The following is a 129,905-nucleotide window of genomic DNA, read 5'->3' on the forward strand; positions in this document are numbered from 1 at the left end:
TCGAAGCACTTCGGTCGGCCGGTCTTAATAATAATTATTTTCTCTGACACGTCAGAAGAGCACCTGAGACGCCTGCGCGCTGTGCTCGAAGCACTTCGGTCGGCCGGTCTTAAAGACACGTTAGAAGAGCACCTGAGACGCCTGCGCGCTGTGCTCGAAGCACTTCGGTCGGCCGGTCTTAATAATAATTATTTCCTCTGACACGTTAGAAGATCACCTGAGACGCCTGCGCGCTGTGCTCGAAGCACTTCGGTCGGCCGGTCTTAATAAATATTTTCTCTGACACGTTAGAAGAGCACCTGAGACGCCTGCGCGCTGTGCTCGAAGCACTTCGGTCGGCCGGTCTTAATGACACGTTAGAAGAGCACCTGAGACGCCTGCGCGCTGTGCTCGAAGCACTTCGGTCAGCCGGTCTTAATAATAATTATTTTCTCTGACACGTTAGAAGAGCACCTGAGACGCCTGCGCGCTGTGCTCGAAGCACTTCGGTCGGCCGGTCTTAATGACACGTTAGAAGAGCACCTGAGACGCCTGCGCGCTGTGCTCGAAGCACTTCGGTCGGCCGGTCTTAATAATAATTATTTTCTCTGACACGTTAGAAGAGCACCTGAGACGCCTGCGCGCTGTGCTCGAAGCACTTCGGTCGGCCGGTCTTAATGACACGTTAGAAGAGCACCTGAGACGCCTGCGCGCTGTGCTCGAAGCACTTCGGTCGGCCGGTCTTAATAATAATTATTTTCTCTGACACGTTAGAAGAGGCACCTGAGACGCCTGCGCGCTGTGCTCGAAGCACTTCGGTCGGCCGGTCTTAATGACACGTTAGAAGAGCACCTGAGACGCCTGCGCGCTGTGCTCGAAGCACTTCGGTCGGCCGGTCTTAATAATAATTATTTTCTCTGACACGTTAGAAGAGCACCTGAGACGCCTGCGCGCTGTGCTCGAAGCACTTCGGTCGGCCGGTCTTAATAATAATTATTTTCTCTGACACGTCAGAAGAGCACCTGAGACGCCTGCGCGCTGTGCTCGAAGCACTTCGGTCGGCTGTCTTAATGACACGTTAGAAGAGCACCTGAGACGCCTGCGCGCTGTGCTCGAAGCACTTCGGTCGGCCGGTCTTAATAATAATTATTTTCTCTGACACGTTAGAAGAGCACCTGAGACGCCTGCGCGCTGTGCTCGAAGCACTTCGGTCGGTCGGTATTAATAATAATTATTTTCTCTGACACGTCAGAAGAGCACCTGAGACGCCTGCGCGCTGTGCTCGAAGCACTTCGGTCGGCCGGTCTTATAATAATTATTTTCTCTGACACGTTAGAAGAGCACCTGAGACGCCTGCGCGCTGTGCTCGAAGCACTTCGGTCGGCCGGTCTTAATAATAATTATTTTCTCTGACACGTCAGAAGAGCACCTGAGACGCCTGCGCGCTGTGCTCGAAGCACTTCGGTCGGCCGGTCTTAATAATAATTATTTTCTCTGACACGTTAGAAGAGCACCTGAGACGCCTGCGCGCTGTGCTCGAAGCACTTCGGTCGGCCGGTCTTAATAATAATTATTTTCTCTGACACGTCAGAAGAGCACCTGAGACGCCTGCGCGCTGTGCTCGAAGCACTTCGGTCGGCCGGTCTTAATAATAATTATTTTCTCTGACACGTTAGAAGAGCACCTGAGACGCCTGCGCGCTGTGCTCGAAGCACTTCGGTCGGCCGGTCTTAATAATAATTATTTTCTCTGACACGTCAGAAGAGCACCTGAGACGCCTGCGCGCTGTGCTCGAAGCACTTCGGTCGGCCGGTCTTAATGACACGTTAGAAGAGCACCTGAGACGCCTGCGCGCTGTGCTCGAAGCACTTCGGTCGGCCGGTCTTAATAATAATTATTTTCTCTGACACGTTAGAAGAGCACCTGAGACGCCTGCGCGCTGTGCTCGAAGCACTTCGGTCGGCCGGTCTTAATGACACGTTAGAAGAGCACCTGAGACGCCTGCGCGCTGTGCTCGAAGCACTTCGGTCGGCCGGTCTTAATAATAATTATTTTCTCTGACACGTTAGAAGAGCACCTGAGACGCCTGCGCGCTGTGCTCGAAGCACTTCGGTCGGCCGGTCTTAATAATAATTATTTTCTCTGACCCGTCAGAAGAGCACCTGAGACGCCTGCGCGCTGTGCTCGAAGCACTTCGGTCGGCCGGTCTTAATAATAATTATTTTCTCTGACACGTTAGAAGAGCACCTGAGACGCCTGCGCGCTGTGCTCGAAGCACTTCGGTCGGCCGGTCTTAATAATAATTATTTTCTCTGACACGTTAGAAGAGCACCTGAGACGCCTGCGCGCTGTGCTCGAAGCACTTCGGTCGGCCGGTCTTAATGACACGTTAGAAGAGCACCTGAGACGCCTGCGCGCTGTGCTCGAAGCACTTCGGTCGGCCGGTCTTAATAATAATTATTTTCTCTGACACGTTAGAAGAGCACCTGAGACGCCTGCGCGCTGTGCTCGAAGCACTTCGGTCGGCCGGTCTTAATAATAATTATTTTCTCTGACACGTTAGAAGAGCACCTGAGACGCCTGCGCGCTGTGCTCGAAGCACTTCGGTCGGCCGGTCTTAATGACACGTTAGAAGAGCACCTGAGACGCTGTGCGCTGTGCTCGAAGCACTTCGGTCGGCCGGTCTTAATAATAATTATTTTCTCTGACACGTTAGAAGAGCACCTGAGACGCCTGCGCGCTGTGCTCGAAGCACTTCGGTCGGCCGGTCTTAATAATAATTATTTTCTCTGACACGTTAGAAGAGCACCTGAGACGCCTGCGCGCAGTGCTCGAAGCACTTCGGTCGGCCGGTCTTAATGACACGTTAGAAGAGCACCTGAGACGCCTGCGCGCTGTGCTCGAAGCACTTCGGTCGGCCGGTCTTAATGACACGTTAGAAGAGCACCTGAGACGCCTGCGCGCTATGCTCGAAGCACTTCGGTCGGCCGGTCTTAATAATAATTATTTTCTCTGACACGTTAGAAGAGCACCTGAGACGCCTGCGCGCTGTGCTCCAAGCACTTCGGTCGGCCGGTCTTAATGACACGTTAGAAGAGCACCTGAGACGCCTGCGCGCTGTGCTCGAAGCACTTCGGTCGGCCGGTCTTAATAATAATTATTTTCTCTGACACGTCAGAAGAGCACCTGAGACGCCTGCGCGCTGTGCTCGAAGCACTTCGGTCGGCCGGTCTTAATGACACGTTAGAAGAGCACCTGAGACGCCTGCGCGCTGTGCTCGAAGCACTTCGGTCGGCCGGTCTTAATAATAATTATTTTCTCTGACACGTTAGAAGAGCACCTGAGACGCCTGCGCGCTGTGCTCGAAGCACTTCGGTCGGCGTTCTTAATAATAATTATTTTCTCTGACACGTTAGAAGAGCACCTGAGACGCCTGCGCGCTGTGCTCGAATCACTTCGGTCGGCTGGTCTTAATGACACGTTAGAAGAGCACCTGAGACGCCTGCGCGCTGTGCTCGAAGCACTTCGGTCGGCCGGTCTTAATAATAATTATTTTCTCTGACACGTTAGAAGAGCACCTGAGACGCCTGCGCGCTGTGCTCGAAGCACTTCGGTCGGCCGGTCTTAATAATAATTATTTTCTCTGACACGTTAGAAGAGCACCTGAGACGCCTGCGCGCTGTGCTCGAAGCACTTCGGTCGGCCGGTCTTAATAATAATTATTTTCTCTGACACGTTAGAAGAGCACCTGAGTCGCCTGCGCGCTGTGCTCGAATCACTTCGGTCGGCTGGTCTTAATAATAATTATTTTCTCTGACACGTTAGAAGAGCACCTGAGACGCCTGCGCGCTGTGCTCGAAGCACTTCGGTCGGCCGGTCTTAATAATAATTATTTTCTCTGACACGTTAGAAGAGCACCTGAGACGCCTGCGCGCTGTGCTCGAAGCACTTCGGTCGGCCGGTCTTAATAATAATTATTTTCTCTGACACGTTAGAAGAGCACCTGAGACGCCTGCGCGCTGTGCTCGAATCACTTCGGTCGGCGGTCTTAATATTAATTATTTTCTCTGACACGTTAGAAGAGCACCTGAGACGCCTGCGCGCTGTGCTCGAAGCACTTCGGTCGGCCGGTCTTAATAATAATTATTTTCTCTGACACGTTAGAAGAGCACCTGAGACGCCTGCGCGCTGTGCTCGAAGCACTTCGGTCGGCCGGTCTTAATAATAATTATTTTCTCTGACACGTTAGAAGAGCACCTGAGACGCTGCGCGCAGTGCTCGAAGCACTTCGGTCGGCCGGTCTTAATAATAATTATTTTCTCTGACACGTTAGAAGAGCACCTGAGACGCCTGCGCGCTGTGCTCGAAGCACTTCGGTCGGCGGTCTTAATGACACGTTAGAAGAGCACCTGAGACGCCTGCGCGCTATGCTCGAAGCACTTCGGTCGGCCGGTCTTAATAATAATTATTTTCTCTGACACGTTAGAAGAGCACCTGAGACGCCTGCGCGCTGTGCTCCAAGCACTTCGGTCGGCCGGTCTTAATGACACGTTAGAAGAGCACCTGAGACGCCTGCGCGCTGTGCTCGAAGCACTTCGGTCGGCCGGTCTTAATAATAATTATTTTCTCTGACACGTCAGAAGAGCACCTGAGACGCCTGCGCGCTGTGCTCGAAGCACTTCGGTCGGCCGGTCTTAATGACACGTTAGAAGAGCACCTGAGACGCCTGCGCGCTGTGCTCGAAGCACTTCGGTCGGCCGGTCTTAATAATAATTATTTTCTCTGACACGTTAGAAGAGCACCTGAGACGCCTGCGCGCTGTGCTCGAAGCACTTCGGTCGCCGTTCTTAATAATAATTATTTTCTCTGACACGTTAGAAGAGCACCTGAGACGCCTGCGCGCTGTGCTCGAATCACTTCGGTCGGCTGGTCTTAATGACACGTTAGAAGAGCACCTGAGACGCCTGCGCGCTGTGCTCGAAGCACTTCGGTCGGCCGGTCTTAATAATAATTATTTCTCTGACACGTTAGAAGAGCACCTGAGACGCCTGCGCGCTGTGCTCGAAGCACTTCGGTCGGCCGGTCTTAATAATAATTATTTCTCTGACACGTTAGAAGAGCACCTGAGACGCCTGCGCGCTGTGCTCGAAGCACTTCGGTCGGCCGGTCTTAATAATAATTATTTTCTCTGACACGTTAGAAGAGCACCTGAGTCGCCTGCGCGCTGTGCTCGAATCACTTCGGTCGGCTGGTCTTAATAATAATTATTTTCTCTGACACGTTAGAAGAGCACCTGAGACGCCTGCGCGCTGTGCTCGAAGCACTTCGGTCGGCCGGTCTTAATAATAATTATTTTCTCTGACACGTTAGAAGAGCACCTGAGACGCCTGCGCGCTGTGCTCGAAGCACTTCGGTCGGCCGGTCTTAATAATAATTATTTTCTCTGACACGTTAGAAGAGCACCTGAGACGCCTGCGCGCTGTGCTCGAATCACTTCGGTCGGCCGGTCTTAATAATAATTATTTTCTCTGACACGTTAGAAGAGCACCTGAGACGCCTGCGCGCTGTGCTCGAAGCACTTCGGTCGGCCGTCTTAATAATAATTATTTTCTCTGACACGTTAGAAGAGCACCTGAGACGCCTGCGCGCTGTGCTCGAAGCACTTCGGTCGGCCGGTCTTAATAATAATTATTTTCTCTGACACGTTAGAAGAGCACCTGAGACGCCTGCGCGCTGTGCTCGAAGCACTTCGGTCGGCCGGTCTTAATAATAATTATTTTCTCTGACACGTTAGAAGAGCACCTGAGACGCCTGCGCGCTGTGCTCGAAGCACTTCGGTCGGCCGGTCTTAATAATAATTATTTTCTCTGACACGTTAGAAGAGCACCTGAGACGCCTGCGCGCTGTGCTCGAATCACTTCGGTCGGCTGGTCTTAATGACACGTTAGAAGAGCACCTGAGACGCCTGCGCGCTGTGCTCGAAGCACTTCGGTCGGCCGGTCTTAATAATAATTATTTTCTCTGACACGTTAGAAGAGCACCTGAGACGCCTGCGCGCTGTGCTCGAAGCACTTCGGTCGGCCGGTCTTAATAATAATTATTTTCTCTGACACGTTAGAAGAGCACCTGAGACGCCTGCGCGCTGTGCTCGAAGCACTTCGGTCGGCGGTCTTAATAATATTATTTTCTCTGACACGTTAGAAGAGCACCTGAGACGCCTGCGCGCTGTGCTCGAAGCACTTCGGTCGGCCGGTCTTAATAATAATTATTTTCTCTGACACGTTAGAAGAGCACCTGAGACGCCTGCGCGCTGTGCTCGAAGCACTTCGGTCGGCCGGTCTTAATAATAATTATTTTCTCTGACACGTTAGAAGAGCACCTGAGACGCCTGCGCGCTGTGCTCGAAGCACTTCGGTCGGCCGGTCTTAATAATTATTTTCTCTGACACGTTAGAAGAGCACCTGAGACGCCTGCGCGCTGTGCTCGAAGCACTTCGGTCGGCCGGTCTTAATAATTATTTTCTCTGACACGTTAGAAGAGCACCTGAGACGCCTGCGCGCTGTGCTCGAAGCACTTCGGTCGGCCGGTCTTAATGACACGTTAGAAGAGCACCTGAGACGCCTGCGCGCTGTGCTCGAAGCACTTCGGTCGGCCGGTCTTAATAATAATTATTTTCTCTGACACGTTAGAAGAGCACCTGAGACGCCTGCGCGCTGTGCTCCAAGCACTTCGGTCGGCCGGTCTTAATGACACGTTAGAAGAGCACCTGAGACGCCTGCGCGCTGTGCTCGAAGCACTTCGGTCGGCCGGTCTTAATAATAATTATTTTCTCTGACACGTCAGAAGAGCACCTGAGACGCCTGCGCGCTGTGCTCGAAGCACTTCGGTCGGCCGGTCTTAATAATAATTATTTTCTCTGACACGTTAGAAGAGCACCTGAGACGCCTGCGCGCTGTGCTCGAAGCACTTCGGTCGGCCGGTCTTAATGACACGTTAGAAGAGCACCTGAGACGCCTGCGCGCTGTGCTCGAAGCACTTCGGTCGGCCGGTCTTAATAATAATTATTTTCTCTGACACGTTAGAAGAGCACCTGAGACGCCTGCGCGCTGTGCTCGAAGCACTTCGGTCGGCCGGTCTTAATAATAATTATTTTCTCTGACACGTTAGAAGAGCACCTGAGACGCCTGCGCGCTGTGCTCGAATCACTTCGGTCGGCTGGTCTTAATGACACGTTAGAAGAGCACCTGAGACGCCTGCGCGCTGTGCTCGAAGCACTTCGGTCGGCCGGTCTTAATAATAATTATTTTCTCTGACACGTTAGAAGAGCACCTGAGACGCCTGCGCGCTGTGCTCGAAGCACTTCGGTCGGCCGGTCTTAATAATAATTATTTTCTCTGACACGTTAGAAGAGCACCTGAGACGCCTGCGCGCTGTGCTCGAAGCACTTCGGTCGGCCGGTCTTAATAATAATTATTTTCTCTGACACGTTAGAAGAGCACCTGAGTCGCCTGCGCGCTGTGCTCGAATCACTTCGGTCGGCTGGTCTTAATAATAATTATTTTCTCTGACACGTTAGAAGAGCACCTGAGACGCCTGCGCGCTGTGCTCGAAGCACTTCGGTCGGCCGGTCTTAATAATAATTATTTTCTCTGACACGTTAGAAGAGCACCTGAGACGCCTGCGCGCTGTGCTCGAAGCACTTCGGTCGGCCGGTCTTAATAATAATTATTTTCTCTGACACGTTAGAAGAGCACCTGAGACGCCTGCGCGCTGTGCTCGAATCACTTCGGTCGGCCGGTCTTAATAATAATTATTTTCTCTGACACGTTAGAAGAGCACCTGAGACGCCTGCGCGCTGTGCTCGAAGCACTTCGGTCGGCCGGTCTTAATAATAATTATTTTCTCTGACACGTTAGAAGAGCACCTGAGACGCCTGCGCGCTGTGCTCGAAGCACTTCGGTCGGCCGGTCTTAATAATAATTATTTTCTCTGACACGTTAGAAGAGCACCTGAGACGCCTGCGCGCTGTGCTCGAAGCACTTCGGTCGGCCGGTCTTAATAATAATTATTTTCTCTGACACGTTAGAAGAGCACCTGAGACGCCTGCGCGCTGTGCTCGAAGCACTTCGGTCGGCCGGTCTTAATAATAATTATTTTCTCTGACACGTTAGAAGAGCACCTGAGACGCCTGCGCGCTGTGCTCGAATCACTTCGGTCGGCTGGTCTTAATGACACGTTAGAAGAGCACCTGAGACGCCTGCGCGCTGTGCTCGAAGCACTTCGGTCGGCCGGTCTTAATAATAATTATTTTCTCTGACACGTTAGAAGAGCACCTGAGACGCCTGCGCGCTGTGCTCGAAGCACTTCGGTCGGCCGGTCTTAATAATAATTATTTTCTCTGACACGTTAGAAGAGCACCTGAGACGCCTGCGCGCTGTGCTCGAAGCACTTCGGTCGGCCGGTCTTAATAATAATTATTTTCTCTGACACGTTAGAAGAGCACCTGAGACGCCTGCGCGCTGTGCTCGAAGCACTTCGGTCGGCCGGTCTTAATAATAATTATTTTCTCTGACACGTTAGAAGAGCACCTGAGACGCCTGCGCGCTGTGCTCGAAGCACTTCGGTCGGCCGGTCTTAATAATAATTATTTTCTCTGACACGTTAGAAGAGCACCTGAGACGCCTGCGCGCTGTGCTCGAAGCACTTCGGTCGGCCGGTCTTAATAATTATTTTCTCTGACACGTTAGAAGAGCACCTGAGACGCCTGCGCGCTGTGCTCGAAGCACTTCGGTCGGCCGGTCTTAATAATTATTTTCTCTGACACGTTAGAAGAGCACCTGAGACGCCTGCGCGCTGTGCTCGAAGCACTTCGGTCGGCCGGTCTTAATAATAATTATTTTCTCTGACACGTTAGAAGAGCACCTGAGACGCCTGCGCGCTGTGCTCGAAGCACTTCGGTCGGCCGGTCTTAATAATAATTATTTTCTCTGACACGTTAGAAGAGCACCTGAGACGCCGGCGCGCTGTGCTCGAAGCACTTCGGTCGGCCGGTCTTAATAATAATTATTTTCTCTGACACGTTAGAAGAGCACCTGAGACGCCTGCGCGCTGTGCTCGAAGCACTTCGGTCGGCCGGTCTTAATAATAATTATTTTCTCTGACACGTTAGAAGAGCACCTGAGACGCCTGCGCGCTGTGCTCGAAGCACTTCGGTCGCCGGTCTTAATAATAATTATTTTCTCTGACACGTTAGAAGAGCACCTGAGACGCCTGCGCGCTGTGCTCGAAGCACTTCGGTCGGCCGGTCTTAATAATAATTATTTTCTCTGACACGTTAGAAGAGCACCTGAGACGCCTGCGCGCTGTGCTCGAAGCACTTCGGTCGGCCGGTCTTAATGACACGTTAGAAGAGCACCTGAGACGCCTGCGCGCTGTGCTCGAAGCACTTCGGTCGGCCGGTCTTAATAATAATTATTTTCTCTGACACGTTAGAAGAGCACCTGAGACGCCTGCGCGCTGTGCTCGAAGCACTTCGGTCGGCCGGTCTTAATAATAATTATTTTCTCTGACACGTTAGAAGAGCACCTGAGACGCCTGCGCGCTGTGCTCGAAGCACTTCGGTCGGCCGGTCTTAATAATAATATTTTCTCTGACACGTTAGAAGAGCACCTGAGACGCCTGCGCGCTGTGCTCGAAGCACTTCGGTCGGCCGGTCTTAATAATAATTATTTTCTCTGACACGTTAGAAGAGCACCTGAGACGCCTGCGCGCTGTGCTCGAAGCACTTCGGTCGGCCGGTCTTAATGACACGTTAGAAGAGCACCTGAGACGCCTGCGCGCTGTGCTCGAAGCACTTCGGTCGGCCGGTCTTAATAATAATTATTTTCTCTGACACGTTAGAAGAGCACCTGAGACGCCTGCGCGCTGTGCTCGAAGCACTTCGGTCGGCCGGTCTTAATGACACGTTAGAAGAGCACCTGAGACGCCTGCGCGCTGTGCTCGAAGCACTTCGGTCGGCCGGTCTTAATAATAATTATTTTCTCTGACACGTTAGAAGAGCACCTGAGACGCCTGCGCGCTGTGCTCGAAGCACTTCGGTCGGCCGGTCTTAATGACACGTTAGAAGAGCACCTGAGACGCCTGCGCGCTGTGCTCGAAGCACTTCGGTCGGCCGGTCTTAATAATAATTATTTTCTCTGACACGTTAGAAGAGCACCTGAGACGCCTGCGCGCTGTGCTCGAAGCACTTCGGTCGGCCGGTCTTAATAATAATTATTTTCTCTGACACGTTAGAAGAGCACCTGAGACGCCTGCGCGCTGTGCTCGAAGCACTTCGGTCGGCCGGTCTTAATAATAATTATTTTCTCTGACACGGTAGAAGAGCACCTGAGACGCCTGCGCGCTGTGCTCGAAGCACTTCGGTCGGCCGGTCTTAATGACACGTTAGAAGAGCACCTGAGACGCCTGCGCGCTGTGCTCGAAGCACTTCGGTCGGCCGGTCTTAATAATAATTATTTTCTCTGACACGTTAGAAGAGCACCTGAGACGCCTGCGCGCTGTGCTCGAAGCACTTCGGTCGGCCGGTCATAATGACACGTTAGAAGAGCACCTGAGACGCCTGCGCGCTGTGCTCGAAGCACTTCGGTCGGCCGGTCTTAATAATAATTATTTTCTCTGACACGTTAGAAGAGCACCTGAGACGCCTGCGCGCTGTGCTCGAAGCACTTCGGTCGGCCGGTCTTAATGACACGTTAGAAGAGCACCTGAGACGCCTGCGCGCTGTGCTCGAAGCACTTCGGTCGGCCGGTCTTAATAATAATTATTTTCTCTGACACGTTAGAAGAGCACCTGAGACGCCTGCGCGCTGTGCTCGAAGCACTTCGGTCGGCCGGTCTTAATGACACGTTAGAAGAGCACCTGAGACGCCTGCGCGCTGTGCTCGAAGCACTTCGGTCGGCCGGTCTTAATAATAATTATTTTCTCTGACACGTTAGAAGAGCACCTGAGACGCCTGCGCGCTGTGCTCGAAGCACTTCGGTCGGCCGGTCTTAATGACACGTTAGAAGAGCACCTGAGACGCCTGCGCGCTGTGCTCGAAGCACTTCGGTCGGCCGGTCTTAATAATAAATTAAGACCGGCCGACCGAAGTGCTTCGAGCACAGCGCGCAGGCGTCTCAGGTGCTCTTCTAACGTGTCAGAGAAGATGACAACGTCATCGAAGTACACGAGTGTCACAAAATTCGGCGCATGTTCGAAACAAACCGGCGCTGCGCCTAAGCAATCGCGCCCGCGCGCGGTCTTTCCCTGAATCCAGAAAACTATCGCTTCGCTTTCGAAGAGATGAAGTTTCTTGGCCACATCGTGAGCGCTAAAGGGGTTAGTCCAGACCCCGATAAGACAGCCGCCGTGGCTGCTTTTCCTGTGCCCACCGATAAGCGCAGTGTGCGCCGCTTTCTGGGTCTCTGCGCCTATTATCGGCGTTTTGTGCAGAACTTCTCCCAGATCGCTGAGCCCCTCACCCGAATCACGAAAGATTCCGAACCGTTCTTCTGGGGCCTGGAGCAACATCAAGCCTTTAAGACCTCCGCACTCGTCTCCAAAGTATGCCCATCCTTGGACACTTCGACGAGCCAGCCGACACTGAACTACACACAGGCGCCAGCAACATCGGCCTCGGTGCGGTCCTTGTGCAGAGGCAGGATGGTCTCGAACGCGTAATCGCATACGCGAGCCGCACATTGTCACGATCTGAGGTGAACTATTCCACCACCGAAAAAGAATGCCTGGCCATTGTGTGGGCAGTAACAAAATTTCGCCCGTACCTTTATGGCCGCCCTTTCAGGGTCGTCAGCGACCACCACTCGCTGTGTAAGCTGGCGAACCTCAAAGATTCCTCGGGATGGCTTGAACGCTGGAGCCTTCGACTTCAGGAATTCGATGTCACCATCGTCTCTAAGTCTGGTAGGAAGCACAGTGATGCCGACTGTTTGTCTCGTGCTCCTGTTGAGGACAACCGAGCTGGCCCCGACGACAATTGTTTTTCTTGGCGCCATCTCCACGTCCATCCTCATTCAGCACCAAAGGGACGACAGTGAACTACGGCCACTCATTGAGTATCTAGAAGGAACCGCCCAGTCTCCCCCGCGAATCTTTTCTCGCGGACTGTCGTCGTTACGTTTACCTGATGGCGTCCTGTATAAGAAAAACTACAGTCCAACAGAAGCTGTCTATCTACTCGTCGTGCCTACGGCCCTTCGCGACGAAGTCTTGCAGGCGAGCCATGATGACCCATCTTCTGGTCATCTGGGTTTTTGTCGAAGTTTAGCACGAATACGGAAAAAATACTACTGGCCCAGGGTTGCTGTAGCTGTGAAGCGTTACGTGGTAACTTGCCGCAAGTGCCAGTGTCGCAAGACGCCGCAGACTAAGCCAGCCGGCCTACTCCAGCCTATTGATCCACCTTAAGTCTCCTTCCATCAAGTCAGCATGGACATACTCGGCCAATTTCCGGAGTCCTCGCTGGGTAAGCGCTACATTGTGGTCGCCACCGACTACGTCAGCCGATAGCGTAAGACTAAACCTCTTCCCCGTGGTGCTGCTGACGAAATTGCGAACTTTTTCATTCAAAACATTGTGCATCCTCACGGTGCTCCCACCGTCGTTTTAAATGACAGGGGAACAGCGTTCACCTCGGCCCTTACGCAGGAGGTTATGCACCTGAGCGGCACCAGTCACCGCAAAACAACCGCTTACCACCTTAAAACGAACGGCCTCACCGAACGGCTCAGCAAGAGGATCGCCGACATGATTTTCATGTATGTCCACGCGGACCACCGGAACTGGGACGCCATACTCCCTTATGTCACCATTGCATATAATACTGAGGTCCAGCAAACGACACGCTTCACTCCTTTTCGTTTAGTGCATGATCGCGAAGCCACAACCATGCAGTATACAGTGCTGCTTCCAGCTAGCGCTACCCCCTCTGTTATGGGTGCTGCCCAATTTGTTCGGCGCTGAGGCCGCCCCCCCCCCTCTCGCTAGACAGCGCATCCGGCACCACCAAGTAAATGACGCTCGGCGCTACAACCTCCGCCACCGAAATGTGCGTTACCTGCCCGGCGAACAAGTCTGGATGGGGAGCCCAATCCGCACGCGGGGACGCACTAAGAAGCTTCTACGCAGATACTTTGGCCCCTACGAGATGCTCCGCCAGCTCAGTCAGGTTACCTACGAAGTTCTCCCCAGGGGGACTGCACGTATACACCGTATACACTGTACGCATACACCGATGGCTAGTGACCCCTTCCAGTTCCTCGGGCTCTGTAGTCATCCCCGTAAGGACCGTAGTTAAAAAAGTGACAACATCACACCGGACTCAATCGACTGGGGCAGAACTTACTGCTATTCGTGTCGCCCTTGAGCATATCAGTGAATAAACAACCCAGCAATGGTCGGTTTTCACCGATTCAAAGGCAGCCCTCCAAGCTTTACAATCTGCTCTTCGTCATGGGTCCCATGAACAACTTGTCGCCGAAATCCGAGAGCTCCACCACACAGCCATCAACAAAGGGCACGATATTGTTTACCAATTTATGCCAGGACACAGTGGCATCGCAGGCAACCACCGCGCGGACGATGCCGCGCAAACTGCTCACCATAAGGGTGATTGTGTGTCCATCCCCATCTCGAGAGCCTACGCAGCGGGTAGGGTTAGACCACTGTCGCGGGACATCACGCTTGCCGCGTGGAATTCAGGCCAATTCTCGCATTCGCGTTTAAAATCCTTAGACCCAGATCTAAAGCTTCGGCTTCCATCCGGCCTACCACGACATGAAGCAACTTTTTTGTGTCGCCTGTGGCTTCGTGTAGCATTCACCAAGCACTACTCCTTCTTAATAGGTATGGCTTACAGCCCTGCATGTGCCATCTGCGGATGTGATGAGACAACAGCCCACATTCTTTGTGAATGCCCTGCCTACAGCGCCGAAAGGCAGTCTCTCTGTCGTGCACTAGAGCATCTCGACCTGCGCCCACTGAAGGAAACGAAGATTTTCGGCCACTGGCCGCGGCGGTCGTCGGCGGTGAAGGCCTCCAAGGCACTGCTCCGCTTTTTGAAGACTTTTGGCCTGCACGATAGGCTTTGACTTTACTGAACGCTGTGACTTTACATAGTGACTTGATTTCCTGCAACTGTCTTTTCTCCTTTATATTTTTCTCCGCTCGCCCCTTTCCCCCCGTGCAGGGTAGCAAACCGGCTATTCGTCTGGTTAACCTCCCTGCCTTCCCTCCTCCTCCTCATTCTCCCCCAGTTCGCTCTTCTAGACGGCCGACCTCCGAAATTGTCCACGTCGCCCGGATGAAGCCGTACCACGCCCGCTAGCCACTCGCGCGTGTCTACACCACACGCCAGGCACGTGCGACTACCGTTGTGGTCCTGCCTGCAATTACTACCACACCGAGTCTGTCTTTCGGAGAGGGGGAGCAATGCCACACTACTAACTCCTCTAGTGTCGCCATACTGCGGCTAAACTGCATTTCCTGGCACTTGGCAAGCCTTGAGCCATCTCGGGGCTAGATGCTTTGTCGTCTTCATCTCTCGTACTGCCTGCGCGTATAAGTAACGCAAGTAAACCAGTCGTGCTTACGTCAACCGTTTCTCGGTGACAATATATATTGTAACGGGGGCTTAGGTTAATGCTGAGGCGTAAACTAGCCCGCAGAAGCGCCCTCGCGGGGTCCAAGACCTGTCCGCATATACCGCATGCGTACAGTAACCTAAAGCTAAAGTAACTTTTAAAAAAAACACGCAGCGGTGGCCAAGTGGTTGAGCATCCGCCTCACATGCGGGAGGTGCGGGGTTCGATTTCCAGTGCCGCCGAGTACCCACCGGTGATACAATGGGTGCAAGGCTTCCCCTGGTCTGATGCTCGGCTTATTTAGGTTGAAATGCTTGGGAAATGGGTCTTAGATCCCGCCTTGAGAAGTTGAAAATACCTCGAGCCATGGCGCTCTTCGGCAATAGATGCCCTTGCGCCATAAAAATCGACCATCATCATCAACTAAAAAAAACTGAACGGAGCCGTAAACGAGGCGCTGCCTTACGTACGCGTCCCCCATAAGAGTGTAATAGAGGTCGGAATCCGCTCAAGTAGAATAAATAAAAAAGGGCCGCAATAACCTAGCGCTAGAAATCATGCGGAAACCTTTCTTCAAGCTGCAGCGACACATAAGGGCGCTCTTGTTATCAGATAACCGCATTCTCAACACAACAGCAAAAACGAAATGCGCCAGTGCTCTCAGTTGCCCATGTTTTGCTCATGACGACGTGCAAATCAGTTCAGTAATCTGGCATTCAACTCATGCAGACACATAAACACAAAAACAAGAAATCTCAGTTTGAAAGCGGCCTACAAATTTTTTAACATGGAGCCGCACAGCATAATTGCACACAGAAAAGACATGTCGCGCATCCTCTGTCTTGCAAACATTTTTGCACCGATGTCCAGCACCAATGAACAGTCAGTCCCATGTACGCCGCCCATTGGGTCAGACGTTCTCGTCTGCCGAGGCTGGCCTAGCTGGCTGTGAGGTTTGATCTGCTCCAAAGGTATATCATCGGGCTTTTCTAAAAGGCGGAGACAGCATAAGCATGTTGCCAGCAATCCTCGAAAAGTATGTTTGCTAGTCATCGTTTCCTTTGAATCATGCCGACTGATAATCAGCTTTCGGGCTCAATATACGGTATCTTCGAGGTAAGGCTTTCAACGAGTGTCGTAAGGTCATGTCCAATAAAGCAACGAATAAAATGACATTGCCATTGAAAATTCTCGAGTGGTTGGACCTGAGTGCCAAGAGCGTGGAAGAGGCATGCATTCTCATTTGATAGACATGACGATCTAGGCAATTTATGGTGGCCTCAGGTGCAGAAACCTGTGCACACGTCTTGATCATTGTGCAGGCAATGATCAAGTAGTGTCATTGTCGCTGACATAAAGTGCTGCACAGCTAGAAAAGCGAACTTCCCCGGCCGCAGATAGCCAAGCCTTATGGATTGTTTCCAAGCGCACTTTGAAATGTCGTACCGTGAAAATTTGCCGTTGATTAGAGTGTTTTTCAGCAAGTGCCTTGAATGGACAAGAGAAAAAGTCATGTCATTTGCACTGGATGATAAAAGTTGAAAACTTCCACCCCCGTCGACCTCCACCATTTTGGTAGTTGTGTTCTTTTGCGCGTGTTTATCGAAGCTTATTTTGGGTACACTAGAGAAAAAAGCGCAGGACCAGGAACTAAATGACAGCGACGGCAGTGGCGGTACCTGCTGCTGGTAGTCTTGAAACGCGAGATATTTTTTCTTCCCACTAGTTTCAGCGGCAACCATTGCAGCTGGCTTGAAAACAATGACGCCACTGCTTTTCGCTCGTCCGACCATTTGTTATACAACCATCGCATCCCCATTACTCTGGCTCTTCTCAGACAAATGAACTCCCAGTCCAGATGCCAAATTGAGATAGTGATCGATTGTCATATACCCTTTGGAGCGAGAGGTTCCATTCCAGTGCGTTCCAGAAGCTCTGCATTCTTTTGGAGACAAGAAGACGAGATTGCTGCGGTCCCCGACTTCTTTGAACCCTCGGTTCACGCTCAAAAATGACACAAAATACCGGCGTTTTTTCAGGACTTTCGATGTCAGACAAGGCTGAAATGGTGAGAATAGGAAACAAACCAGGCCACCACTTCTATTTTGAGGTAAGTATGTTTACCTTATGATCTTTTGGTCGGAATTTTCTTCTGCGGAGAGTACTGCATCTGCAGTTAGAAATTCTCATTATTTTTCCATGGTTCCCGGGTAATATTGCCATGCATCTTAGGTAAAATTGGGTAATACTACACCCAATTTTTTAAAATAGTTTTATTGAGTTAGAAGAGCGCTTCTTGCGGCATAACACTTTCAGAATGTAGTACATCAGTATACAGCTAAGACGTGCCAGCTAGGAGGCTGGTTAGCTAATACTCAATAGTTAACTTTTAACGTTTAGTGTTCGCTTCTTTAATTATTCGGTGGTGTGTAACCTACGGTAATATCTGTATCAACTTTTAGTATTTCCGAACCGCAGTTACCCTCAGCGCTGTGACAACAAATTTTGGCTACACCGCGCCAAAATACATGCGCTTTGGAGAAGCTCGCAGGCAAAGCAACCTCTCCAGTGCTTGTAACTCGTCGAAATAGCCAAAATTTGTTGGGCCACAGTGCCGAGGGCAACCGCGTTTTCAAAATTCTAAAAACTGATGTGAAAATTACCGTGGGCTACACGCCACCCGTACGACAAGTTACGCAGAAAAAGAGGAAGCAGCTTGTATGGAGGCGTCTGTTACATGGCTGGCTAGAATAAAAAAAAATAGATTTGTTACACGAGTGGGGTTTACCACCGCCTCGAGTGCAATGGAGGAGGAATTGAGTGAGTATCTCTCCAGACAAGGCGCTTTGAAGGTTTGGTGGAATCATCAGTTGACTGTAGACGACAACAGTTGCGCGCCGACCGTAGGAAAGTGAAAATGTTTCGACCAAGTTATCTTCCAGTCGCACCACTTCCCGCGGAGAAAGAACCGCCTACAGCAGTGATAGGCGTGCGGCGACGCACATGCAACAGAATAAAATAGCCTTGAAGTAGCCCTTTGCTAGCGGAGTAATTCGACTTCCAGTTCGCTGTGCACGCCTATAGGTGGCACTGTTGAGAGTATGCGTCCAAGACCAATGATCACCCGCCTAGCCTTGCATACAATTCTACGCTTCAAGGCAATTCAACTGCGCCCTAGTAAAGTGTTATCAGGTGATCATTATTTGTCTAAATATTTCTTCAGCGCTTGAAGGCCCGATTACCGGGCGTTACATGGCCGAAGAGTAGATGAATAAAGCAACAGGCCAGTCTAAACAATATAACAAATTAATAAAACAAGCAAGGAACGAAAAACCAACACTGGACGTAGCAAGTACAAAATAGGGCAGCTGCACAGACTTACATATCTGGTAATAAAGCCCGGAACCCCGATTGAAGGTGGCACTAAAGAGCATGTTAATAAGTAATTTGCATTCATCGATCATGAATGGAAAAATGGCGTTTTGAAACGGGTTATTCTCTGCATTTGATTTTTTTTCAAACAAGTGATCAAACCCTCGCAATATGAAAAGCGGGTGAAGAAAATGAATATCTTTGTTGAATTTTGCATGGCCGCGATTTATTTTTTTCACCATCTCTACCCGAAAAAGTACCTTCGGCGTTTACTAAACAGGCTCCCTGCATTCATTTATGTTCATAAACAGTAGTCGTAACGCTGAAATCTCGAAATACATATTGTTCAACGCAGTTTTGTCCACGTTTTAGCATGTTCGAAAAATTAAAGCTCACAGGCCCCACAGAAATCAGGCATGCCAGTGGCTAAATGTAAGTGGCATAAAGAGGCTTATTTTTATTAGCGGGGCAGATCCAGAATGTACGTTATAAACTTTAAACAATTGTGCGTGTTTCTGAAGTATTATGCTTGACATATCTGTTGGTAGTGTTTTTATGCTCGGTCTTCAAAGTCGGGTGGAATCTAATAAACCAGATGTTTCCAGGAGAAAGGTGCAAAAAGGTGCCGCAGTGGAGGGCTCCAAAATGATTTCGACCACCTGGGGATCTTTAACGTGCACTTACATCAATGAGCACAAGGGCGCTTTTGCGCTTCGCCTGCATAGAAACGCGGCCGCCGCGGTCGGGTTCGAACACGGCTACTCCGAATCAGTAGCCGAGCGCTCTGACCACTGAGCCACCGCGGCTGGACTGCGCATGCGGAATGGCGGTTCGCGGTGCATGGTAAGAGGCAGAGGTATGCGCTATGCTAACGGTATCTGTTAGGCAGTTTAAATTTCTCGTACATGCAGAGTTCACGTACGCTAATGTGAGAATTCTACGTACCCTACGCGCATATCGTTCGAAACCCTTATAGTTAAAAGTATGCGACGCAGGATGCGCGTTGTTCCTAGCGCCATCTACTAACCGATACATACACTGCTGTAGCCAATTTAATACAAAACAAGTGAAAAGTAAGCCAGTCGAACTGCGTCGGAGCAATGCTAAGACGACGGAAAAACCTTTTTCGTCAGGCTTGAAAGCTGACAAATTGCCCTTCTATCTGAAAAAAAAAGCTATTTGTCACTTGAAACTTTGTGCGAGGGTAAAAATGGGCAAATTGAAGGTGAATACAACAGGTCGAACAAGACATCGCGTCGAGGGATTAACGACGAATTTGTTGTTGTTGTTGCCTCAGCGAAGCTGTTACCGCTGTGAAGTGGGCGTTCAGGATGCCGCCATGTTGTCAATGCTACGTAGCAAGCCATTTTTAGCATACCTACCGGCATACCTGTTTACCTGAGTTATACCTCTTTACCGGACCCCTCTTGCACCTGTACAGGGGTTCCCTCTGACCCCAACCATGCCACTGCGCATGCGCAAGTGGGGTGCGGTAAATCGGTATACGTCTCCGCTAGTACGTCTCCGGTATGCTAAAACGTAAAATCCGAATCTCACGTACGTCCGTGAGACTCACGCAGACCTTTTTCGTTCTGCGCATGCGCACTGGTCACCCGTAAGAGCACTACGTACGGGAAGCTTCTACGCAGTACGGATAATAGCTTGTTTCGCTCACCACTGCCGAGGCAGGCAATGGTTGGCCGAAAATGTTACTCGGGAAGAACTTGGCGAATATAGTCATGAGCATGATGACCAGTGACTTTAATGTACGCAGTTGAACGCCCGTAAACCAGAGCGAAAGCATCAGCGGCGAGAGGATGGTTACCTGCGAGCTATAGTAGTGCCGAGATGAGACAACTCTCCGAGATCAGGTTGTGATGTTATATTAAAGCGAAAGCATTTCTTGTCTCGTGAGCGCCATGGACAGGAGGTGTCGCCACGGGCTGTGGACAGGAAGTGTGTGCACGGCGTGTCCTCATGAACTGTCGGTCACCCAGTAAGGGTGTAATTATGGGTTGTGATGATTAATGCGAAGGATGTAAGATAGGGCGAGCTGCCGCTGTGTCTAGGCCGGCCTTCTCAAAGGAGGGTTTCTCTCATATGAAGGAAGCCAAGGCGGCTGCACACCCTTATAGGGACATTTGGGGTGATAGGCTGCCTCCTCGCACCTACCCAACTTTCCAGCGGTACTCACTGCTTTCGTCCCGTTTCTTGATTTGTTTTTTTTATTCATATTTTCATGGACCTGTTCGGCGGCTTGTGCTCTGCATTAATTTTTAGCTTTGTTTTTATGTTTTTCTTTTAATGCGAAAGCATTACTATCCCTGTAATTCAGGGTTTGACGGGACGCCGTCTGGTCAGGTAGCAGCATGGTTGAACAAGTCTTTGGTCACGGACCAATTGTCAAAAAACTGTTAGTTGACATTTGGACTCCCTACGGGTTCCTTTTTTACAACGAAGAACCGGCCGAGTAAGAAGCAGCTTTAGAAGCTTTGAAAAGTCGACGTAATGATTTTGCGTAAGCCGGGTGAAGATTCCCCTTAGTCCTGTTGATAGTGTTCGGTGATCACTGTATCATCAGTGATTCCAGGTGCAGCCGTGCTGAGAGGCTTCTCTCGGTAGCAACGATTTCTACGTCATCCCAAGCGATTTATTGCTTTTCTTTTCGTGCGTGTTCTGCCACAGAGTTAGACGCGGTCCGGTTCATGGCGACATCATTGCGGTGTCTTTTTAGCCGCCTTGGCAAATTCCCCGTCTCACCGATGTAGGCGCAGTTGCAGTCATCACAGGGTATCTTATATACGATACTCGGGAACTTTGAACGGGGCAAAGCATCTTTCGCATTCTGACGAAATTCCATCGGTGTCCGTAGTTGAAGCCAAGGATGGTCCCAAATAGAAGACGTCATCACGCCGTCTTCGAGCGAGACGCACGCGTTGCGTAAAGGCCAACCGGGCCACAGGAGGAGAAGATGGCGTCGCTTACGGAGAGCCCCAGCAACGACACCCCCCCCCCCCCCCCCTCCCAGCAGCAGCAGCGACACCCAGCAGCAAGCACCGTCAGGAGAGCATCGCCGCCAAAGCAATGTGCAGCTCGAAGTTCCGAACGTGTGCCTGTTTTTGTGCACAACAAACCACGCGGATGAACCATCTCGTAGAGAGAACTTTATTGAAAGAAACAGGGCCGCGTAAAACCTAATGCTTTCACATTCCCATGTCCTTACCCTGTTTTCCTTGAAATCTTGTTTTTTTTATTTTAAGATTGCTGTCATTTTTCTCTCCCTCTGTCTTTCCTTCAAGTTTTTTGTGTTTCGTTTTAGAGGAGTAATAATAGAGACGATACCGGGTAAGAAGCACACGTACAAAGCAACGCGGGTGGCTGGTTCTGTACATGCGGAGGGACTCAGCATCAAGTATACAGCTGACTAGCTCCTTCGGTTGCTTTAAATGACATTGTAAAAATATTTAAGTGCAGATAGCCACCACCCACCATGGCGGTGAGTGTGCACATGCAGTGTTCGCTCTCTAATACATGTGCAACCCGGAAGGGCATTCTGCTCTTGGCGCCTTATGTCCGTGTTCAAAATGCTTTAAGTACGGGGAGCGGTGAACAAGATCTAGTCGCGCTGTTGGGCACAGTGTCAACAGCAGAATGCTACAGATGCCCGTTGTACCGACAGTGTTGGCGTTCTTGGATTGGAGCAGGACAGCCGAGTTTGTGAAACACTGATTCGGCTCGAGACTGTCATTTGCGAATGCGCTAGATCGGCAATGGAAATTCAGCCCAGTGAAATGTACAGTTCTTTTCTTATTTCAGAATACGATGGAGTACACCAAGGAGATTGATTTCCCAATGCCTTCCCCTAAAAGAATTGGTTACACAGCACGTATTTTTATATTCATCGCCACAAAAAGGTACGTAGAAAATTTATTTATTGTCGGTGGGGTCATGGCTGAAATATCGCTTCGCCCGGGTCAGCGCTCATGCACACTACTTCCCCACAACACGGGCCTTTAGTGCTGCGCAGCTCGACCACTACAGTAAAGGCGCGTACGTTTTCGCATCAAAGCGGTCATTCATTGGTCACTTCATAACTCAGTAAACTCCTAAACCTATTTCCGGTTCCGGCTGATCTATCGTCAGTAGCCGACGTGATCTTTTAGATTAAGAAAGGAAGACGCAACTTTTCGGCGCGAGCACCGTTGCACGCCTTCAAATACGTTGCGATATTTTTTACACCAGCGGTGAAAAAACAAGCTTTAGAGGAATACACAGTGCAGAAGATTTCGAGGTTTCAGTCTCAGGAACGCGAACATTTACTCTTTTCCAGGAACAGTGCTTGGGCAAGTCCAAATAAATCGAAAAGCTGTAGCACACCACTCGAAAACTCCAGTAGCTTCAACTAGCCGAGGTAATTACTTTGGCGTTTTGATTGGCTCAGGGCTTTCACTTGGAACCTTATTACGATTAACATTACTGTCCAAATTTCAACGCAGTGAGAGGGAATCGCAAGCCGGATAATCAGTCGGCATGAAACAATATTGCGTAAAACGTCCAAAATCGCCAACCAATAAGCACATTCCACACTTCGACTTCTTGTGGACGAGAAGGCTACATTGATTTGTGATAATTGCTTGTATCTTTCACGCTTTACAGCAAGGAAGATTATGAACTGTACTGCACGGTAAACAAAATGGTGGTGCTATGTGTGGAGGAATAATCTAACGAATGGTTGTTTCACTGGAAACATGAGCAAGCCCTTGTCTTCGTTCTCTCCTTCGCCGATATAGACCGGAGGAAAGGTCTTCATAAAAATCCCTTGACAGCACCGCATTTCATGGGTGTAAATGAGGAGCAAATCGGGTACTACGCATGGAATTTCGTCAGCATAATTAATATATAGGCCAAAACATTAGGTGCTATCATACTTTCTCATCAATTCATGGTTAGACCAGCTCTGCTCTTCGCGCTTTTGCAAGTTGTGTCTTTGCTATCAACAGTTAAATGAACCTACCCAGCAGTGCCTGTGCGGAGGGCACTGGTATGACTCTTGCCTACCTTTGAAGTCATCGGCTCCGCATTGACTTTGCGGCCACATCACGGTGCTGTCACGGCGGCACACGTCACTATGACAGCACATAATGCGGTTAAGCAAGTGATGTCGCGTGGTGACGGTGACACATGGTCACAAGTTTTGCGTGACAAAGAAATTGTCATATGATGTGATACGCGTGTAAAGCACCGGGGTTCGAATACCGGTGCCGCGCAATTCTCGACGCATTAAATATATTAAAAAATCCGCATGTCGATGGAGTTGCATAACCAGGCCTGAGGTGCGGCCTGATTTCGGTGACCAGAACCGAAAACCCATTTCCTCACCAGAACAGGATTTGGTTCCCTTGGTGTAATACTTGGCCACAACTTTATACCTACTATGAAAACACCGACTGACCCTCGGCCCTGCGTCCCTAGCGGTTGCGGAGCAACTGACCAAGGCGGCGGTCAGATCTGTGACGCAGCGTAGGGTGGGTGCTAAGTACCTCCGGCTCCGACAGGCTGCCATTGGAAACTGAACCAAGCAAAGTTTAACTCTAGAACATTATCCAGTGAGGATAGCCTAGTAGTCCTGTTCTATGAACTTACAGGTATTAAATGGGATGTCAAAGGGCTTAGTGAGTTTAGGAGGACGGATGATTATCCACTTATCTTATTATGACGATCATCCTCTTATTATGTTAATATCCATAGGATATTCACATATCCACTGGCGCGAGCGCTAAGCAACCGCGCCGCTGCAACCGACCGTCCAACGTGGTGTAGTGCCAAAGACCACATGACAACATTCAATGAACTTACGCAGTTTTACCGCCTCGCTCGAAGGACTTTCCCACCCCCCCACCCGGGACTGAGCCGAGCGGAGGCGGTGCTGTTTAGACAACTACAAACTGGTTCTTTACCAACCCCGGTGTTAATGACTCATCTATACCCAAACTTATATGAAAGTGATGTGTGTCGCGTGTGCCAGCGGGAGAGGGCAACTCTGACGCACATCCTGTGGGACTGCACAAAATTCCCCGACGAGGCTTCTAAAAGCATAACGATTCCGCCGCGACTCGCGGCTGCGGCGGAATGCTCTGACCGTGACGTGCAAACCTGGGCCGTCCAGCAGGTCTCGGCGGCTCTTGAGCGACAAAGGCCTCAGATCCTCCGCTGAGTTGCCGCCTGGGCCCCCGTCACGGCGCCATTAGGTCATGATGCCATTAGGCCATGACGTAAATAAAGTTGTTCCTCCTCCTCCTCCTGGGTATGTTAATCCGTGCTAGATATAAGGCTTCGGAATTGAAATATCAGGGTGTGGACGTGCAAGAGCACCAATACTGAAACTAAAAATAAAACAGACTTCACACTATGTCCTCAGCCTGGTATCGTGGAGGATGTGGAGGTCCTCGGAAAAATGCGTTGTAGCGGCCACACGGAGTGGAATACGGAGAAAAAACAGGTCGACAGGAAACGACAAACATGTAGGAAACCTGCGTGTTTGCCCTGGCGGATACTGTGCGACATACACCACGTTCAGCTGATTAGGGTGCTGTAGCAGCTATAGCAGTCAGCCTGTTGTTTGATGGCTGTCGGCTAGCCTGTGTTTGGACTTTGCTTTCTCGACGGATTGATACCTCCAAGCGCTAACCAATTGGCTGAAGAGAATGTGGCACTCAGTTGCGCCGTAAAGACTGTGAGACTAGCTGTGAACAGAGAAGAATGGGCATCGATATCACAACGCACTTGGCTCGCGGAGTCTACTTCTTGCAGCATGGTCATCGACACTATCGACAAGGGCACAGCGTCGATGGTGTCAGAGAACCTGCGGTCGTGAAGCAATAATTCATGGTTTCTAAGCAACTTAGGTGTCCCCGCATTTAGGTGTTTAGGCGTCACCAGCTACCAAAATATATGTAAGAACCTGGTTCATGATGATGATAATAATAACATAATCTCACAAGTGTTTGTGAGCTACTGAATCATCAACTATCAACAACGCGTCAGCTATACCAAACTATCGCATGGTACGTACCGCCTTTGCTGAAAGTAAATGAGGAGCGGAATTTGCTTCTCACTGTGCAGCGCGTACCTAATCCTTAAAGACCAAAAGGTCTCTTAATGTTGAGAAAAAGTGTTCTTCTGACCTTTCCCAGATGAAGTGTTTATAAGGGGTGCCATAAGTGCTCCTAGGGCAAGCCGCTACGTGGGAAGGAAACGAATCATGGATAATGCTTAGTTGCTTATGACAGAGCCGATACTATTTATTTATTTATTTTCAAAATAATGGTAGCCCCTTTGGGGGGGGGGGGCGCATCCGCGCACTCCAACGTCATTAGAAGCAGATATGTTCCAGGTTTTGTTCCACGAGTAGATGACACACCGCGGCATTTTATTCAACATCGGCTCTGCGCTCGTGGTACTAATGACAAGAATGTCCTAATTTCTCTCTCAACATAAACACGTGAACTGTGCACCATCTGGAAAGTATATAAGGTGGGGAAAAATAGAGCTAACCTTAGTGTCTTAGCGCATCAATCTGCTTGACCTCGGCCCTTCTGTGTGCTCTACACGCCGGACCTCCAAGTGCCGTCCTAATCGAGGTGTTGTCGCATTGCTTCCGGTTTGTTGACGTCACATGACATGCTTCCAATGACTACGCATCACGTGCCAGGGTGTTTGGCTCCCCTACACATTTGTCACGACGATCTCCATCGACCTATTTTCTCCTTCTATAGGGTGCTGCCTCCTCTCTCTCTGGAGTAACTTAAGCGCTTCAGTGGTTTAGTGCCGCACTGCCTGAGTGGTTTGCCCTAGGAGACCCCTCTTAAACCTCAATAGATGCAACTCGCGCTGAAAAAGAAAGAAAAGTGGTAACAGTGGACTGCCTCGGAAAAAACTGGCAGTAGCTTAACTTGGCTAACCCTGCAATTCAGCGAAAAGCAAAGGCGCTTGCTAAGCGTCTGAGGCTCGTCCATGGCAGCTCTGCTATATATATACAAGCTCGCGACAGCCGTTCTATATATACCCACACGACCTCGTGGCTATAACGTGGCATCATATGGTCTTACGACACCCCCATCGCATGTCGTCACGTGGCTTCACATCACCCCATCGAATGTTCTTAAGGTCAAAGGTCAACCCAAATATCAGGCATTGTCAAAGGTCAACTAAAGGTCATGGGTCAAGGCCATGGCTTTGGCACCATAACTGTACCACATATGATCACACAGGGCTAACGTCTAGTTGTGCTGAAGGTCGTTCAAGGTCATTATCCGTCCTACGCGACTACTGCTTTACCTAGGGTAGTGAAGCTTTTCGCGTGAATAATTTAGAATACTTGAGATTCCTAAAGGTCGGTTCAGACAAGCGGACGGGATCGCGGATGGTCCGGGTGCGTCAGCGCTGTCCGCGTGGCACGCGACGTGATCGTCACTGCTCTGAGCGACCTTGGGCGGGCGGCGCTGTCATTTGCGGGCCCGAACCGCGGACCGGATGAAAAAGGCGAGCGAAGGAGAGTACGCGCAGAGGGTCCACTGCATTCGTTCGAATGCTCCAAGTCCAGACCGACTCGCAGATGCTTGGTCACGTGTCACGATAACCGCGCTGGCGCACGGGGACCACCCACGATCCGGTTCGCTCGTGTGAACCCACCTTTAGGGTGCATTCACCTTCACACAGCGCACGCGCGGCTTCTCGCATTTCCCACTCGGCCTAAATGCAGACTGTGCAGTCATGGGTCAAAGCCGCGACTTCGTGTTTAGTGGACGATCGCCATTCCTACTGAACCACAGCGGATGGCCGGGACAGAACAGCGGGAAACTGATCGTGATTCATCGAGTCTCATTATGGTTTCCTGTCATCTACTTTCAGGGGCTTCGCTGAAATGAAGATGCGCAATAGTCGCGGCTACTGCTTGTCATGCAGAGTGAGGGATGGAAATTTGGCGTACGCGAGTGAAAGACAAGGGAACGACCACAAACAAAAGGAAGTTAAAGACACTGGCTATTATGCAGAGGCTGACAATGCCACTTCTCTGGCTGTAAGAATTGAAAGTGATACTCATCTGAGCGTAAGTTTCTTGGTTTAATTCATTGGAAGCTGTTTGCGGCTGCGGTGACGTTGGGAAAGGTACAGGTTATGCGGAAACCGTGTATAGGAGGCATGAAAAAATTAGCGGTGGCTTAGCTCTGCTATGCCTAGTATACGAAAGCGAAAGGAGCATTAACTGATGATGGAGCCGAAGGGATGTCAGCCTGTCAGTCTGTCAGTCGTGCCGAACAGACCAGGCAACGACATCGGGGTCCGTCGAGTTCATTTCCCGAGGACTACGTTGCTGCCGCAACGAGCAAGGCTTCCCTTCTTCCATGGCTTGCAACAACTGACGGCCGAGCGCATCGCCTGACATATTAATTCGACCCCACGCGCATGCGCAGTAAGGCGCATACCTAGCCGTGGCGACAACGCGCAGCGGAGGAGGGTGCGAGGCGGCGGCGGCGGCGCAGCTGTGACGTCACGCGCGGCGCAACCTGTGGCGAAACTCGCGCTTGCGCAGTAGGAGCCGATGGCCAAGACTGGCGAAATGGAGGTCTAGCGTTCCCAAAGCGCCTCAGGCGATGAGGGACGCCGGAGTGAAGGGCTCTGGAAGTTTCGGCCACCTGGGGTTCTTTAACGTGCGCTGGCATAGCAGAGTACACGGGCCTCTATAGAATTTCGCGTACATCGAAATGCAACATTCGCGGCCGGGGTTGAACCCGCATCTTTCGAGTCAGCAGCCCAGTGCCATAACCGCTGAGCCACCGCGGCGGCTGGCTACGTAGTGTCGCTTTCGCTAAAAAATGACCCTGGCTTATGTGGCCTTCCTCGTGGGCGAGCATCCGTCGATGTAGACGGCATGTCAACATTCAGGCCAGGCACAGACACAGAGAAAGCCGCGCTTTATTGGACGTTACCGGCTCCATCACACAAGTGTGTCAAGAGCAGGCAAGCCACATGACGGCATCACTCCGCACGGCTCTCAGATGCCCCCGTGCGCATTGGAAACCTCGCTTCCTGAAGGGCAAATGATGACGTCACACTCACAGCGCTCCTGGTGGCCTCTGCGAGAAGTTCAAAGCTTCCCTTTCCTCAAGCAGCGCAAACCGTCCGCCCCTGCTGCTCCTGCGATTTTAGCGCCGCGGCAGCCCGACGGGTGCATTTGCGTTTCACCTGCACCCCCCCCCCCCCCACCCACCGTATCGACCATTAACGTCAATATTTCCTTAACAGTACCTTAATATTTTCCAATATTCTAAATTTTTCTCTAAGAATGTTGCACATCTTATCGTCACAGAGGAATGAGTTTGAAATTTAATAAGCATGACAGTGGGCTGAAAGCAACTTAAGGCGTCCAATTTTATTCTCGCTGCGGAAAGCGGCTGTGATAAAGCCATCCAGTCTTTGTCCAGCAGATTGACTGTCCGAATCGGCCAAAGCATGCCAACTTCAAACCTGCGTGTAAGGCTAGACTGGGGTATCAAACTCATACAGCAACTGTTGTGTGTTCTTTCTCTAGCCAAGCTCGCTTTTCATGGCAGCACGGATCGTCGGTACAATATCACAAGCAGTAACCCTGAAAAAATCGGTACCTTAGCTTGCAATACTGCAAATAATATGCACCTGCCTTTACCTTTTTAATATAGACGGCTTACAGTGAAACATCGGTTCCAGATGCTTCTTCCAGCTCGTTTAAAATGTGACGCTATAAGCTAATAAATAGAGAGAACGTCTAAACTGACAAGAGCGATGGGCTCTATAACGATGACGATGCAAGGCATAGGTTTGCATTGCATGGCCATACGCGGCTCACCGAGGGCGTGCGTGACTACACTGGCAGTGCATGCAGCTAGTAACGCCAGCGCGCTGCAAAGTTTTTGAGCGAAAGCTCTACTCTTGGCACTCGAACTCCGCACATCAAGTTTGGTTCGCGTTTGATCTTGAGCCAGTGGAGCGGAGGTGTGGCAATTGACGTCATACCACTTGACTCTCTGTGGAGAGGCGCAGCAGCTGGGCTCGCTCGGAGCCTCGCCTGTGCTGTACCACGTGACCAGCGAGGCTACAGCAGCTGCTTCGGCGGCGCACAGTCGCTCAGTCTCACCGTGGATGAGGCACGCGCGGGACCGACTCCGGCGCCAAACCATGCGCAACCATGCTTAACGAAGCTTTCGATCGTATCAGTAGGTTTAACAAGCGTAAACCTGTGCTAGTTTTTAGGAGTCCCGTTATTTTATTCCTCCAATAGAGGCGCTAGTGGCGCCTGGAATATCAATGCAGAACTGTGTCCAATCGCGAACGCCTAAATAAGCTCTAAGCATTTGTAGAGTGCCTCAATGAAAATGCATCGCAAGTGTTTGGTGCAAACAGCGTGACCAACGCCTGTGGAAGCTTGACGAACGCTGATCGTACGAGCTCCGAGATTGACTTCGTGCTCAACACATCACCGAGTCACCGGTTCGCGTTTTCCGTTGGCTGTGCTCATCAGCTTGCCCATAAATCTGGCTGCTGATGCTGATGAAAATACGCTGCGAGCCGTTCTCTATTCGTACGGAAGCTCAGCTAAACAAAGCATAATTGGTATTTACTAAAATTGGGGCGTGTGGTACAAAGTGGCAGTCGCCAATCTAGAACACCACACTTTAAAGCCAGCGTTAAAAATCTGTGATTCTTGTCGAAGCATTTGTGATAAAGGTGACTGGAAGATGATGGTCAGGTTATCCTCCTTATTTAGATTTATTTTATCTGCATTGCAGTCGTGGTACGACCAATGGGACGCATACAAAGAAAACGTTGGCGACACCATGAGTAAGCATACCAAAACATTTTGTTTTGTTGATAACATGGCTTTCAGTAACATATGTTCATGTGACAGTTCGTGCATCATTGCAACGAACAAAACTACGCCATAGGATAGGACGGGGAAAGGCATGTGTCTTGTCTGCTCTTTTCCCCGGTGCTGTCCTGAAGCGCATTTTCCTCTCATCGCGGCCACAGGTGCATTGAAGATATTCTCCGGGGTACATGGCATAACCGTGTGGTTCGAGTCGGGTAGTAGCAAGAGATGAAGCGAAAAAACGAAACAGAGACCGTAAACTCACGTTTTCTGAAGCAGCAAGAGCAACCACCTGCCCATAACAATTCGAATGTGATTACCCGTCGATCGACCAAATTAAGTGTCATCCGCGCATCGAGGAAGATCTTAGAATCTGTACAAGGCTCTGACAGCTTTTTTCATCCTATTTCTGATGGATCTTTTCAGTAAGTGTCGCCGCGGTGTGCTACAGCCATTCCAACCTCCGGCGCTACAGACAGTTCTGGCAGTTACTAATATGTAACACTCAGACAAGATATTTTGCGCAAGCACGTGATTTCTGCCACTCTTTTTTTTTATCAGTCCGGGCCTCGGGAAGGGTCTTTCCTTTTCTTGTCTGGCCCGATAGTCGTAAAGGAAAACTCTCCAGTTAACATAACGGCTGCAAAGAATGTTTCATCAGTAAGCTTAAGAAGGACGTGTGGACCAAGAGAAGACATGTAATTCAAGCCTGTCTCAGAGGAGCGTCTGAGTGTTCTTATCTACATTTTGGTCACTGCCTTCGTTTTGAAAGCCGTAACAAAAAAGGACAACAACATTGTCACTGACAAACAAGAGTAGACGTCCAATGTCGATTCTAAATTATATAAGCCAAGCCACAGGAAGTATGTATCATGATCTTCAGCAATCGCTGCCGGAACTTGGTTAAAGCCTCGCTCTTTCGATGTTACTCGTCACCTATTCTACCAAGCGCGCATGCGACAACGTAACACACCAGCCCACTTTGGACGCCTTGGAAGTTGCTGAGATTGGAGGCCACATGGGCGACTAGATACGCTGTTATTCAACGGAAAAGTCGCTCATTGTCGAGACTGAAGACAGACCGATGTCTTTGGATTACACCTCACGCGGAGTACCACAGGGTGGAGTGCTGAGCACAAGTTTCTTAAACATTGCTCTCGTCGGAGTGGTCGACTCACTACTCCAATCTGCTCAGCGCTCCATTTACGCGGGTGATCTCTGTATTTAGACGTCATGTGCGACGCGTTCCTAATTTTATGCGAGAGATCAGAAGGATCACATATATAGTCGCATCAAGGGCAATTTTGTAGTTTCAAAGTCCCGTGCTCGTGGTTTCAATCTTTAGATGCCGAAAGAGCGCACGTTGCAGCTTTCTTGATATTACGGATTCTATTACTCTTTTATCCAACTCTATGCTTATATCTATGTTCCGTTGGTCACGACACTCACCAGTACTGGTTGGTGGGTCGAGCAGCTGGCGCCGTTCACAGACCCATCCATACCCTCAAAGCACTGTAATGTCCTTCCTATGCCGGTTTCGAATGCCAAAGAAAGAGCTCAGAGGTGCACCCTTTCCACACGGATTAAAACGTTTTATGCACAAATGTAGTTCAAATCTAGCGTCATGTGAGGAAAGGCGTCAAGAATCTGTAACAATGTAATACATCCTCCGGAGCATTGATGCTACAGTGGCCGGGCTTAAAAATCTAGCTTCCATAGATAAGAGATAATCGACCTGCTTGTTCCTTCGCACGAGATTCCGTAGTTTTCCCTGCCATCATGTGTAATCGCTCTGCAGCTTACACTTACAATTCTGCGGTCAAGAACGCTAAAGCCAATTACCAGAATAGCGCTCTACCGGGTATGTTGCTCAATAACCCAAGAAAATTTTGGATCGTCATTAACCCCTCTGAAACGTCTAGAATAATACTAAAGAATTCAAGTGACGAACCTATACCTGATACTGCCTGTGCAAATGTACTGAATGATGTATTTTCGGGCTTTTTTTTTTCAAGTAGTGAAACTACGAATTTCCCTCAACTGTCTCATAATAACTTCCTCCCAATGTGCCCTGTCGTCATCCAACCTGACGGTATAGTTAAAATAATTGATAATCTTAAGATACCCTCCAGTGCTGGTGTTGATTGCATTACTACAAAGTTCCTAAAAGTACTAAAATGTATTCATCGCTTGCCTTAACTAAAATATTTCAGCAATCTTTGGAAAACGGTGAACTACCGGCCGATTGGAAGATAGGTAAGGTGGTTCCTGTGCATAAATCTGGTAATAAACATTCGCCTTTTAACTACCGGCCCGTATCTATTACCAGCATCCCATGCAAAATCTTAGAGCACATACTCTTTTCACATATTGTCACTTTCATTGAATCAAACTCGTTTTTCCATCCTTCTCAGCACGGTTTTAGGACATCCTATTCATGCGAAACACAGTTACTCTTCACGCACAAACTCCACGCAATTTTAGATTGCCGCTCGATCGCCGACTGCATCTTCCTAGATTTCGCGAAGGCGTTTGATAAGGTTTCCCGTCATATTTTGTTACTAAATCTGCGCATGGTGGGATTAGACACTAACATTCTAAAATGGCTCGAAGTTTTTCTTACCCATCGTCAGCAATTTGTTGCCGTTAATAACGTTAATTCCACCATTCACCCTGTCCTTTCCGATGTGTCCCAAGGCACCGTCTTGGGACCCCTGCTTTTTCTTATATTTATCAACGACTTACCCAGTAACCTTTCTTCTTCTGTGCATCTTTTTGCCGATGACTGCGTCCTTCTTCGGGAAATAACACATGATAGTGACAAGCACATGATTCAGTCTCACCTTAACGCCATCTCAACATGGTGTAAAACTTTGAATATGATTTTAAATGCTGAAAAGTGCAAACTAATGCGCATTTCTCGCGTTAATAGTGAATTGCCCGTATATACTCTTAATGATGTGTTTCTTGATCCAGTTACAAGATATAAGTACCTCGGAATTCATATTACGTCTGACCTTAGCTGGCATGCGCACATTGAGCACATCACTAACAAAGCTAATCGCACGCTCGGATATCTGAGACGTAACTTCCACTCAGCCCCAACTAACATCAAACTTCTACTCTATACGACACTCCTACGCTAACAACTAGAATATGCTTCATCAATATGGGACCCTGGTGTTAAGAGTTTGAGCTACCTACTGGAGATGGTACAACACAAATCAGCGCGGTTTATTCTCTCTGACTTTCGGCGTACATCAAGCGTAACCGCTATGAAAACTACCCTAGGCCTATCTTCACTTACATCACGACGCAAAATTGCACGACTGTGCCTTTTTCACAAAATATTTCATCATGAGTCTATTCGCTACGCGTTACTTCTTCCCCCTTCATATATTTCACGCCGCACAGATCTCATACATATTGTAGGCATTTCTATATGCAAAACTAAAACATTTTCGGATTCGTTTATTCCTCGCACGTCATATGACTGGAACCACCTTTCTTCCTCAGTTGCCACAATTCCTGACACTGTATTGTTTAGGTTTGCTGTTACCGCTTCAATTGAATGATATATTGTGTTGATCACTTATTCTAACTTATCTATGTAGTAATAACTTATTGTTCTCTGCTGTTGTTTGTATTTTCAGTCTTATTATGTATTACCCATTCCCCTCTGTAATGCTTTTCCCTGAGGGTAAAATAAATAAATAAATGCATTATAATGCGCCAAATGCAACCTCAAGTGAGGAAAATGATGCCTTTGTCAATACATGAAGCGCAATTCCCGGCCTCCTATCTACGGAGAGAGACGGCTTGCCCGAAGAGATGTTAGCACGAGCCGATGAACGGAAACCACACGGGTGGCTCAGATCTTCCGACGTGTTTATTCATTTATTTTTTGCAGATGGTGATTTCAGAATATACATCAAGGTGGAGAAGCACAGACTGCTGTCATTGCATGTGACCGTAGAAACTAACGAAGATAATGAACCCTGGGTAAGGAATTTACTTAGTAAAGCAGTCACAAAATTTACTTTATCGCTCACACTTGGAACTAGAATGCGCTGACAGAGAAACTCATGCAAGAAGGCAGCATTAGAGACTCAGAAGTCGCACTAATTCGAAGAGGGTAGACGCTTTAGACTTACAGTACGCTCAATAACAAGGCTTAATTATCAGACATCGGCAACTATTTCTTCGATTCAAATAGACTTCAGCCCGTTTAGAACCGACTGTATAGAGTGTATATGAACTGCGATAACTTTTTGCAGAAATTTTTTTCGGGGCGTAGTGTTGGGAATCAGGAAGTGTTGTCGGTAAGTTATACAATAAGGGGACTTTTCTGCGACGTCTGCGCATGCGAGAACAAGGAAGTTAGATGATGGTGATAGCTTATAGAAAAGGTACTGACTGAACGCACCTTCTGGTGCATTCCAGTCAGTGCGTGAGAAGTGAAAAGTAAGTTACATCCGCCGCCAATGTCACTCTCTGGCGCATGCGCTATCGCATAGTTACATCAGTTCCAGACCGACTTATGACGTCGAAAAGAAATCCTACAGCCTGCAGCAAACCAACAGGAATGAGACCAGAAGGGTTGGTTTTGTCCACATCTAGCAACCTGACAGGTCATAAAAGAATCCGCCAGATGGCGATAACAACAAGTTCGCCAATATAATTACCTTATTTTAGAGGTCGCCGTAACGCCGCCTCAGCGTGCATCGTGAAATGTCATCGACAGAACATTTTACAGGCAGTGGGAGAACTTGCGCGGGCAGAACTCGAGGCTTTTAGATGATGGTGCCTCCGTCTGCGCAAATAGTATGCAAGGCAGAGCATGAGGAAGAAAAATAAAGTGCTTGGTTTGCACCAGATGTGCTTCATGCCGTCACTTTCCTGCCCTCACACCAGGCAAGCGATTCACTTTTATGGGACCGGGCGCTTCCCCTGCAAACATCCATCATCTACACTGTGCGTCCAAAGAAAGACAAACCTTCCGAGTAAGTTTCAAAACTTAATTCTTTTCTGTGGTTAACTGAGCCACTTGTCTATATTTCGGAGTTTCTATCTTCTTAAAGGCATGCCGGTTTTCTTAGCGCACTGATTTATCGGCATGGCAGACTGGATGGTGGTTTCTCCATTATCTATTAATAATCCCAAAAGGCAATACCTCCTCCTCATTGCTGCTAGTTAATATCCAGATCTGGGCGCGTAAGTTATTTGATGACACAAACGATGGTAGGCCCTAATGCGGATTGGACACGGAAATCGGCTAACCACTATACTGTGCCATTATTTTTTTTAGCGTTTACCGATTTTTATTTCTAAGAACCGCGAAAGAAGCGTCGATGCGATCTCTGCAGATGGGTTCTGCAAGGAAGACACCATGCACGTGATAGAGCTCGATAATTAAGAGAGTAATTAGGCAAAGTTAACAAATCAGCCTTTTTATTCTTAGTTTTAGAGGTCAAAATTACACAGTGAAATCAAAGACCGCCAACATCGAAGGCGGGCCCAGTTCCTAAGATTTTTCTTAAGAGGACGTTGTTCAAAATATCGAATGTGAAAAGTGCATTTGAGAGCTCGTTGATATGACATTCTCAGGGCGCGTATTTATAATATGGTGTTGCGCGTAATGTGATGGCCGAAATTACGCTAACTGGATTTAGGTCATAAAATACACAAGCGATGTCTGTATTTTGTTGCATTAAAAATGAGAGTGACACCATTATTTAAATGTTACACGGGGGGCAACCCAACTCAAAGAACCTCGCCGGTTGGAGACGCGGGTTCGATTCCGGCCGCGGCGGTCGCGTTTCGACAAAGGCGAAAGTGCACGTTAATGATCCCCAGGTGGTCGAAATTACTACAAAGCCCTACACTACGTCACCTTTGTCTCCCTTTCTTCTTTCACTACCACCTTCCTCCCTCCCCTTACGGCGCAGTTTGGTTGTCCATCGACGTATGTGAGACAATTACTGCGCAATTTCCTTTCCCCAGAAAATGGCTGTGGTTTACCTCTGGTTAAACTTGGAGTGACGCGATAGCTACAGCTGGCCGAGTGGACCTTGCTCAGTTGAATTGCAAAGTCAGTCTTTCGCCGCTCCGCTTCGCTGCGCGTTCCTTCTTCATCTTCGTGCCTGGACGTGGATTCACTATCTGCCCCCTCACCCCCCTATCCACTTTCCCCCACTCGGTTTCGCTGGCGCGCCGCGCCGCTGGCAGCTGCTCCACACCACGTGACCAGCAGTCGCCACCATGGCGGCGCCGTTATGGTGGCCGCGGCGCCACCACGCTCAAGGCTCGAAATGCTAGCGTAATGTATATATCGCTACAAAACCAATTTTCAGTTCTTTTTTTTTCAATCCTAAACGCCCATGTACTATGCGATGTGAACGCACGAACCTCAGGTGGTCGAAACTATCCCGAACCTTCCACTACGGCGTCCCTGATATCCGGTGTCTCTTAGGGACGTTAAACCCCAAAAAACCAAACCAAATACGCACCACGGTTGTGGTATTGGGGCTAAGCGTTGCGAAGCTGCGTGTGGTCTCTGCGAGGCGACGTAGTAGAGTGCTCCCGGACAGTTTAGACCAGCTGCATCTCTGTAACATGCAGTGAGATCACGCTGAGCATGGGTGTGTTCGCATAAATCCTTCGTCGAATTTCGGCCTTTAGCGAATCCTGCAGCGGTGTATGATCTAAGAGTCCAGAGCTCATATCTCGCGCGCCTGCAATCTATCGAGATGTGGCACTAGTTTTTCCGTATCTTTAGGAATATTTCATTTTCCCGCCCTTGTGAAATAACTCTGGCCGATCTAATACACTGACTCCGTGTTTCGCCTCCCTATTGGATAGGAGTGTTTTACAGCTTTAGCTGCAATTCTATGTGATCTCGTCCGCACCTCACCGCAGAAGTATCGCAGCGCCATCGCGACGCTTCGGAGTATCCGCCGCAAGTTTCCAGTGTACGTACTAGTACACCACCGGTTTGGTTTAGGGGGGTTTAACGTCCCAAAGCAACTCAGGCTATGAGGGACGCCGTATTGAAGGGCTCCGGAATAATTTCGACCACCTGGGGATCTTTAACATGCACTGACATCGCACAGCACGCGGCCCTTTTAAAATTTCTCCTCCATCAAAATTCGGCCGCCGGGGCCTGGATCGAAGCAACGTCTTTCGGGTCAGCAGCCGAGCGCCATAACCACTGAGCCACGGCGGCACGCTGCTAGTGTGCCATTCGTATTCTAATCGGGGATTTAACATCTGAATTCATAATCCATTCTGTTTTTGGCTGAACTTTTCATATTCGATCCGGCAGAAGCCTGCACTTGCACATGTTTTGATTTTTAAGAAGGTACCAATATCAAATAAATTGCAGTTATCGCTGCCGGCGGCAGTCTTTACAGGCAGACGCCGATGACGTGCATTCTATTTTACTGCACAGATATTAGTGAACAATTCCCGCAGTATTCGCCGAAGTTGGCGTAGAAGCACAGCTGGTCCCCTGACCAGCCCTAACCAACTGCGATCTCATGAGACTGGTAACGTAATGTCCACTGATGCCGCTGCTCTTCATGCCACCAGCACTGTGACCTCACCAGAGCAAGCGAAACTTGGTACCTCGCCGCCCAGGTGACCTCCGCTCTGTGACGTCTCCGCAGAGAGAGCCATCTGAGGCAAAGCCCTCCGAGGTGTCAAGGTGATGCATGCCTCCTAAAAAAAAAAAGAGGAGCAATCCCGAATTCACAGTTCGCAAATCGCAAAATCGTAAAGTGCAAAATCATGTTCTCAGAAGCAGACCACTGCTGCCCTGAAAAAACGCATTATTCAGAAGCATAATCGTCCAGTCATTCCTTGCAATCCCGTGTGGGGCTAGATCACACTTCCAGTTAGTTTTCATCGGGGACGTTGGAGATCACATTAGCCTTCACGCCACTGTCAACGCCATGAGTATTAATCGAGCAGCTGGAAACAATGTTCAATTTTGAACAAAAATTTACTATGCGAGAAACATCTCTCCTGAAGTGGAGTCAACGTGAGCATAGCCACAAAAATTGAAGCAAGCAATTTTTACCAAGAACAAAGATTGGGGGGAGTTTTCGTTCTTGCCTGTAAACTACAATTTAAAGTACCCATCCGGATAGGAGTTGCTTATGCATTACTTTTCCTTTTTCGCAGCATAACCTAACCTAACATAGATCTTTGTGTCTGGTTCTTTCTAGCTTGTACATCGAACTACCAGGAAAGGGCGATACAAAAGCAACATTCACCAACGATGTTAAGAAAGGCCAACGTCTCGTGTTCATGGTACGCCTGGCGAGCAACTGTCTCGTGGTGACCAACAATTTCGACCAAAAGAAACCATTCACCGTTCTTCAGAGGGTTAATGACCCCTACATAAAAGCGAAATTCCACAACGACCTGGAGATCTTAATGGTAGAAGGCGTACGTGGTACTTCATTTTTTCTCCTTAATTTCTTAACCCTCTGGACCATGCTACGCCCACCCGTCCCTTATCGTATCCGCTGCCTTGCAGGCAGCTATAGAGTAGGATCTGAGACGTCGTGAATGGGAAGCCCTTGCCATACCCGTTCTGTTATGTGCCTTTTTCGTTGGGCATACACGTATTGTACTCGGAAGTGAGCATCAGATCACTTACTGCTTGATTCAGTGCATGTCTCGAATTCGTCCTGTGAAAAACATTATTGTTAACGTCTCCCCATTCTTACAGCGGCAGCTGTTAAGTGCCCCTCCCTCAGATTTGCATCGGTATAGTAGTCGTAGTAGGCGGCGTAACCGGTGGGTGGTTTCCATGGGAACCTGTCGAAGTGCGGTTGCCGTGGAAGAAGAATGGTTGTCGCAAGAAAGTTGACGTAGTAGGAAGATGGTATGGCAAGTGCGTAACTGGAGAGTGGTTACCATGGGAACCACCCGGCGGGTGGTTACTATGGTTACCCTGGTTACCATGGAAGAAGGAAGAGTATGGTGACTATATGAAAAAGAGCGCAGGCAGGAGAGAGGGTCACCGGAGGAGGCGCTGCGCACTCAGAGCACAGGAGTAAAGAGGAGGGCTACAGTCGAACGACTTTGCGCGAAAAACTAAAGAGTACTCTGTAGACATAAGATGGCTGTTATATTCACTACCTCACTGCATTGTACACTTTAAATCAGTTAAATCAGTGGTGCTCAATATCACGTTAGTTGCTTTTGTGCCATAAAACTCAACAATATCCCATTACAAAGTGCTAACCGTCGTGTCAGTTTTAAAAATATTGTTTTTGATCAAAACCGCCTGTATGGATTAGTATTTGCGAACGCATGCTAGAACCAAGCCGCAGCCACGTAGGGTGCACTGACAGACTTCGTGTCTTGCTTCTTTCAGAATTTGCCAGTTCAGAAGCCGGCTTAGGAACGCATACGAGTTTTCACAATACTTTGCCAGCCCTCTGAGACTACGTCTAGCAATGTAAATAAACAATTTCTGATACGTCAGAAGCACCAACACTTCCGCCTAATTATTTCTCTTCAAATATGCTTCCTGGTAGCCACTTGATGACCAGTGACACCGCATTTGACGTGCAAGACATTTGTCTGTGGGGCAGACACTGACCGGTACCGTGCATCGGAAATGAATAAAAAATACGCCTTTTCAGTGCTACCATTTGTTTTCAGGGAAAACGGAAGTAGCTGTCGACGTACCTTTCCCTTCAGGCGTTTGCAGTGTAACTTTACGTATTGCAGCGTGGATTCGATCTTCTGACGGTACGTGCTGTCCGCTTGCCTGGAATGTCGCCAGTGGGTGTCATCAAATGTTTCCTTTTGAGAAGCGATGACGCCCTGGTTCCCAACGCATTACGAGAACGGGGAAAAAAGTTGCAGGTTTCAGTTTCAACATATTGCCACACTGCTCACATTCTGCGAGCGCCGCCATGCGGCCGAGCGGCATTACTGGGATCGTGTGGGAGCGAAGAAGAGGACGTTCCCGTTCGAACGCGCGCTGCTGGGTTTCTGGCCTTCGGATTAAAAAAAGCCCCTTTTCGTGCCGCCCTACGTTTGTCGGCGACATTTTGGTGGAGGTGCTGGGTTTCGTTCCATGAACGCTCACCCCGAGGGCAACTCTGACGCTGATCAGCGACGCTTGGACACAACACCCGTCCACAAAGCGAGCCGCCGCCTGCGAGGCCTGCAACCTGAGTGTCAGCCACTGACGAGGCCGTGCGTACCATGACGTCTACTACAGGCAGTCAGACAGGCCAGCCTTCCGGCACTGTCCCGCCCGTTGTAGTTCTCACCCCTCGCTCACCACCATCCTTCCACGGTGATCGGTTTGAGGACGTCGAGGACTGGTTGTCCAGCTTTGACCGTGTGGCCACTTTTAACCAGTGGGACGACGACCGAAAACTACGAAACGTCTATTTCTCGTTCCAAGACTCTGCGAAGACATGGTTCGAGAACCATGAGGCATCCTTTACGAACTGGGAAGCGTTCCGCCGTCAGTTGCTGGCTACCTTCAGCACAAACGCACGCAAGGAAAATGCCGAACTCGCCCTTCGCACCAGGTCACAGCAGGCGAAAGAAAGCGTCGCTATGTTTATTGAAGACATGGCACGTCTTTTCAGTCGGGCTGACCCTGCCACGCCAGAGGCTACCAAGGTGCGCCACCTCATGCGCGGTGTGAAGGAGCAGCTCTTCGCTGGCCTCATACGCGACCCACCAAGAACCGTCGCTGACTTCGCTAAAGAAGCCACAGGCATGGAACGTTCCTTACAGGAACGCAGTGCGCAGTACGGTCGTCCGGGAAGTGTTGCGGCCAGAAACTATTGTGCGTCCCTGCCAGTCACCGGGGACGAGGCTCTTCGGGAGCTTGTGCGGAGTGTAGTTCGCGAAGAACTGCGCAACCTCCTCTTAGATGCTCCACCTGCCAGTGTTGCAGCTGTAGCCGATGCCGTCCGCGAAGAAATTCGGCGAGCAGTCCAGCCACCACCGGCACCACAGCCGGAGCCGTACGCCAGCAGCTACAACGAAGCCCTACGGACACCGCAGCCGGAGCCGTACATCATGAGCTACAGTGAAGCTCTGCGGAGACCTGCGCCGGTTCCACATGCGTTCCGCCCTGCTGCCGTACAAACGCAGGGGTACTTTCCCTCCGCCGAGCTGCGTGACCCGCGCCCTGTTCGAAAAGCTGACGTGTGGCGCACACCCAACAACCGGCCACTATGCTACCACTGCGGGGAGCCCGGTCATATCCTCCGCAACTGCCCCTACCGGCGGATGGGATTAAGAGGATTTCCACCGAGCGCACCTCGACCGCGCTATGGTGAGAGACCGCGAGACATTGAGCAGTACCTGGCCGATAATGTGCTGCCCTGAACGCCTCCACGACGCCAGTCTAGGTCGCCGTCTCCAAGACGAGTTCCTCCACCCAGTCATGCACCATCATCTGGCCAATTCAGAGGCACGTCTCCCCGCCGGGAAAACTGAAGACGGCGTCCTCTGGGGGTAGGACCGCCGCTGCCACAGACAGTGAACAGCCTCCATCCGACGATTTTATGCGACGACCCCACCCGCCGACCTTAAAGACGATCCCACCGCCGACCTCACCGACGACCTCAGCGACGACCCCATCGACGACGGCACCAAAAACCTCGCCGACAAATTGTCAAACAATTGTTTCCGCCGCCAAATTTCTTGTTGCCGCCGATGGCTATGACGTATCTGCACTCGTCGATACCGGAGCCGACTTTTCTGTCATGAGTAGTAACCTAGCCGCAACCCTCAGAAAGGTTCTAACACCTTGGCATGGGCCGCAGATACGCACAGCTGGTTGCCATGTGGTAACGCCGGTTGGCGTCTGCACCAGCAGTATAAAGATCCGCGGTGCAACTTTCACTGGCACCTTCGCCGTGCTACGAGAGTGCTCTAAGGAACTGATTCTCGGCATGGACTTCCTTAAAGAGTATGGGGCGGTCATCAACCTGCACGAGCAATTGGTATCGTTTTCGACACAGCGAGCCGTTGATACCGACCCGGAGCCGAACAGAGCACCATTACGCATCTCTGATGACCACACAACGATACCGCCGAGAGCAAGCAAGTTTGTCACAGTCCAGTGTGATACCAGCTCCGGTACTCGGGGCATTGCCGAAGCGAATATGTCGCTGCTACTGTCTCGGCAAGTTTGCGTTGTTCGCGCCCTTGTCGACCTTGTTCACGCGCGTACCACGCTCTTAGTGACCAACTTTAGTTGTGAACCCCAACATTTGACGAAAAACACGGTGATTGCCCATTTTGAAGAACTTGGCGAGCATGCCGGCCAATGTGCCTTATCAACAACGGCCCCCGAAATAGCTGAATAGGACACTGCAACAGCCATTAGGAACGACGTGAACCCTGACCTTCTGACCAATCAGAAACGCCGCGTGGAAAGCCTTATTGACTCTTTCCACGACTGTTTTGCATCAACATCCAAGGTTCGCCAGACGCCAATAACTAAGCACCGTATTATCGTCGACAGTGACCAGAGACCGCTATGTCAGCGTCCTTATCGTGTTTCGTCGAAGGAGCGCGATGCTATCCGCCGCCAAGTTGCCGAAATGCTCCACGACGACATTATACAACCATCGACGAGCCCCTGGGCGTCACCTGTTGTTCTCGTCGCAAAGAAGGACGGCAGCCTACGGTTCTGTGTAGATTATAGACGTCTCAATAACGTTACCAAAAAAAAAGATGTCTATCCACTGCCTCGCAATGATGACTCATTAGACCGCCTCCGCCATGCTACCTACTTTTCGTCACTCGACCTTCGTAGCGGTTATTGGCAAACCGAGGTCGACGAACGTGACCGAGAAAAGACCGCCTTCGTTACTCCTGACGGACTGTACGAATTTAAGGTGCTTCCTTTCGGCTTGTGTTCAGCCCCTGCGACGTTCCAACGTATGATGGACACCGTACTAACTGACCTGAAGTGGCAGTCCTGCCTTGTCTATCTCGACGACGTCGTGATTTTCTCCGACACGTTCGAGGAGCACCAGAAACGTTTGCGTGCCGTCTTCGAAGCAATTCGTTCTGCGGGTCTGTCTCTCAAGCCTGAAAAGTGCCACTTCGCATTTCGGGAGCTCAAGTTTCTTGGCCACATTGTGAGCGCTCAGGGCGTTAGCCCCGACCCAGAAAAGACCGCCGCCGTTGCTGCATTTCCCCAGCCAACAGATAAACGAAGCTTGCGGCGTTTCCTGGGGCTTTGCGCCTATTATCGGAGGTTCGTTCAAAACTTCTCCAAGCTCGCAGAGCCGCTGACTCGCCTGACAAAAGACTCCGAACCATTTTTCTGGGGCCAAGATCAGGAAAAAGCTTTCATAGAGCTTAAGGCCCGCCTCCAATCTACGCCTATCCTTGCCCACTTCGACGAGCAGGCCGACATGGAACTGCACACAGATGCCGGCAATGTGGGCCTCGGTGCGGTGATTGTGCAGTGGCAAGACGGTGTGGAACGCGTGATCGCATACGCAAGTCGCACTTTATCCCGTTCCGAAGTGAATTATTCCACAACGGAAAAGGAGTGTCTCGCTGTTGTGTTGGCAATCACAAAATTTCGTCCATACCTGTACGGCCGCCCGTTTCGAGTCGTCAGCGATCATCACTCCTTGTGCTGGCTTGCGAACCTCAAAGATCCATCGGGCCGACTTGCACGGTGGAGCCTTCGGTTGCAAGAGTTCGACGTCACCATCGTGTATAAGTCGGGTCGGCAACATAGCGATGCAGACTGCCTCTCCCGAGCTCCTCTTCCGTGCCCACCAGATGAGTCCGACGACGATTCTGCTTTCCTCGGCGCTGTTAGCACATCCGACCTTGCCCACCACCAGAGGGCCGACTGCGAACTGCTGCCTCTAATCGAGTACCTCGAAGGAACCGCTCCGTCTCCGCCCAGACTCTTCTCGCGCGGACTTTCGTCGTTTTGCTTAATAGATGGAGTCCTCTACAAGAAAAACTACGGTCCGACCGACACTGCGTATCTCCTCGTTGTCCCAACCGTGCTTCGTAAGGAAGTTCTCGCTGCATGCCACGACGACCTTTCTTCTGGCCACCTCGGTTTTTCCAGAACATTGGGACGCCTCCGCCACAAGTACTACTGGCCACGGCTTGCTGCGGTCGTCCAACGCTACGTCGAACCTGCCGTGAGTGTCAACGACGGAAGGTACCACCGACAAAACCGGCCGGCCTTCTGAAGCCAATTGATCCACCGCAAATCCCATTCCAACAAGTCGGCATGGACTTACTGGGCCCATTCCCGGTGTCCTCCATGGGAAACCGGTATATTGTTGTTGCCACGGACTACCTAAGCCGCTATTGTGAAACCAAGGCTCTTCCCCGTGGCACCGCGGCTGAAATGGCATGGTTCTTTGTTCACCACATCGTGCTTCGCCACGGCGCCCCCTTGGTTGTAGTAACTGACCGGGGAACCGCGTTTACGTCGGCTCTTACACACGAGGTCCTCCGTCTTAGTGGCACCAGTCATAGAAAAACGACTGCTTACCATCCTCAAACGAATGGACTTACTGAGAGGCTGAACAAGACCATCACAGATATGATGTCTATGTATGTCGACGCTGACCATCGCAACTGGGACGAAATACTTCCCTACATCACGTTTGCGTACAACACCGCCCTCCAAGAAACGACGCGCTTCACCCCCTTCCGTTTGGTGTATGGCCGAGATGCCCTGACCATGCTTGACGCCATGCTGCTCCCGGATTGTACCCCCTCGTCTGTCCCAGGCGCTGACCAATTCGTTCGCGATGCAGAAGCCGCTCGCCACCTTGCTCGACAACGCATTCGCCACCAGCAGACAACTGACGCCCGGCGTTACAACCTCCGCCACAGGGAGGTGATTTACCAACCCGGCGAGCACGTCTGGGTATGGAGCCCTATACGTGTGCGCGGTCGCTCTGAAAAGCTTCTGCGGCGCTACTTCGGCCCCTACGAGGTGCTACGTCAACTCAGCGATGTGAACTATGAAGTGTACCCGCAAGGAGTTGTCCGGTCTTCTCGCCCGCCCAAGTCTGAAGTCGTCCACGTGTCCCGCATGAAACCGTATTACGCCCGTTAGCCCCTCCCGGAGTTCACATTCAGTGCTGCCACCACACGCCATCTCACTTTCGGTGTCTCCACACTCTTTATCCCCCTTGCCGGAGGCATCGAGGTGATGCCTCTTGAAAGGAGGGGGGCAATGCCACACTGCTCACATTCTGCGAGCGCCGCCATGCGGCCGAGCGGCATTACTGGGATCGTGTGGGAGCGAAGAAGAGGACGTTCCCGTTCGAACGCGCGCTGCTGGGTTTCTGGCCTTCGGATTAAAAAAGCCCCTTTTCGTGCCACCCTACGTTTGTCGGCGACAATATTTTCAAATTTTATGATTAGTCACGTTCAGTTCTGATTTATGAGACTCGGGTGAAGGCAGTCTATAGGCCTGATTCTTAGCTCTTTCAATAAAGCATTACTAAAGATATGAATTTATTGGCACACGTCCAGCCGCGGTAGTGGTCAGGAACTTGAATGACTTAATGATTAGGACGTTAAGCATTACTTACGCACGTAGCTTCTGCATTGCGATAGAAGGTGCAAGGCATAGCACAAAAGCGCAGTGCACATGAAGCGCTTGAAATCGCTTGGCGAGAAACTTCGCTTATGTCTTCTTTAAATTATATCCGATCTTGAAATGCACACATCACACCATACACCCCATGAGCAGTAGTACTAATTCTCCAGTTCTCATGAAAATCTGGAATCAATAACACGGCCTTTGCTTCCTTGAGTATTGGTAGCCTTTATTAGTTCTTTCCTCGCGAGTATTCTCCAAAAGCGTCTGATATGCGAACTTGTGAAGGTATTGCAGGTTTTGGAAAGTAATTAGGAAGGCAGGAGAGTGTTTCTGTTGCTACATGCGTCTTTAGCCTTCCAAACCTGACTCCACTTCCTGCTGTCATAAAGTACTTGCTGGTACCAGTGGAGCATGGGGCACTCCGCGCAGTAGGTTAAATTTCCAAATAAAACACGTCATGTTGATACCATGCGGAGCATCATGTGCAATGTCTTACAGAAGTCCGAGATGGTGTGTTGCCTGAGATGTGCCTGCTCTTTCTTCCCCGTGGAGTAGCAGATTTGTGCCGTAAATATTCTCCAAAGTTCCTTAATCTACATTACAGCGGTTCCGGCAAATTCATCGGTGGCGATGATTTACCTACAACGTGCCTACATTCTCGGCCATCCGCTTACTCCTGCATATCACGCAGTGAACTTTAGCGGTCTTTTTTTGGGGGCCTCCGAGAAACTGCTTATTTGTATTCACAACCTGCTGGCCCAATTTATTAACACGTTTAGGCTTCACTAAGACGCAGACCAAGGTCCTACCAGTTCAAGCTTCCGCAGCACAGAAAACTGTACAAAAGACGGGAGAGGACACGAGCGCTGACTAACTGGTTATTTTATTCACGGAAAAGTATATATAGGTTAGGCACATTTGAAAAACCTAAAAATGAAAAAACACAGGCTACAACCCCAAAAAACTATTCTGCGCACGCATATCACAGTCGAGTTATGACATCGAAAAACGAACTAACTGTTAGTCACCGCTCGTGTCGTCTCCCGTCTCTCATTCGTCATGTTCTCTGCACTGCTTAAGCATGAAGCCATACCAACTCGCCCAGTTTTCTGTTCTCGTGTCCTGCCAGTGCATCTGTGCGGTCTGATGGAATTCAGAAAGAGGATTCATTGAAACCTGCGCCAATAAGAGGAATTATATGCTTGCAATGCATTTGCTGCGAGAGGTTAATATGTATTTCCTCCCTGTTTACCATTGTGTTTAGCTGGTCCATTCTTGTTTTCAAGCTCCAACTAAAGGTTGAAGTACGTGGTGCCTGCAGAAAACAGCAAATTGGGCAATCGTCATTTGTTAACGGCAATAACTACGACGATCTCGAGAGGCATTCTTACGGGCTGAGCTAATTTTCGCCGCATCAAACTGCGCCGCTGTCATCGCTGCTGGCACACGATATAACTTACAGAACTCTCTGACGATTTAGATGCTGATATAGACGGGAGCTGACAAAAAAAATGTAACAAACGGTGTCTAAATAATTTTGACAGAGTAGTAGTTGCCTGTTCTTAATTTACTTCATTACTGTCAGTACTAAAAGGTACAAAAATTCGATTACTCTTTCTGTGAAAGATTGAGAGCCATGCTGATCTGGCGCTTAACTGAGACGAAAAGCTTGTTGCCTCATGATATCTTTTTAATGATCCAGTCGACATCACAGATTTAGTTCATGTGTCATAAAGCGGCGGTCTCAAAACGAATGCCTTTGGTGCCTTTTTGGTAGACTCCTGGAAATGCAGCCACGCTCCTCCGCTTCTCCCGCTACAGGAGTGGCTAACACGTAGAGGCGTTTAAAAGAATGGGTCGAACTGACGACTGCCTGCGTAAAAGATATGTTATTTTATTTTTAGGACTGCCGTACTCGTTAGCTCCCATGGCATCCGCAAAAGCGTTTTCTGAAGTTCCGTAGCAACACTCACGGCCGCAAGATTTTCAAATGGTATCAAGACAGTCGTATTCTGAGATTCACAGCCGTTGCATGGCGCTGCTGTTTAGTTAATTGAAACGCACCCTTGTTTGCTGATCTTGCCTCATTGGATCCAATTGCTATGCCGGTTAGCGCCGCCCATCAAAGGTATACGGCGCAGCTGCTAAGTGCCCGTTCCTGGATTGGGTGCTGTCCGGCCGTGTAACCGTAAGAGAACGAGGAGGAAAGCGGAGGAGGATAGCAAGGCGGTGACGAAAGAAGAGAGTGCGATAGATCTCACTGTTAACAAGGGTAGCGATGTCACAGGAGGGAACAGTCCATTCTTAGAGAGGTGAGAGCTGGAAGGCGCGAGGGAAGAGCGGGCCTGATTGGAGGTTAAATGTAATTCACTCCGAGCCCAACCGGTTCAGCATCTTACTGCAACCGAGCAATATCGCTGCACCCAGAATAGCGGTCTAGTTAAATTGTTCTGCCATGACGTGACCGACAAGAAACCAACTGCTTTATTTTTTCTGTCTGGCGGTAATGAAGGTTCCATCTGAGACCCTCTCCACCTGTGTGGTGCAGAGTTACACCACTTTGCCATGGCACGACGTACACGTACGGGCCGACATATTGACTTTACCCCATCTCTAAACGTGAGATGGGATAAACTTGTCTTGAAGACGTAAAGTTTGGATTATTTTTGTAATTCTTGCGACAAACGGGGCAATGAATACACGAAAGCCCAGCCTATGTTGTATTTGTTTACACCGGGTAAAAATACTGGTGTTCTAGATCATTATACAATCACGCTCTCGTCATCCAACAGGCCTCAAAATTTTTGTCATGCCCAACGAAGTCCTTTGTTTATTTTTATAAATGCTGTTGGAAAAACGTTAGGCGTGCAGTCGAGACGGCGCGGCCTTCGATGTGTGTGGGAGGTCACCTACAACCTAAATCAAGCGGGAAAATCATCATCTGTACGATTCGTCACACCTAAAAACGCGATTTCCACCACTGAATTGCCATATGTCGAAAGGCTTAACGGCACTGGCTTCGGAAATTTCTGCTAGCGTATATGACTGCATGCGCAACCCAGTGGAATGCACGCAAACGTAGTTTTGCAACTTAAAAATCAATGCATGGCATACATAATATGGGGGTAACGCTGGTGGCAAGAAGAAGAAGACGAAGGAGATTGCTGCAACGAACCCGAAGTCTACTGGGCAGATCTTAAGGGTAACCGGGATCGACGTCGCCACGGCAGAACCGGAGTGTACAGGGCATCGAGAGAAATTTTGGTAAGTGGAAGAGGCCTCAGGCCTGGAGAAAATCAGCCTCCGCTAGCACACGCGAACATGGGGGTGCTTTCATAGCCTCTTGCCTGGGCTTTGTGTAGTGGGCGTTAGAAAAATGCGGCTTTTACACATATACGACGAAGGCGACATGAATTGGTGTTACGATGAAATACAGTGACAGGTATTACTATACTCGCGAGCAGCTTTCTGTGGCTATGCAGCCAAGGGTAGGCAGGAAACGATAGGGACGGGGCTTTGTTCTACTGTCATGGGGAGTGCCCTATCTCAGCCTTGGTGAGCCTGCACCACCTCCCCCTTTATCCCCCTGCATGCCTGGCCCCCAACAAATGACACACCCCCCACAGTTCGTCGACAAAAGCGCGCCTACTTCCCCTTCCTGCCTAGCCTTGGCTGCATAGCCACAAAAAGCTGTCCGCGAGCATAGCTGACTGCTCTGGCTGAGCGCAGCACATATTTTTTTTGCATGCTGCAATGACTCCAGTCTCCGCTCTCCCCCCCCCCCCCCATCCGAAAAAAAGCCTGATAACCGTCGCTGACGCTAATCCCAGACTTTACGAGGTACAGTGGCAACCTTGCTGCGTTAGCTGTGCCGGAAATCGGCCCCGGGAAAGGGCCGCTAGAACGGCTGGGCTTATTTTTGACTGCTGGTCTAATATGTCGAGGGTCACAGCCACGGCGAGCAGAAGAGAAAAAAAAATGCACCGCAGATCTTATCATCATCATCACCAGCCCGACTACGCCCACTGCAGAACAAAAGCCTCTCCTATATCTCTCCAATTTAACCTGTCCTGTGCCAGCTCCGGCCACACTATCCCCGCAAACTTCTTAATCTCATCCACCCACATTAACTTTCTGCCACCCCCTACTACTCTTGCCTTCTCTTGGAATCTAGTCAGTTACCCTTAAGGACCAGCGGTTATCTTCCCTTCGCATTACATGCCCTATACAAGCCCATTTCTTCTTGATTTCGACTAGGATGTCATTAACTCGTGTTTGACCGTGACCAAATGCTACGACCACTGGAATAGTGCAAATGCTGCTGCCAGTGTGCTTTTGCTGTGAGTGTTGAAATAGCCATGTGCAGGAGCGTTGTAGGTTGTGTGGGCATGGATGTGAGGTTATGAGCTGCGTGCGTCACTGCAGAAGGAACGCATGGTCACGGCTCGCGGATGTTTCCACACCTTAATCTAACAATAGACAATCCATCACAAACTTGACGGGTGTAGGAAGGAGAAGGGGGTTAGCGTAGAGTGAGAAGAGAGATGGAAAAGGATAGGGCCGGTGGACGAGCGGACGGCGCTGAAAGGGACGACGATGTCGTGATTTGGCTTAGCATGCCATATACAGCTGTCACTCTAAAATTTACCCCCACGTTTGTGCCCCCTTTTGCTCACTCCCAACGCTGCTTTTATAATCTATTTAACGTTATCTAGGAATCTAGGAATCTTTCATAAACGCCGGAATCGCCGTTCTGTGAGTACAGAACGCATGTCTCTTATCATGCGTCCGTTGTGCAATACACTTGTATTTTAATGCTTCATGGGATTCAAATTACGCGCATAGACGAATGTTTGGCCGAGGCTATGAATGAAGTGAATATTTGCGCGAGCTCTCTTGATAAAAGCGGGTAGCTAATCCTTTATCGAGGTGCGTAGCTTCGTCGGTGTAATAGTTGAATTTACTAGTTTAATATTAATAGCAGTAGAGCGCTAGCGCCAAGGAAGCCGTTTTCTGCCTAATGCATGCATTGAATTTCGCTTCCCATCATTGCCCACATGCTGCGCCTCGGCCTAATCACGACTGTGAGGACGGTGGTGATGGACACAAACCGTGCACAAATAACTCACTGAGAGAGAGGAGACGAAGGAAGCGATCACAGTGAAACGCTGAACATGTGACAACAGCGTGGTAGTAATGCGATAAAGTTACTACCACGCAGAAAATGCCACGTCGCCGTCATCGGCGTCTGCGAGGACGGTGTTCTGATCAAAAAATCTCCGGAGAAGCAAACTGCGTGGCACTCTGTGGCAGGCGGCAGTTTTACTTAATGACGTCGCGAGAGGTTGCTCGGGAAGAGCAGTCTGGGTCGCATAAGCCCCACCGGCTGCAGCACCTGCCACCGCAGGTCGGTGGCGCATCGCTTAACTGTGGCACCACTGCTCCGGGAGTGGTATGAGGACTCCCGGGAGTCTATGAATGTGAACTGGAGAATGACCTATTCCGCATGTATGGCCAGTAACCCTCCAAACATATCGCGTCATACCTTCAAGGCAGAGCTCAAGTGCCCTCTCCAGGTTTTACTGCCGCATTATTATGGAACATGTTACCAGCGCAAGAGACAAGGACCAGAGGAGAAGACAACACGAAAGCCGGTGCATTATTATGGAACATGGCATACCAGCGGAAGAGACAAGGACAAAGGGAGAAGACAACACGAAAGCCGCTGCATTATTATGGAACATGGTATACCAGCGGAAGAGACAAGGACAAAGGGAGAAGACAACACGAAAGCCGCTGCATTATTATGGAACATGGCATACCAGCGGAAGAGACAAGGACAAAGGGAGAAGACAACACGAAAGCCGCTGCATTATTATGGAACATGGTATACCAGCGGAAGAGACAAGGACAAAGGGAGAAGACAACACGAAAGCCGCTGCATTATTATGGAACATGCCATACCAGCGGAAGAGACAAGGACAAAGGGAGAAGACAACACGAAAGCCGCTGCATTATTATGGAACATGGCATACCAGCGGAAGAGACAAGGACAAAGGGAGAAGACAACACGAAAGCCGCTGCATTATTATGGAACATGGTATACCAGCGGAAGAGACAAGGACAAAGGGAGAAGACAACACGAAAGCCGCTGCATTATTATGGAACATGGCATACCAGCGGAAGAGACAAGGACAAAGGGAGAAGACAACACGAAAGCCGCTGCATTATTATGGAACATGGCATACCAGCGGAAGAGACAAGGACAAAGGGAGAAGACAACACGAAAGCCGCTGCATTATTATGGAACATGGTATACCAGCGGAAGAGACAAGGACAAAGGGAGAAGACAACACGAAAGCCGCTGCATTATTATGGAACATGGCATACCAGCGGAAGAGACAAGGACAAAGGGAGAAGACAACACGAAAGCCGCTGCATTATTATGGAACATGGTATACCAGCGGAAGAGACAAGGACAAAGGGAGAAGACAACACGAAAGCCGCTGCATTATTATGGAACATGGCATACCAGCGGAAGAGACAAGGACAAAGGGAGAAGACAACACGAAAGCCGCTGCATTATTATGGAACATGGCATACCAGCGGAAGAGACAAGGACAAAGGGAGAAGACAACACGAAAGCCGCTGCATTATTATGGAACATGGTATACCAGCGGAAGAGACAAGGACAAAGGGAGAAGACAACACGAAAGCCGCTGCATTATTATGGAACATGGTATACCAGCGGAAGAGACAAGGACAAAGGGAGAAGACAACACGAAAGCCGCTGCATTATTATGGAACATGGCATACCAGCGGAAGAGACAAGGACAAAGGGAGAAGACAACACGAAAGCCGCTGCATTATTATGGAACATGGTATACCAGCGGAAGAGACAAGGACAAAGGGAGAAGACAACAAGAAAGCCGCTGCATTATTATGGAACATGGCATACCAGCGGAAGAGACAAGGACAAAGGGAGAAGACAACACGAAAGCCGCTGCATTATTATGGAACATGGCATACCAGCGGAAGAGACAAGGACAAAGGGAGAAGACAACTCGAAAGCCGCTGCATTATTATGGAACATGGTATACCAGCGGAAGAGACAAGGACAAAGGGAGAAGACAACACGAAAGCCGCTGCATTATTATGGAACATGGTATACCAGCGGAAGAGACAAGGACAAAGGGAGAAGACAACACGAAAGCCGCTGCATTATTATGGAACATGGCATACCAGCGGAAGAGACAAGGACAAAGGGAGAAGACAACACGAAAGCCGCTGCATTATTATGGAACATGGTATACCAGCGGAAGAGACAAGGACAAAGGGAGAAGACAACACGAAAGCCGCTGCATTATTATGGAACATGGCATACCAGAGGAAGAGACAAGGACAAAGGGAGAAGACAACACGAAAGCCGCTGCATTATTATGGAACATGGTATACCAGCGGAAGAGACAAGGACAAAGGGAGAAGACAACACGAAAGCCGCTGCATTATTATGGAACATGGCATACCAGCGGAAGAGACAAGGACAAAGGGAGAAGACAACACGAAAGCCGCTGCATTATTATGGAACATGGCATACCAGCGCAAGAGACAAGGACAAAGGGAGAAGACAACACGAAAGCCGCTGCATTATTGTGGAACATGGCATACCAGCGGAAGAGACAAGGACAAAGGGAGAAGACAACACGAAAGCCGCTGCATTATTGTGGAACATGGCATACCAGCGGAAGAGACAAGGACAAAGGGAGAAGACAACACGAAAGCCGCTGCATTATTATGGAACATGGCATACCAGCGGAAGAGACAAGGACAAAGGGAGAAGACAACACGAAAGCCGCTGCATTATTATGGAACATGGCATACCAGCGGAAGAGACAAGGACAAAGGGAGAAGACAACACGAAAGCCGCTGCATTATTATGGAACATGGCATACCAGCGGAAGAGACAAGGACAAAGGGAGAAGACAACACGAAAGCCGCTGCATTATTGTGGAACATGGCATACCAGCGGAAGAGACAAGGACAAAGGGAGAAGACAACACGAAAGCCGCTGCATTATTGTGGAACATGGCATACCAGCGGAAGAGACAAGGACAAAGGGAGAAGACAACACGAAAGCCGCTGCATTATTATGGAACATGGCATACCAGCGGAAGAGACAAGGACAAAGGGAGAAGACAACACGAAAGCCGCTGCATTATTGTGGAACATGGCATACCAGCGGAAGAGACAAGGACAAAGGGAGAAGACAACACGAAAGCCGCTGCATTATTATGGAACATGGCATACCAGCGCAAGAGACAAGGACAAAGGGAGAAGACAACACGAAAGCCGCTGCATTATTGTGGAACATGGCATACCAGCGGAAGAGACAAGGACAAAGGGAGAAGACAACACGAAAGCCGCTGCATTATTATGGAACATGGCATACCAGCGGAAGAGACAAGGACAAAGGGAGAAGACAACACGAAAGCCGCTGCATTATTATGGAACATGGCATACCAGCGGAAGAGACAAGGACAAAGGGAGAAGACAACACGAAAGCCGCTGCATTATTATGGAACATGGTATACCAGCGGAAGAGACAAGGACAAAGGGAGAAGACAACACGAAAGCCGCTGCATTATTATGGAACATGGCATACCAGAGGAAGAGACAAGGACAAAGGGAGAAGACAACACGAAAGCCGCTGCATTATTATGGAACATGGTATACCAGCGGAAGAGACAAGGACAAAGGGAGAAGACAACACGAAAGCCGCTGCATTATTATGGAACATGGCATACCAGCGGAAGAGACAAGGACAAAGGGAGAAGACAACACGAAAGCCGCTGCATTATTATGGAACATGGCATACCAGCGCAAGAGACAAGGACAAAGGGAGAAGACAACACGAAAGCCGCTGCATTATTGTGGAACATGGCATACCAGCGGAAGAGACAAGGACAAAGGGAGAAGACAACACGAAAGCCGCTGCATTATTGTGGAACATGGCATACCAGCGGAAGAGACAAGGACAAAGGGAGAAGACAACACGAAAGCCGCTGCATTATTATGGAACATGGCATACCAGCGAAAGAGACAAGGACAAAGGGAGAAGACAACACGAAAGCCGCTGCATTATTATGGAACATGGCATACCAGCGGAAGAGACAAGGACAAAGGGAGAAGACAACACGAAAGCCGCTGCATTATTATGGAACATGGCATACCAGCGGAAGAGACAAGGACAAAGGGAGAAGACAACACGAAAGCCGCTGCATTATTATGGAACATGGCATACCAGCGAAAGAGACAAGGACAAAGGGAGAAGACAACACGAATGCCGCTGCATTATTATGGAACATGGCATACCAGCGGAAGAGACAAGGACAAAGGGAGAAGACAACACGAAAGCCGCTGCATTATTATGGAACATGGCATACCAGCGCAAGAGACAAGGACAAAGGGAGAAGACAACACGAAAGCCGCTGCATTATTATGGAACATGGCATACCAGCGGAAGAGACAAGGACAAAGGGAGAAGACAACACGAAAGCCGCTGCATTATTATGGAACATGGTATACCAGCGGAAGAGACAAGGACAAAGGGAGAAGACAACACGAAAGCCGCTGCATTATTATGGAACATGGCATACCAGCGAAAGAGACAAGGACAAAGGGAGAAGACAACACGAATGCCGCTGCATTATTATGGAACATGGCATACCAGCGGAAGAGACAAGGACAAAGGGAGAAGACAACACGAAAGCCGCTGCATTATTATGGAACATGGCATACCAGCGCAAGAGACAAGGACAAAGGGAGAAGACAACACGAAAGCCGCTGCATTATTATGGAACATGGCATACCAGCGCAAGAGACAAGGACAAAGGGAGAAGACAACACGAAAGCCGCTGCATTATTATGGAACATGGCATACCAGCGCAAGAGACAAGGACAAAGGGAGAAGACAACACGAAAGCCGCTGCATTATTATGGAACATGGCATACCAGCGGAAGAGACAAGGACAAAGGGAGAAGACAACACGAAAGCCGCTGCATTATTATGGAACATGGCATACCAGCGCAAGAGACAAGGACAAAGGGAGAAGACAACACGAAAGCCGCTGCATTATTATGGAACATGGCATACCAGCGCAAGAGACAAGGACAAAGGGAGAAGACAACACGAAAGCCGCTGCATTATTATGGAACATGGCATACCAGCGCAAGAGACAAGGACAAAGGGAGAAGACAACACGAAAGCCGCTGCATTATTATGGAACATGGCATACCAGCGCAAGAGACAAGGACAAAGGGAGAAGACAACACGAAAGCCGCTGCATTATTATGGAACATGGCATACCAGCGGAAGAGACAAGGACAAAGGGAGAAGACAACACGAAAGCCGCTGCATTATTATGGAACATGGTATACCAGCGGAAGAGACAAGGACAAAGGGAGAAGACAACACGAAAGCCGCTGCATTATTATGGAACATGGCATACCAGCGAAAGAGACAAGGACAAAGGGAGAAGACAACACGAATGCCGCTGCATTATTATGGAACATGGCATACCAGCGGAAGAGACAAGGACAAAGGGAGAAGACAACACGAAAGCCGCTGCATTATTATGGAACATGGCATACCAGCGCAAGAGACAAGGACAAAGGGAGAAGACAACACGAAAGCCGCTGCATTATTATGGAACATGGCATACCAGCGGAAGAGACAAGGACAAAGGGAGAAGACAACACGAAAGCCGCTGCATTATTATGGAACATGGTATACCAGCGGAAGAGACAAGGACAAAGGGAGAAGACAACACGAAAGCCGCTGCATTATTATGGAACATGGCATACCAGCGGAAGAGACAAGGACAAAGGGAGAAGACAACACGAACGCTGGCGTTCGTGCTGTCTTCTCCCTTCGTCCTTGTCTCTTGCGCTGGTACCATGTTCCATAATAATGCAAGCAACCAACTAGCCCAGCCGTCTACCCTTATCGACATATTTACTGCCGCGTATCGAACGTCCTGCCGAGTGCTCAATGCGGCGCTAATGTCTCTCTTACTCCGTGGCCAGTAAGATCCGGATAGCGTGCCCATACACACCGCACTTGGTATACATTTGCAATTTCCCCACTGTTTCAGAACATCACTAAAACGAAGAAAATCAGCAGCCGGGATGGAGCTCACGCCACCTGGTCTGGCCGCAGATGACGAGGTGAGGAAGCACACCACTACGTCGTGTGTCTCGGTTTGGGATACCGTATTTACCCGATTCCAACGCGCACTCATTTTTCACGGTCACAATAAAAAGAGTGCAATGTCTTCGATTACAACGCGCACCAAATTTTCGCGCTTCCAGCAGAAAGAGTGCACGGCACCTGACGAGTGCGCATTTTGGACGCACTTAAAGAACCATGCAGATAGAAGCGAGAGAAACGCGCAGAGGCGACAGTCAGCGTCTAAAACGCACCACAATTGTGTTCGGTTGGCTGGCAGATGAGGGGCGAATAGCAGCGAGGGCTTTGTGCCGGTCCTAATTTTTAATAAAGAATTAATCAGTCGCCTACGGCTGTGGCGAAGCTCAAGAAAGCGGAACCTAAACTAAGTGGTAGGACGTTTCTCGAAGGCTAGCGCCTTTCGTATTTTGTTACGCCCCCCTTCGTGAAGCTGTTCGAAAGAACAGGCGTGAGGCGTGCAGCGTGCGTGTTAGCGAGCGCCCAAAGCGGCAGACTTAATGGGAGTCGCATTAACCAGTTTTTTCTGCATCGACACACAAGAAGTACCAAGTCGTCTTTTTTTTGCGATGTCGATCACACTAGTGTGTTCCTTGTGTATGCTATAGTTTCATTTTCATTCTCGATTCTAACGCGCATGTCATTTTTAGATGAGTTTTTCCGGGAAAAAGGTGCGTCTTAAAATCGAGTAAATACGGCATGTGATACGATGACGCAGAATCCCGATCACGTCACCATTTATGAATTAGACAATGTGCACACTGATCAGAAGCAGCTGAATTTTACCAATGTGTTCTGAGCCACGAAAGCTTCTAACTGTTGAAGACTGTGGTACTTTCCTGTGGAGGCAAAATCATGCCCGTAGCCAGCGTGCAGCTCCAGGAGCAAGAAATTCTTGCTGAAGAGTGCTGCGTTATTCTCCAGAGCAAACTGAATGGCCAGTCATGACATCAAACACGACTGCAGGCCAAGCTAAATAGTCAGTGAGACAACTGACGGCCTTTAAAACGCTTCCATGATGGCTACTACAGCACAAAAAAGCGACACATGCGAAGAAGGCAGACATGTAAAGAGCTTACTAGCAAGGTACAATAAATTCTTTTTTTGCTGGTGATCGATTTTCATGTCCGCGTTCCGCACGTGCCACGTTTTTTTTTTTTAAATTTCGCTGTACTGTAGCCGTCATGAAACATAGCCCGCATGCCGATCTTTTCGCCCTGCTTGAGTATAACACGAGTTTCCTATTTATTTATTTGCCATTTCATTTCTTCATAACATCGCCGCTTTCCTTAAGCGGCGCGTACTTTAGGCACTGTTATGGATTTACGTTGCAAAGCAGCCATTAATCGGCGGCTCTACAAGAAAAAAATCTTCATTTTCTTCCGATTCATATGCACAGGCTACCGTGTAGTTCATAAAATTTCTCTCGAGTAATAACACTGACGAGATCACTGAGCTCATAAGTGCGTTGCTTACCAGTATAGCAAGGCACAATATTGTCAACTTATCTCAGTGGCGCTGCCAGGTGTCATAAAAACAACTCCTTCGTGGAGATTCAGAATTCGCAAAGGCTATAAAGGGGAAACTGAATTTTTTGGACACGTCGTTTGCACAGTAATACCAGCCAGGCGCTCAGGTTCTGCTGCCATTTTGGTCAAAGGCTAGCTCGTGCAGTGTGTCACGCACCATATAGCAATTCAGATGTGGTTTCAACAGCAGTGTTAATGGAGGAACGCGTTCTTGGCACCCACCACTCAGCTTTCGTGCCCGCTAAAAAGCGGCGGGAGTGAATACGGAGGGGATGTCTGGCGTGTAACACTAGCTCCAGTTTAAAAACACCTCCATTCGTTCATTTCGACAAGTTTTCTTTTATTTCGAAAAGTGTTGCGGGTCAAATAGCTAGCGCCACTGAAGTGGTAACGGTTTACGCACGTTGATGTGACCCTCCGAGGCATAGTGCTTCCATTTGTTGAACGTGTACCGAACGCTGATCCTCCCAGTTTCGCATTGTCCGAAATATCGCACAGAATCCTGCACCTATGTTGGACTTCGCATTCGTGTGGTGAGGTTGCATTTTGCAGCGACTCTTGGGAATACGCTTTCAAACCCGGAGTTTTCTGTAGTCGACGCGGTTGAATGTCTTTGGGAGCGACTTCGCAATCATTGATGAGTTCGTTCGTTTTTTTTTTCTGTAGGTAAAGTTAAGACTCAGGTTCGGCAGCAGAATTTAAGAAAACTTTATTGTCCTCGCCGCCAGCTAAGAATCCCCGATGAGCCCAGCAGTTAAGAATCTCAGGTCTATGGGATAGTGCTATGGAATTTGCTAAACCACAATGCCGGTTCAGGAAATTCAAACATTAGGCTCGCCTTCCATGTCGACCGCTTTCAATTTTGCAATATATTTTGTGCAACTGGCTACTTATTTTTGCTAATGAATCATCTTTTAGTTCAGCTCTACCACCCACAAAATGTCCGACTGTCCAACAAAATGTCCAAAATGTCCGACAAAATGTCCAAAATGTACACTGGTGCGGTCTTTCCAGTCCACCTGAAAACACCGCACACCTATGTATGTCGCACGATTTTTCAAACAAAAATAAGTAAACACTGAAAAATAACCAATTTCATCAACACGTGGTCGCACCATACATTTTTCCTTGGGCTTCTGGAGTGGCTTCACTCAGGCCGAGTGTGCGGCATGCGAAGTGAGCAACGCTTCGCAATCTGAGATCGGAAAAGCACTACTTGCGCTTTATTTTGACGATTTTTTCAACCCCCGCCAACTAGCGTTGCATACGAAACTGATAATTTTCTCTTGGTCAGCGAAGCCTTCACGTTAACAGATGTAGCTGCCGTAATTCATCGCGGACGTCTCTACAACCTCGTCATTGCTGAATTTATTGGATTATCGAACCTCTCTTCCACTTAAGAGTTACATGTTTGAATTCTTCTGACACTGAGTTTATCATCATGCTGCACTTCTATTTCCCTGCATGCGAATGAGGTCAGCTTTTTCTGCTTTGCGTCAGATGCAAAACAAGATGAGAAGCCCAGACACCGGCGAAATGTTGATGGCCCCACTTGACGAAACAGACCAAGAGGCCAGCTTCATTGGTGTTTCAACCGTAGCCATCTTTCTTTTGGGTTTGCTGACCATACTCCTCATGTGTGCCTTGGTCGCGCTCATGTGGTTCTTGGAAGAGGTAAGCGTCTGACGCCGTGTCTCGACAATATATTACTAATGCTGAAGCTTCAACTTAAATCGTCATGGAAAAGCTTGTATCGCAAATCAGACCATAAAAGATAAACAGAATCCTTGCATATCATCAGGAGTGACAAAAGGTAATAATAAAGACTTTATCGCCGAGAGAAATAAGTGCCCGGCGATTGTACCTCTCTCTACATGCACCAAAATGATTCAAATGATGCGTGTGTAGCGAAGATCTGCTGCACTAAAATTGAAGCTCCTTTTTTTTTCTCTACCTTAATATCCCTATCACGTGGAACTTACTTGGGGTAGATTTTCAGTGCGCAAGCACTCAAGCCAACTTTAATGGGAAAAGCCTTTAGTGGTTCTGGTACTCCGGCCGAGCAGGTGAGCCACCTGCTTCGGTGGGCAGGTGGTAACCTGCCCACCGGGTTTTGGGAAACACGTGAAATTGTGCATAATTATTTATTCATTTGTAGTACCTTACAGCGCCAAGGAGGGCATTGAGTAAGGTGGACAAAAACCTACGTATGTACAGGAGAAAAATAATTAATACAACATGAGATGCAATGCAGAAAGCAAAGAGAAACTATGTGACACGCCAAAACTTAAAGGCTATTTTCGCCTAGCTTCCAGGTATTTAGTAGAAGCGTGAATGACGTAGATACCTCAAATACAGATTTACGTAAAAAATCCGGTGGTCTATTAGAAGCGTTAGTGGTCGGAATAGTTGTAAGACGTAAAAAAAAACACAGAAGCAAAGAAGAAACAATAATGCACAGCCGACCCTTGTTGCGTAGCTGCTTCAATGCGGCTTTTGAAATGGCTTTCTGCGCAACCCTAGTCGACGTACGTGCAAGTAAGAAATATATGAATAGTCTATTAATCATCTCCCATTTTCAAAGTGCGGTTTAGGAGCCCAATTGGCGCACTTTATTATCGTTCTTTTTGAAACTCATAATGCTGCAAGGGTTTTTCGATGAAATCAAGTTTTGGAAGGTCATGAAAAAATTATATTTGGATACCATCAGGCCTGGATATTACACACAAATGGACGCTCATCATGAATTACAGCAAAGGTCAAAAGTGCATTCGCTTTGCCGCAGTTGTCGCTGACGCCACCTGATGTCTATTACGGCGACTATGATGATAACGAAGATGCTGACGAATCCGAAGATGACAGCAACCAGGACCATTACGACGATTACCTCAATCCTGACTACGGCGAATATACAGACGGTGAAATGGACCCACTTCCAAAGATTCCAGCTCCTACAGTAACCGTCCGAATAAAGACGAAGACGAGAAGGACCCCAAGAACTGCGAAGTCGACCTCGAGAACTCCGACATCTGCACCGCCTAACCTGAACCCTTGTACAACAACGGATTGTCACCGCCAAAGTCATTATCTAAAGCAGCAGCTCAATTTCTCCGCTCGCCCTTGCCAGGACTTCTATAACTTCGCATGCGGCAACTACAAAGGTCACCCAGAAGGTCCTTACTATCAGGTAACACGTATTTCTCTAATCTTTTTATTCCTCATTCGTTCACTTTTACCGCTCAGGAAAACTGCGTTTTGGATGCTCTACCCACTGTGCTAATATCTGTACATTTATTTGTCGTTCCTGTTGGTATATCTACTGTCTGCTGCGTCAGCCCCAGCATTCTTGGACCAGAATTATTGAAGATTGAAATATTTTAAGGTGTTGTTTTGGAGCTATTGAAGATAATGGTATATTCATCAGATGTGCAGCGATATCTTTCTTTTAAAAAGTGTTTCCATCGCTCGCATTGAGCAGTTACGACTACCAAAGAAAACCAATGGTGAAAGTTTCTGACGGCAGCAAGAACGTTCATAGCAAAAAAATTCAAGCTTGCGGACACGAGATCTGCGCGTATTTTGATTGTTACAGTGAAATCTTACAATATATAGAAAAAATTGCGCTCAGAAACTGGTTCCCGTTCAAAAAGACTTTTGTCCAGAACTGTTGGGAATGAATGTTACGACGTTGTTTCTTGGCGTTAATGCCTTCATTATTCTCGATGTGTACTCGAATGTACGGCCATACCATAGTGAGTGTAGAGTACGTGCAGTCGCGAAGACGCCACGCGTTATACTTATTAGCGCAATGAACAGACAAGAAAAGGAACAAAGAAGTGGACACTTGAGATATATAGAATGGTAAAGAATATGCTATCATGATTGCTTCCTTTCAGAAAAAAATCGAGAGATTCTTGTTTGCTGGCTTTGTAGCGACCTTAAAAGTTCCTGGAATTCGACTAGAAATGTAAGGTTTCGTTTATTGGTGTTTATCGTTCCAAAGCCACTCAGACTATGTGGGACGCCGTAGTGAAGGGCTCCGGAAATTTCGACCACCTAGGGCTCCCTATCGTGCACTGACATCACACACTACACGTCGCCTCTACAATTTCGCCTACATCGAAACTCGACCACCGCGGCAGGGATCGAACCCGCGTCTTTCAGGACAGCAGGCGAGCATGATAACCACTGAGACACAAGCAACCACAATTCACTCCCAGCTTCGGGCCCCGTTTGGATAGCTCCTCATTAAGTGTGCTGGGTCTGGTCCTTTGTCAATTGCACCTGTTTCTAAGGCTCTCGTAATTTTCTGTCTCCACTGCATACCGTTCACTTCTGCTAATATTTAACACTGAGCCCTGTACGGCAGGCTATCTCTGCAACTCTGAAATTGCAGAGAACGTATTACCGCTGAAACATTTAAGAGACTTAGCTGCGTGACGTTAACAGAGATCTTTCTCTGTTCCTTTCTCCTCTCTGTTATGTGTGCTTAAGTGGGCTGTCTTTCCACCATGCATAGACACTGTGACGTCATTTTATTGAATGCACATCTTTTTAATAATGCTGATCCCGTAGAGTTTATAAGTATTTTGCTCCAAAGTTCGGGATTTCTATTGGAAGAAAATGCAAACTTCAGCCTTCGGCACCCATAGCCTCCGTTCAAATGAGCGAATGGCTGCTACTGCAATTCATAACCGCCAGGCACAGTTTGCCATACATGAATGGATGTTGGTTCGCATTTACACTGTTCGAGTGATGAAGTACTCTGATTACACGCAAGTGCCGCGCGTAGTTCTTACTGGAATAATCTTGCGTCAAGGCCTTTAAGATGACCTCCCAAAAACACCCTTGCGTTCTGAAGATGAAACTGCAACTCTGTAGAATAGCTTTCATGAGCTAGGCTATCTGCAGTACATGTCGGAAGGCGAGCTGTGTGCGCAGAACGTGACAATTTCACTGTCAGTAAGAGAGTGCGGACGGACTACCAATGTGACCAAGAACAGGCCAACTGACCGCCGCGATTGCCTTGTGGTCTGAGCATCCGCCTCGCATGCGGGCGGTGCGGGGCTCGATGCTCAGTGCCGCCGGGTAGCCACCGCGAATATAATGGGTACAATCTTTCCCCTAGTCTGGTGCTCGGCTTAGTTAGGGTTAATTGCTAGGGAAATGAATCTTTGACCCCACCTTGAGTAGAAGAAAAAATCTTACGCCAACGCGCTCTTTGGCCGCAGATGCCCTTGCGCCATAAAAATCCATCATCATCATCAGCAAGCAGAGGCTTAACAGCAGCTGTGCATCAGTCAATAATTTTCCACCTAACCGCTATTGAATACAAGGTTAACAAAGTGTCGAGCATAAAAAAAGTCCTGTGCAAATTTCCAGGCTGAGAACGCCTTACGCACTGCCACCATTTCGGCCCTCAAGGCTACGAGGGTACCTGCCACGGGTCAGAGCGCTTGGCAGAAAGCCGCAGGAATCTTCCAGGCCTGCACCACATTCACCAGTTCTGAAGACACTGAGGTTAGTGAGCAAAAAATGCGCGGTTTCTCTCATGTGTGGTATTATGCCGATTTTTCGATGGGCAGTAGATGCCGCTTCTCAGTAGGATAATTCGCTTCATCGTACAGAAAATAATTAGTGATTTCTGGAAAAACATTTTTCTTAGAAAGAGCAGGAACAGCTCTTACATAACCTAAACTTCTGAACAATGAGTCATGGTCATGAACCAGCTAAATGCGCTTTGTTCTATTAGGGGCAGCCAACATGTGCACCATAAACTTAGTTGCCAGGAACATGGTTTCGCTCCTTACACAGACAAATCTATTTAAATTGAGAGCAAAAGAGTTGCGCAGCCCCTTCTTTGAACGTTACCACCAATTACTATCTCCAGTTGTGAATGGCTACCTGACCATGCGTTGGCCATCACGAGCATAGAGCGGCAGTTTGTGCAGGTGAATCTGTTGTGATGTTTTCTCGGTTGTTGCCCAGTTGCGCCCGGGCAACGGGCAAGGAGGCAACGCAAGGCTAGCGTGTTGGTGGATGCATAAATTAGACCGCGTAAAGATTACGCCTATAGGGTATAATGGATGCACTGAAGAATGTCCGAACACGATACGGCGTATAGGCCATGCATCCAGCAAAGGACAACACAATAGAACGCTGTGCTCTATAGTGAGCAATTAACAGACCAAGACAAGTAGAAGAGAAGGTAAAAAAAAAACAGACGCCGCGAAAATCGAGCCTACTCCTTGTTTTTTTGTGGGTGACGGGGTGAATTGATACCATTTCGACGTGTCCGCCAAACATGAGACTGCCTAGGTATACGTCCTTGAGAGCATAGAGGGACGGTGAAGAAATCTTTCACTTTAAGACCTGTTGTGGCCATTTGTTCAGTGAAGAACTGAACGTTTTCTCGTTAAAGGGCAACCACGCATGTGCCCCATGCGATGATGCGGCGGAAGTTTACTTGCTCCATGTGGGTCCAGTTTAGAACGGAGCGCTCTCATGGCCGGAAACTGGCATGAGATATCGTGCAGAGCAGCTTCTGTATCGTTAATATTCTTCCCCGGTGGGCAGAAATTATCTTGAGAGTTTCCGTACCCAGTCTACATGGTCTTCTACCGACTCTAGCTCTAGCCGCGTTCTTGAATTCTACTCAGTTCGTAGTGTTGAAGTCGTGGATGGTATGGCTTAACCTGGACCCGCTAAACTTGGCGGCTTCCTGGACGGTCGACCCTGTGGACATGGTGGTGCGCCTGGCGCTGGACCTGGGCGTTCCCGCCGTGCTTGACTTCAAGCTATCCGATAGTACCTTCATCGGAGGAAAACGGGCCATGCAGGTGGGCACATGAAGATTAACACGGCGGTTGAAATGACTGTCGGGGTGAAAGCAACTTTTGTCACCATCTCCAAGAATAGAGTGCCTACTTTCCGAGATACCCTACGGTGGTTTACGCAAATAGCCTGCCTAAGTTGAATCCTAGTGCTCCGATGCTGTCCATAAATTATTGCCTTGCGCAGTTGGCGGGACCGCGGTGACTTGTTAAGTTCATGCGTAGTTTTTGGAGGAGCCCCGATGCGTGCATGGGCTTTATCAAAGGCGGCCCAGAAAATCTGTATCCACGTAAAAAAGACGTCTGAGAAAGCGAAGCTCAAAAGCAGCATTCTGGAAGTACACTACGCAAACCTGAGTAATACACAGGTTGCGAGCACGCCAACGTGATTGTCACTGAAAGCAATCCCAGCACTAAACAGACATTCCTTATGCAGTCATATTCACCGAATGGCGGCACGTCTCAGTCCCTCATGTAATGCTTATCCGAAAAGCACATTTCTTCTAGCTCGCAAACTTGAAAAGCTGAAGATGTGATTTAAGCGCCTTTAAGGCAGGGCACACAGCTTCATTGGGATACTCTGCAAGGATAGATGTATTCTGGATGTAGGGCGTCTGCCTCCTGGTCAAGAACAATCCAACCACATATACTGATGGGGCACGGATAATGTGCTGGAGCTGATATGGCGGTTTTGGGAATTGGCACATCTACAGTGAAGAGACCTAGCCGAGTCAGCGCCGTAAGAGCATCACGGGCTGCTGAGATTATCGCGCGTCTTTGTATGTTTTGCCTGTGGTCTTGCCAGTTGGGTTGGTTGTGATCTCTGAAGCCTTTGTTGAGAGTGTACCGTTGGCACCACTTCAGTTCACGAAGCAATAATTTTTGGCTTTTTTGGGCTGCAGTGAGCTTTTAAACTTAAGTACGCACTGTAGTAATTGTGTATTTTCAGATTTGCTTACTTGGCTTGCGCAAATTTAAGCTCTATCAAATAAATCCTGCTCAGTGGATGATGGAATTTTTCTAGAAATGAATACACCTTGAGAAACGCTTTATGCTGGGTCCCGTCGAATGCATGAGGCATCAAATAGGGTGACTGTGTCATCTCCAGCCCCCCCCCCCCCCCCAATCTCAAAGCGAAGATGCCTATAACATAACGAGATACTTTTGCGCCAGACACGGCTGTGAATAATTATGCACGGCGAAAATCATGCACAAGCAACGCATTTGCACAGCTGTGCAATTTTGCATTACACCAGCTCTATACTCGTTTTATTTGTGAGTGGCAATTTCAGTGACTGTGATGAAGACCTACGGCGTTGATGGCGTCGTCGCCATTTCCCCATAGAAAGCGGTGCATGGAGAGGAATGGCTGCCATCATGCGCTGCCCTATTTTTAGTAGCTTTTCGCGACTATTTTTATCAGGCGAATGATGTGAAGAAAGCGCGACAAGAAGCAGTGCTACGTTTTCCTTAGTAATTAATTCCACTATATTTGAATAACGAGGACCTAAAGATAGCTGACTGACGCGGCGGGCATCAGAGCTTAGAGCACCTTGGAGATTCTGGCCCAGTGCGATAATTCCTAAAACACATGCAAAACACCCCGGATTGTTTTCTTGTTGCATGTAGGGCTGTGAGCTAAAGTTTCCCAGAAGAACTTTCCGCAACTCATTGGTTTGAACCCAAAACTGAGCTACTGCGGTTTCAGCTTTTTAAACTGCTGCTGAAGGGTCTTAATAGAGACCTCTTTGGCCGAAAAAATTTAGGACGATCAGATATGTGATGCGATAATTCTGTGAAATAGGATACAATAATTTTGACAATTACTTCAATGTTTTTACTCTGGTCAATGCTTTCACTCTTAGTCGTGGCTTCGCACACGCGGAAGAATTCTTCTGTAGGGTGAAATTGGGCAGAGATTTGTGGAGGATGGAGGTGGAGGGAGCACTCCTTTAGCTAGGGGGATTTGAGTGGGGAGGTATCTGATGGGTGAGGTTCCTGGAGGCCAACTGCTTTTCCCACTAAATCTTGTAATTCGATTTCACCAGCGCTCTTCCGTTCCGCTACTGCGTGGGATTCTAGTGGATGGAGGTCTCGTGGAGGACGAAGGTCAATGGGTGGGCGGCTCTCTGGACTTTAGAGTTGGGTTAATGGCTTATTGGGTGGATGGGTGGGGTAGATGGCGTTTCTGAACGGTGAGAGTGTGCAGGGGCAGATGGCGTTCTGGGTCGAGGGTGGCGGTGGCTGAGGGGGCAGCTTCATATCTAGGAGTGTGTGGTGGGGATGTGGCTGATGGGTGAAGACTTATCTAGATAGAAATCAGATTCAAGATGTTGGCGGATACACTACACACTGGATCAGCTTTCGTTGGCTATGCAGTGGGAGCTACGAGCCCGAGACGCGCCGGCTTCCACAACCGCGTTGTTCGCAAGCATTCGCGAGCCAAAGACCGGCGAGATAGCGGCGCGCGCTCGTGGCTTGCATTGTATAGTCACAGAAAGCTGTCCCCTAGTATAGCACTGCTCTTGCACTAAAATACGTGGTCTGTGCGTATGAAGTCTTTCCAGCGCACCTAGCAGATCAGAGTGGGCGGGGGCACCTTCTGGTGGGGTCCCTTCCTTCAGGCACCCAAACGAAGGTGCACCCACTGGTGCATCATCGAGCACCTACCAGACAAAATGCATCTGCCGCCTATAACTGACCACCTAACTTCCACCCACTATCTCCAAAAGTGTCCCCTACCCACACGCCCACGAAGCAGCGCAGCAAAAAGGCAACGCCCACATCAAAGTCACGGACGCGAATGGTAGTTGATCAACGTAATACTTAAATGCAAAAGCGATAGAGTTGTCGCAACACATCCTGTGATGGCCTGTACTTTTTTTTGCGTGGCCTTTTGAATCCGAGATCATTAGGACGGCCATTACGGCGAAAACTGTACAGCGTCGGTGTCTGTTTGAAGCCTCTACTTGCCACCCGCGAAAGGTTGCGTCTAGAGAGAGTTCCACCTGCCATAAAACCGGCTAGAAATCAAGCATCTACTACAGTCTCACATCGGCTGTAAAAAAACATCGGCGCTACCAACTTGGTACGGATACTCATTGGTAGGTGATAATGTTTTGGCGCCAGTTGTGGCAGTGACTCAGTGAAAGTCCAGGTAACGGTGGTGGTCATAGTAGTATTGTTGGTTCTCCTGACTGCAGGCGGCTTGTACAAAGGAAAAGAGAGTAGATAAGAATGCCCTCGATTATCCTTAGCATCAATCCAATTTATCGCTTCTTATTTGTTTTTAGTCGTAGATGCGCGACACGTCCTATGTTTATGTTATATACCACAGTTTAATATGTCATTAAACTGTCATTATCGAACTTTTTTTATGTTTGTTTTATATTTGTATAATGAGGAATCGGCCTCTAAAACGGCACGGTGAGGCTGCAGCAGCTCGAAAACGTTGTTAAAGACATTCTTTTTTTTATTATTTGATTTCCCGGCCGTGCAGTTCCGGATCAGTGACATGCGGCAAGACTGGCTTAAGATACGTGACGCCTTGATGAGGAGGAATTATGGGCCAATTCTAGTTCGTCGTTCCTACTCCTATCTGCTGTCATCCTACCCGGGCTATAACTCTGGAAGACATCGCGGTATCGCCGAGAAGCTATACAGCTACGACGAAGCATGTAAGCGCATTCCTTAGTCATCCCATCCTTATGAACGGCCCATTCTAAAGCATGCTCGAGAGCTTGAGCGCTGCTTTTACGGTTCTGGTTAATGCATTACGTGATGTCTGCGTCGACATTCACTGGGCTACTTCCGAAGTATAGCGCACGTCTTTCGGCACCAGTCGATGCTGGAGTGCTAGAGAAAGTTCGATTTTTGACGCGATAGCGTTAAGGACTCTGTGTAGCAGAAAATCTGGCGTCGGCGTCGGTGAGAGCGCTGGCGTTGTTGGCCGCGTGCGAAAAATACCCAGAGGAGGAACCTATAGGGGGCATGTCGGTCACCTAGGTGCACGTGACGCTTGTGGCATCGTCACAACCAGCCCACCGGATTGTGGGCCAACTGCCCACCGCGGCAGATGGCAATTCGTTGATTGGGCTCTAGAGGTTGCTCGCAAGGAACAACCTTCGTCTCACAAGCCTCACCTCTGGCAGCACCTTCCACCGCAAGGCAGTGGTATATCTCTTAACAGCTGCACCACTGCATTAGGAGGAATCTCTCAGGGATCTGTGAAATTAAAGTAGAGAATGACCAATTCCTCATATGTGTGCAGTAACCCATCAACGATATTACTTCATACCTTTAATGCAGAAGTCAAGTCACCAATCCACTTTTTTTATCGTGGTTACGTTTCTGGGATATCGACCGAAGTTTACGTTCTAAATTGATCAAGACTAGAGTTCTGCAGCCGTAATGGCATTAATGGCATGTGGGTTTCCATATGCTGTAAAAAGGCGCCCTATCAACACTCCCGTCTTGTGTCGTGTAATAAAACTTGCTCATCAACCTGCCGACGGAGAATTTTTCGCGTGTTAGGTTCTGTCGGCAGGGAAGAGAAATGGTAGAAATGGTCTATGCTTTTCTACTCGAGAAACACTAGCCGCAGCTATAGTTCGCGAGAAATACCTACCACGCACCTATAATAAATATACAAAGGTATAGATTTTCCTCAGCGTGATTCGCTTTGGGACGTTAAACCCCCATATCCAAAAGCAGATTCTCCTCAGCGGTGCACATTTATTTAATCAAGAAATTTAGGTTGTCTAAAAAGGCGGAGCGCGCCCGCATTGCTGATGTATCGTGAGGTCATGATCGAAAGGAAACGTAATCCAAACACAAAATCATTACGAATAACCCCGGTACCTTCCACAAGAATGTCAATGAATTTCACTAGCAAACAATTTGTTAAATGGGCACGGATTAGCAAAAAAGAAAAGCTTACTGTCCAGGCCTGTAATTTCCAGGTTTCATTCTCACTCACGTGTTTTATTGGCCACAGTGGCTTCGTGAATTTGGCGTTTGCCTCTGTAGGCAAAGGTGGGGGGTTTACATTCTGGCTATGGCGACCAGATTTCGGTAATGGCGATAAGCATTATTGCCTGTGTGTTTCAACAAGTGGCTAGAAATCATTCAGAGCCTTTCATTACGTGTTCCCCATATCTCGAGCGCAGCATCATGATAACTGCACATGATATCCTTTAACCACATTTATTTCTTCAGTGCTTTCTGGCAGCACGTTGCAAGTTTACAAGGGATGTTTTTCAACCTCACGGCGTCGGTCGGAAATAGCAACAATAGTATACGTACTGAATGAATGTATACATTCATAACACGCGTACGTGCATGACCCGCCATCCAACATAATAATCATGTCTTTTGTGACCCTTGTCGTAGATGTGCCCGAGCTTCCCATAATGTCTCTAAAGAACGCTACCGCTCGTGCCTTCAGCCATTACACGACTGTGTCCTGCAGATTCTCGATTCAATTGCGGCACTGCCTTCTGAACTACTACTTCACTTTAGAACACAGGTGGTAGCCATTTGTCGAATAATTAAGAAAATGGGAGCACGCGCACCTAGCAAACCACTTGATCCACTCGATCCGCAAGTTCTCCCGCGAGAAACTTCTGTCCTGCTTACCTTAATCTTGAACATTATTTCTTTGCCGTCACTGATGCGGTACACACTGCACACACACACAGCTGTTCATGCCATAGACATCCGCTGCAGTATGCCCCTCCACACCTAGGAATCAGATCACTCTACGCTGATCGCACAAGCCACGGTTTACAATTGTCGAGGTCATCTTGACACGCTCAAAGAGAAGCTCACATTGGTGAATTTGCTGCGGCAGTGGTGGCGGCAATGGCGCATGGGATGCCGGTCATACATCAGTAATTTGGCGCCGTGTCATGCATTATGACGTTTCCATCGTAGGCTCGTAAAAAAACAGACATTTAAAAAGCATATCCTATAGGCTTCCCATTGTCTCTTTCCCGCTCCAATGTTGATTTAATAGCCCGTTTTCGACGCGTCCGAACAATGTTGTGTGGGGCGTTAGTCTCTTGAGCCCGTAACTTACTGCTACGAGCAATTGCTAAATAATCCTCCACGCACCGCCCCACTGAGAGAGTATTGTCTTAAATGGCTTTTGGGTGCACTGCACCAAAATGAGGAAAACAATATGTTCCGAAAAATAACATACTTTTCGATTGGACTGCTAGACCTAAAAGCGATTTAAAGGAAACTGTCACATATAATAAGCAGGCTAAAATAAAATTATGACGAAAAGAGGTGTAAAGAAGACGACGTCACATAACCGAAGAATAAATAAGATGAAGAATCATTCGGTGAGGTGGAGAGAGATGATTGGTGGAGAAGAGAAGCAGGAGAAGTAGTAGTAGTAGTAAGTGCTTAATCATAAAAATATAATAAAAAGGAAGTTAAAAGATTTTTGCTCACCTCGGCATCTGCCATCACTGTGTCGGCGGCACCTGAGCTGGGGCAGCGGAAATACAGGATAGAAGGAAGTATGAAGAAGAGAAAAGAAAGAGGTGAGGGGACAGCAAGAAATGACATAGTGAGTGGTCATATTTACACTATTTACAAAGAGCCAAAAAAAAGTTTTCCAGGTCGTGCGCGTGTGCAGTCAATGAGAAAAAATAAGGTAACAGGAGAAGACGACGACATGGCTTACGTGGACTTACGCCAAGGCTATAAAAGGTCGAGGGAGAGGGAGGCTCAGGGGAGAAGAACAGAGAAACGGGGGCTCCGGCGGGTCAGGGACGCTTCGGCTGGAAGAGAGCGACGCCGGCTACTGCTCCGGTGAGCTCACGTTCTACGACATCGCAATCTGGACTTGATTTGCCTGAGCCCGTTCCGGGGAGTCAACGGAGGACGCTACCACCTGCTACGGCCAGGGGTGTCTCCAGCGCTGTTGCCACCCATCCGGGTGGTGCCCCCGACGCCAAGAACACCGTCATCATCCGTGCGCTTGGACCGGGAGCTTATACGACGCAGCCAGCGACGCCAGCTTAAGCACGTGGAACGCCGCCTCGACGCCGGCTACTGGATCCGTACAGCGCCGCTGCCGCTCCGAACCAACTGTGAGCACGAACGCCGACCACTAACAGTAGAACGCTAGTAGACGCTGGTAGCAGTGTACCGGGTCGTGGGTATTTTTATTCTTTGTGTTTTGTGTTAGTTTTGTTAGTTTTATGTTCTAGTGTGTGTGCAACGTAGTATGCATTAAATGTGCGTCTGTATGAGTACACCTGTCGCCTAGTCGATTCTTTCGGTCCGAGAGTTCTCAGGGGAGATCCGTGACAAACATAAGTGGCGAGCCTGTGCCAGGATTCATCTCCTCGTTTCTCTTTTGCTTCTCGGATTTTTCCGATGTCCCGACGGTAGAAAGTATGGATTTGGCAAGAACGTTAGAACTGGCGATCAAGCTAGGGTTAAGCAAGGAAGACGCGATGCCTCTCTATGACGAGAAGGGAAAGAGGCAGAAAGAGGAGGCAGATAGGCAGAGAGAGGAAAGGGTGCAAGCACGCGCAGACGCTCGCGAAGCAGATGAGAGAGCTCGCGAAGCAAATGAGAGAGCTCGCGAAGCAGAACAGCGAGAAGCTAGAGGAGCCCGCGAGGCAGAAGAACAGGAGAAAATAAGGATGGAACGGGAGAACGAGTTTCTTTTGTGGAAACAGGCGCATGTCGCGGGAGGATATGAGGAGATCACGGACAATGATCAGCGTTCCTTAGCGGGTACAGAATCTCTTAGACCAGCCAGAGTTGGCCCAAGGAAGCTGATGGCTCCTTTTGATGACAAAAGAGATGAGCTGGGCGCATATTGGCAATGATTCGAGCGGATAGCTTTGGGGCAAGGCTGGGAGCGCAGTGAATGGGCCACGGCATTGAGCATGTGTTTAGTTAGAGAGGCGCGAAATGTGTTTGGAAGGATGCCTGCTGCTGACTCCATGGACTACGAGAAAGTTAAAAATGCGCTCCTCCAAAGATTCAGGCTTACGGCAGAGGGTTTTCGTGGGAGATTTCGCACCGCGAAACCGAAGGATTCGGAAACCGCTAAGCAGTGTTCCTGCAGGCTGACGAATTATTTTGATATGTGGCTTGAGATGTCAAACACAGAAAATAGTTTTGAAGGGGTGCGTGACAAGCTGGTCACAGAGCAATTTTTAGAGTGCTGTAGCTCAAAGATAGCGCTATTCCTGAAAGAAAGAAATTTGTATTCATTGGAAGAGTTCGCCGACACTGCAGACCAATTCCTCGAGGCTGAAGGGCTAAGAAATTTGAGTAAGGCAAAGGAGGAAACCCAAAAGGTCCTAGAGACAGATGCGGCAGAACCAAGTGCATATGGCGGTGCATCTAAGGTAAGGTGTTTTTCTCTGCGGCAAGGTGGGACACCGTGCAGTTGACAGTCGGACTAGTAGCGCGGCCCAAAAAACACAGGTTGTATGTCAAGGTTGTAAGATGAGGGGTCATACTCTGGATGAGTGCCGATACAGAACGCAGGACCGAGCTGCATGCGTTGTCGACCATAGGGTAGAATTTGTCAAGCCACCTGAAGCTCCACAACTGAAAGGAGAGCAAACGGCGCTGGAAAATGAGGCGGTGAGTGGAACACTAAAGTCGAAAGCAGCAATGCTGTTGGTGGAAGGGCAAATAGGGGACCGTCCTATATTGGTGCTTAAAGACAGCGGAGCCAACACAGTTTTGGTTCGGAGAAGCTTGGTGAAGGACGAGGATCTTACAGTGGAAGCGTCGGCCGTCACTTTTGCAGATAGCACAGTAAGGTACCTTCCTGAAGCCAGGATTCTAGTGTCCACGCCATATTACAACAGTAGAGGTAGTGTAAAAACGCGCAGACAAACCCATCTACGATCTCATCTTGGGAAGCATTACGGGTGCAAGAAGCGTTGAAGACCCCGATCCCGAGTGGAGAATGCTCGACGTTGAAGAACATCCAAAGGAGGAAAGGCCCGCGACAGCTCAGACGGGTGCAGTCCGTTTCTCGTCGGCTGTGGAGACAAGAGCTCAAGCAAAAGCCCGAGCAACGCAGCGTCCGCTCTTTGTTCCTGTTACGATGTGCCTGAGCGTAACACCGGGCGCAATTGCAATTAGGCAAAAAGAAGACCCGAGCTTGAAGGCCTGCTTCGAAAGAGTCGGGGAAAAAGTGAAAAGAAAGAAGAGTCATACATCATTCGAATATCAATTGGTAAATGGTCTTTTGCACGGGGAATGCATATTTAGTTCAGGAAGGCGGGACCAACAGCTGGTGTTACCGAGAGATACCCGAGAGACCGTGCTATGCTTAGTACATGACGCCATTATGGCCAGACATCAGGGTGTTCAAAAAACGGTGTCTAGGATCACCGAGGAGTTTTTTTGGCCGGGTGTTGAGAGTGAGGTTAAGCGCTTTGTTCGCTCATGTGACGTGTGCCAGCGCACAGTTCCGAAGGGGAGAGTTGGTCCCGTATCTCTGGGGAAGATGCCAGCCATCGACTTACCGTTTCAGCGAGTGGCTACTGACATTGTGGCGCCAATCTCTCTAGTATCCGCCAAAGGCAATATATATGTGCTTACTTTGGTTGACGTGGACACTCGTTATCCTGACGCTATTCCACTGAACTATTCACAGTATCCATGTGGCGGAGGGTCTTGTGGAAATGTTTTCGCTTATGGGTTCCCGAGGGAAGTTTTGAGTGACCGGGGCTCGAACTTCACATCGGAACTAATGATGGAGGTTAACCGCCTTTTGTCAGTAAGACAGTTACTGACGACGCCTTACCATCCCATGTGTAATGGGCTGGTAGAGCGGTTCAACGGCACCCTCAAAAATATGATCAAGAAATTGTGCCAGGAGAGACCTACTGATTGGGACAGATATATCCCAGCTTGTTTGTTCGCTTACCGCGAAGTACCGCAAACGAGTCTTGGTTTCTCGCCCTTCGAGATGCTGTATGGGAGAACCGTTAGAGGTCCACTTACAATACTCAAGGAGCTGTGGGCTAATAAAGAGATTGCATCAGATCTCAAGGCAACATACACATACGTTCTTTTTTTTTATTGCGGGGCAAGTTAGAAGAAACATGCAGGCTTGCACATCAAGGCCTGGAAAGGGCGTGCGAACGCTATAAGGCCTAATATGACAAGAAAGCCACTCACAGGAATCAAAATCCGGTCGACTAGGTTCTCATCCTGCTACCCACGGATCATAATAATTTACTGATGCTGTAGAAGGGCCCTTACCTTGTGACGAAGAAGAAAAAATGACATGGATTATGAGTTATTGATAAATAACACCAAGATGGTTTTCTATGCAAACATGTTGAAAAAGTACGAAGAAAGAGTTCCCGTACAGTGCGTGCCCAAGGTTGCATGCTCGGTAGTAGCCGAGGAGACAGATGATGTTGTCGAGGTGCCCACGTGCAGTGGGAAGAAGACTGTCGGATGGGATAAGGTACTAATAAAGCCCAATGTGAACGAAGACAGACGATCACAGCTCTACTCCAAATCAAGGAGAGGATGTTTTCGGGCTTTCCAGGAAAACGAAGGTCATATGTTACGGATTAGAGCTCTCTACAGATAGAGTCAACTGAGCAGCTCTAGGTACCTTTGGGATGTATCTTGTGGTTGTTGGTGTGCTAATGTATCTCGGGGATTTATCTTGTTGTTGTTGCTGTTGTTGGTATTATGTGATTATACAAGGAAGTGTGTTGTGGACACCAACATGTTTATTAAGGACTCTGTACGGACAACAGCAGTAGTGGTGTTTTAGTGTTCTGAAAACTAAGTTTGGTGTGCTATGTTAGTGGTGTACTCTTGGTGGTGCTGGACATCTTCGCCGTGTTGTGGGCTCGATCCAGACGCCACAGAAGATAGTCGGTTGGCTGGATGGCTGGAAGATGACGATTACGTGAGCAATTTTTCATGGAAAAAGTCTTGAGAGAGGGTGCCCTTGTCACATATAATAAGGATAAAGGAAAGTATGAAGGAAAGAGGTGTGAGGAAGACGACGTGGATTAACCGAAGAATAAAGAAGATGAAGAAGCATTCGGTGAGGTGGAGAGAGATGATTGGTGGAGAAACATTCGGTGAGGTGGAGAGAGATGATTGGTGGAGAAGAGAAGGACAACACGACGACAAGGCTTACGTGGACTAACGGCAATGCTACAAAAGCGCGAGGCAGAGCGAGACTCGGGGGAGAAGAACAGAGAAGCGGAGGCTCCGGCGGGTCAGGGACGCTTCGGCTGGAAGAGAGCGACGCCGGCTACTGCTCCGGTGAGCTCGCGTTCTACGGCTTCGCATCGTGGACTTCCTGCCGTGCCTGTGCCCGTTCAGGGGAGTCAACGGAGGACGCTACCACCTGCCACGGCCAGGGGTGTCTCCAGCGCTGTTGCCACCCATCAGTGTGGTGGCCCCAACGCCAACAACACCAGCAGCACCTCCACGGGCGCTTGGACCGGGAGCTTATACGACGCAGCCAGCGACGCCAGCCCAAGCACGTCGAACGCCGCCTTGACGCCGGCTACTGGATCTATACAACACCGCAGCCGCACCGAACCAACCATGAGCACGAACGCCGACCACTAACAGTAGAACGCTAGTAGTAGACGCTGGTAGCAGTGTTCCCGGGTCTTGTGTACTTTTATTCTTTGTGTTTTGTGTTATTTTTGTGTTCTAGTGTATGTGTGTCACGTAGGGTATTAAATGTGCGTCTGTGTGGGTACACCTGTCGCCTAGTCCATTCTTTCGGTCCGAGTGTTTTCCGTGGAGATCCGTGACCGAAACGGAGCAGAGATTAGAATAGGCATGTGTTGACAGATTACAGCGTTTTAAGACCAAATATTCTCTTTCCCCGAATACGCAGATTTATTTAGTAAGCTGCGAGAGGCTCGCCACAGTCATTTTTTTAAGCAAGCTCCGAAGGCTTCAAATACTCAAGTACATTTTATTTGTCGATCTCTGGGGCTAGCTGATGCCGTTATCGGCTCATACAACGATAAAGGTGTTCCAAATGGTACGGACGTCACGGAGTATGAATTCAGTTATTAGAAATTTCTGGGGATAAATACGTGTGTTGGTACTGAAGAAGCGCCAACAAAATCATTTTTGCGGCTTTGTTGATGTGAATAAAAAAAAGTATGAATTGAATTTTACTAAGAAGAAAAAAATGGAAGGAGATTCCCGCGGTGTTTCTTGAAAGAACGAGATGAAGCAATAGCTTTATGGTAACGCGTAGCATAAAAGTACTTTCAGATCGCATGCATACAGTAAGGAGTGGTAGCACTCCTATGAATTAAACTACTAAAGCATTGGATAGATTCCAAGGTAAAGATTCTCTCCCGGAACCAAATATTCTTTGCGGCTTTGCAGACCAACTAGCAGTGGCGTTCTTCGCAGCCAGTAGTGACTTCAGCGTCGAATAACATTTGATCCAAACGCGCCTTCTCCGCAGTTATAACGGCAGTGAGGAAGCACGTGAACGGGAGTACGCCGTTTATCACTGCCGCCATTCGCGAAATGGCCAACTACACGTCTTCGCACGTCACATCCGGTGAGTACAAGTTTCCCTGAGGTGAACTAAAACACTTTCAGTCAGCCGTCTTTCTGTTGGAAACTAAGAATTGGTCGGCGCAAGGAAAGCAAAACAGTTCGGGTGGATTTCGACGATGAAACTCTGCCCAGTTTAAGCAAAATCATGTGTTTAGCCTTCAGGGCCAGAATGGTGCTGCTACGTTTCCAGCTTAACTGTGCGCAAATAAGTCATTTAGGGCGAAGAAAGCAAGGAGGTGCTTACTCGTTCACGTATCGAACGCAGTGGGTAGAACGCGAAATACAGGCCTCGCCGTCTCATCTCGCACAATCCATTTTGCTCCTCGAATGCTCGTACAGTGTTGAACTGAAGTTCAACTAACCGAATGCTCCTAACAAATTTTCTGTGAAATTAGCTGTGCTTCTCGAGTGCCTAAACTCACAGCTATTTAGGACCTGTCTTTCAAGATGAAATGTGGCCCCTGGGTGAACTCCTGTACAACCTGCGCCCAGTTTCTCAAGCCACTTAATGAATCAAAACACTATACTTTTGACTTGAAATAAGGGCTGAAAAGGAAGAATCAGGAAAAAGCTATTTCACGACGCTTAATTGACAATACTGCCTCCTGCAAGGCACAGATGTGACTGTCGGCGCTTTTTAAGTCACAGAAGCGAAAAATTTGAAAAATAAATTAAAGCAGCATTTATGTGACAAGTAAACAATCGAATCTCAGGTCTGAATACACTTGTCCCAAGTAGCTTACGCGAAGCCTGAGCGCCGCCGGCTTTTCTCCTTTTTAGAATCCTATGCTTACAGCTTCTTCCAGAACAGCAGCGTGCTCTACGCGGAAGTTCATTGCTTAACGTTCTCCAAGCGCTATTGGAACCAATTCGGAATTGGTCATCAACTGCCTAGTACGTGAGAAGCATTACGCTCCGCGTGAGTTCAACCTACACAGAATTAAGGGCCACCCTGAACAAACCACATCATGGTACATGGACCGCGACTTGGCAGGCCGACTATGGCTGCTGCTCAGAATTTGCGCTGGAGGCAGCTGAAGACAGCAAGTAGCAATCCAATCGTACCCAGAATCCAGCTAATCGGCTAGAAAATGTTGCGTACACTGGGTCGACTCATTAAGCGTACCGCGCGGCCGTTGAGTAGCAGGCATGTGAGCGCATACCCAAGAGGCAGACTTGTGAGCACAGCAAGAACAGGTACTTGAGCACAAAGTTTCCCGCCAACGCCAGTGTGGTCTGGTAGGCTGCAGCCACAAAAGCAATACAGCTCCTGCCAGTGCAAACTAGGGGTCTAGCTTCCTGGCCCAACTTTGACTGCAAGGGTGCCTGAAATTGGGTTCCTTTTTCTAAAAAAATGTCACTGTTTTCGCTTGGTCAAGTAAAATATTGAATAAAACGTGCAAAGGAGCATTAGTAGACTATGTAAGCAGAGTAAAAAGGTTCAATACCTTTCATGATTTTTATCTAGTGCACTGCCGGTACATTGGATATGCGTTTGAATCTTTTGTGCATAAAAAGAGAATCTTTTTAATATTGGCAATTCTTCAGACAGCCGCATGACTAGACACTTTTTGTCCTACTTGCCCTCTAAAGACAATCCTACAACGCAAATTCTTGACTTTTTGTGCGCAAGGAGGCAGCCTTTGTGCAAACTGCTACTAAAGAAAAGGAAGTCAGTCGGATGCTACCTGTGCACAACTACAGATGCGTTCTCATCTTCTCTGCACTGAGGTTGCTTTTCGCTTCAAGTTAAGAGTTGACGATATGCGCAAAATCACTTAAATGTTGCTCATTCATTTGCATACAGCCATTTCATGCCCCGATGGCATAACTGTCGCCGGCAATTGGCGAAGGGGTAGGCAGCGGCTGGGGCTGTGTCGTGTTCCTGCGAGTTGACACGAACATGAGCTGACTCGCGCTGACATGAAAACTAGTGTCCACATAACTAATCTCTCTGCCTTCGGCACTCAGAGGCGTGACAAGGCGCTGACAAGCCAACCTCCCGGCGATCGTGAGGCGTTGTCAAAGAACAGGTCGGCTGATTGTGTTGAACCTGCGGATGTGGTAAAAGGGAATATGTGAAAGAGAGACATGGGGCCGTATTCTATAAGCTGCCAATTTTCTATTGTCCACTACACGCCCACTTGGTCTTCTGTCATTGGTCGGTCAGATATACCCGCGGCTTTCAAGCGTATGTGGAAAGTGGCTCCACAATCGGGGTGGTTGGCGAGTGAAGCTCACCATTGGCTGTATATCGCAGCCAATGGCAGCCAGCGGTCAGGTCCGGTCGCATGCGGCTCAAAGAGATCTGCGATCCACCTCATATCGCAGCCAATGGTAACGTGCTCTCAGCGTTGCGCTTGAAAATCTTTTATCTTGGTCTCACTGTCTAGTTCATGGTCACGTTCATATAGATGTTAGCATTGGCAATGCTACCACGAAGATGGTAGCCGCGCATGTAACTGGCGCAATATATGTAACGATGGTCGCTAAACTTTTGTACTTCCAGAGCAATGGAGTTACTCCCTGGCCAGACACACTAACGGAACGTACACTGGCGGAAATGAGATCCGCTTCCAGAAAGAGCTGCTCCAAGCCCTCACGGAGTTGCTGGCGTCTTCTGACTGGGGTCCAGACGGGTTACGCGCCCTGCTGTCCTGGAGCTTGCTCCAGGGTTTGAATTCTTACATGTCGCCAGGACATCTGGTGCCCGCTGGAACGGACAGTGAGGAAGTCTGCTACGATCACGTTGTCGAGGCCATGGACTTCGCTGTGACCTCACGCTACCTGAGACCTAGTGAGTCCCATATTGTTTAAAGGGTGCGCATCTTTTGTGGCGTTAACTCTAAGAAAGAAGGCTCCCAGAGAGTGGCGCCTTTATTGCATGCTATGTTTTGATTATTTATGAGGGGAAAAAATAGTTGAATCAATTGGACTGCCACATGTCATTGTAGTAAGTTCGCTCACAATCCTTTTAGCAGGTTGTGATGATGGCACAAGGTCACGTGACCTAGGTGGCCCACCTGCTCCCTATGTTGCTTCTCCAGACATTTTTCGCTCACACGCGACGACACGGGTTTTCTGCAGAAAGGAGCCTTAACGCTGCCGCGTTAAAAAACTCTACCCCTTTCAGAACTCATCATCATAATCATCATCTTCCGGACTACACCCATTGCAGGGCAAAGGCCTCTCCCATGTCTCTTCAAATAACCCTGTCCTTTTCAGATGCGCCCACCCCATGCCTCCAAATTTCGTAACCTCATCAGCCCGCCTAACCTTCTGCCACCCCCTTCTACGCTTGTCTTCTCTTCGAATCCACTCCGTTACCCTTAAAGAACAGCGGTTATCTTGCATTTGCATTACATACCCTGCCCAAGCCCATTCCTTCCTCTTGATTTCGACTAGGATGTCATTAACCCGCGTTTGTTCCCTCACCCACTCTGCGCTACCGTATCTTAACGTTACACATACCATTTTCCTTTCCATGGCTCGCTGTGTTGTCGTTAACTTAAGCTGAACCCTTTTGTTAGCCTCCACGTTACTGCCTCGTAGGTGAGTACCGGTAAGATACAGCTGTTGTACACTTTTCTCTTGAGGGACATTGGTAACCTGTTATTCATGATCTGAGAGAACCTGTCATATACGCTCCATCCCATTCTTCTCCTTCTAGTATTTATCTAATGAATTAATTTAGAAGTCGTAAACTTCAACTGTTTTCCTCTGACAGGCTATTTAAAGCAAGGTAGTAACAGCGAGATTATGCGGCGCCCTTTGTTTCTCCCGTAGTGTCCTCCTCTCCATTCGTACTCGCAGTGAAATCTCCAGAGAGGGCGTCCCGTGACTCTTTTAAAGCCTAGTCATAGAAATCAAGAATGTTAGCCCGACTTGACGGCATAGTGTTTTTTTTTTTTGGGGGGGGGGGGGCGTTTCCTGAGCTAGGCACTCTCGAAGAGCCGATTTTGGTGTGCACTGAAAGAAAAAAAAAAGGTAACGGTTTCAAGAGGGCTTGTCTTCCAAGCTGGCCATAGACATAGCACTTCCTTATAAGTTCCCTTTTTCTCTGTGGTCTAGGCGCCCCAGCGGCGTTCTAGATGCCTAGCTGGGCGTAAATTCGGTGTCGTGCACTCTCGCTTTCTCGTCCACTTCTCTTTATTCTTCCTGTCTTTCTGTCCACCTCTCTTGACTTTAGTTTGTCGCGGCGGACTGGTTTACACAAAACCATGCACTGCACCAGAAAGAGTCAATGGGAGTGCTGCGGCAGCAAACCACATTGCAAGTTTCTCTGTGTATCGCAGCGAGCAGTGCGCCTTTGCGCAGTGGTATCTGCATTCTAGGCATGGGTTTCGGCCCATTGGAAAGAGGGGACAATTACCAATTGACCGCGAACCATAACGGCGGTCACACTACTTTTACGTGGAACTAAATTTTATGTTCTATTGCCCACAACGTTTAAACTCTCGGCACCGGCTATACGTCAAAAAGACCGTCGGCTCAGCCAATAATATGGAGGCAGTAGACATGCTTCAAACTAAGAGATGAGCGGAAGACGTATTTTTTAGGGCTGCTGGTGTGCTCTGATTTCACGCTGCGCAACGGTGACAAATTCATCTCTGCTGCCACCGTCCACGAAGACGTGAGGGACCCGAAAGGAACCTGAACCGACAAGGCACCGATGGGTTGTAGCGATTCGCCTTGAAATCCTCTGTGTATTATTATTGGCTTCCTGCCAAAATAAATTATTCAGATTTCTATTCCTTTTTCGCTGCGCATTCAGCATAAAAGATTCTGACGTCACTATAATGATTGATCTTACCGAGTAATGAGAGGCATAACGCTTCCTGAATGCAATCTACTGCCGCTGGCTAACCCGAAGTGGCTAGGGCTATAGATTCTTCTCTACTCCGCTTCTCGACGCAGAAGTCACCATGGACGCAATGAAGAAAGCAACAGCCATGTTTTTCATCGTCAGCCGCGCAATGTCATCAAATCTACGTCACTCCACCTGGCTGAAGAACCCAGCGCGCGACGTTGCCCTGCAAAAACTTGCCAAGATGAAAGCCCAGATTGGAAGCCCTGATCAAAGACTGAACAAAGAATTCGTAAATGAGTACTATGGTGAGTGCTCTAAACATCTCTAACTGGATCTCGCTCGAGAGCATGCTGTCTCAAGATTTAGGCCGAATTGCCGTAAATTTTTTGCTTGCATTAAGTACAGTGTGTAAGAACATTCATCGTAGACGCATCTTGACTGAATTATACTTTCTTACGCAGTGAGTACGCAGTTGTGTTGTTTTTTTCTTCGACGGGCTTAGTGTGCTTCCTTTTTTCTGTTTTGTATTAGACGTAAACACGGCAAAGCTGATGCACTGAGAAGCAACCGCTTAAAGGGACTATGCAATAAATTAATTGAGATTACGTAAAACAGACGAGAGATAGGCATTTCATAACTCGTCACCCCAACGCAAGAATTTATAAGCTAGTATCAATAATAACGAAGATATAGACGATTAAAAATTACGCTCTTCCTCCCCCCCCCCCTCAACTCGTACACGGGGGGGCACCAGACAAAAATAAAGAAAGCAGGTCTGGGACTGGGCCCCGCATTTTAGTACGTCATCAGATGACGTTCGCTTTGCAACTTCCGGTTGTCGCTCCTAGCACCCCAGCATCAGCGTGGGCAGCGTGGCGGCATATCTCCGGTCTCGTTTCGCCTTCCTAGATTGCGGTGCGCGTCGGGTTTCTTGTTTGTCGTCTGTTGTAGTTAGCAGTAATAAACCCGGACCTCGAGGCGCGACTGCTCGCTCTTACGGCCGTGATGGGCATCGAGCCCTATGCGTGCCCACGAAGAGCCGTGCGAGTGGCTCAGGAACTCCCGACAGAAGGAGGCGGCAGAGGAAAATTGAAACCATATGCGCGAAGGCAATGCCCCGGCTCGCGCTTGCCCGAGAGGGTAGCGCGGCGGCACGAGCAGACGATTTTCACGGCTACCGGAAGTGTGCCCGTGACGTCGTGGCTGCCGTGGCTCCAGCAAATGACAGCGTGTGGTGGCCTGGCGACGTCATTGGTATTGTGACGTCTTTCTTCCACGATTTTAGTTCCAAAATCGGTCACTACGAGCACACCAATCGGCCCGCGAATTCAAAAAACACGTTTTTTTTAATTTATAATAAATTGCCGGCTCCGTTCCGAAGACTTATACTTGGTGTCAATGCTCATTAGCATCATTTCTAAACATAGAAAACATTTACAGGCGACTTTGAAATCTTTGCATAGTCTCTTAAAGTGCTCACGTCTGATGCTCATCGCCCATCTCCTTTCGTCAACTGCATATTCCGTAACAGCATTTAAATTCGAGCAACGAAACCTTCTTTTGATCGATTGCTTTCGTCGAAAGCGCAACTGTCGTGAATACAAACCTGCTAGAATTTTCTAAACATTAACACCGAGCTGCAAACAAAACATGTGTCAGATTAAAGTAATCCTTCAGCAGTGCGGTTGTTCAGTTTCTTCTCGACTCAGTGTTCATTAATTCAAAGATTCATACACATTTTTCTCGAACATATGGGATAATTTAAACACTGTTCCTTTGAAAAGCTAGCTGTGCGTTTGAGCCGCCAAGTGAAAAATTGGTAAAATGCAATCTGCTCCACAAAAAATAGAGCTCTAGATGAACATATTTTTTCTACGGTAATACTACGACGCTTCAATTCCTTGAACCTTTCTAGGTGAAAGAACTCATGTATAAAGTCGGACTTCTCAACTGCCTATACATCGTGCTGTTCTGTAACTAGGCGCAAGAGATTAAACCCCGCGAACCGTTGGTGGGCCAGCGCTACGTTGCACCATATTCAAGCAAAGAACAGAAATCTATTAATGTTTTGCTCTGATTGACGTGACCCGGCCTGTTTATTGTTTACGCGCAAAGATCCATAGTTGCTATCATTCCTACCAGATCCCACAATAGCCTGACCATCTACAGACTCCAGTTTTTTAACTGCCTCATTATCTATTTCTGCATGGCTATGGAACGTGGAAGGTCCGTTATCACATTGATGTAATCTACTTCAAGCTTTCCCTTGGTAACACAAATCGCTCATATCTGCGCGCGCAGCCTCTTTTCCTGATATGGCGCCGACCGACCGCTTCCTCGACACATGGCTCAAGGCCCGGTCTGCCAGGGCTCACCAAAAATGGGCGGACCAGACGCATGTCTTCTTTAATATGAGCAGGGCCACCGCTTACTACGTATACGAAGGCAACATCGTGGTCGTCCCAGCTGGCGCCCTGCAGCCCGTCTTCTTCTACAATGACGGCAACCCGGCTTTGAATTACGGAAGCCTCGGCGATGTGAGTTTCACTCAAAGGGAAACATATCCCCTCTGGGAAAGAGTCAGTTGAAACCGACCACCATCCAAGTTTCGCGACCATGCTACACGAAGCTCTCTACCGTCGCATAACATGCAGTGTTTAGGAAAAGCTTCCTTCGAGTGAAATATTCGTGAATAAGGATACGTGTTAGAAGCCTTTTTCAATAGAGACAGTGCATTAAGTTTTGCGGGAAGAACGCGCTGTGTTGGTAGGCACCTCTGCAGGGCTTGCCCGACTGTCGGAAAGTCGTAATGGGCGTCAATCACTGCCAAAGCGGTGGAATAGTCCTTGAACGTGAATATAATACAAAACAACGCTGAGGACAAAAGAAAGTGCGCCCACGCTGTTACTTATATTTCCGTTCAAATACAATTCATTGGTTCATTGATTTATTCAGTAAGAGCCAAACAACATAAACACGATTTCAACTGCTATCTCGATCCCTAGCTCGCAGGCTAGTCGGGATCCGCACACATATTAGGCAGATATGTAAATAAACGAGAACCCAAGAATGCCACACAGTTTAACGGGAACCCGGAAATACACCGCCGATTACGAAGGAAGACTTCAATAATGCAGCACAATAAGTATTTTGCTTTGTTCCAAGTGGCACTTCGTTCCAAATTCGAGCTCTGAGAATATAGAAGCTTCTTGGTGCACTGCGTGTGATTTATGTTGTAAAAGATAAAAAAAATTGAGATGAGGGTATTCGAAAGTTGCTGCTTATCGAACGGCGCACCACTAACGCATTTTTGTTATCAATTAAAAGATGAACATGTACCTCTAAAGATTCAAAGACAGCCAACGTGCAAGCATGATAACAAGCACACGATATGAATGAAATTGTTCGTTTTTCAATTTTAAATACTGTCCCCACATATATCGATAAATGTAGTCCCGGAATGCAGCGAAGTAAAACTGGTTGTTATGAATGAACTGAATTATATTGTTCGTAGAGGTGACTGCACAAAAATATTGCCAGGATTTTAGCAATATGAAGCAGGCACGGGATAACTTTATAGACATATTCAATTTGTTGCTACCAGTAGAGCTACTCACCCAGTATCACTCCTATATATGTAATATCAGCGGTCATTTGAATAACAGCGCAAAAAGTGAACATTTAGGCAATTTATCGGGGGTATTCTGAGTCATCAGCTGAATAGAAACATACTCTGTCTTTGTGGAAATACGATGAAGCTTGCTAGTTACAAGCGAAGTACAGACATATTTAAGTTCTAGGTCAGCAACGGCGATCCCTTTATATGATCACTATACACCACAACATTTTCCCGAAATATAGTGATAGCTACGGAGCAGAGACGCGTCCTCTCTTAATACGCAGTGGAGCACAGGTAATCGGCCTAGTATTCGCAATAGATGGCCTCCCATTGGTCCTTTTTAGGACCGCCCTTTCCCAATGCATTGCCAATAATGGGTAGGTTTGCTGTGCTGCTGGGCGTAGCGTCTTACGCCACGTCGTCTGGTGACATCGCTAAGACTCGTGGGGTTAGTAATCTTAGAGAACATTATTTTCATTTTTATACAGAGGACCACTTCAGCTAGAAAGGTTTCGTTTCAGTTTACGGGGGTTTAACGTCCCTAAGCGACTCAGGCTATGAGAGACGCCGTAGTGAAGGGCTCCGGAAATTTCGACCACCTTGGGTTCTTTAACGAGCACTAACATCGCACAGCACACGGGTCTCTGGAATTTAGCCTCCATCGAAATTCGGCCGCCGCAGGCGGGATCGAACCCGAGTATTTCTGGTCAGCAGCCCAACGCCATATCCACTGAGCCACTGCGCCGGCTCTTTAGCTAGAGAGTCCGGGTACGGTTTCCCTGAAAAAACCTGAATTATTACTTATTTTCATCGGAGCGGCCAAGGTATCAATACATTCTTTTAGTACTAAAGGAGAGATCTCATCTATTCCGCTAGTGTGTTTCGCTGGCAACGCATTAACTATACTGTAAATATTTCAGCCGCGATTACATCACAGTACCCAAAACATGCTGAATTGGAAGAATGGGTTACTGGACTGCCCAAAATTGGGTGCGTGCTCGGAATATGTCAAACTGTTTCAATGAAATGAATATTTAAAGAAGAATTTATCCAATTTAGCGTCATTCCTGGAACTTCAAAATAATCCTGACAGAACGAACAGCTCTTCGCTCTACAAAAAAAGAGAAGGATTCGCCATGTCAGCTTTGAATCAGAACTTCGGCTTATAATGTAATATTATTCTGTGTGCTTTCTAGTGGCATTCGCAACTTTATTTCGCGCAACGCGGTATAGATTTTCATACAGTGCTAAGTTTTGCCATGTTCGAGCTCCGTAAGCCGAGAATTCATTTTTTGGATTGCTAATATAACATTGTAGGAATCGCACGGGTTTTACGGACCTAATCATTGCGGACTACATACACATAGCGGCCGCGGTCGAGCGCGTGCTTCGGCAGCTTGCACTGCGCCAAGTGTGAGTGTGAGTACGTCACGCAGGTGGCTCATGAATAATGCGCAACGCCATACCCACTCCGGGATCACACATTCCATGCGAGCCCCCCCCCCCCCCCCCCCCCCCGGGTAGTTGGCACTGGGCGAACGAGAGAATCAGGCATTCGAGTGTTCACGCTTTTTGTGGGACAACCCGTGCGTGCAGATCTTTCTTTGCCCTTTTTACTCTTGACCTGCTCTCATGGCTCTGTTTAGATGTCTACGCAGAGCGTTACTGGATATTCGTGTTGAGGGCAGTGTCTTTATTTCACTTAATCTTGCCACCAGGTGGCAACTGATAAGAAACCATTAGCTGCATTTTTGTCAAGTAAAAACTACACAGTGTTAGCAAAGGATTGATCTGAGAACCTCTTGATCTGTGCGCTGTAGCTTTAGGGCCTAATTCCAGAACGCTCCTTAGCTTGCACGATTTCTTTACCTCAACTGAGAGGTCCTCCGCATCTCCTTAACTCAAGGGAGCGTTGAAGAGAACAACTAATTTTCGAACCGTCCTTGCCGGCTCCTTGGGTGAGGAGGCTCTCACAGGGAGGAGAATCCGCTTTTACGCATCTGGTGTAGAGAATATGAGCGTAATAACAGAAATTATCATCATCAGCCTGACTACGCCCACTGCAGGGCAAAGGCCTCTCCCATGTCTCTCCAATTAGCCCTGTCCTTTGGCAGCGGCGGCCACCGCATGCCTGCAATAATAAAAATATACGTCTATACAAAAAGCAAGCACACACCTGTACCCTTGTATTTGTTCCCACGTCGGAAGCGACTATGTACTCTAGTCTGGTCCTTTTCGCATGTTGTTTCATTGCTCTAGATAGTTCGGCGTGCAAACACAGTTGGTCTCGCAAAATCCCATTATTTCCAGTGCACCGGCACCAGCGCATGTTCGTTCTGCAATTGTGAGTTCGGCGTCGCCGCGCCAGCTGGAGACGCCGTGCTGCGCAAGCGCAAAGTAATTGTTGTGTAGTGAAGCTTGCGCGGTGGTCAAAGATCGAGGTGAGGTAGCATGAAACCTTTTGTGCCTACGTCACTAAAAGGACGCTTAAAGGGATGGCTCAGTAAGGGATCACTTAAAACCAACAGCAGAGAAGAACCCCCCTCCAAACACACACACACACGCAGACAGACACACACACACACGCACGCACGCACACACACACGTACACACACGCACACGCAAACACCACACACGCACAGACACACACAGACATCGCGCACACACGGACACACACACCGCACACGCACGCACGCACGCACGCACACGCGCACACACACAGACACGCGCACACACACACCACACACATATACGCACACACCACGCACACACGCACACACACAGACGTGTACGAGGCTGTACTGCCGATCAGTGCAACCTCATCCACGTCCATGTATTTCTTACTTGTGTCTGGTTCTTCTCTGCTGCTGGTTTTAAGTGATCATGCACCAACTAACTCAGTAATCCACCTTATTAGCACTCAATAAGTGTTAATAAGGCGTATCCAAAAATTGTCTGAAGGAAGGCCAGCCGCTCTTAAGGCATCCTCACTGAGGTAAAGAGTGTTCTAGAATTGGGTCCTTGGACCACTGAGGTATGGCGCTTGGCATATGTTCGTTTGGACACGTTGGCCTACAGCCCTGGTTTTTGAATTAGTGTTATACCAAGTATCGAGACGGCACTGAAATTGGCGTGCACGTGAGATTACCTCGAAACTAAATGCTGTGGAAAAACCCTCTATGTTATACCAAAAAAAAAAAATTCAACTTCTCTCATTGAAGGGCATAAAGCTCAAGTCTTAGTAGCGAGCACCTGTCTGGAACTACTAATAACGAGTATACAAGGTGTGTGCTGAAATTATAAGTAATTTAATGATATTTTTCCTACTATGCTAATCAACTACAATTTTCTAATACACTGAAGTTTTATTATTATGACGCTCGCTGTGTTGCAATTAGGCCTTTATAGTGGGCCGTCTGGGTATCCAATATGAACTATAAGATGTGCATAAATGTAATTACCCTTAGCCTAATGGGGTGAGGAATATCGGTTGTCCAGAAGAATGGAAAGAGCGCGCCGGTTGCACAGAGAGCTTAACCCCGCCCTCCTCCATTGCCTCCTTGAGGGAAAGCGTGGAAGGAGTGTGATGCACCTGCTCCGAGCTACGTCACTCGGTGGGCGTGGCTGTGAAGGATCCGCACCCGCCGCGCACTGCTTCGATGTGTCTGGACGTTCGAAACTCCTAGCGTCATAGCGCTAAGGACAACTGCAAGTTTCGACATCTAATAATCAATGTTGGCTGCCCTAATGGCACCGCAGCTATTTACTATATGCAAACAAGTGCCTAGCTGCTAAGTGTAATGTTGATTAGCAGGTTTTTATTTAATTACCTGGGTAATAAACTTCTATCACATGTTTTGTGACGTTCGCCAAAAGCAAATACCGCGTTACTGAATGGCCTGTACACAATTCTTATGGTGCAAAAAGTTGGGGTATGTTCCCTCTCCCCCTATCCTGTCTTTCTGTCCCCTCACCTCTATCATTTCTCCATTCTGCCGGCCATCCTTTATTTCCGCTGCCCCAGCTGATGTGCTTCAGTGTCGGTGGCGGATACCGCGGCTAGGAAAATCTTTTCCTTCCTTTTTATTATTATTTTAATAAACCGCTACTACGACTAATGCGGATATTTCAAGCTTGTTGCGTTGAGAAAACCAGAGCGTCCCGAGATTCTACGCTTGAAAATGGTGACTCTGGTGGTTAACTCTTCCTCCTCGCGCCAGAGCCTGATCTATAAAACGATTCCTGCACTCACACCAACTGCTTTCACCGATGGCCATAGGATAAAAAATGGACTGTACCCAAAATTCGGGATTCAAATGGTGATTCTGAGCACTCAGCGCCACGCAGCGGCAGGCCTACAAACTGGAAGCGTTTCCTTGGCTTGTTTTTTCCGCTTTCGCTTGATAATCTTGAAACATTTGAAAGCTGCGGCCATCAAAAGTTCTAAGGTGAATCTCCAAAAATAGGGGACGCTTTCGCCTTCGTGAACAGCGGTGTAGCAACCATTTACCGCACAATTCAGAATGGCAGGGATTCCCCGCATTTCTTTTTACAAGTGAGTGGCTGCCTTTAAGCTTTTTGTGGTTCTGATACAATTGAAGACTTTGAAAAGTATACACGGGCGGAAAAAAGTCCAGGGTCAAGCAAAAGCTCTTCTTCGTGATAACAAAACAGGACTGCGCAAATAAGACAGGAGACTTAGACAGGAAAACGACACCATGGGTGCGTTTCCAAGTCTCCTGTCCTTTCTTGTTCGCGCAATGCTACTTTTTTTTGTTAAATGAACCAACTAGCTGGAAGGAAAGTTCTACTTCCCCATGATACCTGCCTGTCTTTACTGCAGGCTTTGACCCACCGCATTATGAATGCCTATGACGTCGCCGGAATACAGTATGATGACAACGAACAGCTTAATCCCTGGATCACAAAAAATGCCCGAGCCCGCTACATAAGCAGAGCGCTTTGCCTCCGCGAGTCCCATGCAAAGGTGAGTGGCATTGCACCAGACGTCTATTGATCCGTAACACAGGCTGCTGCGACGTCTTGAGATGACCTGGAGGCGTACAGCAAGATTAGTTTTGGCGGCATCTTTTATTATTATTTATTATTATTATTAATATTTTATTATTATTATTATTATTATTATTATTATTATTATTATTATTATTATTATTATTATTATTATTATTATTATTATTATTATTATTATTATTATTATTATTATTATTATTATTATTATTATTATTATTATTATTATTATTATTATCTTTTATCCGAGAGAACTCACTTCTATTGGAAAGGTGACTGCGTACAAACCAAAGCGGATATAATGATATAAATATATAATGCAAGAAAAAATCTCTGCAAAAGAGGCGATCATCATTTAATGTCATTTCTGTACTGCCTATGGCCTTAAAAGAATGCCTAATAAATAAATATATAAATAAGTTACCTTTCGCAATTACCTTTCGATATTTTCCATGGTACCTTGCACCACTTGTCCCAAGCTGGCGCTACATACGCAAATAACATGTTTAAGGCTAAAGTTTTCATGAGATCCAAAACGCACCATATTACGCAAGCAAGCACAGCAAGTTTTCCGGAGGCTGTTTCACGCTATACTCGGCGGCAGCTTTTCTTAGGAATGAAGGCAAGGCTACAGGAGCGAATCGTCGGTAACTGCATCATTCCGCTAAATAGCTTCTCCGCATAACAGTGCACCTGCCATCCCCTCCAGTGCAGGTTGATCACTTTCCGATAACTTCACTCCGTAACTGGAGTAGCTGGTGCCATCTATGAACGTGCTCTTTCGTGATTACGCTTTTGAGAACATTTAAACACACGAGGGAAATAACACAACACACGGATGCGCAAACTGTCAACTGAAATTTTATTCCACACTACATACGTATATAGTCATTTCAAGTGAAAATAAAATTCCAAATCGCAGTTTAGGCGGCCGCTGTGTTATAATGTGCAAATTCCGTTTCATATGTTACTGTCCCAACTGGTGTGTTTACTTTTTTCTTCTTCAAGAATACCTCTCTTACGTCTAAAGTGTAATAGACGGGTCACTTACACATGGCCCTTGTAGCGGTCGCCGCCTTGTGCTTGTTTGAGTTGTCACGCTATGGCGCTAGGAGCGAGGGGGGCGGTGCCCCTCAGTGTGTATATATTCTGCCTGCGGGCATGGATAAAGGCTTCTTGTTTGGGCTTCCCATGTTGGAGGCACGGTAATCACTTGTCTATTCACTCGGTAGAGCAGAACAGCCCTTCTTTTCCAGATTCCATTCTTCAAGCTTTCTGTTCACAGTTTGCGCATCCTTGATATGTGTTGTTTCCCTGTTGTGTCAAAAACGCAATAATGAAAAATCATGATTACTAGCCCAAGTTTAAACCCTTTTAGCGGCCATCTATGAAAGCTCCTTGTAACAAGGAGTACTTATCGAGTCCATGGTAATAAATAAAAGTGTTTAATCTTTGACTTTCGGAAGTTTCAAGTTGGCAGTGTTGTTGCAAATATGCCTTAAATAACGGATACTGACAATGTACTATATTTTAGAAAATGCAATATTTCCTTACGGGGAGCACAATGCGTTGAGTAGGAAGAGGGGACGTGATTCGACTTTGTAGCTTCCGCATGGTTGGCAGGAAAAGTTGTGCAGTGTTGAGACGTCATGGAAGAAGCCATGGGCTGCCCATTGAAGTGAGCGCACTCAGCACTTGTTGGCAATTGTCCTTCATTCTAGAAGGACGTGGGATATCGAGTGGAAAACTTTGTGCGTAGGAATAAATATCTACTGCCGTACACAACTTGCGCAAAGGGTGGCATTCTCAAGCATACAGGTTAAAAGCCTATCAAAATAAATTGTTTGCCATCGCGCTTTCAAAGGGTACCGCTGGCTTGGGCAGTTTCTTCCAAGCCCTTATTAGATGTTACTTAATATGCTTCCACGAGCAACATAAGGCCGCTGGAAAACACTCCTGTTTTTACATTATGATCTTTTAAGGTATGGGACAGGATAGAAGAAAACGTGCCAACGGCTGCTGAAGTCGCTACCTCTCGCTCTTCTGCGAAATCTTCGTAGCTTGCAGTGTGTCGGGTTAACTATTTTAAAAAGAGTAACAAAAAGTATCGAACCTTTTGTGTAACATACCATCTGCGCTGTAGAGTATGCGGAATGAAACTTTTACGAAAGTAATACATCCGCTCCGACGCTGCTGCAATGCATCTCAAGTTAATATATCGCGTTTTCGAAATGCAGCTGTAGGAGAAGACAGTTATGAAACAAATAGAAATCACCTGCTATACAGCGTGTGCCGCGCGCAACCCGTAATGCCAAAGTCGCAAGCCAGAACTCCGCTTACCTTTCATTTTTGCCGGAAGGCTTTGCGAGGCGGTCGTAAACGACTCAGTCCTTACAGTCTGTCTCCACCGAAGGGCGTCTCTAGTGATTCGATCACAGAGGGAAAGGGAAATAAAAAGAGGGAGAAGGGGAGATAAAGCGGCTCACAGCCTGTTTTATACATCGCTTTAGACAAAGCGGTGTAGTCAAAGTGTACAAATAACAAAATACATACAGGATGAAAATAAACATAAAATAACGCAAACTAGAAATAAAGCTATTCTTCTCCGGGACACGAGAAGCAGACAGAAAGAAAAAGACATGGAAGACAACGCCTGGGCCGCGACCGGTCCTCCCCCCCCCCACCCCCCCCCCACCCCAACCAAGCATTTGCACACCCCTGCATCGAGCACTCCTATCATGCGCGGTGCAGCATCCCACATTTATTCCCATTTCCTCTATTTGTACATAGTGTATATTACCCCTACCTCTATCCTTTTTTTTACTATTACCCCCCTTATCTTTCCCTCTCCCTGTCCTTTTATTCTCGATAGTCGGAGCTCAGGTGCTTCAGGCTTCGATGGCAGATGCCGCGGCTAGCAACATCTTTTCCTTCCATTGTTATTTTATTAATAAATAGCCACTAACAGCAACAAACTGATTAGAGTCGTTTTCTTTATTCGCGGAGGCTGCAAGCTTTCTTTTTTTTTTTTTTGAAAAGTATTTATTTGAAGTGTGTTTCATACACTTCAGGAAGGAGGCCAAAAGGCGTGGTGCCTGACGAGGGCCTTCCTCCCTGGGAGTAAGCAAACTGCACTCGGCACATACACACACAAAATAAACAAATACAATAAATGTAGCGGTCGCCATTACACATTGCTGGCATGTTAAAAGAAAAACAAAGGAAAAACTGTACAACAATGTTAAGGTATCTTCGAAGTTGTTAAGATGCGTGCTGTTGGGTTACAGGGAATTATAAAAAGGAAAAAATATATATATACAATCATGTTGACTGTTATCAATTTATAATATGTCACAGGATGTACCGGTTGGTCATGAAGTCAACAGTGCAATCACTTTTCTCTTGTATATTTTTTGAGTTCTGCATTGATGGAGGAGGTCATGAAAATTTCTGTTTTCATTCAAAAAGGTAGTCATCTGATATCTAATCGTTTGGAATCCGTAATTTGTTCTTGATTTTGGTGCTCTTATTGTCATGTGTCGAAGGGGATATGGGTTTTGCGGTAGTTCTGGTGTTGCACAAAAATTAGTTTCAAGATGAAATCTGTTATATGTTTCAAGTGCTAGCCGAAGAGTTTTTAATTGAAAAATTGTCAGTAACCCCAAGCTGTTCCACCACGAGTTAGTGCTATCCAAGTAGCCTAGATTAGCAATTGCTCGTATGGCCTTTTTCTGTAGTAAAAACAAAGCATTTAAATTAGTCTGTGTTGAGTCTCCCCATATCAGTAAACAATAGTGAAGCTGTGAATGAATTAAACTGAAATAAAGTTGCCTTTTGAGCCATACTGGCAATAGAAGTCTAAATTTATTTAGAAGGCCCACTGATCGCGAAATTTTTTTTCTTACTTGATTAATATGGTCAGTCCACAACAGGTGTTCATTAAATATAACTCCAAGGAATTTTATTGACTGTACTCGTTGTAAAATATTCGAATTGTATAATATGATTGGCTCATGATCTATGACTTTATTTTTAGCTCTGAATATTACATACTTCGTCTTCGTGATGTTTAGTTCTAACCTGTTGGCCCTCAACCATAATGTAAGGTTTTCTAGCCAGAGATTAGCTCTACATTCTATTGCTTGTAAACTCGCGTCATGAAAGAAAATATTTGTGTCGTCAGCGTATAAAACTGTTTCGGAGGAAGGAAGAATATTAACAATGTCATTTATGTGAACTAGGAATAGAATAGGACCCAGTATTGAGCCCTGTGGCACACCAGTGCGTATAAGGCCGTGGCTTGAAGGTATGTCGTTAATCATTGTGAATTGTACTCTGGATGATAAGTAGCTCTGAATAAGATTAAGTGCGGAACCTCGTATCCCATAGAATTGTAATTTGCGCAGTAAAATTTTGTGACAGACCGAGTCGAAGGCTTTTCTAAAGTCTAAGAATAGTCCAAGTGTAAAAATTCTGTTTTCTATATTGTTAATTATTTTATCCTTTATGTGGAGTAAAGCTTTTTCCGTAGATTTCCCTTTCTGAAAGCCATATTGTTCTTTCGCAATAGCTCCGATCTTAATGAAGTACGAAGTAAGGCGGGTATTGATGACTTGTTCAGCAATTTTTGAGAAGACCGGTAAAACGGATATTGGGCGATAATTGTTAGGATCATTATAGCTTCCTGTCTTATGTACCACACAAACTCTTGCTATCTTTAATTTATCTGGAAACCTGCCTTCTTTGAGCATTTGGTTGCATATATGGGACAACAAAGGTGCGATAATATCAGATACGGCTTTTACTACCTCACCCTTGATGTTATCAGCTCCAACGGAGCAGTTATTTTTTAGACGTATTATATACGAAGAGATTTCGGCTGTAGTTGTTGGGGAAAGAAATATCGAAGGCTTTGGTATGCCTTTAAGATATGACATTGGATCAGTGCATGTTGTTTGCGCAGACTGATTGTCACCAACCGTCAGGAAGTGTTCGTTAAACATGTCTGATAAGGGACGACCTCTGAGTGGAACGCCATCTACCACAATCTCTACTGGAGTTGGCTCGGTTCGTTTTGATACTAAATTGTTGTATGACCTCCATATCTGATTAGGGGCAAGTTTATTAGCGAACGCTTTTGCGTAATATTCCTGTTTTGCGGTTTTTAGATCAGTGTTGAGCTTATTCCTTACAGCTTTATGCAAGTTTAGTATATTGATGTCCTTGTGCTTCAAAAAATCAGCAAAGAGATTGTGTTTTTGCCTTATTCTTTTGTACAGCTCTTTCGTAACCCACGGTTTCTTAGACTTTTTGTACCTAGAGCGGCGGACTAGAGGAAAGGCTTCATAATAGGCATCTTGAAATTTTTTTTCAAAGACATCGTAACAGCGACTAGGATCTTCTTCATTAAAAACGAGTGACCAGTCCACCTCTGAAATCATGCGTCGAAAGCAATATATAGTTTCGTCATTAACTTTCCGATAGAAAGTGTTAGCTGTGCTATTAGAAAAAGTTTTCCTCGAATGGGGCAAAAAGACAAAAAATGGAAGATGGTCGCTAACATCGCAGGCCATCACACCCGACTGTACATCATTTGGTAAGAAATCAGTGAAACATAAATCGAGAGCAGTTCTGGTACTTGTGGTAATTCTTGTTGGCAGGTTTATAACATTTGCACAGCTGTAGGAAGACATCATACCAATAAAACTCTTAGAAACTGTATTCTCAGTCAATATATCTATGTTAAAATCACCCAGCACGACAACAGATTGGCTGTGTCCTGTAAACGAGTGAAGTACACTGTCAAGGTAGGAAAAAAAGCGTTCAACTTTACCAGACGGGGGTCTATAAACAAGAATTATAATAACACCACAAGATTCGGCAACAAGTACCTCAAAATCACAATCAACAACGGAAAACGACTCTAGGGAGGCGTGTGATACGCCATCACGAAAATACAGAGAGACACCGCCCCCTTTTTTGTTGTCTCTGAACAAAGACACATGAGAATAGTCTTCAAATTGAGCAACGTCAGAAGAATCAGTGAACCAGGTTTCTGTAAATGCTAGAACATCAAATTTATGGTGAAGTAAGTTCAGATAAGCGCCAACGGCATCTCCTTTGTTTCGAAGACTTTGTGAGTTTAAACAAAACATAGAAAGAGGCTTATTTGAATGAGAAGGTAATCCCATTACTGTCTCGTTAAATTCATGTATCGCGTAGTAACTGCGGTTTTGTGAAGATGCTTCGTAATCCATACTGCTAGAAAAGATAAAGAAACACAGAAAAAAAAACTAAGTTGATGGACGCTCACGCCTCCGAATCATCACTTTCAGCCTGCTTAGTTTCCTTGATATTACACAGATCTTCCTCACACGAAATCCGCAGAATTGGTTCACCTGGGCCCTTGCGGACCATCACCTTTCCATTCTTTTGCCACGTGAAGCAGTAACCCATCTGCTGTGCCCTTGTGCGTGCCAGCCACAAAAGATGCTTGTTTCGACTGGTAAGGTTATCGTAGAAGCGGACTTCTGATTCACTGTCAACCAGTTGCTTACTCTTGCTCTTCCAGTTCTCTTTTGTTTTTCGAGAAACGAACCGCACTAGAATGGGAGCCTTTCGACCTTTTCTTGTGGAAAGACGGTGAATGCCATCAATGTCGCCTTCAGCAAGCGAACGAAGGCCAAGGGAAGCAGCCAACTCATTGATTTTAGGTAAAAGGTTTTCATTTTCTTCCCATTTGACCCCATGAATCTCGAGATTCTGCCGTCTACCATACTGTTCAAGTTCGTTAACTTGATCCTTTAAATCAGAAATCTCCTTCGCACTGACGGAGTCTTCCACTGCTGTAATACGCTCCTTAATGTCTGTTAGTTCACGGTCCTGCTTGGTTAGGCGCTGTAGCACTTCATCATACTTATCCGACATGTGTTGGACAGACACTTGTACATCAGTCACTATTTGCTTTAACTCGGGAAGTGCATTCATCGCCTCAACTAAAGGCATCAGAAGGCATAGCTTTTTTTGCATATCTGTCACGATGCCCATTAGTGCCTGTTGAGAGAGCTGCTGCTGTTCGTTATTTGAACAGCTATGCGTAGAGGAGGAGCCACGTGAGCGACATTGATCGCTGGACGGTCGAGAAGTGCGCTCTGGAGGAGGTATACTTTGCAATGTGGTTCCCATTGATGGCAGGCCTTGGAACTGAGCGGCCAGCTCTGTACTGATACGTGGTATAAAGTTACTGGTTACCCTTTTTCTTCCAGGCGTTATGTAGAGCTGCCGACGTTCAGGTTTCGGAGAACATGTTCATGATTCTTGCTAAAAAAACTCAGTGAAATTTTCGAAAAGCAAAGATGAAATGTTCGAATCACAACTCACAAGAATAAAAACTGGTTTTCTGCTTCGGATTCATACAGCCATATATTCGAGCGCGGAGGCTCTATGATTCGTTGTCAATAGTGGTGGAGGCACCCAGACCCCCAGACGCCCCCCTGGCTTTAATCTCTAGAAACGTATTCATATCCGTGTTTGCTCAGATTTGCGCACAAGTTAATGTGAAAGTGCGTTGCAGGTCTCCTGAAAATTGACGCGGTCCCTCGTAGGGCGTAACAAATATGCGCGCGAAGTCCTCGCACCGTCACTGATGTAGTGAAATCTCATTCGCGAATGTCGATGCTTGTCTTTTTATGTTCCTATGATGGCGGGTATTTTCACTGTATTAGGTGAAATCATGGCATTTTTTAAGATCTCTCTTTCACCGCACAAGTGTATAGAACGGTAGGAAAAGAACATGCGCCATTCGATTTACACCAGCTTAATGGGAAGTGACCCGATTTTGCTTCAAAGCGCGTCGCCGTGTTTCCGGCTGTCAATGAGCGCATACGCTTGTGACAGGTACGGTCTTTGTAAAGAGAATACTGCCTGCTGGATTTGATTCTTGGTCATACTTTGTAGCTCGTTTCTCTTCACCAGATTTCCATATAACCTAGTAGTGAGAGGCGCTATAGGTTTTACCCCTGCAATACTTGGCATGCAGTACTTAGGAATGCGATTATTCTGAGGAAGTGCCTCACTGAGAGGCTAAGGATGATACCGTTGGGGCGTTAGCGATTTTACTAAATCGACGACATGCTGCGGCACCGGGAACAAGTCTTAGAAGCATCGGCGCCGGCGCGCAAATTGGTAGTTTGTTGCGGCGGATCGAAAAATGTGCCTTTCAAAAACTACTATAAGGGTGCTCTCATGCTAACGAGGTAGGACGTGCTACACTTTTTATTTTGTGAATTTTCTGTTGCAGCCAATAAAAGGAAAGCTGATGAATTGAAAAGGTCCAAGCTGTAGTGGAACGTTTACAGGACCATGATAGCGCAGTATTCGCCAGGTATCGAGCTTGTATTTCTTTAAAAAGTGATTCCGCTGATGCTGAAGTGTCTAAACAAACGCGAAGCAATATTTGTTAACGAATACATATAGCAGAGCACGCACAAATAAAGGGCGCGTTACAAGGGCGAAGAGTTTCTTGTAATCTGCGTAATTCGGCATGCGTGTGGGGTGATTTCCTTTAGCTTTTATGCTAATAGCTTAACGAGGGTCTCGGTTCTGGCAGTCTTGATGCCATAGGTAGCATAAGAGGGCTCTCGCACAGTTTCCGCCCTCGCCATTAGATGGCGTTCCACGCCACACTCGCGGTAATACAGGACATGCCACGTCTACCGCTATGGACGAGGGTGGCGCTGGTGAACGCTCTCAAGGTTCGCTTACACGCAAAACATAAATACCCACGAAAGCAGCAGATTGGACAGCCGTCACCGTAGCTCAGTTGGTAAGAGCACCGGACGCGATATTCGGAGGTCGTGGGTTCGGATACCACCGGCGGCATGAATATTTTCTCTGCTGCTTTATATGTAATTTTCTTTAAACCAATTGGTTGAATTTATTGGCACTACAAATTAAAAAAATTACAAATATTTCCTTATGCACCTTGGTATCGGTCACTGGTGGCTTCCATATATATATATATATATATATATATATATATATATATATATATATATATATATATATATATATATATATATATATATATATATATATATATATATATATTTCAGTGTTTGGCAAAAACAAGCGCGTGTTTAGTGTGCAATTTTGAAACAAATGCAGTTGTGCAGAGCCAGACCGTAGAAGCAATCCTTCATAACGGCTCTCTATTCGAAAAAATTCAAACGTCTCTTCTTAGTCACCATAATCGGCATTGTATTTTCCACGAAGGCTGTTTTTCTGCGCTTAACAGTGCCCCAATGGGGAAAGGAAAAATCATTTCCTAGCTATTTTGATTTCCATTTCTAAGCGATGCTAAATTTAAATTTTTGTTACGCTGGTTTAGTTTCGTACTTCTTAGATGGCTCGCCCATACAGTGGGTCGCCTAACTCCATCCTTATGAATGACTTCACCTTCTTATTACTTAATATCATATCTTTTGTGAGTCAACTCTCAACACGTCCACGTTAGCTCTGTGCATTAGCCTGACTGGCTTTTAGTCCAGCCAGCGAGCGAAGCATAGATGATTCTTCTTTGTGACAGCTGCATTATAATTATCGACTACGCCCCCCCTCCCCCCAAGCTTTCCTTTCGTTCTCCAAGTAAGCAGCGAAAGAACCAGCATGCAAGGAGGGAGCGTTGGATCAGGCTTTGACGCGGATAAGTTCTGGCACTTATTAATGCCAAAGCATTAGATGGTTCATGAACGTCGATCAAATAGGGGGGGGGGGGGGGGGGGGCGCTACAAAACTCGCGATTGGTGGAACGGTCATCAAAGGCGGGAAAATACAAAACGTTGACCAGTAAAAGTCAGTACTTGTTCTTAAATACATCAACTGCAAAAGAATAAAATTGGAATTTATTCAGAATGGAATTTTAATAAAATTAGAATGGAATTCGAATATAAGTGTAATAGAGTTCCAATGCTCGCACGAAACTTCCTTAAACGCACCATGTTTTTTTTTTCTGTACGCTCTACCTGCATCCCCAATTTTGGTGAAATTGCGAAGGCGTAGTTTAGGGCGCTCGGCTACTGATCCGGAGTTAATAATAATAATAATTGGTTTTTTGGGGAAAGGAAATGGACCAGTATCTGTCTCATATATCGTTGGACACCTGAACCGCGCCGTCAGGGAAGGGATAATGGATGATGCAATTCATTTATCGGTGGTCAAATGGGGGTCAAAGTAATGAAGGGGCGGAAATCACAAACACACACCCTTTTCGGCTAATTATTTTCGTCTTCCCTTGAGGCCATCGCGCTACACGTACCTGACGGGAGGAAAAGCGCATGCGATTTGGCTTACCGCAGGCACGACGCTCGGTGCACAAAGTATCGAGTCTCGACGACTTCGTGGATTCGGAGAACATTGGGGACCTGGTGGGCGCTGCAACGGCCTACCAGGCGCTCCGGAGCCTACCCAGCGACCAGCGGACCCAGACGCTCCCTGGCCTCAACCTTACCGCCGATCAGCTCTACTTCGTCGGCCGTTGCATGACGCTGTGCAAGCGGGACAGCCGCAAGTCGAGTGGGCGCTACGCGAGCCCACGGGCGCGGTGTAACGTGCCTGCGATGAACATGGCCGCCTTCTCTTCGGCTTTCGGCTGTCGCATCACAGCACCTATGAACCCATATTCCAAGTGCTCTTTCTGGATGTAGCGCCACACAGTAACTGCGGCACGTACTCTAGCGGCTTTTCTAAAAGCACATCCTCGTCTTGGTCATAAAACCTTGTTGAATTATGCAAAATGTCTAATAAAAGTACCGGTTGGAACATTACGTTAGCGTGCCGGTTCATACTCTCCGGGATCATTCTAACCAGTATATATGGCGCCCAATTCTGCAGTTGCTATCATGCCTCAGCTGCAGATGCGTGGCATTTTGATGTAGGTTGAAGACGTTAAGTCGGAGACCCCAGCGCCACCTAGCGGTTAGACGTAGGAGCACATCAAGGGTGGGTGCCAAGAATGATGGGGCCGCAATTCCTGCGATTTCTCACTTCGCCGCGGTGTACGGGCACTGTTCTCCAGAAGTAAAGGTGAGCCCGCGAGCTGTGTAAAAAGTTGTGCTTGCCCAATAATAAAAGTTTAAATGGTTACAAACTTTAGGCAGGTCTTTCACGCCCTAATAAATATCAATGTTTTATTGCGTCAATCGTTGGAGCGTTAGTTTCAGTGACAGCCGAAGCATGAGGGACCGACCGCTAGGTATAAACTCCGCCTCTAGTAGGCCCATTTAAAACAACCATTTTAAACGCCACGAATTTGGAGTTACTTCAACGCTTAATATATCTATGAAAAATTACCGTTCGTTCATACATTAAACTGCCCATGCGGCTAACGCTGGAGCGTTAAACGGCGCACTGACTGTAAGCTTTACAGGAAGAGACAGTTACCTTGCGGTAACATGTTACCGGTTACCTGCTAACGATTACCTTGCGAATACCTTGCGCGATAACTGTGCAGAATTTACCGCGACCGATGCTGATTCACTTTGGGACGTTAAACCCCTAAAAGCCAAGGAACAAAAGTTGCCTGTGGTTTAGCTCTGGTTAAACCTGGTTGAATTGCGAAAGCTTGCTTAGCTTTCGCCTTAGAATTTGACTGTTCCGAAGCAGTACAGCAACTAGATTCAGATATAGACTATTCGCCGGTAACTTCCATGGCTAGACTGATCAACCAACACGTAGCGCACCGCTATATATCCCAGTGAAGCCGCCGCGGAGCGAGCGCAAGGCGAGGAGGTCGTCATATCAACGGAGAGACCACCTGTTAGGCGCGGCGCCGGTTCAGGGGCCACGGCACACGCTACGAGCGGCTCCCTCCTAGCTGCGGCGGAAAGCAAGGTGACGTCACGCGTCGTCATAGCAACGGAGAGAGCTGACGTCACACCACCTGCCAAGCGCAGCGCCGGCTCAGGGGGGAGCACGGCATACGCGACGATACGGGCGGTTAGACCTGGCGTAGTATATCGTTCGCAATAAAATACGACCACGTTTGGCATAGAGAACGCAAGCCGTGCGCAGATGCTTGGAAAGGGCATCCCGACAATGCTGAACCGGCGTCGGTGTCCGCCATCCCCACTCGTAGTAAGATAACCGAATGGACTTCGTCTCATACAAATTTCAGTATTATTCCTACAAGCAAATCTGACATCTTTTTTAAGCTAGAAGAAAAGTTAAATTGCATTAATTTATCCACACGATCATTTTTGTATTTCTATACTAAATTTTTCTTTAGTGAGTGATGTGGCACCACATTCTCATCATCATTATCATCATCAGCCTTACTACACCCACTGCAGGGCAAAGGCCTCTCCCATGTCTCTCCAATTCACCCTGTCCTTTGCCAGCTGCATCCACCCTTTGCCTGCAAACTTCTTAATCTCATCCGCCCACCTAACCTTCTGCCGCCCCCTGCTACGCTTACGTTCTTTTGGAATCCATTCCGTTACCCTTAAGGTCCAGCGGTTATCTTGCACCACATTCTAGGGTATTTTAAATCCTAAGTTGAGCCTGGTATTCCGGCATAATGTTCCGGCACAGGTTTTGTCCCTTCGAACGCGACCAAGAACATTAACCTTGGCCTGACCGTCAGCAAAGCCGCAGCTGAGCTGCTTCTATCGATGCTCGTCAGGGGCACTTCATGCAAGAATTTATGGCTGGCAGGCCGTGATTCGGTGTTTGAAGAATAACCAGGAAGCGAAGCGCGAACTACCACAGGCAGGAGAACAACAACCTTTATGCAGTGGTCCCAATCGTGACGAAGCATAACGCTCGGGTCGTCAAAACACTCTTTCGGCACGATGCGTGCCGACAATAAATTCTTGACTAAATCGTTCAAAACGCTCCTGACGCGCACTGATGACCGAATCGCCCGTGCCGCAATAAGGGCAGCATCAAAACGGCAGGATGGGTCTGCCGGATCCTTGTTGTCAGCCTGCGCTTCCGCTACTAAAGTGCGCTGGAAATCAGTTTGTCCACCAGTCGCGTGGCCCGTGTACTATTGCCGGCACCTGTTCTTTCCACATTCCTTGCTTCTAAAAACAACTTCAAAGTGGATATATGGATTGTAACTTGCTGGTACATAAAAGAATGTATAGCTCTATGCCAGGAGGTGATGGCAATCGTGAGTGCGGTTTTTGCTACTTGCTATGCGACAGCACTGTTGCTGACGCTTCCTTTCGCCAGAGAAAAATGTCGGGATCGTACATTCCGATACACCTGCTTCATGCCGCAGTACTCTCTGGGCAATGGAACCATCTGATTAAATTGTTCGTTTTCATACGGCCGACAAACTCGCAACCCCACACGACTGGTCGATCGAAAAGTAGAGCCTTGCTTTTCTGGCGACCGAATTATTTTGCGCTCAAGCTGCCCGAAATGCATGCGGAAAGTAGTTTCTTTTTTGTGTGACGATATCAACGGGAACCGCAGAGCCGACACGGCTCAACTTGTTTTACAAGAGCAATGCTGCTATATATTTGCAGGAAGTACAGCGAAATACATATTTTAGTGTCGCATAACTCTAAAAATATGTCAAGCATTCGTCGAACTCTGATATATGAGGTTCCTTTTGGCAATTCCATGTCTGCGACATCATCGATGCAGTAGCGCAGCGTCTCACGAGGCAGCAAACGGTGTGCCATGAGTTGAGCACCTTTGCACACTGAATTGCACATTAAATGGCTGCCTAGTTTCGTCAAATGTTGCCAATAATACCACTGGAGGACGAAGCCACGCAATCCTCGTTTTCAGTAAAAATAAAATTCTATGGCTCTTCATGCCTTTGATCATGTTAATATGGTACCAAAATACGCACTTATTCCTGATAAAATTGCCTTTAGAAATTTTCCTGCCACTGGATATAAACTTATGGCGTCTACAACCAAACAGACTACGCGTACACAGGGACATTAATTTTATCAATCCTGACGGGGTACTTTTTGGGTCATACATTCCTGAAAAAGTGAAACAAGTGAATGTTGAATCTGGTGGCAACGGATGCTACAATGAAAACGCGTTGTTCTTTAGCCAAGGCTCTTCGCGTCGTGGCATGTGCCAGCGGCACAAGCGCACCACCATACGTGGCATTGCGAGGACCAGCGGCACATGCGCACCACCGTACATGGCATTGCGAGCAGCATAGCCTCATGCAATTCCCGTTTAATGTATGGTCGAAATTACCCCTATAGCCGAAGGATAACTGAAGTATGGTGGCTGAGCTCCATGACGATTTTCAAACGCCACAGATTGATTTGCTTGCATAGGTTTTTGTGTTGTATACATAAGCACTGCCGAAATCACGAAGTAGCTGATGTCTTACGTACAGCGCGGAGCCTATTAAAACCACCTTGCTGCCGCTATCTCAACACCACTTTTGCGCTGCCTAGCGATCGGCCCGTTTAGCAGTGGTGACGACATACTTTCCTTTCTCTACGTCATAAGTACCCATCCACTGTGATTAAGCCGTCGCGACAGTAATCATAGCGCCGTGAACCGATTTGGATTTTACAGACGGCCAACGCACAGGCTTCGCTGACGAGGCAGAGCCCCCTGGAGCACTCTTATCTTTTTAATGTTTGCTGCAGCGCGCTTCCCAGGCAGCGTATGACTCTTGGGAACCGGCAAAAGCATGCCGGACAGGGCAGTGGTGGTACGGGGTAATCATGACTGTAGGTGCACCGCTTAGCTTCAATTTTTTTCTGGCATAAAAAAAGGCTTCGATAAAAATTGCTAAGCCAAAATTTTAATGCAAGTAGCTATCATATCGAGCTACAATATATATTTTTACAGGGAACGCCTTTGTGCAAAAATTATGCCTGAAAACGCTGCACAGCACACTTTCTTCTTTAAGTTTGACATTTTTTTCTGAAATTTACTATGTTCTTCAGTTCAGTTTATTTTCCTTAAAGACCCCCGATTTCAGGGGTATTACATAAGGGGTGGGTACAAGATTTGGATTAACACTAGTTCAAGTAACGTTCAAGTTCAAGCACGCATATATATATATATATATATATATATATATATATATATATATATATATATATATATATATATATATATATATATATATATATATATACATATATATATATATATACACATACATAGTATACATATTCAAGTATATTCACACATGTATTTACACATATCAAAGCCTATATATGTAGACCAACATACACGTATGTAAATAAAAACAACACATATAAGAAAAAATCATGTACAGTGTAATTGGAGATGGTCAGTAACATGTAAAAATACGGATGGGCAGATTATGTCGACAATGGCAGCGGGGAGGCCGTTCCAGACTGCCGCCATGCGAAAAAAGAACGAGGCTAAAAATATTGATGTTCGTGAGCGTGGTCGTGAAACTTGCAGCGAGTGGGTCGTCCGGTATGATATGCGCGCTGCGGGCGTGATATATGGCGCTTGATGAAGGATAGGACTGTAAAAGAATTTGTGGTAAAGACAGGGGGAAGCGATGCGCCGACGTAAAACGAGGTCCGGAAGCCCAGATAGTATCGTACTTTAAACCATTTCACGCCGTTGTGCCTCAGTGTTATGGCACTCGGCTGCTGACCCGAAAAATACGCCTTCGATCCCTGCCGCAGCGGTCGAATTTCGATGCAGGCGGCATTCTAGAGGCCCACGTAATGTGCGATGTCAGTGCACGTTAAACACCCACACGTGGTTGAAATGTCCGGAGCCCTTGAATACGGCGTCCCTCATAGCTTGAGCCGCTTTGGGCAGTCCCGAGACCAGGTGCTCGGCTTATCTGGGGTCAAATTCCTTGCGTAGTCGAAAATACCTTGTGCCATGGCGCCCTTTGACCATAGATGCCCTTGCGCCATAAAATCCATAATCATCATCAGCATCGCTTTGTAACGTAAGAACACTTTAAATTATAAACCATTAAACCATTTCACGAGATAGTACATATTATAGAGAAGCGGTGAACCATGTGATGTTGCTCGCCAATGCCGAGAAAGAGTATAAAAAAATTGAAAAAACAGTATGTTTTGGGGGAAATATTGAGACAAAGCAACACAGAAAATTCGGCATACAATTAATTTTTTTTTACTGTGCGAATAAACCTCACTATGGATATTGATTATCTTCAAAACTTTTCAAGCCCGAGAGTAAAATATTTGATTTTTGTCATTTTCTTTACACCAAATTTGCACTCCGCTTACAATCTCGAAGGACTGTCACATGACCATAAAAATTTTTCGCCAAAGTTAGCAACGGTTATTACTTTAGCCAGTTTAATAAAGAGTCACAAATTTTATCGAGAAAATCGAAGGGGGTAGAGCGTAAACTCTGCTATGTTTGGCCTGGAATGACCCGAAAATCTTTCCTGGGAACCTTCACATAGATAGCTAGCGCTGTGAAGTTGCGCACGCAGAAATTCTGTGTAATGTGACAGGTCTCCGTTAGGAGTACTAGTCGCACATTGTGCTTGCAGAGATCGGCTTTTAGTTTCCTGTGTGAATTTTATTTTGCTCTAACATTCTTCGATTCGACGTTGCGAGGGTTTGTTATGTTTGCAGGCTTATATAGGGTCCAGATGGGCGCAGTGCATGTGCGAGCTGAAAGGGGATTGGTGGAACTTTTGGGTAATGGAGGCGGGTTTAGGGTAGATGCTCCTCCATGAAGGATGCATTTTTTACCGGTGGGGTGCCCGGAGGCAACACACACGTAAGGGAAGATGAATGTTTCACACAAACACACACACACAAACAGAAGAAACGCACACAAAGAAAAATCGCTACACCGAGAGATGACTTACTTCTAACACAGGGTAAATTATACAGCAAGATACTTTCGATTTGCCGCGGTTGCGTGGTTTGGATCTAAAGCGGCTTGCCATTGCTTGCCACAGCGGTAATTTCTGGCACACCGAAATGTATACATTGCCGTGCGGCTTTACAATAGCCTTTAAGCTTGACACATATTAAAAACAGGTCGATAACTTCCACTCCGTCCAGCAAAAGAGCAGGCAACCACCTTCGTGGTTTTCACGGAGCTCGAGTCCCTCCAAAAGTAGTCCGCTGCATTCTGAAATTTGTGCGATGGGCTTGTCTCCCGACCCGCCGCGGTGGCTCAGTGGTTAGCGCGCTCGGCTACTGACCCGGAGTACCCGGGTACGAACCCGACCACGGCGGCCGCGTTTCGGTGGAGGCGAAACGCAAAAAGCGCCCGTGTGCTGTACGACGTCAGTGAACGTTACAGATCCTCAGGTGCTTGAAATTATTCCGGAGCCCTCCACTACGGCACCTCTTTCTTCCTTTGTACTTTAACTGCATCCTTTATTCCTTCCCTTACGGCGTGGTTCAGGCGTCCGCCGAGATGTCAGACAGATACTGCGCCATTTCTTTCCCCCCCCCACACAAGTTTTCAATTTTCATTTTTTGTCTCCCGGCAGTTTTTGACCTTATTAAGGGGTACGGTGAAGCTACTTGGGATCCAGGGCACACTCTGGAAGACTCGAAAATAACGTTGCTTTTGAGGAAAGGAAATGGCGCACAAACTAGTTTATTTCTCGGCATACAATTCAGCTGCGCCCAGGGGGAAGGGATGAATGAAGTAACGAAATAATGAAGACATAGCAAACGGCCCTAGTAGACGCCTCCAGAATGATTACGACCACACTGTACTCTCTAGCGTGCGCTGCATTAGCATAGTATACTGATGTTTTGCATTTCGGCTCCATCGAAATGCGAAAGCCGCGTACATAGTGAAATCGAATCCTCGAGCTCTCTTGCCGAAACGCCCTAATCACTTTGCCACCTCGGTGGATAGCATGCTGAAACTCAATGAGTTGGCAGAGACCGATAGACAAAGAAGCATACAAAAATACAATGAGAGATAAGGCTCTCCTGAAGCAAGGTAAGAATGCACTAGCAAGCAGTTTACCACACTAAAGACTGCGTGAGCATTTTTCAAACCACTGCAACACGTTTTGCTAGTCATCGCGAACACTTCATTCGTTTTTCTTCTTTATTTTCTTCTTTTATTTCGTAATTTATTTAAGGCTTTCCGGATAACGTCATCGAAAGTTCCGCCGCCACTGCTGCTGCCTTGGCGCGCAGACTGTGTTCATCTCTCTGCTTCAAGTAACACGGCACTCCTCGTGGCTATGCGGCTCCGCACTCGCCTCCCACGAGAGCAATCTTGCTTCAAATCCGATCTTTAGAGTGAGTGAGCAAATGCTTGCATTGCTCTAAAAAAGTATTCTTCTTAGCTGTTGCTCCTTCTTCTCATGGAGCCTTCAGCGCTGGTTGGTGCTCGACTTGCTTCCGCCGCCCGTAGAGCACGCTGTACAATACCTTGTTGGTCTTCACAGCGGTCGGTGGCCAGCATTACATCCCCTTGCTCCGCACTAGGGATTTGTATTACTTGTACCACGTCAACCTTTTCGCATGCCCATGTTGTGAGATACATCGTGGGGCTTCCCCCACACCACGGGCATACACCCGGATATACCGTGGGGTTAATAATGTTCCTAATGCACTGATTGGGGTACGTCCAAGTGTGGAGTTTTCTCCATATACCCGCCCCTTTTTTGTTTAGTTCCTTATGTGGCGGTGCGTATCTCCGCTTCGTCCCCCTATAATGCTTGCGGATCGCCGTGTACTGGCACGTCACCGGCGTAGGTTCCTCGATGTCAGATGTCCCTGGCGCTTGGTACTGTACGTATCCTCGAACTACTCGCTCCGGATCTTGGCTCCCCACTGTCCCTGCATGTCCCGGCATCCACATAATTCTTTGTTTTATAGGCCTGGTTTTTCCTTCAATGTTTTCTGTCCCATCACAAGCCGCCTCAAGGAGTACGCGCAAGGAGTACGGCCTTGCGCACCCTACTGTCACTAAAATTCCGGCAATCTATTTAAGAATCGGTTAGAATTGTTATCGACCGTCTTTTCCTAAACTCTTCCGCCATCTCTATAGTCACGGCGACATCTTCCGCTTCCGTTATAGAGCAGTCTCTGTTCGATGCACTGGCAACCTCTTTGTGTCTCGAGTTGACCACCGTCGTAACTGTCTTCTGGTCGTCGTTTTCTTGCGCATCTTTGTCCACGTACATAACTTCCCTCTTGCTCTATAAGCTTCTTTCCAAAGCTCTCATTCTGCTTCCTCGTCCGGAGTGTTGCCCATTCCTTCGGCTTCCCGCAGCTTCCCCTCGTACCCTGACCTTCTTAGGAGAGCCCTTCAAGTCAGTGTTTGCGCATGTCACAGTTGTTGCATGCGTAGCAGGGCTTCCTTATGTTTTCTGAAGGTGTTGTGCTGCCACTGAGCTGGGATATTCTCCGTTGATGCCGTTTCAGGGATGTACAGCGCAGTCTTATACGCCTATCTTATCATTGCCTTCGCTCGCCTCGCTCGAAAACCTGGCAGGGCAGGCTATAGGTAATCCTACTTACCACCAGACTCTCCACTTGCTTAAGGGTGTCTTTCTCCCTTAGTACATGTCTTTTACCCGTTACTATTCTTATCACTTTCGCTACCTGTGCCATCGCCGTTTTTAGCAGCGCTAGGGCATGGGTACAGCGCTGGTTAGACTGCAGCCACATCTCCGGTATCCGCACTAGGTTCTTGCCTCGTAATTCCACCCCGTGCAGCCGTACATTGAGGCCTGGTTCTGCCACGGTCTGCCCCTTCGTTCTGCTGCCTCTCCAGGTTCTTATCAGCTCCGATTTTTCTGTCAAGCACGCCAACCCTCGCGCCAGGAAGTACTCCGCACAGGTGGCTGAAGCTTGCAGCCTTTACGCCTTCTCTGCGGGGGATTCCTTGTTAATCCAAAATGTTACATCGTCCGGATAGAGCGCGTGACCAATTCCTCCTGTTAACTATAATTTTCTGGGCAGTCCTATTATCGTCCCGTTGAAAAGCAGCGGCGAGAATACGAACCCCTGCGACGTCCCCTTGTTGGCAACCTGATTTAATTTCGCCCAGTCGCAGCATGGCCGTCCTGTCCTACTGGGACGCCTTGACAAAGCCCCAGACCTTCTTCCCACAGCCGAGCTTCTCAAGACCTTAGAGAACCATTCCGTGGCTGACGTTGTCTAAGGCATCATTGACGTCTACCTAGAGCCATGATGACGCACCCGCGTTGGACCTCGTCGCCATCTGAATGACTTCCTTCTTTAGTTGTAGCAAGACGTTTTGCGTTGATAGTTTCGGTCAAAAGCCGAACATTGTGTGGAGGATCAAGTCCATGTGGTCCATGTAATTCTGTAACCTTGCGTTGGCCACTCTCTCGTACAGTTTGCCGAGGCAAGACGTTCGCGAGATCGGTCTCAGATTTTCTATGGCCAGTTTCTTGCCTGGCTTGGAAATCATGAAACATGCGCGTGCTTCCTTTCCTCTGACACCGTTTCATCCGATTAATTTTTGTCCATCGGATTCGTGAGCTCCTGAATTGCCTCGTCATTCAGGTTTTGAATCAGGACATTGTTAATCTTACCCGCACCAACAGCCGTGCTCTTGTGAGGTTTACTCATTGCTCCATAGGCCTCCTATTTGGTGATGGCTTTATCCGGGTACCGTCTCTCTACTGCTATGTAGGGCATGGCCTTGGCTCCTAGGTGTGCTTGGTCCCCATGGCATTTGATCTTTACCTTCTCGATCAGCTCGATCAGGTGTGCACCAGTCTCACCGTGGGTTTCCGGGTTTCGGTCTTTGTTTTTGTAAAATTTAAGAGCGCCCTCATAATACGGCATGTCTAGCCATACCTAGCGTTGCGTTTAGTGAGTTTCTCAGCTGTCCCCAATTATGCCTTGCCATTTGCGGAGAGTATTCCTCAGGTTTCGCTGTGATTTCTGCTATCCTTGGCTTCAACTTTCAGTTGTAATTTTGCTGTCGCCAGAGTGGCTGCTCTGGCGGGCACGCAGGATCACGACGGTACATGGAGCCCTCCACGGAAGGCTGCACTCAAGAGGACAAGATTATATACTTCGTCTCACAAGATGTTTGCAGCACTACGGAAGGTAGAGCTCTCTCGTCCAATCAGGGCTGCAGAAACGCAGAAAATAGTCCCTCGAATATTTGAGGAGTGTATGACTATTAATCAAAACAATAAGCATTGCAACTAAAAACATGATTTGGACAGGTATATTTAAATGGTAGGGAGTGTTTCAATCCCTGGTGAAATTACCAGACAAAGCCCGTGCGGACACAGCTCTGCGAAGGCCTGCTGCGAGGTAGTGATGCGTCGCCACTTTCCAACATGGCGTCGGACGAGTCTGTTGTGTCTCCTGTGTGCTCTACACCGACAGTGCGCTGTTTCCCCAAGCAGGCGAAGCAGGTGGCTTTAAATGTTCTTGAAGCGCTTCGCGTCGAGTGCGGGGGCAGTTGGAGTACAAATGCGCTCATCAAGAGGACGGCAAAACTCACGCAGGTGAGCGAGCGAACGCTTTACAAGTGGACAACGGAGACGTTGAACGCGGGCCGAGTGTTGTCACCGAAGAAGCGTGCTGGCGGAAGAGGCCGCGAGCGGACGAAGAAGCTGGACGATTTTGACCTGAGCGTGTTGCGAAAAGTGGTACACACCTTTTTCCAGGGAGGGGAAATTCCAACTATCGCGAAGGTGGTTGCGCATTTCGAAGAGGACGAAACGCTACCGACCGTGTCCGCAGCGACAATGCAGAGGATGTTGAAGAAACTTGGCTTCCGATATAAGAAGCGCTCTCGGAATGCGATGTTACTCGAAGCGACGCACATTGTGCAGTGTCGCCGCCGGTACCTGCGCCAGATAGCGGAGCTGCGACGCCAGGGTAGGCCTATTTTCTTCACCGACGAAACGTGGGTTAACGCCGGCCACACGCGAAGTCGAGTGTGGACTGACTGCACCATCCAATCTGCACACCAAGCGCATCGATCCGGACTGTCGACTGGTCTACAAAACCCCAGTGGCAAAGGTGGCAGGCTTATTGTGACGCATTGCGGTAGTGAGCAAGGTTTTCTCGAAGGCGCAGCGGAAGTTTTCCGAGCGAAGAAAAACTCGGGCGATTAACACGAGGAAATGAACGGGGAACACTACGAAAACTGGTTCTCCAGGAGACTTCTCCCACTACTACCACCCGGCAGCGTTATAGTGATGGACAACGCGCCATATCATTCTGTGAAGCAGGATAAAGTGCCGCGGATGAGTAGCCTCAAAAAGGACATACAGGCTTGGCTGTCCGGAAAAGGTGTCGCGTGGAGCAGCGGCATGGTGAAGGCCGAGCTCATGCAGCTTGTCAGCAATGTGAACACAGGTGGGGAGCAATACCGTGTCGACTGCATTGCTAAAGCTGCTGGCCATCTCGTTGTGCGCCTGCCACCGTACCACTGCCAACTGAACCCGATAGAGCTTGTCTGGAGCGACGTCAAGGCTTTCGTGGCCAGCCAAAACAAGACGTTTAAGCTCCAAGACGTCGAGCCTCTGGTTTGGCAAGGCATCACGCAAGTGACTGTTGAGAAATGGAAGAATTACGTGCAGAATATTATCAGTGAGGAAGATGTGATGAGAAAACTGGACCACATCATCGACGATGTTGTTGACCAGGGACCGGCCATTGTTGTCAACCTGGAGGACGACACAACCAGCAATGCTGAATTCAGTTGTTATGAGGACGATGAGATGATCGAACCCGTTTAACGTGCGTTGCCTCTCGCGCAGCACATGGGCTTGTTTTGCATTTCGCCACCATCGACACTCGCTGCCTCGGCACGCTGGAGTAAATAAATTTATATGCACATGACACGATTACTGAAATTTACTGCGACGCGACAACAGAGGAACTGATGAGAACAGTACCCTGGTTGTCTCACATATATCGGTGGACACCCGAACCGCGCAGTAAAGGAAGGGATAAAGGAGGGAGGGAAAGAAGAAAGACAATATCTCGGTGGACACCCGAACCGCATCGTAAAGGAAGAGATAAAGGAGGGAAAGAAGCGAGAGAAAAACTGAAATTGAAAGTTGGATTTGAGGAAAGGCGCGGCGCTGCGCGGTGGAACACCTGTGGCTCGGTGATACTATAAATAGAGGTAGAAAGAAGCCCACCTGGACATCAGGTGGATCGAGCCACAGGCGCGTAGGAACACACTAATGTAGTGCGCGCCATCCTGATTGGACGAGAGAGCTGTACCTTTCGTAGTGCTGCAAACATCTTGTGAGACGGAGTATAGTTCTATAATACGTTTTTCCTCCTCCTCCTTCCTCCTGACTTCCCACAGGGCCCAGGAGTCGGCTGTCCACTTCCGGCGTTTGATGTCCTGTCCAGTGTTTTCATGCATTATTCCGTGATGTACTCCGCCTCTTCAACCATTATTTGATGTAATCCATGCTTCCCACCTTCCTTTCGCTTTCATCTCTGAAGGCGTCCGAGTCCATAAATCTGCCTTCGGCGATCTTTCTCTTGGTGGTTCAAATAATATTAATTGGTTTTTGGGAAAGGAAATGGCGCAGTATCTGTCTCATATATCGTTGGACACCTGAACCGCCCGTAAGGGAAGGATAAAGGAGGGAGTGAAAGAAGAAATGGAGAGAGAGGTGCCGTAGTGGAGGGCTCCGGAATAATTTCGACCACCTGGGGATCTTTCACGTGCACTGACATCGCACAGCACACGGGCGTCTTAGCGTTTTTCCTCCATAAAAACGCAGCCGCCGCGGTCGGGTTCAAAACCCGGGAACTCCGGATCAGTAGTCGAGCGCCCCTAACCACTGATCCACCGCGGCGGGTCTCTTGGTGGTTTCGTCCTCCCACTTTCGAGCTGAATAAGTAATGGTCACTCCCCAGGTTCTCCATCATGTCCTTCCATTCCACCTCTCCATTCCTGAAATAACATGAAGTCCGGGCGCGTGAAAAAATTTTGAAAATTGGTTTTTGGGGAAAGGAAATGACGCAGTATCTGTCACAAATCTCGGCGGACACCTGAACCGTGTCGTAAGGGACGGGATAAATGAGGAGTGAAAAAAGAAGCGAAGAAACAGGTGTCGTAGTCGTGGGCTACGCAATAATTTCGACAAACCTGGGGATCTTTAACGTGCACTGATATCGTGCACTGATATCGCACAGCACACGGAGCTTTGCGTTTAGCCTCCATCGAAGCGCGGCCGCCGCGGTGGGGTTCAAACCGGGTACTCCGGATGAGTAGCTGAGCGCCCTAACCACTGAGACATCGCGGCGGGCCCGAAATTCTTAGTGGCGTCTAGAAACCTCCGCCTTATTAACCTCCCTCCACTGGGGCACCTATTTCCCTTTATTTCACTCCCACCATCCTCCCTCTCCTTACGGCGCGGTTCGGAGTCTACTGGATGTGAAAATTTTTTTCATTTTTTTTAAACTTGGATAAACTGGTACGCTCTCTACTCCCACTGCCAATGGAGCCACTGGCGTTAGCCTCCGCCGGCAAAAGTGTTCAAATACAGTGAACGAAAGACCTCAAGGTATGACAGCAAACTTCCTCCTTTGCAAAAATATCTGGCCGCGATTTCTACGTTCAATTGCACAGTTCCGCGCAATTGTTCGCATGAAATTCTTATTAGAACAAAGATCATTTGGGAATTACTGAGGCATAACAATAAAATTATCAAAGTTATTTTCATGAAACCGAGCGGTAGAATCTACGAAAACTGACATTTGGTTCCAGGCGTATCTTTAACGTGCACTGATATCGCATTGCACACGGGTGCCTTGAAGGCGAAACGCTAAGCCGCCTGTGTGCTGTGCGATGTCAGTGCGCGTTAAAGATTCCCCAGGTGGTTAAAAATTATTCCGGAGCCCTCCACTACGGCACCTCTTCCTTCCTTTCTTCTTTCACTCCCTCCTTTACCCGTTCCTTTAGGGCGAGGTTCATGTGTCGGCCGATATGTGAGACAGATACTGCGCCATTTCGTTTTCCCAAAAACCAATTTCATTTTCATGCCAGGTGGTGGAAATTACTCCGGAGCCCCAACCCGGCACAATAACGAAGACTCTACCCCCGGACATTCCTGACAAATATATTCAATGTCTGCCACACTCCGATAGCAACTTTACCCCACATGCTCTGGGTCTGTAGCAAAAACCCTGACGGTGCTAACTCCGGAACCCTCCCGCCGCGGTGTACCGGTGCCATTGCGCAGCCCCAGCCTCGGTGACCAGCTCTGGGCCGTTCAGCAGGCCCGCGAGGCAACGGCGTGGCAACACCTCGACGTCCCCATGTGGGAGACGTAAGGCCCCGTCGCCGAAAGCTCTGCAGGACTTTTAAATAAATTTGTTACCAACCAAACCCACCATTAGGAGCCCTCCAATACTGGAACCGTTTCTTCTTTCATCTCTCAGTCTCTCCTTTATCCCGTATCGTACCTTTATGCCATACCAGCGTCGTTCAGGTGTCCGCCGAGATGCGAGACAGATACTGCTACATTTCCTTTCCTCAAAAACCAATTTTCAATTATCCGCCGTGGTAGCTCAGTGGTTAGAACACTCGGCTACTGATTCGGAGATCGCGGGTTATTATTATTATTGGAACCCGACCGCGGCGTCTGCGTTTCCAAGGAGTGGAAAGGATAAGGCGCCCGTGACTGTGCAATGTCAGTGCACGGTAGAGATCCCCAGGGGTTCAAAATTTATTCCGGAGCCCTCCACTACGGCACGCCTTTCTTCCGTTCTTCTTTCGCTCCCTCCTTTATCCCCTTCCCTTGCGGCGTGGTTCAGGTGTCCGTCGATACGTGAGACAGATACTGCGCCATTTCCTTTCCCCAAAAAACCAATTTTAATTTTCCTCTCCGCATACAACTAGCTATAGTACGGTTGTAAATGCCACCGAAGCTATAATAAAATATATATAGTCTTCTGTGAGCGCCTTTAATCTCACTTGAAGAAAGCATGATGTTTAACAAATAAAAAATTCCTACTACTGTGGGTGTCAGTATGGCTATCTACAGAAACCACCAGGCTCTCGAACACAAACCTAGGCAGTGAGATTCAGCTTTTCGGTTTCGACCAGGGTTAACCAAAGCTAAGCCACCAGCAATTTTTTTTGTTTCACCTCCATAGAAAAACGAACACCGCGGACAGGTTCGAACCCAAAACGACTCAGGCTATAAGTGACGCCGTAGTGAAGGCTCCGGAAATTTCTACAACCTGGGGCTCTTTAAACACGCCGCTGACATCGAACACGGGTACTCCGGCTCAGAGCTGAGCGCTCTAAGCACTCAGCCATCAGGCGGGGCTGCGCCAAAACCGCGACAAAATCATGACGAGCCCAAAACACCTACTAGCCGAATATGCGTGTTTTGTCAGGTAAACGGAACTGTATTGAGCATACAATGTCATTTTTGTCATTGTTATCTTATAATTCGAAAGAACTGTGTGTGTGTGTGTGTGTGTGTGTGTGTGTGTGTGTGTGTGGTGTGTGTGTGTGTTGTGTGTGTGTGTGTGTGTGTGTGTGTGTGTGTGTGTGTGTGTGTGTGTGTGTGTGTGTGTGTGTGTGTGTGTGTGTGTGTGTGTGTGTGTGTGTGTGTGTGTGTGTGTGTGTGTGTGTGTGTGTGTGTGTGTGTGTGTGTGTGTGTGTGTGTGTGTGTGTGTGTGTGTGTGTGTGTGTGTGTGTGTGTGTGTGTGTGTGTGTGTGTGTGTGTGTGTGTTGTGTGTGTGTGTGTGTGTGTGTGTGTGTGTGTGTGTGTGTGTGTGTGTGTGTGTGTGTGTGTGTGTGTGTGTGTGTGTGTGTGTGTGTGTGTGTGTGTGTGTGTGTGTGTGTGTGTGTGTGTGTGTGTGTGTGTGTGTGTGTGTGTGTGTGTGTGTGTGTGTGTGTGTGTGTGTGTGTGTGTGTGTGTGTGTGTGTGTGTGTGTGTGTGTGTGTGTGTGTGTGTGTGTGTGTGTTGTGTGTGTGTGTGTGTGTGTGTGTGTGTGTGTGTGTGTGTGTGTGTGTGTTATAGTGCTTGTGACATGCGGAGGCGTGCACCTATAAATTGAGCCAGTTATGGGTTTTGGGGACAACTTAAGCTCCCCTTTGAGGTACATGGCGATGGTGTTTACCGAAAAAAAACGTGCTTTCGCTCAATTTTTTTCTGCTTAGCAATGCTAAACCTCCAGCTATTTTACGATCCCTTGTAAATATCTATTCATTGCAGCCAAAAATTTCTCCGCGCGGAGGAGTCAAATTGGTTTAGGCTGCCTGGCACAGCAACGTGTTGTGAGAAGGCGAGAAGGAGCCGCTCATTCGTCTTTTTGAGACCTTACATGGGGCGGGGGTAAAGGCGATGACTATCTTGATAGCATGTTGTAATATATTGAAGGTATAGACCGGATTAAAATCGGGTTGCTGATCGAATGGGGTGGACAAAACAGCCCGGAGAGAGCGCGCGGGCGGCTGCGTCTGTAAATTTGTTGTTGGGGAAAGGAAATGGCGCAGTATCTGTCTCACATCACGGCAGAACCTTGAACCGCGCCCGTGAGGGAAGGAATAAAGGAGGGACTGAGAAAAGAAACGACGGAAGAGGTGCCGTGCTGGAGGTCTCCAGAATAATTTCGGCCATCTGGAGATCTTTAACGTGCACCCGACTTCCGCACAGCCAACGGGTGGCTTTGCGTTTCGCCTCCATCGAAACGTGGCCGCTGCGGTCGGGTTCGAACCCGGGTGCTCCGGATCAGTAGCCGAGCGCCCTAACCACTTAGCACACCGAGGTGGGTAAGCTTCCTCGTTTTCTGCCCACCCCCTGATGAGCAGGGGCCCCATTAAGGTAACGATTTTCGGTATATTAAGTAGATTTAATTTAGGCAGATTCGATTGGCTAGAAGGGAGTCCAGCCTTGTTCGCCTTTCCGACACGCCATTCGCAAGTCGGTGATTATGCATTTGAATCAAATGTGAGGCAGCCAGAGCAATCGCGACCCCCTCTGCGTTTGTTGCACTGCGGGCTCTGAAGTTGAGGCCTTTAACTGTATTGCTGTTGTGAACTACCGCTGCCGTGTACCATCCCCCGTGGTGATGGCCGGGGGCGTCCACGTAGTATACACCTGTCTGTTGCCATTATGTCGGGCTAGGGCTTCCCTCTCGTGCCAGACGCCGACCATTATGACCTTCGGATGACATCTTGGCTGGAAGAGGCTCCTTTAGCGGCAGCTGCCAGCACCGTAGAGCGGTGTCTTCGGACAATTATCACATGGTGTGGGGCTGCCCTTCCAACGCCGCTATTCCCCTCAACCAAACCCCGGAGGACTGTGAGGCGACCCTGCTCGGCTGCCACGACTTACAAGCCCAACAAACCTAATACCTCTGCTACACGGGCTTTTCGAATGCCTTCCAAACAAATGTCATTTGACTGGACTGCCAAACCTGCGCTGCTACACGACGTTTTTGAACGGCATTCGGTTCACATGACGTTCGAGTCGACGGAGCTCCGCGTAGACAATCGAGGTTTTGGAATGCCTTCGAGGCGCAAGCGCGACTACTCTCTACCGCAGCGTCTTCGCGCCATAGGTGGCAGCATAAGTTTTGAAGAGCAAATACGTTCGTTAAACGATGAAATTCTAAATACTATTTATATACACTACACGGATCTTTTCCAGATGTTTTGTTAGCAAGCAAATATTTACCGCATACTCTGGAACCCATCGTAGGAAAGAAAGGCAGCCATTTTGGCCCGGTTCCAGTTTTCTCACTTTGTGCTGTTGCTTTTGCTGTGTTTTGTCTTTTTATTTTGTGTGCGTGTGCGTCTGTGTGTATATTTTAAGTGAGCTTTTTTTTATTCAGTGAAGTTTATTGCACTTTTTCGTTTTTTTTTTTTGACACACGCAGGAGATAGAGCCCAATGTAGCCAACAGACCGCACACAAAAAATGGCAGGGCTATGGGGCCTGGGCCTCTGTTAGAACAGAGGCGTTTAGTAATGAATAAATAGTAAAATTTATTAGAAATGACATATTACTTTTAAAAGTAGCTATTTTATAGCAGACTGTAATTATATAAATTAATTGTTGCTGCTATATTTGTTTAAAACAAAACTTGACGGGAGCAGCGGCCCTGTAGCTTGGCGGCAGAATACTGAAGCTTTCGAATGCTTTTGGAATAGTCGTGTTGCACCATGCGGGCCCGTCCAGTCCGAATGCCATTCGAAGTTTCGAATGCCGTGTGACTCGAATGTCATTTCAACGTACCCGTGTAGCACAGGTATTAGTCGGAAGCGCCCGGGCGGCGGCCACACCGGTCTGACCCAAGCATACCTCCTCTCTCCTGTTTTCACCATACACCCACTAGCGAAAGCTGGCCGTCCAAATGTGAGCTGGACAGTGCCGCCTCCCAGTCCCCAGTTCTTGGGTTATTGATTCTTTTTCAGTACTGTGCGTCAATGCCATCTTCGTCTGTCTATGTTCATTATCAGCTCTCATCTGAATCTAATCAAATATTAACCCAATCACATTTGAGGGCAAACATTGATATTGTCTAAGATCATAAGATACTAGGCGTGACATATTCCTCGCACCTTATCTGGGACCTGCACATGTTTCACCTATACAAAAAACTTCCTTCACTGACGCATTGTCGCAATGCCGAGGCTTTCTTTCCGCGCATTCCGATCAAGAAAGAAATCAAGATCCTTGGCCTCATCATGCGCAGTGGCAACACTTACACCACAACAATCACACAGCTCCAAGCCTACTCCGAGGAAGTCTATAGAATGCTACGCCGGGTAATCAAGAAAATAAATGCGCTAAGAGAGAAGGAGGCCCTAAGATTAGTTCAGGCTTTCATTCTAAGATAACATACGCCACCCTGTACTTGAGGCTTAGCAAAAAAGAGAAAAACTAACCGGACCTTATTATTCGAAATGCGGTTAAGACGGCGCTGGGACTCCCTTTATGCACATCCACTGAGCGCTTCCTACAGCTGGAGATCCATAACACCATCGAGAAACTAATAGAGGCCCACAGTGTCAACCATTTGGTCATGCTCTCAACCTCTACGCCTGGCAGGAAAATATTACAAAAGCTGAGAATTCATCCACCCCGAAAACTCGGCGACAAGATCGACATGCCCATGCGAGTGGCGTAGCCAGAAATTTTGTTTGGGGGGGGGGGGGGGGGGGGGGGGCTCATGTTGGGGGGGCTCCTCATAAAATTTGTGGAAGGATCGAACACAACAATAATAACTGCATTGCCATTGACAATGCCATTGTGTATTAGATAACGCTACGCACTGCATGGACAAGTGAAATATGTATTTTTTTCAAATAAAAGAATGTATTCGCATGTCTTAAAAGTCGAGGCAGACATGATTACAAAACATAATACTGAGCAGGAGACAAGACACAGAAAAGAAGGAAACAGGAAGAGCTCGTCCTGTTTGCTTCTCTTCTCTGTGTCGTCCCCTGCTCCGTTTTGTCTTGTAATCATGTCATACCAACTATCCCCTTATCGTTCACTCAAGGCACACATAACTGATACCAATGCTTCCATGTTTTGCGTATTAATTAAAGAAAATATCACGCAAAGTCTAGAACTATATCGGTCCGGAACCAGCAAAGCAGTGCATGTCCCTGTTATGAAAAACGTAAAGTCCTTGAAATTAGCAATAAATATTTTAATGAATGTTTGTCTTTGAAGAAGCTTTACATTTTTGTACATATTCAATGGCCAGGAAAAAATCTCAATGATGCTGTCCTCTTAGTTCCAGTGTACTGCGCAGCCGCAGCTGTCACCGGGCATGTATTGCGAGTAATTGCACCATATTTTTTGTCGCAACAGCGAGCCATCGATAGGCCCTTGAAAGTCTGTGCTAGGATGGGGCCCCTTGCGTTACACGACTCCAGGTGCATGGGAGTTTCCACGAAATCTAACCCGAGTTAACAACGTTCGCGCCAAAATGTCTTGTCTAGTCTGAAAGAGACATTAAGTGTCAAAAACGAGAATGACTTCCGGTGCCGGTGGTTGCATTGATCAGCTGATCAGCGGTGCGTGACAGTCCGAAAAAAATTTCGGAGGGGGGGGGGGGGGTTGAGGCCCCATAAACCCCACCCCTGGCTACCCCCCCCCCCCGGGCCCATGCTGATCAGACAACACATCAGGACTCACCCCGTACCAAAACACATGGATGAGGAATACAACAGAGAAGACAGACTAACCAGAGCTAGACACCTCTCTAAGCGCTGGTGTGGAAGCAAGGAAACGATCTATGTCGATGCGGCTGGACCCGTTAACGAGGTCGCGGCAATTGCAGCAGTTTCAGCCCGGGGAGATATAATTGCAGCAGCCTTATCCAAGCGATGGATACCAAATCGGCTGTAGAAGCAGCTATTGCACTAACAATATCAAAGAACAGCGAGACAACGGTTATGTCCGACTCACAAGCAGCGGTACGCAATTGCCTCAGAGGTTACATTGGCGCTCCCTGTTGGAAAATTTTTGAAACGGCTAATCCTTCGAAAGTGCAGATCTGCGGGACGCCAAAGCACCTCTCAACGATGGGCAATGAGTCGGCCAACACAGCTGCTCGAGCTCGCCTCCTCCGAGCATCTGGCACGCAGCCTCTCTCTGACATAGTTAACAACCCCTCACCCTTACTAAGCTATGCAGAAATTACAGAGTACTATAAGATCATAATAAGGAAACATCCTCTTGTTCACAAAACCCGTAGCAAATTTGAAGAGCGTTTTACCAGGCGACTACAAGCTAATTCTCTGCCCAGTCCCTACTTGATGAGTAAATGGTATCCAGACAACTACGATTCGTTATGCCCCTTCTGTGGAGCAGTTGGCACGCTCATTCATGCAGTTTTGAAATGTCGAGAAAACCCAGACTTGGACAGCAATCCCTATCAGACATATGAGCGCCGGGTGGCAACCCTTCATAGCCACAGTCCCCTCGACCAGAAATAGCTGGTTGAGAGGGTCAGGATTATGACGGCGACAAAAGGGTTGTCTTACTTCACCCATCCAGTATTTATGCTCTTAATAACTGTTTTTCCTCCCCCTTTCTGCGCATATTAAACTCTAGGTTTACTATGCTTTGTGTGCAGCTTATATTAATTATTGCAGCGTAGTCTACATGACCACAACAGAACAAAAATGTCTATAGAAAAATTCTTTGGCATAAGAAAATTTGCGTATAACTGCTAATATTCTATATTTGGCGTCGCAAAGTACGTTTTTGCAAAAATATCTACTGGTTAAGGTAGAACACCTGTACAGGTATTGAAATTAAATTGGTTTTTGAGGAAAGAAAATCGTTTTGTAATTGTATCACATATAACGGTGGTCACTGGAACCACACCTTAAGAGAGAAAGGTGGGAGTGAAAGAAGAAAGAGGAAATAGGTGCGGTAATGATGGGCTCCTGAATAATCTCGACCACCTGAGGATCTTTGAAAAGTGGTTTTCAGGAAAGGAAATTACTGTCTCACATATCTCGGTGGAAACCTGAACCGCGCCGTAAAAGAAAGGTAAATGAAGCCGTGAAAGAACAAAGGATGAAAGAAACGCTGAAGTGGAGCTCTCCGGAATAATTTAGAGTACCTGGGGATCTTTAACGGGCACTGACATCGCACAGCGTACGGAAGATTGAAGAATGGTTTTTTGCATAAAGCAAATGGCGCAGCACTGTCTCACACCTCGGCAGACACCTAAACTGCGCCGTAAGGGAAGGGATGAAGGATGAACTGAGAGAAGAAAGATGCAAAGAGGTGCCGTAGTGGAGGGCTTAAAAAATTATTTCGACCACCTGGGGATCTTTAGCGTGCTCTGACATCGCACAGCACACGGGCGCCTTAGCGTTTTGCCTCCATCGAAACGCAGCCGCCGCGGTCGGGTTCGAACCCGGGAACTCCGGATCAGTAGCCGAGCGCCCTAACCTCTGAGCCACCGCGGCGGGTGGCACACGGGCGCAGCGTTTTTGTAGATCGAAACGCGGCCACCGCGGTCCAGTTCGAACCGGGGTCGTTCGGCTCTGAAGGCTAACGCCTAAACCAATAAGCCACCGCGGCGGGTGGTTATCGTATCCTATTTTCTTTTCATTCAAATTCTACAGGAGTCAATTGTATTGAAAAAACATTTTATTTCGTCAAGAAGAAATCAACGATTGGAGGGACGTGTTAGGTGGCTGTTAGTCCATGACTGTTGGCGACCTGGTTGGCCCACTCGACGGCCCTGACTTGCGTCTTCGGGTCTGAGCTGACCAGCACAGCCTCCAGCGGAAGGGATTTGTACTAGCTCCGCCGGAGGCTGTTCTTCCTTGCTAGCGCATAAGATGTGGTCGTAAGTGACGCGTCCGCCACAGCGGAAACATTGGGGTTCGTATTGCGAGGGGTACATGTGTGACAGTTGCATGGGGTTCGTGAGGGAGCGCCTTTGGAGCCGCCTCCACGTGGTGCCTTGTGGTTCGGACAGCGTTTTAGCCGGAGGGGGATAATTTCGCCTGCCTAAGGTGTAATGGTGGTTAATGTCATGAAATGAAGTCATGCCTTCTCTCGTAAACACCGGATGACGAGGCGAGCTCCATGCCTGGTAGCCGAAACCTCGGACTTTATTGTGAGCTGCCTCGTTCCCCGTATTGTTCGAGTGGGAGTTGGGTTGCTTTTTAAGAATGCTAAGGGTGATTGGTGCTATTCGCTCCCCTGCGAAATTGCGAACGTCGAATTTTGGCGAATTTTGAGTCGAACTCGACCGTGGCGTCCGCGTTTCGATGGAGGGGAAACGTTAACGCACCCGTGTGCTGTGCGATGTCAGTGCCCGTTAAAATTCCCGAGTGCTAGAAATTATTCCGGGGACGTCCACTATGGCACCTCTTTTTTCATTTATTCTTTCACACCCTCCTATATCCCTTCCCCTACGGCGCCGTTCAGGTGTCCGCCGATATGTAAGACAGATACACCGGCATTTCCTTTTATCAAAAATAATTTTCGTTTTTTAAATTTCATTTTGAGTCGCTGAAAATAACATCAGCGGTGGTATTAGCTACAGCTAAAGCTTTTGCCGCCTAATCCGCGATCTCGGAGGAGCTTGTTTTGATAGTCGCGGCTACGAGCGGTCAGTGGGGCCCATCCTCCACCAACAATGCGTAGGCCTCGTTGTGTGGGTACTACTTGCTCCGCAGCAACCACGTGCAACACTCCCGAGTGCTGTCCGTGCTTTTCGTGCAGAGCGCGTGCTCTGGCTCGACGACGGCGCTCTTGGTGCACAGGATGCAAGTTTTTGGGAAGTGGTTTTTGGGTGGATTCTTCCGAATATGTTTCGGTAGCTGAGTTTTCGCGTCTCCTTTCGGAGGGGCGCTGCCCATTCCTAGTCGGAAGATTGATTGATTGATTGATTGATTGATTGATTCAATTTTATTTCTCAACATTCATACAAGGCATGCTTGTGAAGACATCTGGATCCCTAGCTAAAAGCTAGTTGGGATCCATGCAATTCAGTTTCAAAGAAAATTGCAGGCATAACTAAAATTAATTACATACATATAAAAGGTCATGAAATTAGAAATACATAAATGGGTACATAGAGCAACAATATTCAGAGCACCAAGCCTCTTTTACATACGCATACAAACACACAAAAATACATGAAAAGAAAAAACGCTGGCTTCACTCATTGTTTATAATATTTCTTCAATGACTCAGGAAGAGTTTTACTATGTTTGAGTTCACTTGGAAGCTTGTTCCACAGCTTAATACCAACATGGGCCATCCCAGAGAATGGCTCTGCCCGCACTGCTGTGAGCAAGTGTCTCCGCTTGTGTCGTGAGGTGTGCTTCGCAGACTTCGTCTAGCGTATTGTGTATGCCGAGCCCTAAAAACCACTCTTTTGAAATGCGATCCGGTAGACCGACGGCGGTCTTGTAAGCTTGCCTGATGATACTATCGATTTTATTCTTCTCCGCTGCATTGAGGCGGAGGTAGGCCTCAGAGTATACGGCTCTGTTTAAAACGAAGGCCTGAACCAGGCGACAAAGATCCATTTCCTAGATACCCCGTCGGAGGTTGGCTATTCGTCTGATAAGTCACGTTGTCATACTGACCGTAGATTTACGTTTGTCAATAGTTGAGGCGTTTTTGCGGTTGGTTTGCATGTATAGCCCTAGGATGCGTAAGGTTGATACCTTCTTCACTGACAAACCTCCTACGAATACATTTAAGGGAGGCGGCGCTAACGTGACGCTAACGTGAAATCACAAAACATTATATGAAGAACGCCGGAGGAAACTGGACAACAGCTGGCCAGCTAGGGTATTTAAATACTTATACAGAAAGATCATTGACTAATAATGGCGTAAAAAGACTAGGAAACTAACCAGTAAGTATGCAGGACACAAGGACGGAGAAGGAAAGAGCATTAGGCAAAAGCTCAGAAGTTAAAAACTGGATTCATTCGGTAAAATTCATATTGGTTGTGGCGGTTAAAAACATTATTGACCATCAAATGGTTGCAGAGAGGTGATTGTATCGGGGCCCTATTGGCTGCTTCCCCTGACAATAATAGGCGGAGACCCAATTTTGGGGCCCCATTGGCAAGCAACGCCGCCCGCGTCCGTTGAACCAAGGCCCTTTGGGTCTTCAGGTCATGACCGCCCAGCAGGACTGCCTCCCAGTCCTTTCTGGTGGGAACATACGGGTTTGACTGGCACGCCCAAACTATGTGGAAGGTGTCAGCAACCTTCCCACAGAACTGGCACGCGCCATCAAAGGATGGGTTAAAATGCTTAAGCACTGCCAGGCACAGTACAGTGTTGGTGAAATTTTGATGAGGAGGCGCTCGTCAGCACGATCCACTCCCTTACAAGGGGTCTCGCTCAGGGAGGAATCGTTTTATGATATCTCAAGAGGCATTTCCCTGCTCTTTAAGACAAGATCACGGTGTCTTAGCACGCGCAGTTACAGATAGAAATTTAGCGAAGAAGATGACACATGTGTGTGGTAAATGTGTAGAAATAAGTGAACACCTCATACTCGATGGTTAATGTACTCACCCGCATGTCGATGCAGGCGCAACCACACTTCCTGAGGCTCTAGGGTTTAAAGGTAACAATGGTAATGTAAATAAGTCAGCGCTGGAAATTAGCAAACACGATTGCAAGACATGTGTATCGAAAGCAGAGAATTGACATAAGGTTAGAAGTGTAGGGCTGAAAACATATTTAAAGAAAATTGTGAATTTTAAGACCAATTAATAACGCAGTTAGATAAATATAAAGAAAAAAACGAGCATTGTGGCAACTGTCCCCACCCTGTTTCAAAGGGGATGCTCCTATCTTCTATTCATCCATCCGTGCAATTTGTTTAGCTCTCATCTTCTTTCATCTGCCATCGCTCTTTTTTTTGTGATATTGCAGTTACCGTCTTGTGCCTATTGAGCTGTTCCTACACTAAGAATGAAAGTGCACTGCGTGTTAACGTGGACGTGCATCCGTCGTTCACACGTCGTGACCAGAGTAAACAAAAGACTCTGGAAACTTTTGCCGACAAAAAAAGCGTCAAATTTTTTAGCCGCACCTCGATAATCTTGAAATAAAATCACAGAAGAATCAGAGCCTTGCCTCCCTCCCACAAGAAGTTGAGAGCTGGACGCAAAAGAGAACAATATAAGAGAAGAGAAATTACGAGCGTGTTCCTGTCATAAATGTCGATTGCAATCATTTGTTTCTTTTTCATGTTCCGAGTACTGTAATCAGGTGAGTGAGCCAAGCTGCTAATGTCACAATCCGTGCATCAGCACTCACTACCTCTCTTGTGTACCTCCAGCATCTCTTTTTTTTTACCTAGAGCAACAAACCGAGGCGATCTCCCCAGTCTGAGGTTTCTTTAAAGCGGCTGCTTTGAGTAATTGCAGAGGATTTATAGACGTCTTTGTATTGCAGCAAGCACATATGTCCATCGACAATTTCTTGATCGCACTTCTACCACTAATCAACTAGGCCGTAACAGTATGATGTGTGGATCTGTTGGTTCAAATTTTCGTCTCGTTAATTTTTTTATCATAAAATTAATGAATGAATCCTCGCCTGGTTTTCAAGTGGTAGAAAAAGAGGCAGGCTGCAAACGCAGCATAGGTCACGTGTCGAGGAAGTAGAAGTCCACAGCGAGCACGGGCCTAGTAGAAAGAGCTCAAGGGTTCATCGCTGCTTTCGACACCGACGTTGTCGCAAGTACATTGCGGTTCTAGGAACAGAGAACACCAGTCCAGAGTGAGTGAGACGTGTTCATGACGCTCCACGTGCTACCGTATTGTAGCAGGCTTTTTCCTCACAAAGTTTTCACAACGCACTTGTTTTGTCAGTTCCGTGGGTGAAAATAATTTCGAACACGCGTCGGTAAAAAACTGAAGAAAAGGGCTGCTTTTCTGGGGCGCTTGGCGGCAGTAGCGGTGGCCAAGTGGCAGAGCGCGCTTGTGTGAGACTTGTGTGAACTCCGCCGTGGCCGTTATGGCAACGCACTGAGAAACAGACACTGGGCGTACTAATCTGGCAACAATGTTCTTTTGAGTCCATGTGATATTTTATACCGCCCATGGCCGCCGTAGTTGGCATGAAACAAGCTTACAGACACCAATCCTACAAAATTTATTATATGAAATTGCTTAGTAGCACTAACGAATTAAAGTGTTTTGAATGCTCGCTGACGCAGTGAGTTGCTAATAGGGCGCGATTTTTTTAGAGCTTGTTTTCCAGTACATTCAAAAGCTCCGGAGGATGAGAGGACAACCACTTCTCCATTCTTTGTTCCCTTACCGCGAGAGTGGTACACGAAATCGCGCTGGCGGGCAAGGAATGCGTAATAATAAATATGTATTAGGACGTTTGCGTGAGCCTAGCTGAGAGTACTCATGTAAATCATGTTTTGATAGGACAAAGGTTGTGGGAAAAAGCAAATACCAAATATGAAGTGAAGTAATGAAGACAGATTCGTGAAAATGCCAGCCAGTAACTCTATACGTAACACATTGAGAAGGCTGTGCGCGGAGAACGCGGACTTCTTTGGTGGGTGACTTTATTTATAATCTCGTTTCGCGCTTCTGACTAGAGAAGTGGGATTTGCCCTCCTCATGTTTCGTGACTGACTTGTCGCTGACATGCAATTGTTAGCTCTTGTTTTGACACTTGCTTGTTTTCTGGCATTTAAACAGCTTCGACCTAGTGTCTTTCGGCATTTAGGAATTGTTACCTGATATTATACGTGTAATTCGGAATACCACCCATGTAGTAGCAGTTCTTTTGGGGCGTTCTTCGTCATCCTCTGCTGTTAGCTGCAGATTGTGCTCGGAGCTCGTTACTTATTTTTTCAATGCGTTGCGAATATCGGCCGCGTAATGTATAGCTGTCCCAACGGCCTCAATTCTCTTTGAGATGCACTTCATTTTGAACTCAGCGGCGCAACAACGTCTAGCGAATAGATCCTCAAATTCATTTCGTTCACTGACAGGGTCAGTGCTTCAGAAGGGAGAGCTGGTGGGCGTAGGGCTCCGTTTTCTTTGCATGGTACACCGCTATGCGAACCACGTCGCAGTATTCGGCCAAAACGAGTGTGATCTTGTATTCCGTGTACGCTGCGCCTTTGTTAACCAATAATTTTCCCAACTTTTCCAGGGGCTGAATAAAGTGATCTGAAAGAGGAGCAAAAATGGAGTCTACTACAGAGCTTTTGACAGTGGATTATAAGGTAAGAATAAATACATAATCACCTTAAGAAACTGCCCGGTAACGGAGGTGGCCGCGAAGGTACCAGAACAGTTCAGAGATCAAACGATGACTATATAATTCTTGAAATTTCCACCCTAAGAAT

General features: G+C 47.9%; 3 protein-coding genes across 3 annotated transcripts; all 3 read left to right on the forward strand.

The window, feature by feature from the left end:
* The first annotated feature begins 16,559 nt into the window (after positions 1 to 16,559).
* On the forward strand, positions 16,560 to 39,368 carry LOC144107555 (uncharacterized). The gene is made up of 8 exons (XM_077640623.1): positions 16,560 to 16,728; positions 21,807 to 21,904; positions 26,901 to 27,099; positions 29,816 to 29,867; positions 33,806 to 33,897; positions 34,810 to 34,898; positions 38,124 to 38,346; positions 39,284 to 39,368. Exons 1-8 carry the CDS (start codon positions 16,630 to 16,632, stop codon positions 39,308 to 39,310), a joined length of 879 nt encoding a protein of 292 aa, XP_077496749.1. The 5' UTR covers positions 16,560 to 16,629; the 3' UTR covers positions 39,311 to 39,368.
* A 17,315-nt stretch (positions 39,369 to 56,683) lies between these two features.
* On the forward strand, positions 56,684 to 65,121 carry LOC144108367 (uncharacterized). The gene is made up of 5 exons (XM_077641618.1): positions 56,684 to 56,722; positions 59,771 to 59,944; positions 61,056 to 61,457; positions 63,653 to 63,790; positions 64,930 to 65,121. The coding sequence occupies exons 1-5, from the start codon at positions 56,684 to 56,686 to the stop codon at positions 65,119 to 65,121; spliced, it is 945 nt and encodes a 314-aa protein (XP_077497744.1).
* A 25,827-nt stretch (positions 65,122 to 90,948) lies between these two features.
* On the forward strand, positions 90,949 to 101,858 carry LOC144107634 (neprilysin-1-like). Its single transcript, XM_077640735.1, has 2 exons — positions 90,949 to 91,086; positions 101,483 to 101,858. The coding sequence occupies exons 1-2, from the start codon at positions 90,961 to 90,963 to the stop codon at positions 101,828 to 101,830; spliced, it is 474 nt and encodes a 157-aa protein (XP_077496861.1). The 5' UTR covers positions 90,949 to 90,960; the 3' UTR covers positions 101,831 to 101,858.
* Positions 101,859 to 129,905: the final 28,047 nt, after the last annotated feature.

Source organism: Amblyomma americanum, chromosome 10 (assembly GCF_052857255.1).
Source record: "Amblyomma americanum isolate KBUSLIRL-KWMA chromosome 10, ASM5285725v1, whole genome shotgun sequence".
Taxonomy (NCBI): domain Eukaryota; kingdom Metazoa; phylum Arthropoda; class Arachnida; order Ixodida; family Ixodidae; genus Amblyomma; species Amblyomma americanum.

Coding starts and splice junctions, on each gene's coding strand:
- LOC144107555 (XM_077640623.1), top strand. CDS start 16,630: ATGACACAAAATACCGGCGTTTTTTCAGGACTTTCGATGTCAGACAAG. Junction 27,100..29,815: donor AAAGTGATACTCATCTGAGC/GTAAGTTTCTTG, acceptor TCTGCATTGCAG/TCGTGGTACGACCAATGGGA. Junction 34,899..38,123: donor AAGAAAGACAAACCTTCCGA/GTAAGTTTCAAA, acceptor GGTTCTTTCTAG/CTTGTACATCGAACTACCAG.
- LOC144107634 (XM_077640735.1), top strand. CDS start 90,961: ATGAATGCCTATGACGTCGCCGGAATACAGTATGATGACAACGAACAG. Junction 91,087..101,482: donor TCCGCGAGTCCCATGCAAAG/GTGAGTGGCATT, acceptor GGCTTACCGCAG/GCACGACGCTCGGTGCACAA.
- LOC144108367 (XM_077641618.1), top strand. CDS start 56,684: ATGGAGCTCACGCCACCTGGTCTGGCCGCAGATGACGAG. Junction 56,723..59,770: donor GTCTGGCCGCAGATGACGAG/GTGAGGAAGCAC, acceptor GCTTTGCGTCAG/ATGCAAAACAAGATGAGAAG. Junction 61,458..63,652: donor CAGAAGGTCCTTACTATCAG/GTAACACGTATT, acceptor GCAAATTTCCAG/GCTGAGAACGCCTTACGCAC.